This window comes from Chrysemys picta, chromosome 6 (genome assembly GCF_011386835.1).
Source record: "Chrysemys picta bellii isolate R12L10 chromosome 6, ASM1138683v2, whole genome shotgun sequence".
Taxonomy (NCBI): domain Eukaryota; kingdom Metazoa; phylum Chordata; order Testudines; family Emydidae; genus Chrysemys; species Chrysemys picta.
Window position 1 is genome coordinate 77,764,438 of NC_088796.1, and position 144,179 is coordinate 77,908,616.

General features: G+C 39.7%; 1 protein-coding gene and 2 long non-coding RNA genes across 8 annotated transcripts; 2 read left to right on the plus strand and 1 right to left on the minus strand.

Annotated features, from left to right (window-relative positions):
- Nucleotides 1-1,514: 1,514 nt before the first annotated feature.
- On the minus strand, nt 1,515-107,167 carry ZNF608 (zinc finger protein 608). Of its 5 annotated transcripts, XM_005305165.4 has the most exons (11): nt 106,866-107,121; nt 104,688-104,934; nt 102,747-103,805; nt 53,837-54,092; nt 10,941-11,028; nt 7,989-10,440; nt 5,875-6,292; nt 5,160-5,332; nt 4,071-4,224; nt 2,744-2,825; nt 1,515-1,669 (listed from the first exon to the last, which is right to left on the minus strand). In XM_005305165.4, the coding sequence occupies exons 3-11, from the start codon at nt 103,629-103,631 to the stop codon at nt 1,663-1,665; spliced, it is 4,515 nt and encodes a 1,504-aa protein (XP_005305222.1). In that variant the 5' UTR covers nt 103,632-103,805; nt 104,688-104,934; nt 106,866-107,121; the 3' UTR covers nt 1,515-1,662. The 5 variants fall into 5 exon arrangements, with proteins under 5 accessions (XP_005305222.1, XP_005305223.1, XP_005305221.1 ...); XM_005305166.4 differs by lacking the exon at nt 104,688-104,934 and having other exon boundaries at nt 106,866-107,158; XM_005305164.5 differs by lacking the exon at nt 106,866-107,121 and having other exon boundaries at nt 104,688-105,456.
- LOC112060159 (uncharacterized) lies at nt 13,038-19,363 on the plus strand. Its single transcript, XR_002889466.3, has 3 exons — nt 13,038-13,171; nt 17,607-17,732; nt 19,225-19,363. It is a non-coding gene; the product is annotated as an uncharacterized LOC112060159 (long non-coding RNA).
- A 183-nt stretch (nt 107,168-107,350) lies between the features above and the next one.
- LOC101951169 (uncharacterized) lies at nt 107,351-118,944 on the plus strand. Of its 2 annotated transcripts, XR_006175491.2 has the most exons (5): nt 107,657-107,796; nt 109,084-109,172; nt 110,868-111,033; nt 117,085-117,343; nt 118,315-118,944. It is a non-coding gene; the product is annotated as an uncharacterized LOC101951169 (long non-coding RNA). The 2 variants fall into 2 exon arrangements; XR_002889465.3 differs by lacking the exon at nt 110,868-111,033 and having other exon boundaries at nt 107,351-107,796; nt 118,315-118,802.
- Nucleotides 118,945-144,179: the final 25,235 nt, after the last annotated feature.

The following is a 144,179-nucleotide window of genomic DNA, read 5'->3' on the forward strand; positions in this document are numbered from 1 at the left end:
TCTTAAAAATCTCCAGTGATGGAGATTCCACAACCTCCCTAGGCAATTTATTCCAGTGCTTAACCTCTCTGTCAGGAAGTTTTTCCTAATGTCCAACCTAAACCTCCGTTGCTGCAATTTAAGCCCATTGCTTCTTGTTAATGCAATAACATGTACAACATGTTCTTGGGTAGTATGGGTAGGAACATTTAAAACAAAGGTGGGCTAGTTCTGTCCACAGGTACACACAATCAACTCCACACAGTGGGGCTGCACAGGTTAAATCCAAAGCAAAGTTTGGCTAGTGTTTCTAGCGCACACAGGCAGTCATTTCTCAGCTGAAGGTATTAGTGGCTTAAGTATCAGAAAGATCACTCAGTGGTACTAGGGACCTGATCCAAAGCCTACTGAAGTCAATGGAAAGACCTCCTTTAACTGCAGTTTTGGCTCAGGACCTATGTGCCCAAAAGGAAGAAGGGGTAAGGTGAAAATGGAACAGGTTGGGCATGGAGGGTGTGGTTTCATGCTTCACCTTATTCAAGGATAGCATAGCTGCCAAACTGGTGAGTACTGCCTGGGAACCAAGCCAAAAGTCCTTCTGGGGAAACTGGCAGCTGTATAGTGCCTCCAGAGTCTGTCAAACATACCTATTGGTAACTAGGACACAATCTCTCTCTAAGCTGGGCAGAGGAAAGCAAGGTGAGACAGACGCCAAAAAGTACAAAAACAACTTTTTTTTTTATTCTGATTGCCAAATTATTTAAGGCAGGTATAAAAATGAAAGCATTCAATATACATTTTACATAAAATAAACTAGATTACAGCATAAAACAAGTAACCAGGCAATGGCATTAAAGTCTCTCTTCTAAAACTGGATAATTGTAAACATTAAAAAAAAGACTGCAGGACTATTCAAGTAATAGAACAATCACAGATGTCTTCTGGTATGCAGGCTATTGGGTTATTTGCCATTCAAGATTATCAAAAAAAGACATTTCATTATTCACAGATACTCATTATTTCCCCATTTAAAATCTATACATTATGTACAACACAGTTTTTGTGGTACTGGCAACCCCATGCCTTCCAAATGTATATTTTTCACAATACACAATTACAATGAAACAGTGAGTACAGTAACATTTTACACTGATGCATCTTAACAGGAGCCACCAAATAGACATCTAAATTGTACCAAAGTGTCATCATCACAGTTAGCCTCTCTGAGGGCTTGTGGGCAATATTAGAAGGGTATGCAAGGATCAGGCACACTGATACATAATATTATTTATTTACAATTAAAAAGCAAAAAGAAAAGAAAAACGGCCTTTTGTGGTTAACATTTTTCTAAACAAGACAAATACATTTTTCCTTTATTGTGTGGTTTGCAACTTAGCAGCAGACCCTGTGTGCGAGCCTGGTTACCGATACAAAAAAAGTAAAGAATATATATATATTTATATATATATATACGCGCATATATATATATATATATAAAAAAAACAGAAGTCTAATTACAGCAACATTTGTTACTCTGTGATAAAATCTGCAATTTACAAAAATGAAATGACTGGTTTTTGCCTGCCATTAAGGCATTTCAAAATAACACCATGGAACTGATGTCTGTAATAAAGCGCTTCCTCATGTGATCCAGTCACATGACAATGTACATTTCCAAACTCCTCATTCTCTAAAAAAAAAAAAAAAAAAAGAGGTTTTAGTATGATATCCTTTTCCATCATTTAACTCTGAACTCTTGAAATGCACAACAACTATGAAACTAACCACATCTAGTTAGTATTGCCAACCCCAGCCTCCTGCTCCAAATCATGAGATTTTAATAAATTGAGAGGGGGAGAGGAATAGTGTGTCTCTTCTAGTTTCTGAACCTTTAGGGTGCACTCGGGTCATATGCTCAGGCATTTCTCTGCAACACTGAGTGCTAAAAACTTGCTTTTTATTCAAATGAAAGCTGAGATTCTCATGTAATCACTTGCCTCTGGGGGTCTGCGACTTTAAGAAAAACAGCATATATCACGGGACTTGTGATAAAATCATGGAAGTTGTTAATTTTACTGCATAAGATTTATCCTGGAGGTGTTGGTGGAGACTCCACTGTTAAGGCAGAGTTGAGCTTTTCACTTAAGACAGAATTTTTATTATATATAAGGTTTTCATTTCCTTTAGAGGTTGAAAAGTAAATTCTATTTAAAAGCAGGTAAATAGTTTAAAGGCAAATACATTTGATTCCTAGGTAACTTTAAAATAATATAATCTTTAATGCACCTTCTAAAAATATTTTATTTCCAATAAAAGTATCTGCAAATCAGGAAGCCAGATATACTTGTACTTATACATAAGAGCAGAAGTTTACTCAACTTTAGATGGATCTACTCCAAAATTAATCCCTTACTTGCCTTTTATGAAAACATTTTGAATCCTAATTATATACTTCATAATAGATTGTTTTACTTTAATAGTACCAAGAGGTAAAGGATAGTCTCTGAAAATCTCAGACGACAGGCAGTCTATTTCATTGATTAATTATCTACATTATGATTATAGTATGAGCGTCAAAGACAAGTGTCTTGTTAGGAAGAATAGAGCTACAATTAACTAAAAAAACCCTATAACCCCTCCCCTCTCAATAAAAGCTGCTGTCTATAGGGATGCAGACCTCTAGTCTTAGAAACCTATAATTTGCTTCCTCCCTCCCTATTAAGATGTCTATGTAAGTATAATTTAAGGTTTACAAGATATTTACCTTCTTTGTGCAGGAAACATACCAGATGCAGATGCCTGAGCAGCCACCTGCTGAGTGGCAACAAGGGCAGCAGAGGTCAACCCTGAAGGAAAGAAGAAACAAAAGACTGTGGATATACTTCTGGATTTTATGGTGTTCAGAGAGACAAGTATAGTCGTCAGTGCAAAAACCATAAATAGCAGCCAATCACTTTTTGCAGGATGCATATATCAAATAGTTCAGGCAAGAGAGGTAAGACAATTTGCCTGGTCTGATCAATGTGCCTTAATAGAATGTACTGAATTCTCCTTAATAGGCATTTTACAAGAAAATATGGCATTCTACCTTACTGTGTTTCTTTCCAAGCACTATACTGTGCTAAACGGTTTGTATGAATTCCTGAATCCGAAGCTCAGTCGAAATAATGGGTACCAGGAAACAACAAGAATCAAAAGTCACAGTGAATTACAGAAACGAATACTAGCTGCTTGGAATACAATACTTCCATAGTAACTTATTTTTAAATTTCTCCCACTGAATGAGCATAATGCATCCCATAAGGCGTATGGAATCACTGAATCAAATTTAGAAATATTTAAGACTTTTGCATAGGAAAATGACTCTAAGGCACTGAGAGAACACAATGAATTAATGTCATTTTAGCTACAAACTGTACTCATGTGTACTTCACTGCAGGAGGAAATCTTTTAATTCTGCTAGAACAGTGTCAGAAAAGGAAGAAAAAGTGGTGTAAATCAAGGGGAAATTAATAATCTTTCATGCATCTCTTCTTGTGGTTCTTTTTCCTTGACTGCAACAATATGTGCTGTATTCACCTAAATAAAAACAGATCATGTGCTATTTGAGAAGCTGTAGCTGTGACAATCTCAAGGTTGACTGCAGGGTCTCTGCTGTACATAAAATTGGTTCAAAATTAAAAGCTTTTCTCTTTGCCATGCTCTCTCCATTGTTTACACAAGACTAATTGTGTAAAAAGGTTTATTTTTTTACCTCTTTCTAATCAGTTACTGTCAGTTTTTATTATGGTTGAAAATACTCATTTGAATGATATCCTAGCTGACAAGTAAAAATTTAATAATTTACTGGCAATCAGTGGTGAGTTCTAAAACAGTATTACTCAAGCATGAAGCTGTAGTTATAGTGTAATTTGGTGTTACCAGCTTAGTCCTTGCTGCGTGTTTTCAAGCTTTCTCCCTAGATATAAACTATTTTTTCTGGTTTCCGTAAAACACGGGTTTCTATTAAAATAGCTTCACATCATACTTGTAACATCAATTAAACAACTTTAAAAGACACGTAGATCCTACAGTCAGAAGCCACAGCTCACCTTGAAATGGGTCATATTGCCCAGGTATAAGTGGGTAGCCCATTCCAACGTGTGTGTGGTGGTGTGTATGAAGGTGCCGCTGGCTAAAGGGGGAGTGGCGATCTCGCTCCCTCTCTGCTTCCCGCTCACGCTCAGCTGTAGATTTTTCCACAGGCTGACAATAAAAAGGTAAAAGAAATTGTATATAATATTTTTTAAATTGAGAATATCACAACCAATACACTGACTCTGTGTATTTAGCAATGGACATTTAAACACAAACTATGAGACTGATTCTCCAGTACACTGGAGTGGATTTGCCTTGCTCCCCAGAATACAAAGCTGCCCTAAAGCTGGTGTAGCCATATTCTCAGGATAAAGGGATCCTCAGGCATCACATAGCAGCCACAAACCACCTCTTCTCCCACTAAATCTGCAGGGGGGGATGGCCTAGGCTCCCTTATGCCAGGCTGGTTCCCGGCTGCTCTAACAGCCTATTTGAGCTGGTGGCAGCTGGTGTAAATCAGTCCTTGGACTTCTTTCATTTGCACTGGGAACTGAACCAACTCTCAGGATCAGAGAGCTATTTCAAAACTATCTTTAGGGTCAGCAACTTGCTTTCATCAATTAAAACTTTTACCCTCTTATCTGAAGGCAAAGTAACACTGTTTACTCTAACATGGAAGTCTCCAAAACAGGATTTTAGTAATTTGCTATTCAGAAGATAACAGCTCTGCAGCAAATATATTGAAGGGATATTATCAAATCCCATAGTTCAACTTTTTAATCTCATTATCTGTTTTCAAACAGGAGCTTCTTGGTAAACTGTAATAAAGCATACCATGTACCAAGAGCTATCTATGAATCTGGATTTCCATATGAATCTACTACTTCTATTAGAAAGTATATTAGCAAGAAACCTGTTATACTTGTCACTTCCAGTATATGCCAGGGAAGCACCCTGATTTTAAATTACTTTTGATTTAAATGCTGATATAAAAAACATCTTGAATTCATAGCTTGACTATGCACATTTTTGGATGATGTTCCCTGCCCTTTCTCTACCCAACCCAAATGTATTGCTGTTCAAGAACAACAGATAAGCCTTACGGCAGGGGACTTGCTGCGGTACTGGTTGGCATGCTGCTGGAGCAAATCCAGTGCTTTAGATTCAGTGGTTGATTTTGCGTTGATGCTAGGGCTGGTATTGACTTTCTCCGCCTCTTCTCTCCCTGACATCTTCCCATAAACAGGATAATGAAATCCTGGCGAGAGATAGGCCCCTGCAGATAAACAATAAATGCCACATCAAGTTACTGTTTTTACATTTGGTTATACCAATGTAGGGTGGAGAGATTCCTATACAGTGGATTCAATCAAAAATGGATCATGTGACTATAAAATTGTATCTTTGTTCTTCCATTTTTTCAGCTAATTCACCCTGATGAATGGAGGTTATAAAGAGGGTTGAGCTTACAGACATTTCAGACATTTATGGGTCCTCTTAAGTGAAAGGAATAGTAACTATAATGGTTCTGACAGTAAGTGCTTAGAATATTTTTATAGGCAATAAACTATCTGTCAGTCTAACAGCAACAGCAGCCTGTCAGGGGTTGTGGAAACTGTAACTGGGAACTCTGACAGTTCATAAAAGGAACATCTTGTATTAAATCAGTTTAATCTGCAGAACTTTCCCTAGCATAAGAACAAGCAAAACAAATGTCATTCGTGAAGCTGCTAACAGCCAATATTAAAATGTAGGTTTTACTGCACTGTTAGTGTGTAAATCTTTACTAGTGTACAATGCCAGTTACAGAACACGTACCAGGATAGCTGTGCATTAGAACAGGAGAGACTGCACGGTATGCAGGATGGTTGGGATCATACATCTGTGGGTAAGGATAAGCGTGCAAGTACTGTATATATGACTGATGCTGACTCATTGGTGAGGAAACGGCCACTCTAGCACCCCGAGAGTCCTTCCAATTTACAGGAGTCTTTCGATCATCGTTTTTGATCTTGCTCTCCTCCAATGACTGGGAATCAGAACGCTTGACCTCTTTCGGTTCCTCTTTAATGCTTGTTAATGAGACAGGGAGGTTGGATATGGAACCTTCCTTATTAGGTGTTTTTCTAGGGCTGTCTTCTTTTAGTTTTTTCTCCCGATCAAGTTCTTCTGATTTTTGCTGATCAAGGTATTTGGGCTGGTAGACATAATGATGCCATGTTCTTGAATCTGCATCCTGATATGAGGGAGAAATACATTTTGTTCTAAATGCACATTGTGAAACAAGATAGTTATTGATATTTGTCATACTTCTGTAGATGTCTTTTTTTATAGAAATGTTAACAACACACCCAGATTATGTATATTATAGGACAGACATGCTTCTTATAGGTTCAGTATACTTTTAAGCTCAAACTCCAGCCAACATTACAATGTAATAGCAATAAACGTCTATCATAATCTGATTGAATTATTTCATTTTATATCCTTTCCCATGCCTTTAACTAGTTTAATCACAAATTACATACATATTAATTTTAACACCTATGTGATCATACTATACATGTATTTTGATTAATGGCCATAGAGAGATTTTCCTATCTGTGAACTACAACATTGCTAATGCTACGTCAAAGGACTTCAATAACCTGCAACCTGAAAAATGGATCTTGCTGGAAAGGTGCTTACCTTGGCCTTGATCCTGCCAACATTTGTATACTTGAGTAACTCTATGCATTACAGTCCCACTCAACTCAGTGGGACTCTTCTCATGGATAAAGTTATAAAATCACTGTTCACAGGATTGAGGTCAGGGTTTGAGAAATGTGTGTAGAATATGTCTAACTATTATAAAACAGTTTATAAACATGTTAAAGAGTGGGTATGTGGTGTCTTTACAGGGTTACATAAAACAGCACTATCTTTACTGAATAACAAAATAACATTATTTTTTTATGAGATATACAAGGGCTAATTACTATTATTTTACTTTAATGGTGAATGTTCACAGCATAAGAAATAGTAATAGGTAAACTGGATTAGCTTTGGTTCAGATACTCATCATTGTCCATAGAAATCTTCTCCTATCCAGACTTGAACTATCCCACTTTCCTTCTCATTCCATGACCCTCAGCCTTACTTTGAAAGATGGCTTATTAAGATGAAATCTGGAATGTGTCAAATGCCAGAGCATGAGGATATTCAGTGTGGGAGCACTGGATCACAGCAAAGAAACAGTAACATGTCTTGGCAGGGGTATGGATTGGAAGGCTGTCTAAGATGTGGGAAGACCAGGAGGAGCCAGAGTGGTAAAACCATCGTTGACTTCAGTGGGGCCAGGATTTTACCCATTGTGTGGGCCCACAGAGGTCAGGAGCTTACTGAGGACAGATAGGGAAGGATGTCCCCTTAACAATTTTGAAAAGGTCATGCTGGATTAGGATAAAGAGTTGAGCATCAAAGAATCTGCTCGCCCTTCTTTAGTAAATGTCAGATGTCATTAAAAAACAAAACAAAACCAAAAAAACCCCAAGCCATTTTTCAAATCTACTTTGCACTTCATTCATAGTGAAAGGTGCTATTTCTTGAAATTTCACTCTGCTGCACTAAGCAGAATGACTGAAATTTACATTTAAGAGTTTTAATTTTACTTGTTTCTATATGAAAACATGAATTCTGATAATTAAGATTAAAAAATTTCTAATTAATTTCTTAAACCTGGATTCTGTCACCTCTACTCATGCTCGGTTTCCCCTCTTTCAAAAGCCCCACTGAAAGCAATAGATCTACTCAAGGAATAAGGTACTACTCAACGTCAGAAAGGGTGGCAGAGTTTGACCCTTTAGGTAAGATAGAAAAATACAACAAAATCGTGTCAGTAAAACCTTAAGAATAATTCAAGATTATCCGTGTTCAAGTTCCAGTGGCCTCACCTGTTTAAATCTTGTGGTAGGATCTACTCCTGTCTGTTTCATTGAGTCCATAACAGATTTCATTTCCACAGCCTCCTTTATAAGCTGATGGTTTTCCATTTGTTTGGCTTTGAAACTATCAGACTGAAGCTGCTGCTGGTGATTGGAAAGAATCTGTGATTTGCTTGTCTCTTCAGCTTTGCTGGGGACTGATGACCCTATTTTAGTGTTATTTTTGCTTGTCTCTGGAACTGAAGGAGCCTTTGAGATAGTAGCAGAGGGGATATTTTTCTGCTTGTTGTCATCCTTTCCTAGTTCCTTCAGTGAAGGTTCGCTCTTCCTTTCACAGTCTCTCCCAGTTTGTGCCATTTTCTGCTCTGCCAGTCTCTGGTCCTCATAATATTTTTCATACTGCTGCCTATAGGCAGGGTTAGAGGCCATTAAGGACTTTTGGTCCATGTAAAGCCCATAGGCATACTGTCCATAATAAAGTGACTGGGCAAGTGCAGGATGTCTCTGAGTTATTACTGACTGATGCTGAGGCTGTAAATTAGTGGAATTAGTATCATTTTTCTTGGAATCTGATGCTTCTGTCTTGTCTTTCTTTTCAGCCTCTTCCTCGGCCTCCTTTTTGATCTTCAGTCCCTGTGAGGTACTGCTGTTCCCAGCTGCAGGGGTGCTGACTTGTCCAGAGTGCATGTAACTTGGAGAATAATAAGGATCGTAGCCATGGTAATAGGGAGAATGGGACTCTTTTACTTGTGATGATTGTGCTGTGATTGAAGAATGTCCTTTTACAACACTTTCCTTATTAGAAATAATATCTGAAGGAGAGCTGGCCTTTGACCTCATGTCCTCTGACCTGCTGTCAGAACCACCATCATCTGCAGCATCAGAAATATCAGAGTAAGCTGGGCTGTTGGTTTTAGCAGCTGCACTATCTGCACCATTTTGTGTCAACACATGCAGTGGCACCAAAGAAGATTGTCCATTCACCAAAGTGCTGCATTCCATTCTGGAGGCACTCCCTATAGAAGGGCTGGGTGCATTGTCTGTGAAAGTGTAAACCTTATCCGCTTCAGCTTTAATACTTGCCATCCTGCTCTCTTGAGACTCTGACAGTCCATTAGCTAACACTTCATTCTTGTTGAGATGGTCCTTTAAAAAATGTCCAGATAAATCTTTCCCAGACCCTTTTGAATCCTCTAGCTTTCCCAGCTTAGAATCCATTTTAGGACTTCCAGTCTCTTTGCTTTCTTTGTCCTTCAGCTTTCTCTTCTCCTTTTTCTTTTTGTCTTTGAGTGATGTGAGAGCTGGGTTTACAGTGCTTGGCTCTCCCATAATTGTGGGCTTTGGTTGAATAGGTTTTAACGGAGGGCTCTTTGGTGTAGCCTGAACAACAGTGGTTGTGAGTGAGGGCAATCCTGGTATTGTCCCTGTAGTGGTGGTTGTAAAGGCTGTAGTGGGTATAGCTATTAATTGGGGAGGAGTAGGAGCTGGAGCTGGGGCAATGGGCCTGGCTGTTTTAAGTTTTGACAGATTTTTATCCACTTTGCAAGTATTGGCTTTTTTGCCCTTGTCTTTATCTCCCACATTTTTCTTGTCTACTAGTCCTTCAGCTTCCAGTTTGGGCATTTCAGAGGCCAAACTGCCATCTGCTACTGAACAATTGTCCAGCGTGGCTGCCATATTAGAAATTACAGGAAGGCTGTTCAATTCACTATTTGGGCCCTTCTTTTTACCAGAATTCTTGCCAGTTTTAGAACTGATGATTGAAGTTGGGCCATTATTGGTCAACTCCCTTTTCCCCTTGGGTGTCCCAGGGGTATTAAGAGGGCAAGGAGATGTTGGTGCTTTTAGCTGATCAAAACTTGATATACTTGTGCTTGGCTCACTGCATTCAAGTGCCACATTACTTAATGCTTCCTCACAGTCTGAAATTTTATCTTCACTGTCAGGCTCAAACTCCAGTTTGTTTTCTGGATCTAAATGTGCATGAGCCTGGTGGTAACGCAGTCCATTAATGTGCTTGTACTTTTTGTTGCAATTGGGGTGAGGGCAATCAATCAATACTGGAGAAGAGCAGCCTTGGTCCAAAAAAGTAGTCTCAAGTTTCCCCTGTGGGGTGGTTGGAGTGCTTCTAGAATTGGTGCGAATGCGCTTTCCAGATTTATTGTCCTCTGAACTGGAGTTCAAGTCTAGCTCCATTGGAGGCTTATTTTTCCTCTTATTCGTGGATGAGGGGCTGGCTTTGACATCGTCAACTGCACAATTTGGAGGTGTCCTGCGTCCACTTGAATTAAGGCTGCCTCGCCTCCCCTTCCCATTGGCACCACCCCTGTTCTTGTTCTGCAGTCCTCTTGACTCTGTAAAGCTAACATCATTTCCAGGTGCAGCTGCAGCAGACCTTGCTCGCTTTCCTCTCCCCCGACCTCCTCGCATTTCCAGGTCACTTGTTGGCGATTCACAAAACCTAAGTTAAGAAGAGCAGATGTCAGAACAGAGACTAAAACATCACCACCAGACACCATCAGCTATTTCAACCATTAACTGATATTTCAAATATCAGAATGACACGGCTTCATGTAACAGAATCTGCAATGCTGTTAGAGGAAAGGTGCTCTTTCAAATAGGAACGTCATGAAAGAAAAAAACATTTGCTTCAGGAATATTACTGACAAAGAGAAAAAAAGTATTTCTTAGTATCCAAGAAAATATTTTAAAATAAACTCAATTTCAGTTTAATTTCAGACATTTTTTCAGTAACATAACAATTAGGAAATACAAATTGCCAGCTCAACATCTGCATTTTGCAGTGTGTAAGAGAATTACTCATTTCTCTTCTGAATGGTTTCATGTATATACAGTTGTTCTTTATTAATCTCTGTACAGTTTCTTGCCAAAGATTTTGGGGGGGAAGGGGGGGAGGAGGGAAAAGAGTAGAGAAAAAACAGTCCCAGAATGACTGCCTACCTGGGAGGGGCCCAATCATGCTTTGTACAATCCAGCAGGGTCCCGACATAAGTCTTGTTCCGCCATGTAACATTTACCACTAGGACACCTGTAGGAGGAAGAGAAACAAAATATTATCACAGTTACAACAACTTTAAAAAAAAAACAAAAACGAACAGAGCCCCATTCTTATTTGCTTTCAAAAGCTGTGGTCTACACTCTTCCTCTTTTCTGGTTTCAGTGACCTCAAGTTAAAACCCACAGGAAAGAGTGTGTGTGTGCGTGTGTGATCAAGATACAGCTGACAGAAGGAAATGGTTTTTGCCATGTCCTGCTGTAAAACGGCAACATTCACCTCTTAATTTTGCTATTACTGCACATAATTGCTTTCATTTGGCAGGCAGCCAGCATAAACTGAGCACCAGTTACCAGTGTTTAAATCAGTAGGTGACTCAGAAGAATGTGCTTTGTTTTCAACAATACTATAGTAGTGATATTATTTATTTGAAATGACCAATATCCAAATCACCACACACACAAGTTTTGTTAGATAAGGATATCTACAAACCCTCCATATTATTTGCATTCTCTTTCTCGTTGTGAGCCTTCAATTAACTTGGCCTCCAACCTAAATTGAGGCATTTAGGAAGACAAATAATAATAATAAAAAAACCCAATGTGCTGTTTCAATGTTAATGTCTTCATCGTTTAAAGCTTTGCTTTAAAAATACTTCTGTTAACATTTAAATAAATCCGCACAATAAATGCAGGCTTAAAATTTTGTTTTATCTGAAAAATCAATGTATTATTAAGTATGCACTGTTGGGGCTTCTTTTAAAAAAAATTAATGGAGGGTGTCATTCAAACCCATTCAGATTTCTCTCAACACTTTTTCACAGAGAGACAATTTATAATCATGTTTGTGGACTAGTCAACATAATTACCCTTTAATTCATTAGATACTGTAGATAAACATAAGGTAATATTCTGAATCAGTTATCATTTCTCTTTAGAATGCATGCTGAAAAGATTAATTTCACCTAGGCAGAAGAAGAGGCATGGTGCAAAATGTTAGCAGATTCACAGAAATTAATTCTAAAGAACTAATATTTTAACTAAAACTACACACACAAATCTTATGGTTTGTATTTCTCTACACTCTCCTTGTTCTAGCTAGCTCTAGCTTGCCTACAATGGAAAGAATAATGGCACTGTGCCAAATACGTTTCTAGCCTGTCTGCTTGCTTTGTGTTACCAGAGTGATTTCTAATTTTACACTAAAACTATCCCACTCTGAAGCACCAATGTAAAGTAAACATGTAACCTCCAGCTTATTTCCTTAGGGCCCTTTTAACGGCAGGAAAATATTTGAAGTGCTGTTAGCTAAAGTACTAGGGAAGAAGGGATTTCCTTGAAAATTCTCAATAGCAGATTTGAAAATGGTTCCCCATATGGTTTTAAGTTGCTATTATTATAAGTTGACAGTAGAATACCATATATTGTGGTAACGTCTAAAAGACAAAAAATAAACCACTCTTCAACCAAGGTTAAAAACAGGCTCCCAGGGTATAAAAGATCAGGCTAAAATTCCTATTTAGACAATCAGTTAAATTAAATTTATTTTTTTATCATCTATGCTTTGATATTAACAAAATGGAATAGCTGGGGACATACATTTTATCCCGACCCCCTTAAAATAAAAAACAAACACCTGACAAAGCTAGGGGTGTGTGTGTGTGTGATGTTTTTCTCATCATTTGCTCTCTAGGGCATCGTGTGTGGTGTCAGAGACCTTTCCAGCTGCTTAAAATTCTTCAGCATGTCAGCTATATTTACAGCACTGGAATATATTTGTATTGCCAGAAGGTTACTGCATTTTAGCTTTAGATGCAATAGGCTGAATCACTGTGTTTCAAAGTCTCTGATGTAGCACAAATGTATAATTAAAATTGCTTGAAAGGAAACATGAAAGAAACAACAAACCCTCCATTCTTAGAGTAATAAAATTAAAACCAGGAAAAGTCTGCACAGACACTTAACATTTGTCTGCAGTGAAAGGCTTTTGTTATTGCATTCCCCTAAGGGTTTCACGTTTCCAGCAAAAGCAGGCTTTGGATTGGCCAACTCCTGCTGCGAACATTACTATCTGATTGGCTGGGCTGAACACTGCAGCACAGCCACAAAAAGCAAGTGCTCAGATAAATGAGCTTCAAAGGGGAAAAATGATGCAACATCACAGAACAGAGCAGTGAGTAAGTGAGAGGGTGACTGACTGAGTGAGTGAGACTGTATATGCAGAAACTGTTTTATCGGGCAGGAATAATCCCAACAATGAGAGAGGCTTGCCTAATGCTTCTTGACTCTGTAAATCAAACACTGGTTTGTTTGCACTAACTAGGCTTGTCAATGTGACGAAAAGGTTACTGTCTGCTAAACTGCGTTGTGTTTATACACTGAGACTCATGTCATTGAACTGTTTAAGATAGCATTCAAACCTATTCAAAACTGTAAGAACTGAATTTGCTCACAGGAAAACAGGATTAAGAAAAGGATTATTTTAAAAAAAGAAGTAATTAATCATTAATCATCTGTGGCACTGTTTAAGGCAGGGTAAGATTTTATAAATACTGGCCTAAATAAAGCTGATACCTCCAAATAGTAAACCATTCCAATCTGTTATCATTTATAGAAGCTTTAGCTGAGTGGTCAATAACACCAGAGCAATATTATATTGTGATTGATAAAAAAACAAATAAATGAGGTAGTTTCATCTTCAAGAAGGAGGAGGGGAGAGAGTAGTTATACCCTTTGAGGAATCTCATCCATCTACAAGGCTCCTCTGCATAGGAGCTTTATAATTGCAGACTGATATTCCTCTATAAAAATATCTATTTATAACCGTGTCTGTAAAAATTGAGCAAACATATCCAGAGTTGCTTTCATATAAATCCCTGTGTGGATTGCTCTCATATAAGGAAGTGTACATTCAGACCATATATGCCACTAGAGCCAAATGAGAATGGCAAGTTTTGGCTTTCGGAAAATAAATGGTATAGCATTTTACTCAAGTGCTGAAATCATTTAACATTTTGTGATCCCTGGACCTACTCAAGTGAATGGGCAAAAACTTGAAGGAAGAAAGTGCCATATGATGAAAATTAATGATTTTCACTGGAAAATTTGGTTTCTGCAAACTAGAAGCTCCAAACTAAATGTCAACTCTAAATTTCTGAACCATGGGGATACATTAAAATACTATTTCAGTGGTAATGTTAATGCTTTCATCTAATTTTGTTCTAATGACCATAACCCTCAGAGTGGAAATCATAGATCTTTCCCATCTTTAAAATTCTATTATGCTATCTAGCCCATCTCTCTCTGCTACTACAGAATTGTTCCCTAAAGTACATTTTCAGTATGTTGTCGTCTTGTTCTAAATGTACAAAGCAACTGGGCTTCTACGTCTTCTCTTGGGAGATTATGCCAAAGCATTAGAACTCTCTCTGTATTTTCCTAATATTCTGTCTAAATTTAACCTTAGTTAAATTCATTTTGTTACTTCTTGGTAAAACCACATGTATCATCCTAAATGATTCTTCTCCCTCTTTGGTGTTTATAGACTTGTATACCGTTATATTTCCCTGTACTTAATAATGTTAAATATATATAGTTTTTATATTGTGTATATATAGAGTATATGTATGTTACATGTAAAAAAAAAGAAAAGAAAAGAAAAAAGCACAGAGACAGGCATCAGAAGTAGGCACAAGCACAGAATAATTGAAATCAATAAGTAATTCAATAATTCTTAGAAGACATTCAAATGACCTTCCAGTATAAGAAAGTCAATGCTGTACATTTAAAATAATAATGTGTCAAGCAAATAGGAGTAAGTTTCCTTATAAATCAGTTCTACTAATATCCTACTCATTTTTGTTGGTCATTTCTAAGGCATCAATCCTTAACTTTAAGCATGTGTATAGTCTCACTTCAATGGGACTGCTCACATGCTTAAGTTAACGATGTGCTTACGTTTTTTTGCTGGAATTGGGTCTAAAGTTCCTTTTAATTTGACAATATCTTTTTGGTAACAACATGCCCAGAATGAAACAGAATGATCTAGGTCACCTCTGAGACACATCTGTAGAAAGGAAGCCTTCGCTCTCTACTCTTTAAGAAAGGTTATGGAAGAGGATGAATTCTCATTCCTTCATGTACAGAATACAGAATCTCTTTAGCCACAGGGAAGTCCTCTAAGAATGTGCAGTGAAGGAAGCACTTTTAATCAACTAAAATTATAACAGACATGGTTTGAGTGAACAGAAACAACATGGGATTTTAGGAATGCCTCATAAGGAGACATACAACTGGAAGGCCCACTGCAGCAGAGCTCTGGAAGATGAAAATGGATGTGATCAAAACACTGGATAGCTAGAAAAAAAAAAGACTTGTTGAAAGATGTATTATAATTGGCTCCTTTAGTCCAAATCTTTATCCTGGCACACAACTCAAGTAACAGAGCTACATAACCGGGAATTCACTGGGGATTGAGGGGGAAGGGATCTTCTTGCCAGGTTTCAGAAGCATTACATGGCCAGTAACCTCTAATCTTGCTGCATCTGAATCCACATGGAGCATACCTGCAGATCCACTGGCCCTTCCCTGATCTCACCCACAAAACTCCCCCGTTTGCTGAGAGCTCATGTGCTTTAGTGTTTACAGACTCTTGTGTGGTTCTTCACATCCTGACAGATGCTGCTTCCTGTTCCGAAGAAACTCAATTGACAGAGATGAAAAAAATGTCTGTGTGCACATCTCATGAGTCATAGAACTACTACAAATTACACCACTCTGTGAATGCTTTCGCTAGGTATTATCAGAGAAATGGTTTGGCCTGTCTGGGAATTGTGGATGGAAAGCTAGTGAAGACAAACTCTTAGAGGTGTGTCACAGTATCTCACCTTAGGTGGGTGCCAAGGTATAGGAAACAGCTGTAAAAAATGGTTACCTACCTTTCCATAACTGTTGTTCTTCAAGATGTGTTGCACATGTCCATTTCACTTTAGGTATGTGCTTGCCTCGTGCACAGTTGTCAGAGATTTATCCCCCAGCAGTACCTGTCGGGACAGCATGAGTGCCCTCTGGTGCCTTGCACCATTGCAAGCAGATATAAAGGGCCCTGCTGCCCCTGAACCCACTCAGTTCCTTCCTAACAGAAATACTCCGATAGAGAGGGGAAGGAGGACAGGTTGTGGAATGGACACGTGTAACACTATCTTTTAAGAACCACAGTTACAGAAAGGTAGGTAACTGTTTATAGTTCTTCGAGTGATAAGCACATGTCCACTCCACTGTAGATGACTCACAAGCAGTTCGAACTGGAGATGGGTGTGAAGTCTATTTGAACAGGGATTGCAGCACCACCTGTCCAAATCTGGCATCATCTCTAGATTAATGTGAGATGTCATAGTAAAAGGCAAATGTATGGACTGATGACCAGGTTACCACCCAACAAATGTCCAGTATGGGTACACAAGCCAGAAAGGCTATGGAAGTTGCCTGCGACCTGACTGAGTGAGCCACCACTTTGGCTGATATTGCCCCTCAGGGTAATCAGTAGCTTAAATGCATAAAGCTGGAAATCCAGGAAGAGATCCTCTGGGTGGATACTGCATGGCCCTTTACTCTTCTGAAACAGCAACAAAGAGCTGAGACAAAGACTTAAAAGGCCTAGTCTGATCAAAGTAAAAAAAACAAGGTTCTTCTAACATATGAAGTATGGAACTTTTCTTTATTCAAATGAAGCTTTGGAAAGAAAGTCAGTAAATAAACTGCTTGATTAATGTGAAAATCGGAAATCATTTAATTTTGGGTGAGGTCGAAGGAAAATGGTGTCCCTAAAGAAAATTGTATAGGGAGGCTCCTGTACTCTCCTAACTGAGGTTATAGCAACCAAGAAAGCCACCTTCATAGACAGGTGCAACAGAGAACAAGTCACTAGTGGCTCAAAGGGTGAATCCGTCAACCTTCGTAGAACTAAATTTAAACTCCACCGTGGAGGGTATAATCTGAGCAAACATTTTAGAAATCTGAGGGACATTGGGGTTTGAAAAAATTGATCAGTTATACATGGGAGGGTAGAAGGTTGAGTTAGTTCCATTAGAGTCTGGTGGCTAAGTGCTAACCCTTGTTTCAGAAACAAAAAATAGTCTAAGATATAGCAAACTGGAGCCTGAGCTGAAGGGATGCCTCTTAAAAAGGAACAAATGGACAATCTCTTCCATTTAGCAAGATAAGTAGACTCAGCTGAAAGCTTCCTATTATTTAGAAGAACTTTCTGCATCACCTTAGAGAAAAACTCATTCTGAGGTTGTCAGCCATAAAACTTCCACACTGTCAGGAGGAGGTCCTGAATTTGTAATGAAGGAGACAGCTGTGGAGCTCTGACGGATAGGGCTAGTAGAGTTGAAAACTAATGCTGATGGGGCCATGCTGGGACTATTAGAATAAGGTAAGCAGAATATTTCTTGACTTTGGACGTGACTTTGGGAAGGAGTGGAACTGGAGAGAAAGCATACAGCAGACCTTGTGACCAGGGTAGGAGGAAAGCATCTGTCAGTGAACCTGGGCTGTGATCCCCTTGCGAACAAAAAAGATAACATTTTTGTTTGCTATTGTTGCAAACAGGTCCACTTGGGAAGTTCCTCACCACTGGAAAATGGATGTGAACACATATGGATGAAGAGACCACTTGTGGTGACCTGTGAATGACCTGATCAGGTGGTCTGCCAGAGTATTTTGAGCTCTCAGAAGGTAAACAGCTCTCAGGTTGATGGGATTGGTAGCAAAGCCCCGGCCTTTGTAGATCCAGAGCTGCCCTAATAAATTCTATTCTTTGAAAGGCAAAAGGATAGATTTCTTTGTATTGATTAGAAGCCCCAGAGAGTGTCAAAAGTGGACTGAATAGTGGCTAGGGTTGAATAGTACCAGAGACCTGGCGCACCTTCTTACTAGCCAGTCATCCAAGTAGGGGAACATATGGACTCCCAACTTTTGCAGGAATGCCACTACTACAGCCATGCATTTTGTGAATAGGCTAGGGCAGGAATCGGCAACCTCTGGCACGTGGCCTGTCAGGGAAATCCGCTGGCAGGTCGGGACGGTTTGTTTACCTGCAGCGTACAGAGGTTCGGCCAATCGCAGCTCCCATTGGCCGTGGTTCGCCATTCCAGGCCAATGGGGGCTGCGGGAAGCGGTGTGGGCCGAGGGATGTGTTGGCCACCGCTTCCCGCTGAAAGGCAATACTGCAGATTGGTTGTGGAATCTGTTGATCACAAATCTGAGAAACTGTCTGTTAATCTCCATGTGAGAAGCAGCACCGCTTTAAGTTAAGAGCAACGTACCAGTTCCCAGGATCTAAGGAAGGGGTAATAGACACTAGAGCAGGAGTAGGCAACCTATGGCACTTGTGCCAAAGATGGCACGTGAGTGGATTTTCAGTGGCACTCACACTGCCCGGGTCCTGGCCACCAGTCCAGGGGGCTCTGCATTTTAATTTAATTTTAAATGAAGCTTCTTAAACATTTTAAAAACCTTATTTACTTTACATACAACAATAGTTTAGTTATATATTATAGACTTTTAGAAAAAGACCTTCTAAAAACGTTAAAATGTATTACTGGCACACAAAACCTTAAATTAGAGTGAATAAATGAAGACTCAGCACACCACTTCTGAAAGGTTGCTGACCTCAGCACTAGAGTAATCATACAGCCTTTTGTTTTCCTTGTTTAGCTGCCTTAGATCTAAAATAGGCCTCAGAGCGCCCCTCCCTCTCCTCCTCTCCCGCCCCCGCCCCACATGCTTTGCCTTCAGAATTAGGAAGTAAAAGGAATAAAATCCCTTCCACTGAATGACATGGGAGCTTCTTGTATGGCCCCCATGAGAAGGCGAGACTGGACCTCCTGATGTAGGATGCTCTCATGAGAGTGATCCCTGAAAAAAGACAGGGAAGGAGGTAGAAAGGGGGGACAGAAATAAATTGAAGCGTGTATTCCAGTTCCACCATGCTTAAGACTCACTGACCCATGGCAATGCGTGTCAGAACACTTAGGAAGTGGGATAGACAATTGGCAAAAATTGGGGTGGGAAGAGATGGTTCTCTGGTGAGTGGTAGACTGCTCTCAATCAACAGGTCAAAATGATTGTTTATAGAGGACCCAGTTTGCCTATAAGAACTGGTAGCTGCAGAAGAGGAGGAAGGAGGAGGATGCCTCTTGTAACTTCTGCTCCTTTTTTTGGACAGGTCTTGGGAATGCGGCATGAAGGACTGAAACCATTGGGACTGCTGTGGGAGCAACAGCTTTCTTTTTGTTGCTGGTGTATAGATCTCCAGAGACTTAAGGGTCTTCCTTGAATCCTTAAGACTATAAAGCCTCTTATTGGAAAAGAGCAAGGGACCGTCAAATGTGAGGGCTTGGATGGTTTGTTGCTCCTCTTGGAGAAGACCTGATGACTGCAGCCAAGATGAACATCACATAATGATAGCGAAAGCCATAGCTCGAGCCACAGAGTCCGCTGCATCCAGGCTTGCTTGCAATGATGTTTTGGAAATTAATTTCCCCATCTCCTCCATAGCACTGAACTCCTGCTTTGCCTCATCAGGGGGCTTGTCTTTGAACATCACGATACTATCCTGCAGGCTGAAATTGTAGAGACCCAGCAGAGCCTCTGGGTTCAGGATCCTCAACTATAAAATTCCTCTGGAATAAAGCTTTCCGCTTTATCAAATGGGTCTCCCTTGTTTGTTTACACAGACCATTGCTGCCATTTTCTATGAATACCAACAAATTTTGCCCCTTGATATGCGGAAGGAACTCCACCCAAGCTAAACAGATGGTTCAATGCTCCCTTGATATTTATATGGAGACATAGATCCTGAGGCAACCAAGGTCTAGCTTTTTTGCTTCTTTTCTTTTCAGGGTAGAGTCCTGGTATCTCCGCCTCTCTTTCTGTTAGTAGCAGCAACTACCAGGAACCTTGGATGAGGTTGGTTATAGAAGTGCTCAGATCCCTTTTCCATCCTTTTAGCAGTGGGAGGCAGGGAAGATGGGGTTCGCCATAAAACCTTGACAGGTTCCAGCTTAGCCTCATTAATAGGGACAGCTGCCCTAAACAGTCCTGCAGAGGCTAAAATGTCCATGGGCCTGAATGACCTTTGCTGCACCTCATATGGGTGGAAATACAGAGCTACAGCCACCTCCTCAACAAGTCTTGATGAGCTACTTGCTGTCTGGTCACCCTACATGCGCCTCTCACAGATACCACTCATTGGATACCAAATAGCAGGCCTGAAATTCATTGGCTACTGAATATAAATCTAGATAATAAAATATGTAACACAATTTTGGTGGGGGAAAAGTCTATGTTATTTCAGCAGTGATTTAAAAACAAAATCAGTAAAAGTAAATATCATAGCAGTGCTATATATGCTAAGCATTACAATACATATACACTAAATTCTTTCTTAGTGTTAACTACACTGTATACAACTCAGGAGACCGGTTGTGACATTAGTAAAAGAGAGAAAGCATAAATACTGTCTACGCTGTTCACCACAAGGATTTCAACTGGGCACTGGGGATCACCAAGGTAATGGTGGCAGTAGGGAGGGAGTAATTCTTCTCCCCCAGACTGTAGATTAGGAATGGGGCCACCTCAAGCCTAATGCTCTGAGTAGCTTCAGAAACCCTTGCAGTCACCCCAACAACCCTGCAATGGAAAGGACTAGACCGGGGTAGGCAACCTATGGCACGTGTGCCGAAGGTGGCACGTGAGCTGATTTTCAGTGGCACTCATACTGCCTGGGTCCTGGCCACCGGTCCGGGGGGCTCTGCATCTTAATTTAATTTTAAATGAAGCTTCTTAAACATTTTAAAAACCTTATTTACTTTACATACAACAATAGTTTAGTTATATACACCTCTACCCCTATATAACGCTGTCCTCGGGAGCCAAATTTTTTTACCGCGTTATAGGTGAAACCGCGTTATATTGAACTTGCTTTGATCTGCCAGAGTACGCAGCCCTACCCCCCCCCCCCGGAGCACTGCTTTACCGCGTTATATCCGAATTCGTGTTATATCAGGGTAGAAGTGTATTATAGACTTATAGAAAGAGACCTTCTAAAAACGTTAAAATGTATTACTGGCATGCGAAACCTTAAATTAGAGTGAATAAATGAAGACTCGGCACACCACTTCTGAAAGGTTGCCGACCCCTGGACTAGACAATACACCTCTACCCCGATATAACGCGATCTGATATAACATGAATTTGGATATAATGCGGTAAAGCAGTGCTCGGGGGGAGAGGGGGCTGCGCACTCTGTCAGATCAAAGCAAGTTTGATATAATGCGGTTTCACCTATAACGCGGTAAGATTTTTTGGCTCCCGAGGACAGTGTTATATCGGGGTAGAGGTGTACATGTAAGGTTACGAGAATACATTATTTGCTTTTATAGTTAAGTTTATTATGATTTATTAACAGAAGCCAAGATTTGTTGATGCCAGTGCTCAAAACTTTGAAAATGAGGTCACTTATTTAGGTTCAGAGTTAACAATTTAGGAGCCTAACTTTAGGCCCCAATTATTGAAAATCATGACTTTATAAAATATGTCATACTTTCAAAGCACTGCACAAGTAGCCACTAAATCAATTATAATAGGAGAGCAATTAAATGCTCACCGGGGATATAGATCACAGCAACTCGGAGCAGAGGGATAGCTCAGTGGTTTGAGCATTGGCCAGTTAAACCCAGGGTTGTGAATTCAATTCTTGAGACGGCCATTTAGGGAACTGGGGTAAAAATCTGTCTGGGGATTGGTCCAGCTTTGAGCAGGGGGTTGGACTAGATGGCCTCCTGAGGTCCCTTCCAACCTGATATTCTATGATTCTAACTACCAGAGAAATGCTAGTTTACTTATGAGATCAACTCTACCTATCTTCCTAAATAACTCAAGGGCTGGATTATAGGGCCAAATTCTCTGCTGGTGTGAATGGGTGCAGCATTGATGCCACTAGTGCTGTTTACTTCGGCCAGTAAAATGAAGTCAGGCCAGTTTTACAGAATTTGGCCAGTAAAATGAAGTCAGGAGGTTTACACAAATATCTTCCAAAGGTGAGAACCATTTTTTTCAATCAAATGCCTAAACATGGGTTAAGTGGAGTTCTACTTGCTTAAAATATCTATCTGAATGATAATCAAGACTAATTGCCTTGGCATGCTGGTGTACCGTGGAGACTTTTCCACTTTCAGACAGTTTTTGCTCACTCGAAGCCACAGAGAAAAACTCCCAGACAGTAAGTACTGCACTTCTTTTTTGTCATTGTGTCCCAAACAAAGTCAAATTGGAGAGACTTTTATACCAAAGCTTTTCTGATTTAGCAGCTCTTGACTGTCGAGAGACCAATCGCAGGACTTCGAAATGGCATATCACCACATTGTCACTTGACGCACACACACACACAATCATACAAAATCAATTCTGAATATCTTCACTATCGGTGAATTTGTAAATGGGTACACAAATCAAATTCAAATTGGTATTTGGCCCCTCTCTGATGAATATACATAACACAGATACATCTAAGATAGCCCAAATTATGGCAAACTGTCAGCCATGAAATAAATTGCTGCCCAAGGATTAAACTAGCTTTATTCTACACTTGTGACCATCAAGTAAGTTCCGCTCATACCTATTTGACATAATTGTGTTCACAGTAACTAAAGTATTTCAAGTGTCAAAAAGTATGGGAAGGAGAGGAGAAGGAAAAGCCATAATTTAGGAGACTAAGACTCATATATGGTCTGAACTTTTTATTGTCACTCATTTTGGAGGACCAGTATAACTCCTGTGCTCTATAACAGTCAACCCAGACTGGTATTAAAAATTTTATACCACAGCATCATCCATCATATAACCCTCCATCTATCCATCCATGTACAACAAAAACAAAAACCCTTAAACATTTTCATATTATACTTACAAAGCTAATTGTACACTATTTTTTTCCTGTTCCATGACTTCCAAGTATTTTTTCAATAGCCTAAAAGCCACAGGAAATGCTTACAAATCTACACTGAAGAGTGAATTTGTGTTATAGTGATCCAGAAACTCTTATATTTTTCACTAGTTTTATCATGTAATACACGTAACACCACTTAAGAATCTCACCAGCTATAGCAGGTACATATGTTGCAGAACTCAAGATCAACAAGTTTGGAACTGTAATGATTGTCAGGTGACAGAAAATGCAAGATGGGGGATTTCCGCCCCCGAGAGCCCTACTGCTGGGTCGAATGTTTGAAGAGTCACTTTACTCACATCCTGTAATCAAACCATCTGGAACACAGATCTGTGATTAGTCACCCTGAACATTGGGCTTTATCTGAACAAATGTACAGCAATGGAGCAGAGGAGATAGGGCAGCATTAACAAAGAGAACTGTAATGAAACACTTTATGCCTTAGTGCGCTGCTGCTACAGTCATAAACCTTTGAAACACATCACTCTAGTGTTAATGTACTACTTTATGAAAGCACAGTGATCTTAAAGATTAAAGGTCTGAAGAAGGACTAAACATTTCTGGTTTAGATAGTGTTGCCCTGTCAATGGCTAGGGTAGACTGGCATTACTCTATCCACATTAATTTATAGCCTCATCAACAAGGTACCAGACTCAATTCATTTTCTTGTGATTTCCAGTAGGTTTTGAATAATGTCAGTTTACATTTGCCAGGTGTTTAATCCAAATACGGTGCCTTTTTTATTTCTCCCTTAACTATGAAGTCATCACCACAAGTTACTTAAAACAACAAGCATCTTGACTTGAAATGATTTGTTATTCATTTGGCTAGTTGCAACATTTACACAACAAAGATTATTTCTTGTAGCTATTGTTTCTGGTCATCAAGAAGACAACCTTTTTATCCCATGTAAAAAAAACTCACAAAAAACTAAAGATTTCTCCCAAAGCGCACAGAACAAGCATTGAAAACCATAACTGAAGAAAGCCCGTTTCCCCATGGGCCCGCATGCTTTAATTCACAAAAGAACACACAGCCACTTCCATCACTGTCACATCCCCTGCAGCCTTTGTTCTGAAGCCTGATGAGCTGTATTGATTTGGGAAAATCGTTGAGCTTCTTGGAAAACTAGACTCTAGCTTATTCACCACCATCTATTTCTTTCTCATGAAGACAGTTGGTCAATATTCAGTTGACTGGTCAGCCAAAAGAAGCTCTTGCTGCTTTTCTTTTTCTTGCCTCCCTAGTAACATTATCCTTTCCCAGCTCTAGAATAAAATACAACAGCATGTTAGAAAGGCTTGTTGCTAAGGGTGATATGAAATGGTAATGTCTGTGTGCACAAAGCAACCACCTAAATGCTAATGTTAGTGTAGTTTTAGAAGCTGGTACAGTGTAAAAGCCAAGCCCTAGTATACCTTATCGACTTTTCTGTATTATATTTTCACTGTAGGTTTCTGTTAAATAATTTTTAAAATATGCCTTGCTTAAAGTATAAGTGAACTCTGTTATTCTATTTCCACCATCTACATGTGAGTGGATAATTAGGATCTTCTGCATTATCAGTTAATTAAGGGCAAAATCCTGCATTCTTTTTTTAGGCAGCAAAAGACTTAATGAAGAGTGAGAGTTACCCGCAACAGGCACTGCAGATTGGCCCAAAATGACTGGTAGACTTAATACAAACTGAATAATTCCACGAAAATATGAGCCACTTGGAAGAATGGTTTCCAAAACTATGAAGCCACAGCCACCAACAAAGATAGTTCTTTCTTCTGTCAAACTGACCTGAAAATGGTTAGATCTTCCCAGAATTAGGAAAGATTTTGATCAATTGCTGCTACGCTCTTGCATTTGTTTACAAACATTAGTCCACCCTTTGCATAGTTTACAGGGAAAAGTGCAATTAACATCACTGTAAACTAACTACTATTATCTGACCTCCAGAGTACAACTTGAGATTTATTGTTTTTAATCTCTATCTTTTCCTTGGTCAGAGCAACTGACCCACTTCACTGTTCTTCTAAAGTTTGAAAACAAAGCTGCAGACCTAAGGTTTCGGTGCCAACTGAAATATAGTTAGTTGAAAAATCTTTTAATATCCGCATATTCTGAACAAGATCAAATCTGTTTCAGAAAAAAAGTTAATTATTTTTTCTCCAGCAGCACTTTTTGTTCTTTAACTACAATAATCACAATTTGTTATTCATATTCTCTAACATTAAAAAAAAGTCATATGGTAACAATTTTGATATGGAAAAGGAAATGCTCTTTTGTAATCTCCCAAATGTACCACTTGTTTCTCAAGGAGAGTTATTTTGATCAATGGCTTTCCACACTATGTTATTGCTTTGTGGAACACATGGCCAGTCTTCTGCATTATACTACAGAGGAAAGAAAAAAAAATCCACTGTCTTTGCTTATACTCCCAGCACCACATGTCACTTGAGATAAGCAACAGAATGCAAGGCCTTTCAACTCATCTGTCACACTCACTTCCTGCAGTCTATATTAATTACAGGAGCTCTTCAGCTAGTTACTCCTCCCTCAAATTCTTTCACCTTAAAAACCAAGTAAACAGAAAAGCAAAACAAGATTAGAGGAAAAATAGCAATAGTGTTTAAATCAAAATAATGTAAGACACACACTGTCAGGCACTCAGGAGTCCTTTAACAATTATCTGCCTCCTTCCTATTCTCTCTCAGATGTCAGATCACAAAAGCGCTGTTTTCAGCAGTAAACTATTAAGAAACAGCTGAAGAAATAGGGAAGCTCATTATTTAAAAAAAAAATTGCCAAAAGAGCTCATAGTAATAAATAAATAAACAAACAAACAAATAGCTAGCTAGCATTAACACACATCAACAGAACTTTATTTTCTGGCTCTAAGTTGTGCCTCTGTAGGAAAAACGCACTGGAAGTGTAAATGCAAAAAAACACCAAACAACAATAAACCTTCAAGTGTCTTCAGTGATTAGTCCCCTATTGCTATCTATGGTGATAAAGGGTTGCCATGTGTGAACACTGGCACAATTATTTGTCGAAAGTGTGGAACAATTAATGAAACATAAGTCAGCAGGGAACAGGAGTGAAGGAAGCAGAGTTTGGGGGAAGAGAGGAATGAGGATACAAACAAACAAAGCCCCACAAAAACCAAATCTGTGGACTGCAAATACCAAAATACAGTGGGAACAGGCTGACAGTTCAGCTCAACCTCAAAAAGCTGCTGATGATCCATGTATCTCGTTGGGACCAAAAAACAGAGCCTGATATAAATTATGATGCTTTATTTAAAGTCAAAACGTTTATTTGCTTTTGTGCCAGCTTTGGAGCCTTTTCATCTCTAGGTACCGGGCCCAAGAGAGAACACATTCCTATAGCTCTGTTTGCAGCCAGCTGTGGCTTCACTAAATCATAAAGCCTCCTAACAAGCCATTCTTTACAAAGGCCAACAGCAGTTACTAGACATGATCACTTCTCTATTATTTCACTCACTGGAATTTAAAACAGCAGCTGAAAATACTGAAAGTCACTGAACTGCATTCTACCAGCGTGTGTGTCTGCATTAAGTTTCACATATCGTTTAAAGGCTTCATTGTCCTCAGTCTGGGGAAAGGGTAAGTAATGGGGAAAAACACCTGAGCCAGATGCGCTCAAGACAAACGGGGATAGAGTTTGTATGGGATTTCTTTTACATGAGTCTCTAAGGAGTTCCTATTACAGTTAATAAAAGACCTGTTCCCTATTTTTATTTGTCATGAGGCTTTGGCCCACATCTTACATGTCTGTGTGGGTGAAATCTTTCAAGCTCTTCAGGCAGTAACATCACATAATGAAATGTCACAGTAAAATAACCAAAGCTGGGAAATGATGAACTCTAGCTAAGAACAGTCAACAATAAAATGTACACTAGAATTACCTTAATAATTTCCATTTACAATGGTTCCAGATTACAATGATTCACAGGGTTAGCCTCCTAACACTGCGAATCATTGTAACTGGAAATTATTAACGTTACTCATCTTCCAGTTTGCTGTTTTATTCTCCCAACACCACTCCCCCACACCCTCTTCAGATTTATTAATTCAGATTAGTACAAGATAAACATCTCTCACCAAGAACCTACTAAGCTTGACCTGTTCCATCTCCTGGACTATCTAGAAAAAAGGGGAGTGGGAGGCTTGTGAATTTGAGGACATCCCTTATGTAAAATTCCTTACAACCACCGGCTCAGTTTGGAATTTGAAGCAGTTATTGCAAGCCTAATGATGCAACAGCCAGCAGTTGAACACCACACAAAAGCTTTGCCTGAAATCTATTTCTCCATGTTCTAGACTACCAAAAAAAAACAACCAAACAAGCAAACAAACTAAAAAAAAAAAACCACACCCACACAAACTAAATATTATGGACTACCATGAATCCAGTAACAAAGCTCTCAAGAAGGGCTCTAGGAAAAAATAAAGATGGTTAAATGCTAAATAATCTTTACAGTTCCCCTCTGACAAACCAGTTTTTCTAGAAAATAATAGTGGTTTTCTTGCCACCTTCCCCTACTGTCCACATTCCAAAATTCTTGTCTTTTAGTAGGGGAAAAGAAGCCCAACACAGTTACAAGTATTTCAATAACATGCTTAGAGACCAGCTTTTTTCTGTAAACAAGCCTAATGAAGTGTGACTAATAGTGTTCTCCTTGAGCAGAGGAAAGGCAAAAAGGGCCTTTGTTAGCATTTACTGAAGCAAAGTAGGCATTTTGCTGGGGCAGAACAAAAGTTAGCTAGTTATTGACTGACCAACCTCAGTAGGTGTTATAATCCAGTTCAACTTTTTTCTTTAAATTACCCCACAAGTGGGTGAAAGTGGTACTCTCTGATTAACCAGTTGGCTTATCCTAGCTGTTCACCAATATTGATGGAATGCAGTGGGAAGCTATCAGTAAACCAATTTCCCCTTAGTGATCAGTACACTTTGAGGTAAGTATCTCTTCTTTTGACTGTGATTGCATGGACAGTTTTCTTAACACTCCCCTTTGTGCAGAGTATCCCAATTTCTCCGTTTATTAGTAAAAGACAGGCTAGCTTTCCTTGACCTGCTGTCCATACAACTACTACAGTTTTACTCTGCTTGTAAAGCTGATCCACCTTTCACTTTCATGGATTTAGAAACAAAACTGTGTTAGACACTGAGCACAGGACAATCATACCCAAAATTTCAGCAGAATCTTATAGTTTATGTGTTAGTAGCCCTAATATAATCAGCTGAAAAACTCCACAGACCATGTGAGCTGGGAAGCTTTGCCCAGATGACCCTACATTTCTCTCGCTCTCTCTCCTGTGAAAATGTCACTGACACTATGATAGAAGCATGTTTCAGCATTAATGAAAACTTGCTTGGCTTCAGCAAGAGCAGGAAGAGGCTGAACTTTCAGCCATGACTTAATTCTCACCTTGGTCAGACAAACAAAGTCAAGATAAAACTTGCCTTACTTGAGAATCTATGCACTAATTTCTGTATAAATTATTGACTGAACTTTGGCCTCATCTGAAACACTGGCCCCCTCAGGCTGATAAGCTATGACCCCAGGTGGCACATCAAGTCCTCTCAGTTGAGGCAGGAACATTATTGCTTTGCACAGGGGACTGCAGCGTGAGAGCTAATCAATCAAGCTCCTTGACAGTTTTTACAGCTTCCTAACATTAGGCCTAAGTCAAACTCCACAGCTCCTATTGTTCACATTATTATCTTTTTTTCTCTGCTCTGATGAAGTTAGGGCAAGTCCAAGGCTTCAATAAGAAAGAAGGCTATTATGAGCAGCTCAGAGTTTATTGACTCTGGTCTGTGGAACAATGGCCAGGAAAGTAACACATTCTTAATTGCTAATAATAGTCGGTAAAAATAATCTCTTAGATACATCCTCTCATGAAGGGATAGTAATATAAACAGTCAGACATCTCTTCTGATAAGTCTCCATTTATTACACAGCACATTCCATACACTAACCATGCACACAAATAAAGACTATAAGCTTTCAATCAGCTACACTGACATGCTGTAAAAATACTGAATGTTTAACAGAATATACCTAACACACCAAAAAAAAACAAAAAACACAAAACTCTATAGAGACTAAAAATAGAATATGACTAAAAAAGCAAATGCATGTCACATTATGCTAGGTAAACAACAGACAAAAGGATTTTTTTTCTGTTAAGACTTGTGCATTTTAAGTTCTATACTATCCTTTGCTCAAAATGATGTGGGGAAAAACAGTTTAGGAATGATTTGATGGTGTTGTTATTTCCTTCTAACATTCTTCATGAAGGTCTAGATGTCTTTTTCAGATTAAAACACTTTCAACTCTTATATGGAAGTAACTGAATTTGTAGTTGAAGCACATTATGCACTAATATTCATTATTTTTGAGTACCAGTCTGTCACTCTAGCTGTATGTACAAATCTTATTACCAACAGGCTGTAGTAATGATGCACCACAGTTAAATCCTGTATGTGACCCCCTTTTGTGTAAGGATTTCAGTCTTCCTTTACAAAACTCTAATTTCTATTGCTGGGGAGGATTCATATGTAAATGAAAAATTGGAAATATACTTTCTTTTCTTCTCATCAAATTTAGAGCTGGAACTCCAAAAATAATAATTAAAAAAGGGTTGTTCTGGTACGAATGAAACTCTTGATCATAAGGACAGAAATCAGATGAAGTAATTCTATGAATCAATTCTGCTGGATGCTGAAGAAACAGAAGAAACAGAATAGCTCATTTTTATCTTAACTGTAGCGTTAGATGATTCTACCGTAAAATCTCCATACTTTAGGAAAGGATTATGTCATTTTAAATTCTAAAATAGAACTTGATAGCAGTACATGAATATTTATTTACTTTCTTAAACCTGAATACCAGTACAAAGCCATTGAAGGACATTTCATCCATGTATGTTAGGGTACTGACTTCAAAATGTGAATGGAACCAGTAAACTACTCAGTGAGCTTTCTGGAGAGGTGCTGGTTGAGAGAACAGCAGTTTCTTTCTGCTAACTCCTCTCGATACAGTAGCTTGCCCTTTCAGCTGTCATTCAGCCCAACAGAGCTTCTCATACAAAACAAGAGAATATTGCGTACTTGTTTCAAATTAAGGATTCCCCCCTTTCATCTTGCCTAATTTACACCCTGAAGAATGAAAAGAATTCATATTGTATAAAGAAGAACAGGAGTACTTGTGGCACCTTAGAGACTAACAAATTTATTATTCTTCGGATGCATATGCATATGCATCCGAAGAAGTGGGCTGTAGTCCACGAAAGCTTATGCTCTAATAAATTTGTTAGTCTCTAAGGTGCCACAAGTACTCCTGTTCTTCTTTTTGCGGATACAGACTAACACGGCTGCTACTCTGAAACCTGTCATATTGTATAATACATCCAATAATGTGTTTTCAGACAGTGCCAAACACAGAATTTAACAACTATTTAGAAAAACATCCGAATAAATTGACCACAGTCAATGAAGCCCTAGCCTTTTTAAAAGAAGCATAACAGAAATTGGAATAAGGCAGGCCTTTCTAATTACTGATGTAATTATTGTAAATAATGATGTTGTTTTGTGTATGTGTGTTTTTAAAGAGAAATAAGAGTGTTAAAAAAAAACACACATCAAGAAGGAAGCTTCTCTTATCAATTTTCAGCTGAGGGATAAAGCATTCAATGTGAGTGCTATGTTTTAATGGATGCTCCATAAAGCAAGTAACATACAAGTTAGAGGAATGAACATTTTTGCTGATCTTTCCAAAATAAAAACCTATTTTAGTTTAACAAAACAAAAAGACTGTTGAGGTGCATTTGTCTCTCACCTGATGTATATGCACTAAGTACAGCCCACAACCCACCTATCCACAGCAGCTCCAGACAGTTAGCCTCACCCACAGCTCCTTGCAATTTAATGAACAGTCATATCCAACAAATCTCTTTCCAACAGCCTGACAGTAGTTATTCTCTTAGACTCTGGGCCCAAAAGAGAGATTTGTCATTGCTTAAATAAATTTTACAGATGTAATAGATAAAGGCAATAAAGAAAACAGGGCTTTTATAAAACAAAGTCGACAGAGCAGAAAGCTATTCCTCTATAATGTCCATGTCTGTGTGTGTGCGCACACGTGTGCTTGTGTGTACCAAAGGGAAATAGACAATGAAGGTTAGGAAGCATGAAATGACAGCATTCTTTGCCTTTCAGGGAACGTAAATTTTATTTGCAGAATGTAAATCTTGAAGCCATGGTTTTCAATCTGCATGTGTGATCACCAGAAATTGATTTCAAGGAGATTTAAAAGTATGTAACTTATTATTCAGAAATGCAAATCCCATCCAACACATTCATTACTGTAAAACAGAAAAATCTAGGTGACATTTGAGGACTCTGTGTAAATATTGCAGTTTTTCAGGCACATACAGGTTATCAAGCTTTCAGTTAAAATTAAGCCAGTCTACACTAAGGGACAAAATGTATATGTTCAGTCGGGTTTAAGTCAGTTTAATTCTGCTAAAGGATAATACAGTTAAATTCAGCCAGCTTTAGAACACATTTTTAAAAACACTATTTAAACATGGTTATGCCCCATCCACAATGACCAGCAGAACATAGTTTAAAACTGCTTCAGCAAACATAGTAGTACACCCTAGTGAGGATGAAGTGCTATTGGAAATGTGTAAATACAGCTCTTGTCTTCAACATGTGACTTCTGAGTCTCCACAGTGACATTCTTAGTACAAACTGTAATGTAAAAAAAATATATATTTTTTTATACTTCAAAGTTTACTACTAATCCCAGAAGCTAGAAGAAGGAATTAACTTCAGAAATCCAAAACAATGTGTTCCTTCAACATAGTAGGTCTGCCTGGTATTAAATATCTCTGATGCTAATTGCTGCTTCTTCCAACGGGGGGGGGGGGAAGAGGGGAAATCTACTCTGGAACACAGATGAGCTTCTTGATTTGCCTGCACTTAAAACACAAAGAAAAACGGGTTCATTTTGATCTCAATAATTTTTACAAAGCAATACAAAACTTTGTAGTACATGCTGAGTGTTTTGTTTCACTTCCTTGTCACATAAATTGACAAAAAGAGTTTTCTTCCCCGAAATGCTTTCTCCAAACTAACTCAATTTTACACTAAAAAGCAGGGCCGGCTCCAGGCACCAGCTTAACAAGCAGGTGCCTTGGGGCGGCCAAGGGAGAGGGGCAGCACCTGCGGCAATTCGGGGGCGGCAGGTCCCTCACTCCGGCTAGGAGTGAAGGACCTGCTGCTGAACTGCCGCCGCCGATCACGGCTTTATTTTTTTTTTTTTTCCAATTGTAGCCGCCGATCGCGATCACGGCTTTTTTTTTTTTTTTTGTGCTTGGGGCGGCAGAAATGCTGGAGCCGGCCCTGCTAAAAAGTACCTTTGCTGAATGCATAAAAAACTGAAATCAACAGCCCTCAAAGACTAAATTCTCATTTCCATTCCCCATTCTCAAAGATTTTTAAAGTATGGTGAGGTAGTATCTACACTTCTTCTTATACTTGGCCATATTTCTGAATGAATTTCTGAATTAATAGTAGTTCAGTCTAATTATCTTTAAAAGACTGAAATCATGTTTTTTAAACTGAGTAAGTTTAGGAAGATCATGCCAGCACAATCTCTATTTCTAGACAACTGTTTGGAATCCTGAAAGTTCTGCTTATATTTTCAATTTTTGAGATTCTAGGATAGGAGCATAAGAAAAAATATGTATTGTTATATGTTTGGGTAGGTACAAGGAATAGTAAACACTTCAGACAGATTAATTATATGTCTTTACTGAATGTTTTATTGTCATTTAAGTTTTCCCTGACCACACGAGGAAAGCGGCTTTTGACAAACCATGATTTGTTCCCTCACGGCAAATCCCATGATGCATTCATTTTCTGACCTCTCTCCAAATATAAAATTGCAGCTCACTCCCTACATGATCATCTTTGTCAGAACAACTTCCACTCAGACAGCAGCTAATCCACTGCAGCTAATGGTTTCTGTCAGGAAGGAAGCCAAGGAGATGATGCTATCATTATGCTATATAGAATCTTCCACATATCTCCTGGGTAGCTCTCCTTTCATCGAACACAGGGTGATAGATCAAGCGCATAAGGAAACTATTTTTCTTAACAATAAAATGAGCAAACACATTTCTCCCTACTCGTCAATATATTTACACATGGTAGCTAATCACAAGAAGAGCGTTTTGCACCCCTCTCCTTCATCTTGGTCCTCCTATTATGGCTGCCAAAAAATCCTAAAGCGATATGCCTATCATGTCTACCTTGCCTTATAGAAAGCAGCCTCTGTGAGTGTTTCAGCAAACAAGACCCCTTAGGTGGCTTTTCTGAAGCTACAGAATCATAGAAGAAAAAGAAGAAGAAGAATTAGCCAGTAAGAAATACAGTAACTTGTTTTCTCTGTAATTTAGTTGCTTAGGAAGGATGATGATCCTGGGCAACTGGTATGTAAAGAAGGCTTCAAACCAATAGGTGATAGGTGGTTTTCTCAGGCATGTAGCCTTCAAGGTAGTGCAGAATGTCTCCATCCCAAATTTTAGTGATTTCACTGATTTTACCGTTTCAAGTGCAATATTGAGCCTTGCTAACCCACTCTAATAATTTTGGGACTCACAAAACAGTAGGAGTCTCATTGTCGGGATACCATTCTTTAGGAGAACAATGAGGAGCCCGAGGGCACCTTAAAGACTAACAGATTTATTTGGGCTCTGTTAGTCTTTAAGGTGCCACCGGACTCCTTGTTGTTTTTGTGGATACAGACGAACACAGCTACCCCTCTCATTCTTTAAGAGAAGAATGTGAGAAATGGCCACTTTTGCTGCAGGAGGGAATTCAGAGACCTCCACATGTCTTTTGCTTTGCACAGAAAGAGCCAGCTTGTTTGTAGCAATTTCCTGAAAAGCCTGGAGTCTCTGAAAAGGAGACTCTGGTCATTCTCAGCTCTAACAAAGTCATCCCATTGGCCAGATCTAGGAGTTTTGAGAGTCATAACAGAGTTTCCTGCGTTAGAGGCCCTGATTCCAAGAGGACTTGATACAGTCAACAGTGGGCTGTGGTACTGAGGTTACTGATGGCAAAGACATTTGACAGAACCCTCCAAATTCCTTTGGATTTCAGACATCCATTCAATAGCTGCTATGACATGCGTTGAAAATTGCCTGCCCCAAACTCAACATTTTTTCTAACTGTACCGCCCTCTCTTTCCCGTCTGATGGATGCATTGGAAGCATAGTTGAATCCAAGGATAAGTCAGGCTATCATTACTTGAGGATCTCTTTTCTTCGGGGCTTTTGGATTAATAAATTATTCATATTCTAAAAGGAAACACTTCTAGAGGGATTTGGGGTTTCTGTACTGACTCTGAGCAAATTTGCCCTTTCCGTTGACAGAGATTCTGAAGAGAGAAAGAAATAGAATCCTTTACAGTGAGTTTGCATCTAAGTTTCTTGGGGTGGCAGAGGAAGCAAATATGCACAAAGCCCACTCCCTGGCCAGCTGTGGATCAGTTTCAGGATGGGAGATTATGTGGTGTACCAACCCATAAAGTCATGTGATCAATTTAAACCTGACTAACCCAGACAATGGACATCAGTGGCCCAGGGCTGTCATACTTGATGAATAAAGGAATTCTTCTTGTCACTAATTCTTGGTGCTTAGATACCAAAGTTCTTCATGCCTCAGAAATACTACAGATTTACAGACAGACTAATGCTGGTTTTTAAGGTACCTGGAAGGATGTTTGCCTCATGATTTCCATTTGGGATAGGTCTGCCAGAAATGATTACTCAGTATAGCTATATGTGCTGCTTCTTTGATCCTGATAGTGGATGTAATAAATGACTGCAGAAGGAACCAAAGGATTCCATGATGAAAAGGAAGAGTTTTGCTGCACCGAGCATGTTTCATTCTTCTCTCTCTCCATGGTGCTGGAACTTGGAGAAAGTAATACTAAGAGAAAACAAAATGGTGACTGAGACCCACCATGAGCTGCCTTGACATGAGACAGGAAATAACTGAAGGAACAAGAGGCGTGGAAAGAGCTGGAGTACATAAAAACCTCATCATATGATTGACTGCCACTTGCCTTACTGATGTAGAGAGAGAACACCTATTGGCCTCAGTAAAACATACTAGGTTACGTCTGAGAGACCTTGGAGGGAAATGTTTTCTCTGGTCCAATCAAGACTCAAAATGCAGCCAACATAACTAAAAGAACAGACAAACACCAATAAATACTGCTGGTGCTTTCCAAAAATATCCAGTTGGAGATAGTCTGACAAGCTAAAGGAGAACAATAAATTCCACTCATCCTGCCAAATGAAAACTAACAGCCATCTTCACTGAGCCTAGATTAGTATTATTTATGTGCTTTGCTCAGAATCAGCAGTTCATTTCTTAGATATTAATATGGGCTGCCATGTTTACAGCTCTGCCTTCTTCTACCATTTATAACATAACTCGAAAAGGTTATTTTACTTTATTGAGAAGGGTGGATAACTGGGGAAGAGTCCTTCAAAATTTATGAGACACGTACTAACTTGATGCTGGCATGAAAGATGATGGCCCAATCAGGGGCCAGGCACAGCATTCTAGTAGAAATACCAGCACCCTCTCCCTTCCCAACAGCCACAGGGAAAGGACAGCTGGGCTGTTCATCAGTGTGTTGCCCACAGAAAGCGGGGTCTTATTTTTCCTATCAGCCGCTGGCTAGTAGAGTAGATATTCTGACTGGTAGGTATCTAGTATAATTTTCATGCTCTCACTTTTAGCAGTCTTTACACCTAGCCTTTAAGTACTATAAGCCACACTCTCTTGTCACACCCTCTAGGAGGGTTACTGAATGTCAGGCAAACTGTAGACTAGTATTCAGCAAAACAACATGCTTATACCTAACATAAAACAAACCACTCCATTTGGATTCTGCTGGGATTTACAGAAACAGAGGGAAGTGATGGAGAAAAGCACACATTCAACATTACATCTTTTAGATTTTTTTTTTTTGGTAAGCACACTGGACAAAATGCTGGCCCTCAGAAAGAAGTCACCATGGCAAATAGTGTGGGGCCAAAGTCTAGTAAACACATTTATTACCTTCTATCAGTGTGACTAATGTAAGAATGAGAAATCCTTTGTTGTAATTTGTGGTCCACATTAATCTATTAAGAATTTTTAGCCATATCTTTCCCATTCTATTTAATTCACAATAGTGTCATTCTTACATGCATGCAACCTCCCCTCCACCAATGTTGTTTTAAATGTGACTAGTTTTAGGTCTAAAAAAAAAATAATTAAGGATTACATACTAACTTCACAGCAATTCCTTGTATGACAAAGGAAAGTGGAATAAACCAACTTCAGTTTATCACAGGGCCTTCTTAGTTCAGAAAATTCATCTAGATCTAAATGAACTTTATTTTTGTTTATTGCAGTCACATGGTAATGAATGGTTTGCAAAAGAAATCTATGAAAAGCAGATTTACAACTTCACATTTTAACATGCACTTTAAATATTGTGATAATTCTTGATACTCTTCTACCACTGTACTTTCCTTCATCTTGTTTGATTACAGAAGACAAGGGTGTAAACAGATCATGGGGCAATATGATGATTAATTAATTAAGCCCTACTAGAGGCAGGGAGATTTATTAGTCACCACTCCACTAAAGTATGTTTCCTGCAGGTGTGCATATCTGGCTGAGCCTGAGTACAACTTCTGTCTTCACCATAATCACCCCATATTAGAACTGCAGTTAACCCTTTTTCACTGAGTTTATCAAAGAGCTTTTCCTTTAAAGGACTGAAGGGGAAAGACTGTTGGCTTTACTGCACTGCTTAACCACAAAACCCTCTTGTGAGGTCTTCAAAAATAACAATTCAGCAAAAAGTGAGAGTGTTGCAGCCACTGAGTCAGCCCCTATAAGCCCCTTTCTAAAAGGCAACTTTCAATGAATCCATTTTCAATGTTTTTTTCAGTTATTCTTATATAGAAACTTCCCTCCCATACCCGCTTTCTCTTTGGAAATTTGGTAACCATAGTTTCTGTATCCTGCTGAGACTTGATATGTAGAGCTGTATTCTACCTGCTATTAAGCTGCTGATAGCAGTGTTTCTGTTGCAATTTATGAGAAATGTCAGTTGAAGGCAGAGAGTATTGTACACACTATATTTTCCCAGCTGGATACCTCCGTGAATGGAAAGCAAAAACATGAGTACACATGCACTGTAGATTTGAGGGGGGAAATGAACAAAAACACTGCAGGTTAGATCTGCTGGGTGGTCTAAACCCACCATAGGGTAAACACATGAATGGGAAGATGCAACTAAGATTATCAAGAAACAGTGGAGACATCCAACACATTGATGCAAAATCACCTCTTCTAGGATCCATTATCACCCCCCATCTTTTTACACATTCAGCTTATCTGCTTGAATTTACAACATAAATTTGTTTGTCTGTCTGACCTAATCTTCAGGGTTTTGTTTAACGTTTTAGTATGAAGACAGACATTTTAATCCTAAATGCAGGCATCTGTTTCCATATTAATCTCACTTTTTTATAAAACGAGTACTGAGTTGCTAGACCCAGGAAACATGACCACTTTTCTACTCCACCTTCAAGATCAATTTTGCCTACTTTTATTTTGTCAATCTGTTTGCTAACGAAAATATTTTAGCCTTTCCTGGCAAACAAATATCCCCTGTAAAAGCTCTTGGTTTCCTCATCACACAAAGGAGGCAGTTGAAGGTAATAGTCCTGACAGCACAGTGAGATGGAAGCCCAATTCAACAAAGACTGGATGAAGAAATAATGAGTCAATGTCTGCTATATCTGTCTTCTGAAAATATGGACCTATAATCTTTTCCCCCACAAGTATTGGGGATTACAGTAGAAAATACTGACAAATGATTATTATCTAAACATTGTCAATCTGAACCAGATTCAAAGTTCTGTGGTCCAGGTTTTGCCTCTCCAGAGATTATTATATTAGACTAAATGTTTTAAGGCAAATGAATTGATCAAGTTCCGTGGTTTGTGCTTACCGTACAGTCCACAATATATGAAAACATTCAGTTGTCTGAGAGAAAACTACTCCAGATGTGAAACTTTATAGTAAAGGAGAGACAGATGATTACAAAAGCAGAATCATTTACTTAAAAACACATGTTTCTCAAAGAACTTGTGTGCCTTACCAAAAAGCTGTCAATTTCTACCACAAGTAACTGGCTCCAAATTTGCAATTAGTCTTTGTCAGTTCCCAAATCACCCTCTCTATCAGAAACACAAAACTGAAATAATGAAAGTCCAAAAGCTGCTAAACTTAAAATGCTCATAGTCAAACTGAGGATAGAGCCAATTACCATTTAAATAACAATATGAAACTCTTTGAAGGAAGGGCCTTCTGATCTCAAAGATTCAAATGCTGAACGGTGAGAATCTGCGTGCTTTAGATTTCCAGGGAAAAAACTATAGAAAGGAACTATAACCCAAGCTGTCTGTCATATGCTAAATTCCTAGCATATTTTAGTGTTGAAACGTAGGGCTCTTGGCTTGTTCTTAATGGCAATTTCATTGTCAATACCCTAGTTATCAAATGTTTATTGCTTTTTAAACAGGTTTTGGGAGGAGGGGAATTAGCAAATATTAAGGGTGAGTAAAGTTAGATTCATTAACATCTTCTTGCTCACCCCAAAGTTTCATGAGGGAGTCACTCTTGCTTTTTGTGCCAATTTTACACATTTAATGTTTTGTTTTATTTCATATTCATAAAATACAGATGGTCAAATAGAATTACAAGTTTATGGCAGAAACAATGATCCCAACCCTTTTGAGGAGGAGGAGAATCAAACAATAAAACTGTGGTGTACTGTAGCTCTGAATGCTGTCATTTTTGTATTTCTTTTCTGAAAAAAAACATGAACAGTTGATGCCCTTGAAAACTACTCTAGCCTTTGACAGCTTATGGAGTTTGCTGATGTCACGCCTGGTAATTGACACAATGCAAGGTCTGCATGGCACATTGCTACAACATTTGTTTTACAAGTGCACATTTCACAGGAAACCAAGGATTAATTTTCCCAAGACTTACAGACATACACTTCCAAAAAGAGAAAAATAAAACTGTTACATATCCATACAAATCAAAAGTCATAGAATGGTGGCAGGCAGCCAACCGAACTATTTCAGGTCTGCTTTCCCATCTGTTTGGCCTGTTAACTATTGTAAAATACAAGCAAATTGCTTTTTCTCCAACTAATTCTCAGAAGAACTCCTTAGAAAGCAGATTTCATGATACAACTTTAATAAAACAGGATGCCTTATGATGATCAATAAACCTTCTAGCACTGAATAAGTTAGGAAAACCATCTCAACAATGAATAGCAAGAAAAACTGTTCCCTTCCTCCGCCATTAAAAAGGCATCGTGCCAAGAAGCTACCGCAGGAAACAGTTTTATCTTGATCCCTCTGCTAGCAAACTGAAAGTTATTATCAATTCATAGTAAATTACAGCACCAATATACATTATTTAATTTACTACAAGTTTTTAATTTATAGATTAAAAATAAAGTCTTGCATAGCTGTAGGCAACTTAGCACTGCACCAATATACAGTAATTAATTTACTACAGGTTCTTAATTCATAGATTAAAAAATAATTTGCCTAGAAGCATTTTCAACAGCTGCCCATAAATCAGCCCCTTCTGCCTGTAAAGTTGAACTCTAGAGTTATTGTGTCTATTGTGCATTTTAAGGTTCAAAGCAAGAATTATTATTGCATTCATTTATAGCCAAGAATGTATCCCAGCAATGAAATTTACTCTTCAAGGCTGACCCAAGCTTTACCATTGGACTGACTAAACAAATTAATTGCTCAATAATATGCTATCTCCCTTTTCTAAAGACCATTTTTGGTGAGCATATCTAGGATTATGACCAATGGTATGTAATAGCACAAATTCTAAAAATGTAAACACTTGCTATCTACAAACAATGCCAAATTGTGAATAATGGGAGTATGAACAAACCTCCCAGGATACAGTTGGGTTCTAAAAAATGTTTGAATTATAGGGTTATAAAATGAGTTTGTGGAAATGGGGGGGGGGGGGGAGACAGAAAATGCACTGTAGACTAAAGCAAAGGTATTATTTGCAGAATGCCCCTATGTGAAATATGCAAGGTATAAATAATGTCGCCAACACAAGGTGATAGTTCTGTTGCCTCTCCATACCCAGGAACTGAATTTTCCCCTCTTTCTGTGTGAGGTTTTGTTATTAGACACAAGCTAAGTGTGTTTTCATAATATACCATCAAGTCAGAACAGTCCTTATACAACTTCTCCGTGTCCTTCAGAATGAGGACTCTGGTACAGCAAATTCAGTAAACATTTCTGCCTTTCCTAGCTACATTAATCCAATGCAACTAGACTGACGATTAAGGAGCAGGGAAACAATTACACTGTGTGCTACTGCCAAGGATGCAAAGACTCTAAATCTCCTTGAAGCCGAAAACAAATTAGCAGTTTTCCTTGTATCAAGCTGTCTGTCCAAATGGAGGCTGCTTTTCACAACGACATTACTAACTGTGCTCCTCTCAGATAACGCTTTAGGGATACAAAAACATTTTCTCTAGCTTATTTCCTGTCATTTCTTGTCTAGACCAACAGAATAGTTTGTAACCCAATCATCACCTTCACCCCTGGAGCAACACCAGGCTGGGAATTCCTACCTCCTCTGAAAAAGCCCCCCACTTCGTTTCTACTAATCTAATAAGGACACTTGGTCTGGCAGAATTAAGATAAGAATGAAGAAATGGGTTAACTTAGTTTCCTGTTTCATAAAAATACACCATCAATGGAAAAATCCAGACCTCTGAGCGTAATCATTTGTCACCTTTTACTTTAATCTCTATCTCAAGAAGAGACTGTCTACCTATTCTTGTGGGAAAACCTCCAGGCTAAAATCAGGAAATAAATGACTGAAATGTTTCACTAACTCATTTCTGTTGTTAATAGAGAAGAGTTAGCAGTAAGATAGCACAGTCATTCAAAACATTGGTTAGACGTCATGCTGGGGCCCACTGCTTCATCATGCTGAAGCTCACTGCTTCTCTAGTCAGCAGTTTGAAACATATCTCAGTTTAACAAAACAGAACCTTCGTCTGCCGGGGAAAGAAAAAGTTCAAGATACCAACTGGAGCAGCTCCTCAGATGGAATAATAGGCCTCTGAGACACTACTGTCAAGTCAGATATGAGAGTTTTGCTGCAGATGTCCATAGTACATTTGCGAATGGGCTAGTTTGTTGGAAAGTGCCCTGTGCAGTGTGGAAGGCTCGTATTGGATTGGGAAAAGCAGGGTGGGGATGCTTTCGGACTTGTGGTGGTGGCGGCGTTTGTGCGGAGAATTATTTTGCTCTCTTTGGCTTTTTCCACACTAGAACGAATTAAGGGCCAGTGTTTCAGCTTTGTTCCAGTTAATATGGTTTTGAACAAATCTTGGCTAGCCAGCATGGTTACAAAGAAACTGGTGAAAAACGTATTGAAAAACCATGATGTTTATCTCCCATCTTAACTAGCTTCTTGCTACAAAAGAAGTGAAGCCCAGTTGCATAGTTGTCAACTTTCAGCAAGTTCAGCAAGGGACAGTTAACCAAATAAGCTACATTTCTGAGGCTGTGACTGGAAAGTTCAGTGATTGGAAGGTTACACGGCCATTTTGATGTGCTTACAAACATTAAATTCTTAATGGTCACAACACTCCTGGGAGGCTGGGTGGATCCCCTTTATACACTAAAAAAAAAACAGGCAAAGAGAGGTTTAAGCAAATACTTCCAAGCTTGGATGTACACAGTTAAGTATGCAGGTCTATATTTTAGCACCAAGTCAATGGAAGCTTCTGGTTCTCAACATCTCAGTATTTAGATGCCTAACGTCAAGGACCCAAGTTTGGAAATACTGACCTATGTGATAAGTCTTTTGTTCTCAGCATCATGTAGCATACTGCCCATGGTGTCTCTTACTCTACTGATTTGCCCCTTCTTATGCTCATATGCAGGCAGAGGAAGGTTGTAGAGGCTCCAGTGCCACCAGCAGTAGCTTGGGCACAAATGCTCCCTGCAGATGTGAACTGATCTGGAGTTTTCATTAAAAAAATGCAAGGGCCCAGATCCATGATTCTTCTAGACTCCAGACACCAGTCCTGGAAAATAATTTGTGAACCAACTTGTGAACTTTATGAAAAAAATCAATGACAAGCTTTCAAACCTCCCAAGGAAAAGAGTTTGGAAAAAACACTCGTTTAATTAAATCTGAGATTCTCCTTTATATTTCTAGGTCCTCCAAATGGAGGTTGCACTGATGCACTGAAATGGAATCTATTTGAATGGAAGCTCCCTTTACACAAAAGCATATAAATGAGTCTGGTGGTAAAGTCAATCTCAGCAAGGGAAAGCAAGCAGTAAACCCTAATAAAACCTCCTATCTAAGGGCAGAAATTTTAAAGTAAAATTTTAAGCACCAGATTAATTGAAGATTTTTCTGGACTTGTCTTTGCTTGTAACCATTGTTTCAATGTTAAGCACAAGATATGGAATCACTATCTATTGACAATTAACTTCAGCTCAGTTTTATGAATGGAGATCTTCATGCTACTGATAAAGTCTCCCTTTTTTGTACAGCTTGACCTACTTCTGCTGAAATGAAAACAAACAAAATACATCCTACAGCTGCTTTTGAATTAGTCAAACCACTTAAATACAGAAAAACATAATGCAATGCGTTCTGTCATTATCTCTCTCTGACCTTCCCTGAAAAGCGACTATTTAGCAAATAAGTCACACACATTAAAAAGAATGGCAGCAACAAACTGTATGGGAAAAGAGATTTTAAAAATACTTTTTCCCCCTTTATTAAAAAATGGAAACATGAGGACAACTTCCTCATTTCTGTATTTACATTCACTTAAAAAAAATCTATATGAGATTCAAAAGTCTGCATCAAGGTAAAAGTTAAAAGAAAATACAAACAAACCCTCTGAGTTTTGATGTAAATAAAAAACCTTCAAAGCTGGTTAATGCTTTTTTAGAACAAAGGATTAGAAAGAATTTTAGTCATACTGGAAAGAACTGTGGATTAATCAGATTTTATGTTGTGTTTTTTTTCACAAATCTAGAGGAGTTTAGGACAACAGACTTGATGAACCTTGACTGAAGTTTCCATTGCAACGTTAATGTTATGAGTGAAATTGTAGGATGGATTGCTTGTGATGGTAGGGGACAGGGCTCAACAGCCCCGAGGCTCACTTCCAGTGTATGTCTTTTGTTTGTAAAGGTCATGCTTCAGGGTTTCAGCCAGCCACTGGCCGGGCTCAGGAAGGGATTCCACCCTCTTATCCCTCAGGTAATCTGGGAAAGTTATTTTTATCTCCTTCTGAAGCATCATGGATGGCCACAGCTGGAGATGAGACATGGGTGGGGTGGGTCGGGTCGGGCTTTGAGGCGGCACCCGAGTATTCTCTCTCTCTCTCTCTCTCTCAGGTGCTTGGCTGGCTGGTTTCTGCTCACATGCTCAGGATCTAATTAGGTGGGGTGAGGAAGAAATTTCCCCCCAGGTCATATTGGCAGTGACCTTGGGAGTTTTTCGCCTTCCTCTGCAGTGTATGGGTGTGGGTCACTTGCCAGGATTGTCTGGGTATATCTCACTGAGTCATTCCTCTGCTATTGTAGGGGCAACTAAGGGTTCCTTCCACTTCTCTGCCTGTGTCACTTAATGCTCTAGTCTCCTGTGGGCTGTAATACTTTGGTCTCATTTCAGTTGTTGGGTTTAGTGTGCAGGTGCAGGGTGATGTTGGTGTCCTGCGATATATAGGAGGTGAGACTGGATGATCTAATGGTCCCTTCTGGCCTTAAACTCTATGACTGACTAATAAAACTAGACCCAGTTTTTCAATCCAAATCAAAGCAAGACATTTCCCTTGAAATTTTCTTCAGTTGATATTCTCTCTTTCTCCACCCCATTCGCCTTTTTTACACTCCCTCTTTCAGAACAAAAACATAATCTGAAGGCCAAAGATTCATCATTATTTTAAAATTCTGAACTGAGTTGTCCCTCGTGGTCTTTGGATATTCTTTTGTCAGCAGTAGCGGTTCCTGCCAAGTAGCAGTTACTACCAGACTCATTATTAATATGCCCTAAAGCTTAAAAAAAATTCAATAGCTAGTAGCCGCTAATTCTAAAATATTAGGGGCCAAACTCTGTTCACTTCACCGCATGCAAAGCAGTCGCTATCCTGACAGCAGGTTTTGGCTACGTGGCAACAACAACAACAAAAAAAGGGGGGGGGGGAGGAGAAGAAAAAAACAACAAAAGGCAAAGTTCCTATTCTCTAGTGCAGAGGTTCTCAAACTGTGGTCCACGGACCACCAATGGGCCGCGAGTTCCATTCAGGTGTCCACGGATAGTTCCCTCTAAGGTGCACACCTGGGCAGCTGCACACGAGAAAATGAAGGGCCACCCACCTAATTAGTGAAGGCGCACAAGCGGGACTCCACTAATTAGATACCTGGACCCTGGAGAAGACGCACATGTAAGGGGAGGTGGTGGCCTTGGGGGGAAATAGGGGGTAGGTGGGAGGGGGCAGTGGGGTGAGAAGAGGGGGTGGGGGAAATTTGGGACGTGCAGGGCTGCGGTGGCCAGAAAAAAAGGCGATTTTCCCCAGCTCCAGGTCTGCGGCTGCGGGGGAGATATGGCCCTCCTTCCCAGCCTCAGCTCTGTAACTGCTGTGGCAGGGGAGACCCCGCTCCTTCCCAGCCCCAGCTCGAGGGCTGCCACAGAAGGGGAGAGGGCACATCCATTACATTAGAAAGGTAAGACTACTGATATTAAAATATGAGTTGTGTGCTTTATTTGTAGAACAAACAAACAAACAAAAATTTACGAAGGTTTTTTTTTTATATGGTGCTTTTATCCAAAGTGCTTTACAATAGTTAGCTAACGGTACAAACAACATTAAGTGATCTACCGAGACCCTCAGCAATTTTCAAGTGGTCTGCAAAAAAAAAAAAAAAAGTTTGAGAACCACTGTCTGTATGATCTACATACTAATTCATATTAGTAATAAGGGGAACCAAATTTGTTTCTCCCTACCCCATTGCCTACTGTAACCCAACAGCATAACATGCATGTCAGAAGAGATTAAACGTTCCTAAAGGTAGCCGAGATAGTTGAAACACTTGCAAAAAATACTGTATAGTAGTGGTGATAATAAGTAATTTTGAAAGAAGTTGTTTAATCTCTGTAACAAGTTAGATGCATATGGTACTTCAGCTATGTTTCATTCCTCTCTTTGATGATATTCATTAGTTTAAAAAATACCCATGCACGTTAAAAATATATTCTTGCTTTGCAGTCACTCTGCCCTGATGGCCTGCTATAAACATAAACAGAACATGCAGTGAGTACTTTATAATGAAATGGTGTCAGTCGTAAAAAACTGCTGCTGTGTGATTTTGCTTTAGAATACTGACTGGCTTCTTGGTCTTAAAGGAACTGCTGTGTTCATAACCTCATCGGTGGAGCAGGCTCAGTTTCATGCTCAAATAGCTCCAAGCCAATGTTTTCAATCTTAATCATCCTCCTTCCTCTTTCTAGGCACCCTCCCCACCCACATATGTTTGTTTGAACAAGGAATAATTTTCTATGTATGTATGAGCAGAGCAGGGAGTCTTGCACTGCAGCAGTCTTGCAAGAAGCAGGTTTTTATGTAACTATTGTCTGTAATTTGCTAGCTTTTCACATTCTGTGCCTTGGGTTATACCCATTTAGCTGCACTTAATCTTTTCACTGAGCTGTGAAAAGTGGCATTTGCTGGTTCCCTTTAAAGAAGCTGGCCTTTACTGCCCTTGCTAAATAAGACACCTTCGACATTCTTGGTCAGCTATTTCAAATACAGTCAGTAAAAACTGCGGCTATGCTCTGCTTAGCGTTACATCTGCATCAGTCAATATGAATCATATGAATATGAATCAGTATGGATACACAACCTGCATATTAAACAATGTCATATGGATTTCTTTCTCTAGTATAAATTGGCTGAAGGAGAATGAGAATGCTAATGAGAAGCAATATTCTGAAGTTGAATTTAATGTATTTAGCAATAATGTGGCTACGCACGTTTCTTAAATACTTTTCCCTTAAAGGTGACTAGTCAAGTTTCAAAAAAAAAAAAAAAAGCCACTGCACTTGTGTGCGGTTGGGTTTTTGGGGAGGTGTGGGAGTGAGGAGGGATTTTTTTATTTATTTATTAATATAGCACAAGAAGAAAGCATGAAAGGTTTTTTCCTTTAAAAAAAAATTTTCATTAGGTATTCAGGTCTTGTCTAACATGTACAATGGTATAGTAACTAGAAAAATAGCCTTGTGATGATATTACAAGACTCAACAGACTGAAACCTGGGCAACCGAGAGGAGAAAGGAATTTTAACTGGCTGCTTAAAATTTGTATTGACTTTTTTGTTTTTAACACTCATTTAATTTTAATGACTGAGTATTTTAGAAAAGGACATCTTTGTTAGAGACTCAACACCCATAATGAAATTATGAGAGGTCAAAATACACAGTTCTGGTACACACAGAAGGGCTCTTCCTGCTACTTCAGGGAAAACCAACTTGACATTTTGGCCATTTCTATGGTTAAAAAACTCAAGCAGAAAAAACAAATTTAGAAAGGGAATTTTAAAGAAAAATACACCACCACACATAAGAAAAAAGGGCACAAACACAGTTTTTAAAAAATGGAGGTCATCTTTAGCAAAGAAAGAAAGAGATGAGGAAAAAAAGTAATTTAAGGAAAACCATGCATTTTTATAACAACCCATCAAGTGGTTCAGCTTGGAAAACATTGTACTATGTTACTGAAACACCTTAAACTATGCTGTTAATTCAATTTATTTACACCCATGATGTGCACTAATTTTTAGTCAATAACAAATACCAGCAGTGGGGGCAATGCTAATGACCGCATTAACCAGATGTCACACAACAGAAACCAATTTTGGCTTTATAAATGGCCTGGATGGCTCTCAATTTTGGCACGCAAAGTTATATCATCACACACTAAGATGCGATGGGCTCTACAGTTAGTCCTGTTTCAAATCTCTGGTGGGAGAATTAAATTGCGGGCCATATGCGATGTGGCTAAAGTGTACGGCACCACCACTATTCTCTGCTTCCTAGGCAATACTGTCTCATTCTTTCCATTTGTTTGTATCCATCTGTTGTCTGTCTTATATTTAGATTGTAAACTCTTAGGGACAAGGACTGTCTTTTTGTTCTGTGTTTGTACAGCACCTGGCACAATGGGATCCTGGTCCAATACTGTGGCTTTTAGGTGCTACAATAATACATATAATAAATAACAAAATTATCCCTCTCTAACAGATCTTCCAGGCTTTGCCTTTAAACATCAGAACACTGCACATCTATCTCCCACTGAATTAATAATTTTATACTGAAAATTGGGAATAAGCATCACAGTATTGATGAGGAAGAGCAAGGAAAGCTTGGGGTATTCAGTAACTTGGCATTGTGCATCACTGAGAAATGACTGCAGTTAAAGAGACACAGTACTGGGCTATTTTGATTATCACTTCAAAAGTTTTTTCTCTTACTTAATTGGCCTCTCAGAGTTGGTAAGATGACTCCCACCTTTTCATGCTCTCTGTATGTGTATATATATAGTTATCTCCTCAATATATGTTCCATTCTATGCATCCGAAGAAGTGGGCTGTAGCTCACGAAAGCTTATGCTCAAATAAATTTGTTAGTCTCTAAGGTGCCACAAATACTCCTGTTCTTTTCACTGTTGACTTAATTGCCCTTCTGGTCTATTGTTCTTACACAGAACCTAAGCAGGGCCATCCCTACCCAAAGTATGCACCTGCGTAGAACACCAGGAAATTTAGGGCACCAAATTTCCTGATGCCCTACGCAGTTGCATGCTGCTCCAGCCTCTGCTCTGCCTCTTCCACATGGCCACCGCCCCAGCCCCGCCTCTTCCCACCCCTGCTCCGCCCCAGCCCTGCCCCCACTCCACCCTTTCCCCAAAGCCCCTGCCCCACCTCTTCCTGCCCCTGCTCCACCCCCACTCCAGCCAGCCCTTCCCTGAGGACTGCAGGAGGGGTCAGGCTCCCTGCACTCACCAGCGGCAGGAAGTAGAGCGACCTGGCCCCAGCCTGCTCTGCTCCCCTGGCCGGCGAGGAGCCAGGGGAGCAGAGCAGGCTGGGGGCGGGTCACTCCACTTGGGGGCCGGCCCCTCCCCCACCCCACCCCCAGAGGCCAGCTCCCCCCTGCATGGAGGCCTGGGGCCCTACACAGCCCCATCGCGCGGGGGGGGGGGAGCGGGGCTGTGTAGGGCACCAAAATGGCTAAGGACGGCCCTGCACCTAAGATTCCTCTAACAAAGAGATCAGAGAAACAAAAACTTATTTTTCTTTATTTTTTGCATTTGATTACTTGGGCATACGACAGTACTTTCAGTATCATTAGTTTCACTGTTCCACTGTAGTCAAGTTTCCTCTGTATTTGTGAGTTTTTCACATGTGGGTCTTGCACACAGAAAATAAGAGAAAACAATTTTTGGAAACTGCTAAGGGGATACAGGGGCAGGTAAACAACTTTTACATTATATATATATTTCAACTGAATAGATTTCAAATTGATTGTGTCCCTTTAAATACGGTTGTAAAACCAAAGCCATGTGGGAAGGGAATTCTCAATCTCAGTTCTGTATAGTAACTATATTTTCAAAACTGTACCTACAATCAAAAGAGTTGGATGGGGAAGTTGGAAAAGCCTTCTATAATAGATTTGGGAATGCCTATATGTGAATGAAGGTGTTTTCTTTTGTTTTCTTATGTGCTCTTCTGCAAAGTTATGGCAGAACTGGCTGCAGAATAAACATGGAAAAATATTTAGCCCAATTCCCTATTCGCAGACCCCATTTCATCTCTAATAAGAACCAACATAATGAAATGAAAACAAACCTCAGATTCCTAGGGTTTAAATTTGAGAACAAATCTCAATTATAAAGAGAGCATGCCAACGCTGACAACAGAACTCTTTTCAAAAATACAATTCATTTCTCCATTATTTATTATATAACGACAAAAACAAATTGTACCCAAATTCCACAAAGAGGAAGACTGTCAATCCAGCAATGTGAAAACTTGAACACCACATGTCGACAGCTTGTTCTGTACACAAAGGCAGCAAGGTGACTGATGGTTGTTTCCTGATCCATTTTCAGTAATCATCAGTGTAAGTAATCAAACAAGTAATCATCAGTGTAAGTACTTCTCACAGTGAAGGGCTGACTCCACTACTAGATGCAGGACCAAAAGCAGGACATAACCCAGGGCAACTGACTGTGAGAAACAAAATAATAAAAACAACCTCTAAGCAGTTTAGAAAGTTGGTAAGTGGTTTTCCCTTTCTCTTGGTGATTTTTATTTCCTCCAAGCAGTATGAACCAAGAAGCCCACTGCCTTTTTGCACTCTTTAGAAGCATTTTAACAGAAGTCAATTAAAGCTTTCAAGGTTAACCTTATTCCTAAATTTAAAAATATGCCCTCTTAACAGTTGTTTCCAAGGGAAAATGTCCAATATTAGATACAAACAAAACAAAACCACATTGCTGTTTATCAGTGATTCTTAATGTTCCTATAATTGTAGTTTATAGTATTATAGTATCAAATATCCATATCAGCTGCCAAGTTTCAGGTTGACTTGCCTATAAATTATTCCTCATACCACTACTAGAAAGTAGCCCCACCAGTTCCTCCTCTTTTCTTTTTCCTCCACAACAATTAAAAACACATTGAAAACATTCCAAGTCCCAGCCAAACAATGAGATTATGCAGATGGGAACAGTAAATGCCTACAGTACACATGTGTGCAAACTGAACACCCTTAGACCATTTAAGAAATACGCATATGATAATCATCATTTGGTAAAAATTATATTTGGTGAAATCACAGCCACATTTAGTTACAAAGACCCATTATAAAATGTGACAGATTTCAATTGTCTGCTTCCCACATCCTAAAATTGAAACAGTCAGAGGAAAAAATGGTCTTATGTATGAAATCTTCTTATCAAACTGACTGGATTGATTGGCCTGGGATTGATTGGCCTGGGATAAGTGAAAAATAGGATAACAACAACTCTCTCTTTGTATCAGCCACAATATTGCTTGAAATCCGATGTGGTTTTTTGCTTTGGACTGGCTACCCTAAAAACTAGACTAATAAAACCACAGCCTTCTTATGACCTAGACAAAGAACAAATACAGAATGTGACATTTTGTGTAATGATCCTAAAAGGGAACCAGTTATTTCAAATATTAGCCATCTTCAAAACATTAATTCCCAGGTATACTTCCCCTTGTCTAGAAAAGTATGTATTAGACTTAGCAAAGAACTCAAAATAAAATATCAACTCATCTCCTTTACCAACTGTAACTGTTCTCATTATAGCTGTAACCGCCACATCCTCTCTGTATTTGCATTCCCACAGCTAGTGTTTGAAAGCTCCTCAGCGAGCACATTTGGTTCATAGTTCCCACATGCAGAAGGATGTAGGATGTGCAGACATCCTACAAGCACATGCTGATCATTAAACAACTCATTTTACCAAATGGCTATATCACACACAAAATTATTCAAATTTCTTATAATTTCTGACCTTTGCCAAGTTCTTACACCTTAGTCTGTTACAACTCTTTCATCGTGCCCTGAAAAAGCCACATTGTAGGTTTTTATTTTTTGTAATGGGCTTTGAAGCAAAGGGGAAAGAAAGATGAAAAAACATAAGAGGCCAGGGCGACAAAAGAAACCCAAAATTCAACTGTGCATTATAAACAATGGACCAGAGTCTGATCTCAGTTATACTGGTGAAAATTCAGAATAACTTCATTGACTTCAGTGGAGTTCCTCTAGATTTAAAGCAGTAGTGCAAAAGGTCAGGCTTTGACCTAATTAAAAGTCAAAATCATAACTAGACAAAATAGATACCTGATAATAAACCCAACGTTAAAATTAAATAAAAGGCCCATGTGCACCCTGCATTCATAAAAGGATTATGACAAATTTCAGCACACATGGATTCATGCAAACTATAATATAGACCTTCTATGGAAATGTGAAATTTGAGCAAATTTGAAAACGGCTAAATACATGCGTGCACCTGTGCTCCAAATGTCAAAACTAAAATATAAAGGAAAGTTAATCATCTGTAGGCAATTTTCATAATACACTGTTGTGCTGGTACACTGTTTTGGGAAAGGGTAAGAGAATAACCAAACATCCAGATATAGTAATCATATATTCCATTAAGCAGGGTCTGATTTTCTTTTTTTTTTCCCCTAGAGCGAACCATACAAATTATCTTACTCCTTTCACGCAATTTAGGCTCAAGCTACACTACCATTGTTGAGTTGCTAGTATTATATAGGGCATAACATTATTATTAATTATCATTATTCTATCAGTATCCACAATCTGTTAGGCACTAACATGAAGATACTGCCTCTGCCCTGGAGAATTTACATGTAAGAGCCTGATTCTCTACTTCCTTGCACCGCATGTAGTCATTTATCCCTGCAACCCTATCACATAATATCCGTAAACCCATATTAAGATTCATAGGCATTCAAAACTATTTCACAATTTCATTGCTTCCTCAATTGTTTTAGAAGAGTGTTTTATGCAGGATGAAGAGAGATTAATGATATTTGGGCATTAATTTTTAATAAACAACAAGTGCTTTAAACTGGTAGAGCACTGAGAGAATGCAAATGGAATGTTATCCTTGCAAGTGTGCTTGAACTTTATAAAATACCATATTTCTGGCCCTAGACCTTTAACAAGGAGGGCTTCTTAAAGTCATTGGGGGTCAGAAGTTTAGTTTATTCAGCAAGAATAATACTATTAAGAGCTACTGCTCTTTCATGTCACCACAGTTAACACCCACACATTTCAACACTGGTTAATGCAGACCAGTAAAGGGAAGATTGGAGCTGCTAAGGACAGCCATCTCTGCTGGAATATTCTAAAACAGAATTTATACTGTGCTTTACAAACAATCTAAAAGGATCAATCTGCCTTATGAATCTGTTGTAGACATACACAGAGAGAAAGATGGATGGATGAGAGCATATAAAAGCAGGTAAATCTGACTCGCTATATTGATTTTTCAGAGGACACTGTAGAGCACTTTGGTGAGCTCTTATATATCATGGCAAAGGACCAAATGCCATTGTGCATATATCTCAAGGATGTCAGGATATATTATCAACTGATGCACTGTTGTATTATTTCATTATGTACTTTTATAAATAATCTGGTTTTCATTGCAGAGGAAGTTAAAACCACTACAAACTGAATACACTCAAAACAAACAGGAGACAATACTCACAATAGGATCTTTTAGTAGCTTTTAGCCATAATTTGGGAAATACCTTATTATTAGTTATTACATCAAAACTTGCAATGGTTTGAAGTACACATACAGTATTTCTATACAGAAGCTTCCCGACTTACGCAAGCATTCCGTTCCAGAACGCCTTGTGTAAGTCAAATTTTGTGTAAGTCGGGAACATATCTCCAACAATTACACGCCCCCCCCCCCCAAAAGCTTACAGAACTTTTTCCATAAGTCGGGTTTGCGTAACCCAGGGAGCGTCTGTAATTAACAACAGGAAGCTCAAATTTTAATAATGAGCTTTTAAAAACCAAAACGGAAAAATCTGCATATCGCAGCATAATCCTCTCTCTATTTACTTCATTCTAAATCACCAGCCAATCAACATCTCTTATTCCCCAAAGCTCTACAGCACTCCTATATGACCAAGTACCATCTAAGGATATTGGAGAAATCAGACTGGGTTAGCTAGCCCTTCTGCAACCAATGGAACATTCCTTTTAAAACAAAAATATTTTCTCCTTAAAACAGGTTTCAAACAAGCAAAAGACAAATAATTGATAACATAACATAGGAATAATTTTAATACGGGTCTTTGGAATAGCTTTTATTATATAAACATGCAGTATTGATCAAGGTGCCTGGGTGCCAGAATTGCTCCGTTTTATAGTTTTCACTTGTACCACTCATAGGAGCACACTCATAATATACGTACCCCTCAAGAAAGACACATAATAAAACTCTATTTTGCTAATGAGTTCTTAATATTATGATTAACTACATCATTAATTGAACATTCAGTCTTATACAAAGTCAGTTAACACAACACTTTAACAATAATGTTTTTAAGGATATGAACAGGCTCAGGGCATGGCTACACTGGAAACTTCAAAGCGCTGTTGCGGGAACGCTCCCGCGGCAGCGTTTTGAAGTGCGAGTGTGGTCGTGCATGAGCGCCCAGCGCCCCTGGTAATCCACCTCCACAAGGGGATTAGCTCCCAGCGCTCAGAGCCTGTTTACACTAGTGCCTTTAAAGCGCTCAGACTTGCTGCACTCAGGAGGGTGATTTTTCACCCCCCCTGAGCCAGCAAGTTAGAGCGCTATAAAATGTAAGTCTAGACAAGCCCTCAGTAACATTTATAAAACTGTGAGAGACACTGCAGGTGATGGGAGTTGAATAGTCTTGAACCACCTCAGACAGGTACCACAGGGTAAGTCCCCTAATATACCTATCTAATATACAAGCCTAATGAAAAAAACAAAACAAACACAATTTACCTTCTTCGGTTTCATGCCACACAATCCCTTCCAAGTTCACACTGGTCCCAGGCTCACAGGGTCCAAGGCATTCGGGTTCTGTTACTACTCCAACCTCGCAAGTATTTACACCCACTGAACGAGTCCGTACCAAAAGCTGTTCAACTGGTGCAGCAATATTGGATGAAGAGGAGGAAAAGTAGGAAGGCAGAATCTGAGGCGTGATACTGCTGGAAATCGGAGGTGGAGGTGCAGGCACTGTAAACAGGGGGTCAACCTGAAAACAACAGACAAACTTACTATAATGGTGCTGAGAGATTTTTTTTTTAATCAGTTTGCTTAGAATTGTATCAACTTTAGAGTACATAGGTATTTAGTATATCATAGGATGATTTCAGTCTTGCACTCTCCATTTTTTTACACGGATCCCACATGCTGCATATGAAAAAATTATAGAAAATCTGTCTTGCTAAACAAGACAAAACACTGAAGTTCTAAAAGAATATTCCCTGCAGCCTTAGACTACTAGCATGAAATAAAAAAAGAATTAAAGCCATTGTTTTTCTTGCCTCTGGCAGAAGACTGATTTGTGGATGGAAATTAGTTTTGCAAAATGGGAACAGCATTTTTCTTCCTTAAGAAAAACATTTATGAAGACAGTACAAAGACATAGAAATGCCATGTTCTTCTGTACACCATACAGCACTGATGTACATGGAACAACTCAAATACCCTATGCCATGAAACATGATCTCTTGTCATTCAAGCTTTTAAAACATATTAGACTCATCCAGCTGATAACACTCGGACACAATTCTATCTACTATCTACGCACTTACAATGTCAGAGATTATGACTTTTTAAACAATCACAACTGTCCCGCTAATTTATAAGGCTTATCAACACATACTGTTTATAAGAATAAAATTAGACAGACAGTTACACTATATGCCGATTTAAAAACAGCACCACATTTTTGCAGTTAATTATACCTGTGCAACAGGAATTTTTCTGCATGTGGGGCTTGATCCTGCAAGGTGCTGAGCATTTTGGTCTAACCTAGCAAAGTCCTTAGTCATGTGATGGGAATTTGTTTTAGTTTTCCATTCTGCATGCTCAGTCATATATTTACCCTTAAGCATTTCAAAGCTCAGTACTTTACTATGGACATAATGTTCTCTTCGTCACATAAAAACGGAAATAAAAGAGGAGGAAATGAGCTCCCAGTTAAACAGCTGAACCAGGCATCCTGTCAGCTTTTTGTTTATGTCAATTAAACAATCCTGTATACAGTTGTACATTAAAAGGATAAACTAATGTTCATTTGGTACATCTGAGCCAAGACTCAACCAAGAAACACTTCACCCATTTGAATGTTAAAAGTTTCTGCTTTCAAACTTGTAATAAAATTTCTTTACCTCTATGTTCCTTCACTGTTCTGCATCCCTGATAGTAAAGGCATTTAGAAGTTACATCCCTATATGTTTTGATTTATGTTTCATGTAAATGCAGCTTAAAGCAGATCAAAGTTCACATTGATGGTTACTCCTTTAAAGCCAAGTTGACAAATGTACAGAGAGGGAGGGAGATTACAGAGCACATGGTAATATCTATATTCTTTATATCCCAGAATTTTCATGATGAGAAAAATCTAATGAAAATATGAAATGACAAAAAACTTCTCAAAATTGTAATTTGTTCCACTCTAACAACAAAGACAGCCAATTTCTCGTTTAAGCACCATTCATACAATTGAAAATTGACACTCTCTAGCTATGCACACAACTCTGAATATATATGTAAGCACTGAAATTATTTCCTTAAAAATCACTTATTCTTCATCTTAATTGTTCATAAACAAATAGGAAGGAAATTATGATTGCAAGAGCACGAACAAGATGAAATGTAAAGATAACTGTTGGATTCTCATCTCAGTTACACTGGGGTAAGTGATGTAATTGAGATCAGATTCTTGTCCAACATACTTATGACATTAGGACTAACAACATTTCTGAGCTAAAAATAATAGACCAAACTTCTGAAAAGCACAGTCTAAATTTTTACCCACAATTCTGCATGTATAAATTTTTTGCATGTAATTGCATTTCTCAACATGTGTTAGTTATGTATATGTAAAATGCATTTGCAAGTACAAGCAGCATATGTAATGGTCTGACCTACATGCACAAAAGCAATTTGCACACTTTTTTTTTTTTTTTTTACTATTATACACTATTTAGTTTCTTGCAGTAATGGTTTAAAAATTAATTTTGTTTCATACAAGATAACACTACACATGGAGAAAAAAAAATCAAAGAATGCAAATATTACAGCAATTTGTAAAACTGAAGGCCTGATTCTCCATTTCATTACGCCATGTTTACACCAGGGTGAGTCTACTGACTTCGATGGAGTTATTGTGGCATAAAAATGATGTGATACAGTACAGAATCAGAGCCTAGCGTCCTTACACTTATCCTTCTGCCATCAAAGTTGCAGAGGTAGGCAATAATAAAAGAAAGCTTTGCAGCATGGGCTGAAGCAGGCAGCTGAAATACCAGCTGACTCCCCAACAGCTGATCATTGCAAGATTTTCCTGAACTAAATATGAAATAAAAGAATACCTATGTATGAACAGCATTCAAAAGACACTGATTCTGTGCTACACAGATCCTGACAGTAGCTTGCTAGCAGAGAATTCCCCGGTGGTGGGGAACTACTAGCTGAGATAGAGCACATGGAACTGGCTCCTGTCATGGCAACCCTTGCCATCCGAGTGTAGCTCTGCATGGTAAATCTCCACTCCTAGTATAAGATGCCTTAGGGATCATATACCATTGACATAAAGTAGAGGAGCTCCTAAGATGCTCTAACTCACGCTGGCACAGAACCAGGAAGTCATAACTGGCACAGACAAGCCTCTACTTATTTCCCTCCTAAGCTGTGTGCTGCAGAGGAGAATTTGAGCCCTGTGCCTTTATAAAATTGAAAAAATGCTAAATGAATTGCCGGACTGATGATTTGCAGCGGGGAAAATTCCTGTGTCATAGATGACATCATTCTTCTATAGGATGTACTCATCACAAAGAGAGGAGAAACACTAAGTATTTGCTTCTGCAGAGCTAGAAAAAAAAGGACATATTTTAAATGGACAAAGACAATATGGCAGACTTTGTAATACTTTGGAAATGGGAAAAACAAACAATTGAAAGGGATAGAAGTGCATATTTGATACTGTACCCCTTTAGCTATTGTTATAAATAGTTTTATTCAGTTCTAGTTTCTCTCCACTTACTAATAAATATTTAGATTTTATTGTTACAAATACAATTCAGACATAAGGAACCAGGAGGGGGGAAAAGCTGCAGTGAATATTACAGTAAAAGGAAAAAGATTGCTTTGTGGAATTAACATAAAAATAAATCATTAGTAGAGAGAAAGATTTTACTGTCCTTCTGAGTGCCTGAAGTGAACATTTCCTCACGCATAATAAAAGTTGTGTGTAGCTTCACTAGTGCTCCAGTTTCCAATATTTTAAAATTATTTTTAAAAATTGCTTGATAATCATAAAGTGATAGTTCTCAGTGATCACTGTGGTGTCACAAGTGTTTTTTTATGAATGCTCAAAAGGGAACTGATGTAATCTATTAGAGTTAAAAAGAGAGGCAGGAAGGCCGCCATCTACAGTGGAAAAAAGGCACATAAGTTTCACATCTGGTGGTGGCAGTCTGTCAACCTGAGGAAAGTTAATGTCAAGAACAGACGCTCTGCCGTTTCTCACTGTTATTTTTGCATGATTGTTCCCAGGTGCTGGTACATGCTGAGCAGTAGCCTTGCTATTTATCACACAAGAGATTCCAAGGGGCGGGGGAAGTTGAAACACAGGAAGGTTATTTACACAGATCGTAGCTCTTAATGTACATAATCAAAGGGCTTAAAAAAAATCTACAGAAATATTAAAGCAATATTTTCTACATTCACCTTATTTCAAGGGCTTTTGAGAGCTGATTAATAATGAAGGCTACAAAACTGGAGTGTTGTTTGTGGCAGCTTTCCATTGCAGAAAGTTTGATTGTATCAAGCAGTGGTGGTTCTCAGGACTAGAAAGCTGACTGCAAATGAAGAATGTCTGCCAATGAAGGGATAGTAAGTGCTCCAGTGAGCACATCTCCATCTGAAGATGACAAAAAGATGGCTGCACTATGGATGCGTTGGTGACTGTATTTGGGTGGGAGAGTTTTAAGAGAGAAGAAATGTCATCTTAAGTGGAAACATGTGAGGATCTTAATGTATACAGATTTCCTTCAATTTCTCATTAGTTTTATTTTAGATACTGAAATTAAGCTCTGTGCATGACAGCCAGTCTTTCTGATGCAGTCACTAATCTCTAGAAGTACAGTCTTGGAACTTTAAAATTCTGCCTCTCCTACAGGTGGGTTTCCTGCCCTGCAGGGTGGATTCCATTGAACAACACTGAGTTCCTGTAAAAAAAGATAAGGCCTTCTGTCCTGTAGGAAGGAAGCATGTCTCCAAGGGCCTCACTACACCTTTGGAAAACCCATGCTGATGAAAAAAATAATCTGGACTGTACACAAACCTATGGATCCTGGGGTTGTGGTGACTGAAAAGTGATTTAGAATTTTGTTCTAATAAAAATGTTCTGACCTTTTCAGAGACTGTAAATAGATTACTTTAAATTATTAAATATGTCTTTGCTGTTACCTGGATATTTAGTTTATTTATTTAAATGTATTAAATATTTTTTAAAGGTATCTTGCTGAAACTCTAGATGTTCTTGACACAAATTGCAAAAGCAGGATAAATTATTAGCAGCCATAAAATAGCCAACAAACCTTCAACTATCAGCCCTGGTCCAGCAAAACACATAAGCAGGTTCATACTATAAGTATTTAAATAGTCTCACTGAAGTCATGACAACCGTCTTGCTGAATTAGGATCCACAGATCATGGTCTTCCCCCCCCCCCCCTCCCACACACACATTTTTGAAAAAGGCTGAGTGAATAGATGTCCCTTGGAGAATGCTCTGAAGATCAACAGAACTGAACTATTTCGGACCAAGGTAGAGAAGTAGGTTCCAAGCTGAAAGCCCTTTACGGAGAACACTCTGCCACCAAACCTCCTCTTCTAAATCATAATGAATCTAGCTTGAGCACTTCTAGCTAATGTGGTCTTGGGATGCATTAGGCGAGGTATTTCTAGTAGGGATAAGGAGGTGCTGGTTCCGTTATACAAGGCACTGGTGAGACCTCATTTGGAGTACTGTGTGCAGTTCTGGTCTCCCATGTTTAAAAAGGATGAAGATCAAACTGGAACGGGTACAGAGAAGGGCCACTAGGATGATCCGAGGAATGGAAAATCTGTCGTATGAAAGGAGACTCGAGGAGCTCGGTTTGTTTACCTTAACCAAAAGAAGGCTGAGGGGGGATATGATTGCTCTCTTTAAATATATCAGAGGGATAAATACCAGGGAGGGAGAGGAATTATTTCAGCTCAGTACTAATGTGGACACGAGAACAAATGGATATAAACTGGCCGTCGGGAAGTTTAGGCTTGAAATTAGATGAAGGTTTCTAACCATCAGAGGGGTGAAGTTTTGGAACAGCTCAGAGGGAAACAGTGGGGGCGAAAGACCTCTCTGGCTTTAAGATTAAGCTTGATAAGTTTATGGAGGGGATGGTTTGATAGGATAAAGTGATTTTAGTCAACAGGTCAATAACGTGCCATCGCTGGTAATTAGTAACAATGGACAATGATGGGATATTAAAAGTTACTACAGAGAACTTTTTCCAGAGTGTCTGGCTAGAGAATCTTGCCCGCATGCTCGGGGTTCAGCTGATCGCCATATTTGGGGTCGGGAAGGAATTTTCCTCCAGGGTAGATTGGCAGAGGCCCTGGAGGTTTTTCGCCTTCCTCCGCAGCATGGGGCAAGGGTCGCTTGCTGGAGGATTCTCAGCGATTTGAAGTCTTTAAAACATGATTTGGGGACTTCAACAGCTGAGTCAAGGAGAGAATTCTTCCAGGAGTGGATGGGTCAGCTTTTGTGGCCTGCATCATGTGGGAGATCAGACTAGATGATCATAATGGTCCCTTCTGACCTTAGATTTCAGAGTAGCAGCCGTGTTAGTCTGTATCCGCAAAAAGAAGAACAGGAGTACTTGTGGCACCTTAGAGACTAACAAATTTATTAGAGCATAAGCTTTCTTGGAAGTGGGCTGTAGTCCACGAAAGCTTATGCTCTAATAAATTTGTTAGTCTCTAAGGTGCCACAAGTACTTCTGACCTTAGAGTCTATGAGTCTAGTGATAACTGCAGCAGCATTGCGGGGGGAAAGAGACAATTTTTTCAGGCACGAAAGGTACCAAGACATTTTATGGGTCATTTTATGGCATGCCTGGAAATGAAAGCATCACCCTTCCCAAAACACACCCTTCATTTTAATTTAAAAAAAAAAAAAAAAAAGGCCCGTAAGGAGGACTGCAATGTACAAGAAAATGCCAGCAGCATTCACCTTTTTTTACAGATTTATGAGCTCACGTTTAATGAAACCACTGGTTCTCAAGTAGGGCTGGGGAAGCTCGAAAAATCTGTCCTTCAAGCAAGCTCTCCTTTTCTCCAAGTGGCTTTCCAAGATTCAAAGGCCAAGCAGAGATTAATTTGGTTTTACTTTAAAGTATGCCTGTCCTCCCTCAACGGAGCACTGAAACAAAGGCCCTAGAAGGCCTGATTCTAATCCCATTTACGGCGTGTAAATCAGAAACTATTGAAATTAATGGAATTAAATTATGGGAAAACAAGTGTGAGAGGAGAAACTGACCAAGAATTTATGGATACAGATCTAAAAACCATTGCTCTCCTTTTTCTCCCACTTAACGAAACTGACCATACGAAATAATTCCTTCACAGAAGAATAATCTCAGGCTCATCTGAAAAAATCTCAATTTAATTTCAATTCACATATCTCATACTTAAATAACTATCAGCCTTGTAACTCTCAATAATCCATCCAAACTTACTGGTCTGACACAATAGCTCAACAGAATCGGGTACCAAATAACCAAATGTAAAGTGCAGCTGCTTTTTCAATCATTTTGAAAGCTTTGGTCACTACTCAACTGCAGTGCTATCTAAAGACAATGTAAAACAAACCAATATTCTTCTCAACATTGAGAAAAATGTCAGTGCAGCATGAAATATGAAATACTTAGGACGGAAGAATCCATGCACTGCTACAGACTAGGGACCGAGCGGCTAGGCAGCAGTTCTGCAGAAAAGAACCTAGGGGTTTACAGTGGACGAGAAGCTGGATATGAGTCAACAGTATGCCCTTGTTGCCAAGAAGGCTAATGGCATTTTGGGCTGTATAAGTAGGAGCATTGCCAGCAGATCTAGGGACGTGATCATTCCCCTCTATTCGGCACTGGTGAGACCTCATCTGCAGTTTTGGGCCCCACACTATATGAAGGATGTGGAAAATTGGAAAGAGTCCAGCGGAGGGCAACAAAAATGATTAGGGGGCTGGAGTACATGGTTTATGAGGAGAGGCTAAAGGAACTGGGATTATTTAGTCTGCAGAAGAGAAGAATGAGGGGGGATTTGATAGCTGCTTTCAATTACCTGAAAGGAGGTTCCAAAGAGGATGGATCTAGACCAGGGGTCAGCAACCTTTCAGAAGTGGTGTGCGGAGTCTTCATTTATTCACTCTAATTTAAGGTTTTGCGTGCCAGTAATACATTTTAACCTTTTTAGAAGGTCTCTTTCTATAAGTCTATAATATAACTAAACTATTGTTGTATGTAAAGTAAATAAGGTTTTTAAAATGTTTAAGAAACTTCATTTAAAATTAAATTAAAATGCAGAGCTCCCCGGCCTCGTAGCCAAGGCCCAGACAGTGAGAGTGCCACTGAAAATCAGCTCGCATGCCGCCTTCATGCCATAGGTTGCCTACCCTCAGTGATACCAGATGACAAAACAAGGAGTAATGGTATCAAGTTGCAGTGGGGGAGATTTAGGTTGGATATTAGGAAAAACTTTTTCACTAGGAGGGTGGTGAAACACTGGAATGGCTTACCTAGGGAGGTGGTGAAATCTCTTTCCTTAGAGGTTTTTAAGGTCAGGCTTAACAAAGCCCTGGCTGGGATGATTTAGTTGGGGATTAGGTCCTGCTTTGAGCAGGGGGTTGGATTAGATGACCTCCTGAGGTCCCTTCCAACCCTGATATTCTATGATTCTATGTATGGGAAATATAAAGAAATCTTTTGTAAGCGACATATGCTGCTTAAAATCCTCAGTGCTGTACAAGTTTGATATTGTACAAAAAGGGTCAATTTCCCCTATCTTAAAGATTTACTGTAACAGTCCAACAGCTGGGTTATAGTTTCTCCCAGGTGGCAAATAGATACAATACACAAAAGTATTTTGATGATAACATATCCTCATATATATATATATAAGGCTCTAACTGTCTCAGATTTGAGATGAACACTTCAAAAATTGTTCCATAGAAACTGGACTGAAAACATAGGAAACCAACTATGTTAATGATAATTCACAACACAAACTAAAACCTTTCAATAAATTCTAATGCAGAAATGAACTTGAATAATAGATGCTAATCTACAACACTGCAAGTCCTGTAGAGAAGATCTTGGGGGGGGGGGGGGAGAAGAAAGAAAAGAAAAATTAACAGGCAATGGTAAAAAAAATCCTCTTCTTTCTTTGATCTTCTATACAAGTCCAGATGCTTGGGCTTCCCAAAGCAGCTCACTCCTTTTTAGGATGGGACAGATTAGCATTTGACAGCTGCCTGCAATATTCTGCTGCCAAAAACTGCATCTGCAGAAGCCTGTTTGTCAACTCCAATGTTTGGCAGAGGCATGGGATGATGGCCAGATGGCCACCTTGCCAATTTCTAATAAAGATACTTCTCCTGTCCCAACCAAAGAAAATCCCATTGATTGGGATGAGTATCCCTTAAAAGTCTCTGTCACAACCTTTCTCCACGGTAACATAAGCTTTCCTGATCCACTTCAAAATGGTCACCTCAGGCTGCCTGACTCTTCTTTAGACCTTAGTGCAAAATAAACAGTCTCTGAAACTCCCTAAATCTAAGGATATGTCTTCACTACCAACATTAAAGCACTGCCGCAGCAGCGCTTTAACATGGCTATGTAGTCACGGCACCAGCGCTGGGAAAGCCATAAAAAAAAAAAAAAATCCACCCCCACAAGGGGACTGGCTCCCAGCACCAGTGCACTGTCTACACTGTCACTTTACAGCGCTGAAACTTGCATCGCTCGGGGGGTGGGGGGGGGGGGGGGGGATGTTTTTTCACACCCCTGAGCGAGAAAGTTTCAGCGCTGTGAAGTGCCAGTGTAGACAAGCCCTCTGGAGACAGCAAGACAATGAGTCTACCTTTCTTTTTTACTGTTTGGGTTTGGGTGTATAAAATAAACTCCTGTTTCATATGGAAGTCTGATGATATCTTGAGTCTGAATTATGGAGAGTTCTAAGCACAAGCTTGTCCCAGTGAAGGATCAGTTATGGTTCTTTGTCAGAAGGTGCCTGGAGTTCTGTAATCACTCCAGATAAGCATTCCACAACAAGGAAAATAAATGTACATAGATATTTTCCTCAGAGGTCTGAAGAAGGAGCCTTCAGGATGCTAATCGCCAAGTTCAAGTGCCATTCAGGGACCACGCAATGCACTACTAGATTCAGTTTATGAAAAGTCTTCAGAAAGCTGGAATAAATCAGGGTCCCTGCCTATGGAAATGCTGCTGTCCAGCCACTGAAAGCTGCTACTGCTGATGATTGAACCTTGAAGCAGCTGGTACTTAACTCCACGTCCAGCCTAGCTTGTAGAAACTCCAGATCTCTGATACTGTGACATGGAGTGAATACGTCCTTGCTCTGTCACATCACCAACATAAGGTTTTCCAATCTCAGGTACATATGTGAAGATGATGGCACCATGATAGTAATAACCTTACCTGATAAGCTTGTCTTCTTCAGGTTTTCACTCTCAATATCCAGGGTTACAGAGCAAATCACCAGAGATCTTCAAGGCAAATAGGCCGTTGGCACACTAGTTCTCTTACTGGAAGTCAAATCCAGCTACTCACTGACATGATTGCTGTATCCTGGGACAGAGGTCTCTTCAGCCAGTACAGAGCCAGTGAAGATGCTCTATGACTCAGTAATCACTCACAGATTCATAGACTTTAAGGCCATATGGAACCATTATGACCATCTAGTGACCTCCTGAATATTGCAGGCCACAGAACCTCACCCACCCACTCCTATAATAGACCCCCTAACCTCTGGCTGAGTTAGTGAAGTCCTCAAATCATGATTTAAAAAGACTTCAAGTTACAGAAAATCCACAATTTACACTAGTTTAAACCTACAGTGATCCGCGCCCCATGCCACAGAGGAAGGCGACCCCCCCCCCTACCACCACCCCCACCCCACCCCGGGTGTCTGCCAATCTGATCCAGGAGGAAATTCCTTCCCAACCCCAAATATGGCGATCAGTTAGACCCTGAGCATGTGAGCAAGACCCATCAGCCAGACACCTGGGAAAGAATTCTCTGCAGTCACTCAGAGCTCTTTCCATCAGCAGCTGATGGAGATATTTGCTGCTAGCAGTAGCAGATTGCCTACAATGGCATGTAGCCAGTCTCACCATACTATCTCTCTACAGGATCCTTTACTGGGGTAATGATGTAATTGAGGTTGAAGCCTCATAGGATAGCTACAGAATCTATTTTAAATCTGCTCTGGCCTCCTTAGCATCCACTAAATGCATCTGTACTTTTCTGTTCTTTCTGGGCATCATCGGGTCAACTTGTGGTCTGTGCCCCACTTTTTCCCACATTCAGTCAAACACTGTGATTTAGCTCCCAGTCTCCTCAATTCAGATGTGTTGTCAATTCAGGTGCATCGTGTTATTTTTATTTCCTGCAATGTGGATTGCCAAAACGAGGGTTCTATACCGTTGGACATTTCATGACTCCATGTGCTCCCCCGATGTATGCCACAAACTTCGCATTGTCTGACTAGATCCTTACAGATGAGACTTTCAATATGTTCTGAAAATGCTATGTCTTGTTGTCTGGTGTATTTATGGATCACTTACTTTCTTTTCGTGCCCATTGGCAGTGTCCTAATTAAAAGCTAGATATTATTATTATATATTATTATAAAAACTAGATATTAGTATTGTCATTATGTAAATCATGACACATACTCATAAAACCACCACATGACAAAATAAAGTACAACAAAAAATGTCCTCTCTGTTTTCTTTCACAATCTGGTAGTTCTAATCCTGAAAAGGGATTTGTATAATTACTATCCCACTATAAACTTGAATAACCATAGCTGAAAACACATAGATAACAAAATACTCTTTTTTTCCCCCCCAATACAGTTTGCAGTATTTAAGGAACCTTAAATTATCATAATGATCAAATTCTGCTTTCAGTTACACTGGTGTAGATCCATAGTAACTCAACTGAGGTACAACAGAAAGCAGAATTTGGCCCACTGTGTTTGTTTTAATTGGCAGGGAGGAAGTTAGCTTTTCAAGAGATTTTTAAGGGGCATAAAAAACTTTTGAAAATAATCCAAGCGCAGTGAAGATTTTGAACTGGAAAATAATACATGTGAGAAAGAAACTGCTAATAACCATTCCTCTCCAAGATGTTTATTTTCTCCCTCTTTCTAAATTGTATTTTGTGCTGATGAAAAGTGCCAGACTGATAGCCCTAAACCACAAAGATAGCTACACACACCAGTGAAAGCTTCCCCACATTTACCTATCAGTATGCCTCAACTCTGAGCTAGAAGAACTTTGGGCGGGGGAAGAACGACACCTGAGATTCTGTTCCCTTTTAATTCTTTTTCTCTCTGATGTAAATACCAATAAGGCTGTCAATTAATGCCAGGTGTAATTATAGTTTTATATGAAGACCATCTGTCCACTAGTAACTAAGATCACCAGATCATTTGTTTATAGGTCACTGAACAGACAGCTGATCGCCAAAGCTTTTCCTCACTATGCTGAATTCAAAGCAGTGGCCTGTCCTAGATTAAAGGCATTGGAACCCATTAACCCAGTAGTTCTCAACCTGAAGCCCAATCAGCAAATAGCTACAGCCCAATCATGTGACCTCCTCATGGCCACACGGCTAGTATATATATTGCGTGGACATGGCCCATATATATTGCGCGGACATGGCCCACATAACACACAGAGAGCTGCATATGTGGCGCACAGTGGTAATTAGGTTGAGAAACACTGCATTAACCCATGCCACCCAGTCTCTTTCTCAAACATGTTCCATATTTCTAATGTTTTGCTTTTTCACTGATACTGTTAAGGTGCTTATACAACCTCATCTCTATAAAATCTAAGCATCCAAGTATTTCTGGAGTTTATGCTTGCAACATTCCTGTTAGGGCATTATTATCTCCACTTTACAGATGTAGAACTGAGGCACAGGAAGCCTGTGGTAGAGCCAGAAATTTAACCCAGATCTCCTAAAGCTCAATCCAGTAATTTAACCACACAAAAAATCCTTCCTCCTTTCTTGCATTACTTCATGGACTATTTTTATCAAACTGTGTGATAAAAACTAATGCAACTGTAACACCCATCTTCCCCACATAAGAAAACATAAGAAAAGTCCTGTTTTGGGTAATTAATTATATTGTAAATTTCTTGTACAATACGCCATCATCCCATGCACCTTTTATTTCCTTCTCTCCCTTTTTCTATTTAGCTCACTCTGTGATCAATCCATTACAAGAACAACAACAAAAACACTTATTTACACTTGGTAGAAATTCAAATACTTTGCCCAAGTGAAATGAAAAATAAACATAATCTTAACTGTCATAAAATCATGAAATGCCTCTGGCAGTTCTATCAAAGTATGTAGACCTCCAGACCCTTTGAAGAAATGAAACTGCAGTTTATCAAGTGTGATTTATAAGCAACACTGATTTAGCTAGGAGATAACACTGCTGTCTAATCATTAGTAGTCAGACAACAGCCATGTGAACACATCAATTATGGGCCACTGCCAAAAGCCCTTGAGATCCTGGAGATTAACAGCCAATCCTCTGTTTTACAAGCTCACATCAAAAAGAATATTAATAAGAGGAGGGGCAACGTGAAAGCTTGTCAGAGTAATTCAGCCACTAAAACAAGGCTTTTTTTTTTTTTCCTTTTTTGCTCTGCCTTGAACAGGTCCATGAAAGAAGCTGGCATAAGCTACAAAGTGTGGAGCTGTCAATTTCTCAGAAAATGTTTTTCATTAACATATGAGAAGTTGTAAATGGCCACAAAAGCTCTGTTTGGTGTATAATGGCGACAACTTCTAAGTCCCTATCTTTAATGCATCCATTATACAAGAGCAATCATCATTCAAATATTTGCAAATTAACATCCATACACAGAAGCACTCACTGGCTTTTCCCTTCCCTCAAAATCAGAGATACTTGTAATCATAAACAAATTAGTCAGTCTCAAAGACATCCATCTAATAGACCTGACAAGTGAATTAAAATAACTACGAATGCTAATAAATAGTCATCTCCATATTCATTTTTTTTCTTCAAATGAAACAAAACATGGCACTTGGCTACTTGTGGAAAAATCCCATGATTGTTCCTTTCTTATTGAATTTTCTCTTATCCAGGGGTGGCTGAGGAAGCCCGACTAGATGTCTATTCTCATTATCATGTAAGGGAGGTGCATCGAGAGAAGAATACACCTCCAAAGGGAGAAGTAATACAATATTTATTCTTTCACAAAAATGTAAACATTCCCTGTGAGACAAGTTTCAACTGCACATTACTGGCACTTAAATAAAATAACAGCAACAATAATACTGTAATAGGCACACTCTTACAGCTTGATCCACTGAAGTCAGTCGGACCTTGTCTAGACTAGGATAAAAGGTGTTGTTTTAAATAAAATGTGTTAGCTAAACCCTAAGGGTCATTTCAACCAGCTAATCCATTTTAGGCTTTGTCTTCACTATGGAAAAAAGGTGTGTTCTTAATTCAAGCTATCTGGAGTTACATGAGTTAGCGGGTTTCAGAGTAGCAGCTGCGTTAGTCTGTATTCGCAAAAAGAACAGGAGTACTTGTGGCACCTTAGAGACTAACAAATTTATTTGAGCATAATCAATTGAGATGATCTATCATCAGCAGGATGAAAAGCTGATGATAGCTCATCTCAATTGATTTGCCTCTTACAGTTGGTATGGCTACTCCCACCTTTTCATGTTCTCTGTATGTATAAATACTGCATCTTCTTTCTGTGTGTTCCATTCTATGCATCCGATGAAGTGGGCTGTAGCCCACGAAAGCTTATGCTCAAATAAATTTGTTAGTCTCTAAGGTACCACAAGTACTCCTGTTCTTTGAGTTAGCGGGTCAACTTAAACTCAACCTGCTAACTCACGTGTAAAAGTACAAACTGGCTTTTCACTATAATTGTATCCTAATTTAATTAATCTGAGTTAGCAAACTCAAATAAAATTTATTTATTTTTTTGCAGTAAGGACAAGACCTTAAAATACAACTTGCCCACCTACACTCAGATTTTACAGTCTTTTAGTTAAAATGTGCTAGCCAACTTTATTTATTTATTTATTTAATACCTGTTATCCTGGTCTAGACAATGCCTGGGAATATTTCCATGGGAACTGGATTGGGCTCTAGTGCTAGGAGTTCTCTTACAATCCCTTCCAAAAGTCATCAGGACCCCTCCAAAAAATAATACATTTTTACTTCAGAAAGTTTATTGTTGCCTTTGTTTTCTATATAAGCCACCCATTTTAATATTTAGCTGTTTATTTTAAAGACAATATCTTTGGGAGAATATCTTTAAGTCAGTTATATTTAGAGTGGCAACTCTGCTTGTGTTACTTCTGCTCTGATAAAAATCAGAAGTGGTTCAAGCATCATGCACCTGCTAATGACAAAAATGCCTTCTCATAGTGGTCAGAAATATATATTTTTTTTAATTTATGCTTGTTTCAAACTTGTAATTTAACAACAATCTGCCTCAAAGGATAAAATCACCCGAAATCTGAAAATAATTGTTAATAAATGAAAAACCTTAATATTGAACCAATAAAGTTTCCTATACAGCTGGTGTAATTGACATCATAACATCATATTAGGGTCCATGACACTTAAATTTTACTGTATTAGAGCTTATTTTATCAATTAACAAACAAAATTGGGTCCAGAATACAATAGCCAAACTATAGAATGACTGCTGGTTTTCTCCAAATCTCCATAAATTCAGCCTCTACTAGAACCAAAACAAGTTACACATTAAGAGCCAGATAATGGCTGGCCCTTGCATGGATTTGGGAAGGTACAAGAAGCCTTCCCTCCCTCACATGGTGAACCCAGTACAGGGATCAACCACAGTTGCAATCCCTGCGATCTCTTCAGCCAGTACCACTTGGGGTGCAGGGCTGGTATTACTTGGGATACAAAAGGGATGGGAAGATGGTATTGCCTCATAACTCCCTCTCCTGCACCTTCAAGGAGCAGTGGGAGATGTCCAGGGTTCTCTGCTCCGTGTCCCCGTCAGGTTCCCTTCGTTTAGCCCTGTGAACTCACTCCCATTCCTGTTATATCTTTAGTTGTCCCCCGCAATCATTTGGAATCCCGGACCTGTGGATCCTCCCCTTAGGCTGGGGGGAGGTCTTTTAGCACTTCCTGGATCCCAACACGACTACTTTACTATAGCCATCTGGCCTTACCCCATCACGGTATAGACATCTGAGAGGTTAAGCAGATTCCTCCACTGATTTCCCTCTTGTTGCCCCTATTACCCAATTGTAACTCCCTCTCCTGAGCAGGAGAGCTGACTGGCTGCAGAGGGGAGTGCATGTCATTTCTTTCTAAGGGGTAACACAGGGCTCATGCCACTCCTGAGCAACAGGGAAAGTTCCTGACCTCAAGCTGGGCAATGCAGCTTCACCCCACCCCGAACACAGGGTAATTATGACCCTAAAACTAACTGATTGAACAATTGATAAATTGTTAATACTACCCATAACTCTGTCACCCATTGTGTCCAAGAATATTTCTAGAACAGGATACATTCATCTGCCATCTGGTTTTTGTTTAGTTGCTTGGGACAAAAAAAACAACTTCTTTACTTTCTCTAATGATAACTGTTTTCAAGTTTGAATGAACTAATCCAAATGAAGAAAAAATACTGAATATTTAAAAATTGATCTCAATGGGTGTATTCATTTGAATTAGTTTAGCAGAATTGAGCTCTCAATGTATAGCAAATCAGAAATAGAATATTTATCCATTTTTACAATAATGTTAAAATTAGGGAGGAGATTTTCCAATAGTGACCAATAATTTTGGGTTCTTCAATTTTTGTGTGCCCAGCCTTCTGATATTTAGAAAGTGTTGAGCACTCACCCTCAGCTGTCTCAAGTTGGGCAACCAAAAGTTGAAGTCCCTTAAATCATTAATCACTACTGAAAAACTTGGTCTAAGAACATGAAAAATGAATTTAGGACCTACTCCTTTGGAGTCAATGGAAAGATTCTTATTGACTTCAGCCCTTTTATGCTCCACCAACTCCATTCTTTAACAAATTTAGGCTCTCATACCAACCAATAAAAATGAAGTCTTTATCAAAGTAACTAGGGGTGAAAAAAGACTAAAATCAGTCATTTCAATCAATCCACTGCAATTCTTCATAGGGTGTGTGTATGTATATATAACTCTTTTAGAGGTAAATGCATTTTATGTATAATGAAGAATCAAAGTTATGTAAAAATTCACTGTATTGTAAAACTGAAGTGCATTATAAATCAAATGTAAATCATAATGAGAAGCTAATGAAATTATATGGTCCCAAAACACAGAGACCATGATGGTGCATAGTTCAGAATCCTTGTCTCAGACAATCCCAGTTACTCCTTTTCACATTCTCTATTAGCAAGTAGCTGATATGTAGGTTTTCAGCACCAATTGTGCTAGGCATTTAACACTTATTTGATTTAAGTCAGTGTTAATGCCTTCGCCAGTCACACTTTTTTATAGTTCTACAAAATACTGTGCTGTAAAAATTAAACTGCTGTTTATTATACCTCTGCTTCCTTATACTTGCCTACTTATTGCATGGACTCTTCAATTAGTTAAAGCAAATACTGTACTACAATAAAGCATATACAAATGTACATTGGGTCTGACAGCACTTCCGAAGATATAAGGCAGAGAGTATATTATTTCAAAAACAGCTGTGCTGTTTTCAGATAATAAAAAGAATGATACATTTATTATTCTATTTGGAGCAGAGGGGGTAATTAGAAATAAGACCTGGATACTGTCAAGCTTAAAATCAAACAGCCTTGCTTGTATTATTATTAGCATCTTAGATTATTTAAACTGGAAGAATTTTTAAACAGGGTGGATAAAAATCAATGATTTAAAAAAAAAATTAATGGATTTTTTTTTATTTAAATTGGGTTTTTTTGATAAAATGCTTTTTGACAGAAAAAACTATCAAAGATAGTTTTAATTAAGATACATTATAGCTCAAAGATATCTCATCATGGAATAGGGATTATAAACTCTAATTCTATAGTATGAGACACTATATTCATATAATCTTTAAGAAAAGTTTTGTAAATGAATTCCAATAGTTCATGGATTAGGGACCCAATCTTATGGGGTTCCAGGGACTTCTGTATAGATTATTTAGGTTAATCTTTCTATCTACTCAATGGGACTCAGTGTTCAGTCTAGAAGAGACCATCAAAGATGCTTAAGCCTTGGCTACACTTGCGAGTTACAGCGCTGTAAAGCCGCCCCCAGCGCTGTAACTCACTCCCCGTCCACACTGGCAAGGCATTTGCAGCGCTGTATCTCCGTGGTTGCAGCGCTGCATGTACTCCACCTCCCCGAGAGGAATAGCGAGTATTGCGCTGCCGCTGTAGCGCTGCGGCGCCAGTGTGGTCGCCCAATGCACTGTGAATGGCCTCCAGAATTATTCGGCAGTATCCCACAATGCCTGTTCTAGCCACTCTGGTCATCAGTTCAAATTCTACTGCCCTGGACTCAGGTAACCAACCATGTGACCCACCCTTTACATTCCCCGGGAATTTTAAAAATCCCCTTCCTGTTTGCTCAGCCCAGCGTGGCGTGGAGTGCTATCAGCGAATCTTTCCAGGTGACCATGCCTCCACGCGCCAAGCGAGCCCCAGCATGGAGCAATGGCGAGTTACTGGACCTCATCAGTGTTTGGGGGAAGGAAGCTGTACAGTCCCAGCTGCGCGCCAGCCGTAGGAATTATGATACCTTCAGGAAGGTATCAAAGGACATGATGGAAAGGGGCCATGACCGGGACGCCCTGCAGTGCAGGATTAAAGTCAAGGAGCTGCGGAGTGACTACCGCAAAGCCCGCGACGCAAACGGCCGCTCGGGTACTCCCCCCCCCGACCTGCCGATTCTACAAAGTGCTGGATGCGATACTTGGGGTTAACCCCACCTCCACTCCGAGCACCACCATGGACACTTCAGAGCCGGTGGGGGGGGGGGGGGGGGAGGGAAGAGGAGGAGGAAAATGGGAGAGATGGTGGTGGGCCGAATGGAGACACCCCAGAATCCCTGGAGCCATGCAGCCAGGAGCTCTTCTCGAGCCAGGAGGAAGGTAGCCAGTCGCAGCGGCCGGTCCTTGGTGGAGGACAAACAGAAGAGCAGGTTCCCGGTAAGCGTTTTTTTTTTGGGGGGGGGGGGGGGAGGAAGCAATTTTTTTGGTGCGGGCTCTTTGGGAGAGGAGGGTTAGGCATGCATGCCTAGATGCGGAATAGTGCATTGATGTGGTTTATCACATCATGGTAATCTGCCTCGGTAATCTCCTCGAATGTTTCATCCAGAACGTGTGCAATGCGCTTGCGCAGGTTTATCGGGAGAGCCACCATGGTCCTTGTCCCAGCCAGGCTAACGCGTCCGCGCCACTGTGCCGCGAGGGGCGGGAGGACCATTGCTACACACAGGCAAGCTGCATATGGGCCAGGGCAGAAGCCGCATTGCAGTAGAAGACCCTCCCTTGCTTCCCAGGTCACCCTCAGCAGCGAGATATCGTCCAGGACGAACTCCTGTGGAAAATGTTGGGACAGTATTCAGTTTAGGTGCCCCCTGAAGCTGTTGGCTCTCCCCAAGGCACAGAAACCCAGAGGACAGTGCAGCCCTGAAACAATCAGTCCCCCTTACTCACCATTTTGAGGCTCCAGTGGGATATGTGTGCTCTGTTTCAGACGGGAAAATTATGCTATTGTGTAGACCCTGTGTGTTGTCTACTCCTTAAGTGCGGGGAGAATCATTACTCTGTCTGGTATAAACAATGCTGCCTCTGTTAAATGTTGCATTTTGCCTATACAGCTGCATCAACCTTGAGACCTCAGCTATCCCTCTTATCGCCTGCTCAGAGACTGCAAAGACTCAGGAAGAGACCGCAAAAAAGCAAAGAAGACATGCTGCAAGAAGTGATGCGGCAATCTATTAAAGAGAATGAGAAAGCACAAAACTGGAGGGAGAGAGAAAGCAGGATCCGCCAGGAAAACGCAGCGCACCGGCGGCAAAGCACTGCGCACCGGCAGCAAAGCACTGATAGGCTCATAAGCATCCTGGAGTGCCAAGCAGATGCTATCCAGGAGCTGGTGGCCATGCAGAAAGAGGAGCAGTACCGCAAATGCCAACCCCCCCCACAGCCCTTGCCCCAAAACTCTTTCCGTTGTGCCCCACTGTCACCTCCAACCCACCTTTCGTGTTCTTCACGCCACCTGCTGCCTCCAACACCAGTATCTTCACCACCCAGCCCTGAAAACCACGACCCTTACCCTCTGCACTCAACCCCCATCACCATGCAGTATAGCAGTCCTGAAGTGCAGCACTCACTGCACAGCACACCAGGCAGGACATACACGAATCTGTGATTGTACTGTTCCCCACTCCACCCCCTTGTTTCTTTCCAATAAATGGATTCTTTGGCTTTGAAAACATTCTTTATTATTGCATAAAGTAAAAGACTCCTTAGCCCAGGAAATAAACAGGCACTGCAGATCTGCTTGTCTGCTTAGCAGACACTGATTCCTAAAGATTGGAACTACTGCACTTCACTCCCATGCAGGGCACCAGATATCACTGCTGGTTTTCAGCCTCAAATTGCTCCCTCAAGGCATCCCGCGCTGGGCCCCTGTAATAGCCCTGCTCTCTGGCTGTGCAAATTCAGCCTCCAGGTGTTGAACCCGGAGGTCCATGCCTGAGTGAAGCTTTCACCCTTCGCTTCACAAATATTATGGAGGGCACAGCATGCGGATATAACCGCGGGGATGCTGTTTTCGGCCAAGTCCAGCTTCCCATAAAGAGATCGCCAGCGCCCCTATAAACGGCCAAAGGCACACGCCAGTCATTCGGCACCGGCTCAGCCTGTAGTTGAACCGTTCCTTGTTGCTGTCAAGGCTCCCTGTGTAGGGTTTCATGAGCCACGGCATTAATGGGTAAGCGGGATCTCCAAGGATCACAATGGGCATTTCAACTTCCCCCACCGCGATATTCCGCTCTGGGAAAAAAGTCCCAGCCTGCATCTTCCTGAACAGCCAAGTGTTCCGAAAGATGCGTGCATCATGCACCTTTCCGGGCCAGCCTGTGTTAATGTCAATGAAATGCCCACGGTGATCCACAAGTGCCTGGAGAACCATAGAGAAATACCCCTTCCAATTAACGTACTCGGATCCTAGGTGGGGTGGTGCCAGAATAGGAATGTGCGTCCCATCTATCGCCCCTCCACAGTTAGGGAACCCCACTTGTGCAAAGCCATCCACTATTTCCTGCACGTTACCCAGAGTCACGGTTCTTCTGAGCAGGGTGCGATTAATGGCCTTGCAAACTTGCATCAACACAATTCCAACGGTCGACTTTCCCACTCCAAACTGGTTTGCGACTGACCGGTAGCTGTCTGGAGTTTCCAGCTTCCAGACTGCAATAGCCACCCGCTTCTCCACTGGCAGGGCAGCTCTCAATCTCGTGTCCTTGCGCCGCAGGGTGGGGGCAAGCTCCTCACACAGTCCCATGAAAGTGGCTTTTCTCATCCGAAAGTTCTGCAGCCACTGCTCGTCATCCCAGACTTCCATGACAATGTGATCCCACCACTCGGTGCTTGTTTCCCCGAGCCCAAAAGCGGCATTCCACGGTGCTGAGCATGTCCGTGAATGCCACAAGCAATTTCGTGTCGTATGCGTTACGCGACTCGAAAGCATCGTCGGACTCCTCACTCTCACTATCACTTTGGATCTTAAAGAATAGTTCGACAGCCAAACGTGACGTGCTGGCGAGACTCGTCAGCATACACCTCAGCAGTTTGGGCTCCATTTCCCGCAGACAAATCGCGCTGCACAGAAACCGTTGAAAGATGGCGCCAAAGGTGAACGGAAACAATGGGATTTCTGGGATGCGAAGCGATGCATCACGGGGCGTTGGGACAGGACCCAGAATGCCCCGCACCCATGCCCCTTCCCACAACCCACGGCGCCACAATGGGAAAAGGTGCTCTGTGGGATAGCTGCCCATAATGCACTGCTCCCAATAGCGCTGTAATTGCCGCAAATGTGGCCACGACAGTGTGCTGGGCAGCTGTCAGTGTGGACAGACTGCAGCGCTTTCCCTATTCAGCTGCACGAAGTCAGGTTTAACTCACAGCGCTGTACATCTGCAAGTGTAGCCAAGGCCTTAGTTTTGCAGTTCTCAAACTGTGGATTTGTGTCTCCAGAGATAACATGATTGTTAACAGCAAAAATGTTTTTAAATAAATAATATATAGAGGTGAGAAACAACAGACCTCAACCCTATTGTTCCTCTGCAAATTTATGTACACAGAGTCAATCCCTCACCTCTCTCTAAAAGTGCAAAGCTTCAAAAAGTTCAATGAATTCAAGATTGTTGGGGGCGGAATAGATCTGGACAAAGAGAAGAAGTCTGGAGACAAATGTGAGAAGGGAGGGACAGGCAGTAGAAACAAAGGTGAAACTGTTGAGCAGCATATTCCAGAAGTCTTGAGGTCTTTCTGAGCATAGCCTTCATTGATTTGAGATCTACCATACCATTCTCTCACTAAAAGGGAAAACCTATAATGGTAGCAGGCCATAAGACAGACCCAGTTTGGGAATATTTTAATGAAGTTCCTCTACCTGTGAGTAAGACAGACATGTGTGCAAAATGCAAACAGTACAAGAAAGAAATGCAAGGCCTGGTTGCCTGAATGAAACATCATGAGAAGAGTTCCTTCTCAGGAGGAAGCTGCGTTGAAGATGATGAAAGGAATATGTCTGAACATGTAGGATTTTCAGGTTGGTAAACATTTTTATTTCATACTTTTTTCTTAAGGATTGCCTGTCTTCCTTCTGGACTATTCTTGAATTCTCATGTTTGAGCAAAAAATATACTCTATGGTTGCTACTCTATGGTACTATCATTTTAGATGTAGTTGTGATAAAAAATAAATAGCTGAAATAGGCAGATCTTCCTTTTAAAATTTCACCTTTAAAGTAGTACTGAGTGTCAGTGAATGCAATGAGTAATACTAAATGAGCAGTATGGTAATAATTAAATAACTGCATTGATTTATTTTGTTTAGGAGAATCGATCCTCAACATACAGGATTCTGAAGACTATCCACCTTCAAGATCACCATCATTTTCTACAGCTTCGAAGTTATCTGCCAATGACAGTGTTTCAGTCACATCACGTATGTCACATAGCCAAAGTATATCACCTGTAGCAAAAAGGAAAAAAAATCTCCATCATCCAGAAACAACCACAGATAAATTTGTGATAAGAACCAGCAAATTACAAAAAGAGGTAATTGATGAAAAAATTGCCCAGTTTGTTTATGCAACAAACTCTCCTTTCTGTATGATTGAGAACCCATACATCATTAACATGGTTCAGTCATTGAGACCAGGATACAGTCCACTCAACAGAGCAGATGTTGCAGGCAAATTGCTGAATAAAGCGTATGAAAGAGAAATTGAGCAGTGTGCAAAAGGTCTAGAGGGTGAAATTGTTAACCTGAGTCTTGATGTGTGGAGCAATATCCACAATGATCCTGTTGTATGTGCTTGTGTGACAACAGAAGAAGGGAATGTCTTCCTTTACAGAAACAATTGATACATCAGGAAACGCACACACAACAGAATACTTACAAGAAGTAGCAGTAAAAGCTATAACAAACTGTGAAAAGTATCAGAGGGGTAGCCATGTTAGTCTGAATCTGTAAAACGCAACAGAGGATCCTGTGGCACCTTTAAGACTAACAGAAGTATTGGGAGCATACTTTCGTGGGTAAGGACCTCACTTCTTCAGATGCAAGTAAAGGAAATTTCCAGAGGCAGGTATAAATCAGTATGGAGATAACGAGGTTAGTTCAATCAGGAAGGGTGAGGTGCTCTGCTAGCAGTTGAGGTGTGAACACCAAGGGAGGAGAAACTGCTTCTGTAGTTGGACAGCCATTCACAGTCTTTGTTTAATCCTGATCTGATGGAGTCAAATTTGCAAATGAACTGGAGCTCAGCAGTTTCTCTTTGGAGTCTGGTCCTGAAGTTTTTTACTCCAAGATGGCTACCTTTACATCTGCTATTGTGTGGCCAAGGAGGTTGAAGTGTTCTCCTACAGGTTTTTGTATATTGCCATTCCTGATATCTGACTTGTGTCCATTTATCCTCTTGCGTAGTGACTGTCCACTTTGGCCAATGTACATAGCAGAGGGGCATTGCTGTGAAAAAAAAATTCAAATGACTAGTATGCAGCTTGGTCACAGACAGTGCTGCAAATTTAGAAGAGAGTCCCAAGCAAATAACGTACGGTTGCAGTGCTCATTTGATTCACCTCCTAGCCAAAGACTTCAGTGTTCTAGAAATAAAGGCTAAAGTTGTTGAAATTGCAAAATACTTCCGGAAAAGCCACTTTGCAGCAGCTGCTCTGAAAAAAAGTGGGAGGAACCAAGCTGACTCTCCCACAAGACGTGCGATGGAACTCAGAAGTGGACTGTTTTGATCACTATATCAAGAACTGGCCTAATCTGATGACAGTTTGTGAACAAAATCGTGAAAAAATAGATGGCACTGTCACAGCCAAAGTTCTCAACATTGGGTTTAAGAGAAATGTTGAACACATGCTGAGTACCCTGAAGCCTATTTCTGTAGGCCTGAACAAAATGCAGGGAAATAGCTGTTTTATTGCTGACACTGTTGAAATTTGGAAGGAACTGAGTGAGATCTTAAAAAGAGAAATATGCAATGACAGAGGTAAATTACAAGCATTAAAATAACAAATGAGACAAGCATTATCTCCAGCTCATTTTCTTGCAAATATTCTCAATACTAAGTACCAGGTCAAACCTTAACTGCTGAAGAAGAGGAGATGGCTATGACATGGACATCCAGCAATCATCTCTCCATAATGCCAACTATAATAAACTTCAGAGTTAAGGGTGAACCATTCAAGAAATATACGTTTGCTAATGATGTTTTAAAGAAAGTCACACCAGTGAACTGGTGGAAGTCACTTAAGCACTTGGATTCTGAGACTGTTGAAATGATAATCTCACTTTTAACAGCAGTAGTTTCTTCTGCCGGTGTAGAAAGAATATTTTCTTCCTTTGGAGTAATTCATTCCAGATTGAGAAATCGTTTGGAACCTGAAAAAGCAGGAAAGCTTGTTTTTCTTTTCCACATTATGAACAAACAGGAAACTGAAGGTGAAGACGACTGAGTTAGCTGCAGAAGCCAATATTTTAAGTTTCTCATGTTGACCTCGCTGACATAGTCGATTTTTTTTTAATATTTCATTTAACTAATTTAGTTAACAATTTTAACAACAAAAAACCTATTTTAAAAAACTTGAATGTTTAACTAAATTCAAAAATTCATATGCTTGTTTTGTTAAAATATTATAGGTTTGCTGTCTAAGAAAAAAATCCAGAATACATAACGTCAGGGCCGCCCTTACCCATACGCAAAGTACGCAGCTGCGTAAGGCACCAGGAAATTTGGGGCACCAAATTTCCTGGTACCCTGCGCAGCTGCGTGCTGCTCCTGCCCCTGCTCGGCCCCAGCCCCGCCCCCACTCCCTTGAGCGCTGCAGCAGGGCCGGGCCTGCACTCACCAGCGGCGGGAAGTGAAGTGACCCAGCCCCAACGCCAGTGAATGCTGGGGCCCCACACAACCCTCCCACCCCACGGGGGGACTGCGTAGGGCCCCAGAATTGCTAGGGACGTTCCTGCATAACATTGTTGTTTTTAGTTAAATAAAACAATTTAAATGTCTGTCTGGTTATGTTCTCCTCCTAATACAACATAGCAAGAAATCCTCCAAATATTAATGATTAACCTGTTGAATTGGATATATTTATGAAGTCATTGGGAGATGAACTATCTGCTTCAATTACCTTTGGCAAATGAAATAAAACCAAACAATCATTCATTTTCTGATATAGCTGTAAAACTAATCTGAAAAGTTTTCAAAATAAAGCACTTTAAAATGTATAGTGTGTACCTTCTAAAAATGAAACCTACATCTATCTCTGAGTTGTGAAGAATATGTATTAAGGTTATAACAACCAACAAGAATGCACTTTGATGTAGAAATCCATGATTAAATCGAGTCTTCCTGACTAGTGATTTAAATCATTATTTAAATCAACTTGATTTAAATCAAATCCACCCTGATTTTTAAAGTTGAATTTGCTTTTTATTATTATTTACTTTTTGTATTTTATTCAATTTGGACTCTAAAATAGACTAGTCCATTTAATTTGTGTGTGTGATCTTTGACTATAGCTAGTACTGGATATATAATTTTATACAATGCTACTAAACCTTAATGTAATTTCCACATGAATAAATCCTGCTAGTGCTTTTGGCGGAAAACAAGCTTTACCTACTTCTTTTTTCCAATTTTTTTTCACCACTGTTGCCAACATTGGTTCAGCTCCACCAGTATTACCCATTTTAGGAGCCCTAACAGAGATAGGCTACTCGCTGCTGCCAGTCATCTAGCACCATGTCATCTAATCCCACTTGGAGCAAGTATGTTAGGGGTCAGTGTTGCTAACATCAGTGGGACTCAGAGTAGCAGCCGTGTTAGTCTGTATCCGCAAAAAGAAGAACAGGAGGACTTGTGGCACCTTAGAGACTAACAAATTTATTAGAGCATAAGCTTTCGTGGACTACAGCCCACTTCTTCGGATGCATCCGAAGAAGTGGGCTGTAGTCCACGAAAGCTTATGCTCTAATAAATTTGTTAGTCTCTAAGGTGCCACAAGTCCTCCTGTTCTTCTTTTATCAGTGGGACTGAATCAATGTTAATATTGGAAAAGTTCTGAAACATTGCCTAGGTGCAGACAAGGTTTGTTTATCTAATATGGCCTTATGTGTACTGTCATAGCTGTATTGGGAACAAAGGCCCTTCTTAAAAATGTTAATCGAGAATCATTACAATTAATGGTTGTGCAGACAAGACTGGAAGGGGAACCTCTATGAAGCATAATGCTTACTATCCATGCCTATTGAGGACTGCGAAATTGAATAAGGCAGACCCAAAATGGTTGGGGTAGATGGGTAAATAGACTTCTGGAATATGGTGTTGGGGGTGATGGGGCTTTTCATAAACAAAAGGAACCTAATAACAATACTTCGCTCTTATACAGTAACCTAGTTTTCCTATAACAAAAAAAAACACTTTGGAAAACTCTGGTTTACAGAGACCTCTTGGATCTGGATACACACACCGTGCTGGGATACTGAATGGCAGAGATTTTTTTCACTTGACCAGAGCTCAAAGAGCCGGGAAGTGATAACAGCCAGCTATTCTCCACTAGGCAAAGTTTTCATTTTCTTTCCAATGTACTAAGTAACTAAGTTGAGAGAGTCCAATTAGCTATACTTTTTACAACAATTAGTCTTGCTGCATTAGTATTTCTGAAAAACATTTGTTTTTCTCCTATTCAGGAGTGAAATAACAGGTTGTACACTTTGCTTGACATCCACAAATCAAACTCTGTGGAAATGTTTCTACTGTGTCCTGGAAATGTATCTGTTGGTCTTAATTTTGGACCTAAATTAATCTAACAGTACTCCTTTAACCACAAGAACTCTCTACCTCAATTTTTCTGTCTGTAAAATGGGTGGTGTGTGATTTAAAACAGATTTTCAAAAGAGCTCAAAAACCACAACTGAGGCCAGAATTTCAAAATAGCTCAGTTCCTATTTAAGTACCAAATCAAGTTGCCAGATTTTCAAAAGAGCAAAGCCTATTTACTGCTAGGGTCTTTTGCAAATCTGCCCATAAATCTGGTTGCCATTGTGTGTATTAAGCACTTAAAAATCCAGCCCTGAGCTCTTCCGCAAATCTACTCCTTTATGTTTATGAAGTGCTTTGGGATTATTGGAAGAAATGAACTAAACAAGTGAACAGAGTTATTTTAAAATAATTTTTTTATGGCTGAGTCCTATAGTCCTAATTCAGACAAAAACCTGTTGACTTCAATGAAAGTTTTGCTCGAATAAGGACAGACAAAGGAATCTGGAATTTAGCCCTTCATTGTATTTCAGTAAATTCCTCCCACTTTGCATAGAGACCATTTCTTGGCTTGCCTCTTCCCTTCCCTGTCAACAAAGGTAAATCTTTCACTGTTCTCTTGGTTCTGAAATGAAAACAAAAAACAGAGCTGGAGATGGATGTCACTGCATAAAGTGGGGCAAATTAAGCTATGTTTCCTTCTCCTCCAGAACAAGGACTCAGCTCAGTTACATACATCACAACAGCACAACAGAGCATTTGCATGAAAAGGAGCAGTCAAACAAAAATTAAGCACTTAAACAGCTTTAAAAGCACTCGTTCAGAATACTGTACTTCAGCAAAACGTTCATTGTTATTCAGTGCTTTGCAAATGACATTGCCATCAAATACCAGCAGAAGAACCGTGAAGAGTAAATGCTATCTGAAAAAGAGGCTTGTACTTATGCAGTGCTAATGACCATCTAAAAGAGCGATTCTGCATGGTTACATCCTCTTTTAGATTCACAGCTGCAGTTTCACAAGAGCAGCCATACATCATAATCTGCAGCCATTTTAGGCTATCCTTGTGCTTTAAAGAACAATATGGGCAGTAAAGAACTGCTAAACTGTGAACTAAAGTTCCCAGTCAATACCAAGTCTATTTTAATAGAAATGATTGGGGAGGAAATATGTAAATGTTATTACAAACAACAGATAGCAGGAACAAATGAAAGGCAGTGAAAGGACTTCCCTATAGTTAGCTTTGCTAATATACTCCTTTATTAGGTTTTAATTTCTAGTTAAGTATAGCACAAACACAGAGTAGTGTATTAATTGTATGAGGTCAGATAGTTATATTAAAATATATAATACACACATTTTAATTAATGTCATGATTTTGATTATTTAATCACATGTTTATCTATCTAAAATGATGCCATTTATTAACTGATATACAGTGACTTTTTCAGAGGTTAAAATTTTAGAAACGGAACATTATTTCATTGTACTTTGAAACAGTTCCACAATCAAAGCCAAACATATGGGCAAAAATCTTAACATTCACTAAATCAGTCACAGACTTTGTGGGCAAGCTGAAAAAGTAACTGCTATATTCAGTGCTGAGATTTACAGCCACACCCACCACAGCAAATAATCTCAATTATATACACACATTCAAGCCCAAGTAAAATGGAGGCAACTATAGCTCACCGCACAACAGATTTTTATGGCTTCTTATTACATTTCTTTAGTTCTTGAACTGGGTTAAGACAATAAAACAGCCTGACAGTTCTTTCAACATTTACTCTCCAGGTGAATGACTACAGGAAAGATCACATGTCAGTCCAGGTCACTTAAACTAGCTGTGGTTTCCACAGTCCTAAAAATGACATCAGTCGTCACTGTGGTAACTTTCAGGATACCTTTTTGTATACATTTGGAAGAGGAAGTTCTAGAATAGAGAGATGGGCTGGTGCCAGTTTAAACTGTCAGAGTTCAGCTGGAGGTTAACTATAACCAGGGAAAGAATGTGTTTTGCTTTTGGCTCATAGTTCTAAAGAGAGTCATTGGTGATATACATAGCTAATGCTTCTTGTAAACCCCAGTGAGATGAAAGCAGCTTGGAGTCCAGGTTACTAGAGGCACAATCATCTATATGAAAATGTTGAAGTACTGAAGAGAAACGAACTCTTCTGTAATTAGTTCATACCATATGTTCCTCTCCAGTGTGAAAACACACTGAGGGAAACAAATTAATTCAAAGTGTCCCTGGGCTTGAAAGGGCAGCTGTGATGCTGCATCCTTAGTCTGCAGGAGTGGCAACAGCATGTTGGGGTAGGGTCAGAAAAAGCCACAGAATTAGACAGTCACAAGGAGGACCATTGTACAGTGTCCCCTGTCCTGCCCCCAGCAATTAGCCACCGTCTGCATTCTATGGCTTAAATGGTCTTCGTTCCCAAAGGATGTGTTCCTACTTTGGAATATCTAAAGTGTGTTAGCTACAGTGCTGTAAAATCCTAGTGGAGACAAGGCACATAGTGAAGACCTAGCCTATGGCTCTGAAGGAGCTCAGATGAGGAGTTAATGCTGCTCTAAGCAGTATTTACGCATATCTCAAACAGATTTTAGTTTGTGAAGGAAGGAAACAAGCTGCTTAAAGTGGCTCATTCCTCCCCCTGACAGTACCCCTTTCTCCATATGGCCCATTGTGGAAGGGACAGAGAAAGCTGTATAGAAAGAGAAAAGAGAATATCCCATATTCTCTCCCTTTTCCTTCCACACGCCCCACCATAATTATTTTGACAGTTGTGTCCCACCCAATCCTCATCTGATGAAAGTCTGCTATAGATGGATGATGTAGGGAATGTACTCTCCTTGATTCTCTGAAGAACACAGCCTGTGCTGCAAAGTGTCACCATCGTAGGGTTGCCAGGTTAATCAGTCACATAATGGATTGCTATACACTGTTGGTACTTATATGGTCCCCATTATCATCCTATGTAAGTGGCTCACAACCTTTAATAGATCTATCCTCACAACACACCTGTGAAGTAGGGAAGTACTATTATTTCCATTTTAAAGATAGGAAAAAGAGTCACACTCAGACTTGCCTAAGATCACACAGGAAGTTTGTGGCAGAGCAGGGAATTAAAAGGGACATTCTGAGATCTCAACTAGCACCCTAGCTATTGGACAAACCAACCTTCCTCTCCTTGTTGCTAACTCAATTAGGGTACACTTACACTGAACCTGGATGTGAGCCTCCCAGCCTGAGACAGACTCACACTTGCGGTGCTTGAGCTAGCATACTAAAGATATTAGCATGGTCATGGCTGAATTGGTGGAGGCTCAGGCTAGCCACCCAAGCTCGGATTGATCCAACCCCATAGTTAATGTGAGCAAGAGATACAGTTTTACAAACATGTAATTTAAATATAATTTAGAAGAGAGAGTTTCAATTAATCTCAAAACAACAAAGATCTCCTCTCCTGTTCATAACTTGACTTCTCAGAGAAACATCATTACGCATTTAGCCATGACTAAAATAAAAGAGCCTATTTATGCAAAAAAGGATTTCTGTACGAGAAACTGTTGGCACTCAGTTTTACGCTTCAGCGGACTTTCTCAAGGTCAAAAATGGAAAATACGAGAATGAATAAATTTAGTGTTGCAACCTTATTCACAGAAGTTGTCTCTCCTCATATGAGTAACGCCAGCGTCATTACTTGTGTATGGGCAACTCTCTCTTTTTCACTCACACACACAGAGCTCTCTCATGCACTCTCACACACAGTTCTCTCTCTCTCTCTCTCACACATGTGCACACACACGTTTTGCTATAGTCGTACCTTAAACTCAGCAATTGAAAATCACCAAAGCTTCATCGCCTATGTGATATTTACCATGTGAGTTATTTTGGTGGTTTAAATCACTCCTTTCAACTTCTGGAGGTAATGCTAAATTCACAAGGGTTTTCTTGGAAGGATTACAATTTGTTAATCACAGTTTCAAGACAACAAAAAAAACTTTAAAGCTGCTATAATTGTCATCATCATCATCATCCACTTTTATCTTAATGAACTGGTTCTATGTCAGCAACTTCCTCTGTTTTTCTCAGCTATTTTACCAGCCCTTTGGCTCCCACAGTAAACCAAAGCTGAGTACATAATGAATTTCCAAAAATCCTTAGGTCAAGTAACTTAAAAGAGCTAAAACCTGCTCCCATTGAAATCAAGAGCAAAACTTCCTTTGACTTCACTGGGCCCTATATCCAAGGGAATATTTCTTATTTTTCCCTCTTTGTCTCTCCCAGACAGAAATATACAAGATAGATTAACTTTTATGTATCATCACTTAGACACATGGTATTATTAATAAAACAAACATACATTTGTACATACTTTATTTGTTAGAAATTAAACATAAGCCTGGGATGAATTTGAGCCATTAGAAGTTAATAGAAGCCTTGCAGATGCATGCAAAGGACGAACTTTGCCCTCTGAGTTTAAGAAACTATGCCTTATATCTTCACTAATAGCATTTTACCATGTAGCATGATGAAAATCCATTTGCATATTGTTGGAAGCATCAGTAACAACAAATGCTATTAAAAATATATAACTGGATGCAAAATATATCATCACTTTGAGGACCTGCTTGCAAAAACAAACTGAAAAAATCCCCATTCAGTCACAGGCTATCATGGTAACTTGCCAGTAATATCATACACGTTTAAAAGTACAATGTGAACAAGATCACAATACCAGAACATAAAGTAAGGTAAGGTTCCTTAAGGGTCACTTAGAATACTGCTTTCAATCATTTAACATATGATGTCAACGCTCCTTGTAGCGAGTACATATCAGATAACAGACTGTAGTTTTAATGTTCCAGAAGAAAATATCCCTTCCATTGCCAAGGAAAAAAACCTAGGATTTATACCCATATACAAATATGAATATAATTATGCCACACATAACAGATCATTTCTCAGATTACATTTAGGGCTCAATTCTGCTCCTAGTGAGTCAGTGGTTATGTTGCGAATGCTTCCAAGATCAATCCCTAAATGCAATTTGAAAAATGGCCTGTGATTTGGAGTATAACTTAATGTCTTTTGGGGTATGTCGGCTCTTATATATATATAAAATTAGGTGGAAGCTAATATTGAAAACACCATCTTAATAGGAAGCCTCTTGTTCATACCTTAATCCTGTAGTAGACTAAAATTTTGTTAAGTACAAGTACTTCTTTAATAACACACATCACTATTTCCCTTATGTGTTTATTTGTAACAGAATTGAGAAGGAAAATGTTTAAAATTATAACAATAGACAGTATTCCATTAAGAAGATTATGTTAAGTGAAAGTTAAGGTTGCATAACTAAGCTCTCAAAAGTCAGGAAATGCCACAATTAAGGTCACATGTACAACTTTTTCTCCTTGCAAGTATACATTACAATAAATATTTCAATTATATCTCAAATGCAACAGACTACGATACATTTTTTCTATATCTTAGACCTTGTCGCCACACAAACTTGCACTAGTTTAATTAACACAGTTTAACTAAACTCATGCAAACCCCCGCATGGACTCTATTTCAGTTTAAAAGGTTGTATTTAAAATTAAGATAAATCAGAATCAGGTTTAAACAGAAATAAGAGTTCCCATACAACCTTTTGCACCAGTTAAAGTCAACTGGTTTAAAATAAACAAGCCCTTATGTGTAACATCTTCTAGTACTGAATACCACACCAAGTTTGGTGGACAAACAGAATCCATAAAACTGATTTTTATGGAACAGTGACACCAGCTAAGGCTTCAGCACAGTTCTTTTAAGGTTGAAATTTTCAAAGCTGTATGAGAGATCTGAATGCCCAATTCAATTCCCTTAGAGGTAGCTTTGAAAATCCCACCCTAAAAGTACACAGTAAAATGTATTTACACAACATGCTACAGATTAAGAACAACAACTGAAAGTACCAGTCAAAATTTGCTGAAATATTTGGATCAACTAAAGCCCTAATCCTGTAAACAGGCCTGAACAGAGAGCCCCAGTGAAGCTGTCTGGCTGCAAAGATCATGACCATGCAGATCTGATTGCTGGACTGGGGCTTAAATTATCTGAAAAGTCAATTGTTTCATCCTCCAAATTGTAGCCAAGGAATTGTGCACTGTGGGTACACATGGAGGCAAATTAGTTTACTGTCTCCCTAATTCAATGCCTACCTCAGGCAACATCTTCACTGTTAAAGAAGATGTATTATTTACTTCAGCTTAACTACCTCCCTGCCAGCAGGTCACCAGACTACTGTGAAGGAATCAACCCCTTTGTCCTCAGGTGTTTTAAGCTTCCCTGGGTCTCGGCAGGCTGCAGAATGTCAGCTCTCTTGTGGTAAAAACACAATGAAGAAAAAGCACTTGAGTTTTACTGTGAGGATGGGCAAGGTTATAGCGCTGACCTTGCCTAGTTTAGTGCTTGGTAAAACTAAAACCACCTTATCTTCACTGTGTTTTTACCTCAGCATAGCTCACACATGCTAATTACTCCAAGGTTAAAAAAAAAAATCCTTCTTAAATGGTGGAGACATCGCTTTATAAAACTCTTCATGAAAGAGGTATTAACTACACACCTTTAGTAAAAGTTTCATTATGCAGCTAAATTAGCCATGCTCACATGTGCAACACTGCTTCCCTTCATTCTGAATGTTGCTAAAAAAAATTCATACCACCTACTCTACACATGCCCAAAGTGTGTTTTTCAAAAGGCTCATAAGTCAGTCAAATCAGAACAATTTTCATTGAAACACTCAGTGATATTTTTCAATAAGGGCTAGCCTACTGAGCTGATTTATCACTAGGGCTGTTTTAAAAAAGGATGCTTAAAAAAAGAGGAAGGGGTCTTTTTTTCTAATCCACTCTCCTCATACTCAAAAGTAGCTAACTCGTTTTTTTGCTGAAAGTATCCATGGTGGTGGGGCTGAGGAGGGAGAAAATCATCTTTAAACCACCAGGAAAATTTCAGCTCAAAATGTGAAAGTTTTGTAACTGAAAAAACAGGTGTTTAGAATGGAAACATTAAGCAATCTTTAATATAGAGGTTAATACCACTTTTGTTATAATGCTTTCTTGCTTTTGATCTTTAAACCAAATGAGTCATGAAAATGATATCCTGAAATTCACAAGCCACCAGTCAACTGGTCTTTTTTTAAAAAAATGTATAGCAATAAAGCAATAACCACAGGCCTTTCTGACCACTAGCACTGGCCACTAATGAATTACGATATTGAAACAAAGACCCATTTACACAACTCTTTTTTTTTTTTTTTTAAGCTTCTGTGAGCAGGCCAAATTGCATTTCAGGCAGACAGGTTAAAGAGAATGTATTATGTTTGTTCAGATTAGCAAAGGCATTTCTCTCTCTCTCTCTCTCTCTCTCCCCCCCCTTCCCACTTTTAAATTCAGGCAAACAAAAGAGGCAAACTCTTCTTGCCAACAACTGGTGCCCCTTAGCTGGAAGTAGCTCGAGTTGTCAGGTTCCTGTCAGACTGCAAAGGCATACCGACACTTCCCTTCCCCCACCCTTTTGTTGTTTTTAAATATGTGCACTTTGCTCAGCAGTCCTCACCATTAAACAATTCATTTTTTCCTTGCCTTTTCTAGTTTAGGAGGGGGTAAAAATAGCAGAACATGGTCACAAAATATAAAGCCAGACATTCATTTCCTGTACCTCAGTGTCTCATTCTTTCACCTCCTTGTCCATAGGATTTGGCTACCAAATAGGTCTTAATCTGTAAACAAATGATTTGCTCTACAATTAAACCATTCATTTCTTTTTCCTTTCTGTGGCTGCTTGGCTGCTGTCCAATGCGGAGGTTCATAGGTTCTTCTGTTATTTAGTGCTCATGATGGTTAAAAGGCAATAAGCTCATTTAGAGTTTATAAAACTATAAGCCATCAACAAAAGCATTTAATGCTTCTCAGAAGCACCGTGGCTTTTGCCTGCAAAATTAATAATATTTTGAAATGTGCTGGCCCTGATTATTCACTTTGGATTTCTTTAAGTCAGTTATTGTATATTGTAAATACATGCATTCCACTTGAATTTTAATTGTCTGTGCACTTTCTTCTTAACAACCGACAAATCATAGTAAATGCAATTCATCCTGGAATTAGTATTGAAGCTCAGAGACTTCTGATGTTTCATTTTAAAAAAAAATGTTGCTGAGCTTTCACAATGTGTGTAAATATTGTTTCCTCATAAAAAGGTGATGTGCATCATTGGAGGTTAGTGGAGTAAACAAAATAAAAAAAAATTATGTTAGGTTTCCAATCTTTATCTCAGAGCTTTATGATCCAAGAGAAACCGAGTAATATCAAGGTCATCTTCCTTTGCCTCTATTTTAACCATTTCCTGGTGAATGAAAATCAGTTCTCCAAAGATTTTGCATGAGCCCAAAGATATTGCATATATGTGTGTATCTACATTCATGTTTATATGAACCGACAGAAAAGAGAGTGTGACGGTTATATGCTAATACATAAGCGTAATGTAGCTAATGAAATGTAATTATTTTTTACATTTTCCTGTCCATAAATAATAGAATTGTTGATAGTGTACCAATAGCTAAATTTACAGGTGCAAATCTCATTTAGAAATGACAGGTACTTAGCAATATCAACTTCGGCAAATTTACTTTCAGTGAAATTCTGCAAGCCTATTTAAAGTCTATTACAGCTGCTGACATCAATCTGCCAAGCTGTAGAGTGCTAAGCTCTACTAAAGATTTGCACCTATAAATTTAGCTACCGGTATACTTGAGTTAAATACACAGCATTTCTCCAGATATGCTACTAGAGATATAATACAGTGAGGTGGAAATGCAATATGGTGGGAATGTCAATGGGAGTTTTGCCTAAACAAGGTCTGCACATTCAGGTCCTCTAGAGTTTTAGGTTCCTGTGTTTCCCCCAATCCTAAATGCCACACTAATTAAGGTCTAGTTCTGTAAGTCTTTATGGCACTATTTCCTACTCATCCAAGTGGTCCTATTATGATGGTAGTAGTCCTAACTGAACTACTCACATGAGTATAAGTACTGCTGTCAGAAAAGTTTGCAGGATCACGTCCTATCCATTACAATATACATTTAAAAGGAACACACTCACATTTTAATTAGCCATATCTATTCTAATCTTGCCAACACCAGGAAATAAGATGAATCTAAGACTCTTCCTCCACCAATCAAATAATTACTCTTAGTTGACAGATGGAAGAAGAGTAGAAAATAAGCATTTTCTTTTTCCTGCACATTATCTTAAATCAGCAGAAAAAAAGATTTCTGTGGTGTTGGTGATCCCCACAAGATCGGAATTCTTATATTTTGAATTGGCAAGATAATTATAAATGAGGAGATAAAACTAGAGCAATTTCTTTTTATATCTTCCCCATATGTACTACATTTTCAATAATCTCAGAAAGCTGGGAAGGTTTATGGGTAGGTTTTTAAAAAATTCAGAGGGCATCTTTAAATCTATGCAAAATATTAGAGTTTGAGGAAAAACGTAAACCTTGCAAGTCACTTGAAAACAGTTGGCAACTTTTCCTCCGAAAGTAAATCCAAGGGCTCAAAAAATAAATATTCAAGAGCATTAATTTGTTTCTAGATGTGTGCGTGCAAGTAAAACAGCAGTCATAATGTGGAAATTTCAGTCACATTTTGCAACTAATTGGAAGCAGATTAGAATTCTGCCTCAGGGGAACATTGTCAAACTAGAAGCTGGAGCAAATGAAGAAAGAGGTGAAAGCATCGTGAAGAGCTGACAGATTTACAGTGCTCAAGGCAATAAACGGGTACTAGATGAAAATGAATGTGCTTCACTGTACTGCATGCAGTTCTCTCAGTCATATCTCAGCAATAACAGCATAGAGCTATGAAACTATTATTTTCAGCGGAGTGGGTAGAAAAGGAAAGTGTAAGAGTGCAAAGTATATATTCAGACAATGTAAAAATCACACAACAGTTGTCAGAGACATAAATCAAATTATTAACTTAAGGTCCTAGTCTCAAATTTATATGCATGTTGAGTAGTATTTACTAATGCAAGTAATCCCAGGGACAACTAATGCGGGAAACTGCTACTCAACGTGAGTAAGGATTGCAGACTCAACATGATCAAGAGTTGCAGAATCAGGCTCTTCATGGAAAAAAATAAGAGCAGATTTTTTTCAAAAAAATACTAGCAATGACAAGATAACCTGGGGACAAATAAATCAGAGTTCCCAAATGTCAGTGGGAAAAAATGTATTTAAAAGTGAGGGGAATAGAGGGGAAGAAAAAAAGAAAAAGAAATACACCAATTATGGTGGATAGTATAGCAATGGTGTAATGGAAACAGCTGCCTGCCTTCTACTTCAGTGTCTGGCATCTGCTGAAGCATCATGGGAAAGGCTGATGAAGGATTTGGACAAAGAATGTAAATGTACACAACTAGCCAAAAGTAGCTGGATTCTGAAAAGCTTAGTTGCTATATTTTTTTTTAAACAATAGCATGTTTTTATATTTTGTTTTATTTTTTAACAGCAACAAGCAATATTATCCTAGTTATATCAAATTATACCTTCATACCAGCTAAAAGAGTAGGGAATCTGAATTTCTTTTTCTATAGTAATTGATAATGTGAAGCAATAACATATATGTTATGTTCAAATTATGACCAAAATGAAATAATTTTTCTCAAAGTCCAGATCTCAGCACAATTTAATCTTCATGTGTACATCACATAACATTCGATCAAGGGAGAATTAGTAAATTAATACTCAAATATACTCCAGGTGTATCTTTCATATATCTTCAGGGAAAAAAATAAACTAACAACTTCTTAGATATTTGGCCAACCGTATGTAAAACTTCCAACATCACCACTGATTCCCGTTGAGAAAAGGGGTCAATTTCTGATTTGTTTGTGTATCTAATTTTCACTCTTTGTTGCTAAGATATAGATCTAATTTCGTTTTCCTCCCCCAAAAAGAAAAACAGACAAAGACATGAAACCCAGAAACACACAACTACTGCTGATGCTCTACAGTTATAAGCTTATAATAAAGCCCAGATTTGATAGTATTATCCATGTACTGTGGCAAACCACACACAAATAAACAGTTCTCCATGAAGAATAAAAACCCAAAGACCAAACCCTTCCAATTCAAACATTATTGTTGCTTTTAACATGAGCCATCCATAAAAATCAGCCAAGGAGTTGACAGGAAATCCAAAAATAATTTGGTCTGGCCCTCTACACTGCGTGAAAGGAGGTTACAAGTTGCTTGTGACTCTTCCAAATGGTTGAGGTGGAAGAAACAGCAAAAAAATATAAAATCTAAGTTTATTTAGCAAACACCTATCGTAGTACTGCTCTGACAGACTCAGAACATTTTCTAGCATAGGTCATTATAGCATAGCTGAAATATCACTGAAGGTAGTTTTTGAGTGGATTGTGCTTTTGGATAGGAAAGAACTTAAACAAAACCTCTGAATTAAGTCAATGGCTAATGTGAAAGACTAACAGTGCAAAATTAAACTGTATAGTGTGAACAGCTAAAGAGGCCAGATGTGCGTCAAGCTTTCCTGGGAAACTGATCCTAAACTTGGGAGCTTTCTTTAATCAAAAGGATGAAAGAAGGTGACTTCTAGGAGTTTACAAAAGTGTGACCAATTGGAGCTTAGTCTTCTGTTGCTAATTGAAGCATAAAAAAAAGAGCCAGTTTCTTAGAACCAACTACAAACATATACGTTTTATATTCCATTGCCACATGATAAAAACCAGAATCAAGCTAACTAGTAGAAAGTTGACTGGCAACCAAAGACCAAACTATTATTTCAAACTGTCATGGGAAGGCAATAAAATTGCTACCAGCTCTCCTCAAGTTACCCTTCAATAAAAAGAAGCCATCAGGGAAATAAGAGGAAAAGAAAACACATCAAAACCTTTAAAGTTCCTTTAAGTAAAATTATACTTCTGTGGCACAATGCCATTTACTTCCTGGTTAACATAATGAGACAATACCACAACCTGAACATCAGCTTTTTAAAATTACTAATCAAAATACAAAATATAATCAATACTGTATATTTTCATCTGTTCTTTTAACTGTAAAAGCTGCATTCACATGTTGTGATTGGAATATACTTAAAATGTCCCTGTGGGCACATATTTCTTATGTTACTAGTTGACTGTGAAGGTTCCCAGGAGGCAGAAAGCGCAGTTGTCAAGCAGGGATAGTTCCTGTGAATAATAATATTCAGACTGAGATGACATAAAAATTAGAAAAAAGTTAAATGAAAAAAATCAAGAACAATTTCATTGTTTGCAATAATTATTTTTTCCACACAACTGTCTGTAGTCATGAGTCAGAAAGGATTTCTTGTAAAGGATTCAAAATTCACCTAAGCATTGCTTTTTTTGTTTTTAAAATTTACTAGGAAAAATAACCTCAACATTTAAATGGACACTAGCTTTGGTTTGTAGAGTTTCTGAAGACATTGTGTATGCAAAGTGCTGGAAAAGGTGAAATCTTTCTTTTCAGGTTTAGTAGTATTTGCCTACCTAGATTAAATAAGAATACTAATATTATTAAACTTCTCTCACACTAAAGCATAATGTATTTTTAATCACAGTGTTGACCCAGGATTTTAGCACTCATAAGGGACACAGACACCAAGACTATGCAGCCTGAAGTGTAAATCCAAGCAAGACATCACAATTCACCACATGCGTCCATAAGTTATCTGATCTATTCCCAAAGGTATTTTAATCAAAATTCAACAGCCATAGGAGAAAAGTGCCAATCTCCCCTCTTGATTTTTCTTGATTTTTCTCTCTTCTACAAAAACAAAATTAAAAAAAAAATACAAACAACTCAATTGTCAGTCACTCCACTCTGAATAGTTTTACAACCTTTCTTTCAAGTGTAAATGCTTTGTTCCAATTGCCAAGACCATTTAGTCTGAATTAAAGAGAAACTGCAACAGAGTGATTAGTGCAACCTCAGCTATAGCACAGAGCAGTTCTAGGCTAGTGTTTATAGTTCAAATAGCAATTCATTGCTTGCACTCAACTGCTGATTTTTCATAGGTAAGATTGAAGAATACATCGGATTTAAAATTTGAATGCTTCAGATGAAGATTTACACTGGCATGTTCTGAAACTACCAATAGGACACATTTATCAACTATTTTGTTCTAAATGTATTTTTCAATGTAGTGAAAATGGCTTAGAAGTTTGACAAACCCTGAAACCTTAAAAACCTTTTAAAACCCTTAACAAGTAAATATAACAATGCTGACCTGAGATTTTGACCATAAATAGGCCGAATTCTCAAGTGGTGTAAGGGACTCAATAGAGCTACACTATCTAAGGATCTGGCCTGATGTTTCTAATTTAAGGGGAAAAGGCACAAATAAGAACCAGGACAATCTCACCAACCCTTCATAGAAATGTAGTGATTCTGGCTAGTATAACTGTATGTTATGACATTATATAAGTATTGTGTAAAGCTTGTATTGTGCTTAATGGATTAAGTACAGAATAACCTGACACTCCCATTTGATAAATCTCTCTACAGACTTTGTCCAACAGGAATTATCCCAGCTAGAGGGCAAGAGATAATCTGAAGTAATACAAAAACTTGATTATACTCATGGAGACCAATTGAGTACCATGGAACAAGTAAGGAAGATGCATTATTGCCTACTGCTTGAACTATGCAAGGGAGTAAAACAGAGCAATAGAGATTATTCAATAACTTTATTTAGAGGGCCAGCATGCAGCTGCCTAAATAGCTGTGAAAGAAATCTAGCCTGCCCGTGGGATGGTGGAAACTCCTGCATGTATACAGAGTTGTGTCGGTCCCAGGACCTGAAGAAGAGCTCTGTTTAAACTCGAAAGCTTGTCTCCCTCACCAACAGAGCTTGGTCCAATAAAAGATATTACCTCCCCCACTTTGTGTAACTCCTGCATGTTATTTTGCTCAAACTAATCATTTGTCCACGTGTGAGCCTTGATGGGTTGGGTCAGAGTCTGGTAGGAATCTTGAGTAAGGTCTGATAAGCATCAGTATAGTGCATGCTTAGATGCCACATGCACCAGTAACACCATGCCAAACACAGTATGCAAGATGAAAAATTATATACAGTGAGGGCTTGAGTTACAAAGAACGTACGTGCACAGTATCTAGGCATTACTTACACAATACGCCTAATTTCATATTTGCAGCCTCTTATCTCCATATTTCTTTATAGTATTCACTCTAACCTTCTGATGTAACCCTTCCTGAGTCAATTCCTGCAACTTTTACCTCACACATGTAGTCCCTACTTATATTCATAGCCTCAGTGGCTTCAAGGGAAATAAAGATTACATGATAGATAGGGTTCCAATATTTCCACAATCAAAAAAGAGGACACCGGGGGGGGGAAGCCCCGCCCTAGCCCTGCCCCCGCCCCCATCCACTCCCTCCCACTTCCCACCCCCTGACTACCCCCTCAGAACCCCAACCCCCCCTGCTTCTTGTCCCCTGACTGCCCCTTGCTGAGAACCCCCCCAGGACCCTACCTGTCCCCTGACTGCCCCGACCCTTATCCACTCACATGGGTGGCAGGGTTGTAGAAATTTTGGTGGTGCCCAGAACCCACCCCTCCCCACCTGCCTAAGGCTCTGGGAGGGGGAGGAGGTCTGGGGTGCAGGTCCTGGTCTGGGGATTAGGGTGCAGGAGGGGTGCAGGGTGCAGGTTCTGGGATAGTGTTTGGGTGCTGGATGCAGGCTCCGGGCTGGGGCAGGGGGTGGGTGTGCAGGAGGGGGTGAGGAGTGCAGGCTCTGAGATGGAGTTTGGGGGTGGGAGGCAGTGCAGGCTTTGGGAGGGAGTGTGGGGGGGGAGGGTGTTTGGGAGGGAGTTTGGGGATAGGAGGGGATGCAGAGGTGAGGACTGTAGGTCTGAGGATGAGGGGTTCATGATGCAGGGATGGAGCAGAGGATTAGGGTGTGGGGGGATGAGGGCTGGGGCTGAGGGGTTTGGGGCATTGGAGAGGCTCAGGGCTAGGATGGAAGGGCAGGGTAAGGGAAGCCTGTCTTCCCATTAGTGGATGGGGGCACTAGGACCCGGGGGCGGCAGACAGCAGTTGCTGCTAGCTCTGGCAGTACAACCAGACAAGGGAGAGGCAGGGAGAGAGGATCCACAGGGGGGGGGGGGGGGCGCAATGCACGGAGGGGGGGTGGCAGGTGGAGGCCGGGGACCCATCCAACACTCCCCCACTCCCTGACTGCCCCCCCCCCCGGACTCCCCTTATCATTCTGGCTCCACGTGTTTGCAAAACACGCTGCCCGGTGGGTCGGTTTGTGTGTTACACAGGGCTGCAGACAGAGGGAGGGGGGAGCAGGGGAGGGTTCTGGCTGCTGGAGGCCAATGGGAGTGGGTCAATCGGCCCAGCCACCCAATCAGCAGCCGCACTCTGCATGGAATGGAGGGAGGGAGGCGGGCGAGGGAGAAAAAATCCCCGGACATTTTAACCTTGTTACCAATTCCTCCCGGACGGCTATTTAGAGACGCAAAAGCCGGACATGTCCGGGGAAATACAGACGGATGGTAACCCTATGATAGAGCACTATATTTGGATCACTTTCATCCTTGCTCAAGCATGGGCACCAGAAAAACAATGGCTTGTGTCTTCTGATTTCCCACCTCTACTTCTCATAGGATTTTGCCGAGTGCTCCTGGAGCACAGCGCATACTTCATCTCCCAACTCGATCTCCAAATGACTGAGATTTAAATTTACAATTTAAATAAGTATAGTATACGTTCTGTGACCTGCCAACCTGCAGCATGCTCTCTTTTTGATCTCAGAAACTGAAGCAAGTTGGAAGTGCACAGGAGATGCATTAGAACCAGCCAGGCACTGTAAACTTTCAAATAGAATAGATTTGCCTTTGCTTCACAGAACACACTTACCTTCTCAATGGAAGTGGTGAGCAAGAGGCCTGCTCCTAGAGATAAGGAGCAGACCTATTCATTCTTGAGTGACATCAAGCTCGCAGCTTTCTAACCGGTACTATTAAGTTCCATCACCCCATAAACACCTTTCAAGTCTTGTCCTTTTTCATAGAGAAATGCACTTTATATCAACCTAATAAATATATACGTTTTACAAAACACAGAATAAATCCTGCTCCCACTGAAGTCAATGTAACTTTTTGCCTGAATAAAAGAAGCAGCATTTGGCCTCATATCTACTTTTACAAATACAAATCAAAAGGATAACACAGTCCAAATGCAGAACATAATGCTTAACATCCAAAAGACATGTTCAATTAATGGAAAGCAGGCCACAGATTCTCATATTGATGTCAATATTATACAGCCTAGAGCTGGCATCTTTTAAAAACTAGATCACACATTTCTTAACAAAAAAACACACTAGTTTTAGCATGCAAAGAAACTAGGAGTTTCAGAATTGATTTAAGTGCTTGTTGATAAAATACTTTCCAATTATCATGGCCCTCATAGGAAAAGCAGGAATGCATTATGTGTTAATGATCACAACCAGGGGTCCATGCTTTACTCTTTTGTCAGAACTATAGCAGATCCTCCCCGCAGCTTCACCATTAACATGTCTGTTTCCTGTCAGCCCACTCAGAGATAATGTCATTTATCTCAGGGCGGCACAAGACCAGTCATTAGCTTCAATAAAAGACCTCAAACAAAAGCCGAATGATGTTTTATCCAGGGCTCATAGTCTGCGGCCAAGAATCTTATTGCCAACAGTTCAGAACTTAAAGGTATCTTTAAAAAAAAAAAAATCCAGCTATCAACAATTTTAGGACACTTATTTGAACAGCAAAGTCTCTGCATGGAAATTTTTAGTTAATGGTTTTATCACATACAATCAGGTAACTGATAGGAGCTTACTAAATTTACCGTTCGGAAGGATTTTTCCCTCATTGGAGAAAATTGATAGAATAATTCAGGTTCTAGATAAACAATAAGATCTTTGAAAAAATGGCCATCATTGTGTTTGCCTGCGGGAGCTGATTCAGTATACTAAATTCTTCAGTGACTGAACTTCTGGAAATGTCTTTAAATAAAAGTGGAATTGGTTAAAATATACGTACGAACATGTGTTTTCGCAGTCTTGCTTGTATTATTGCAATTCAGAAAGTTTCTATAAAGTTCCAGGTGAACTTTTTAAAATAATTTTTAAAAAGCAAGAGTCAAAATATGAGTAAATCTCAGCTATTCAATTCTTGTCTTTATGTTGAAAACTAGGAACAGATGGTACTTTCCATGTTACTTGACTCTGGTTATTGAACACCTCTGTGGTTACGGGAGAATTTTGCTTAGCACTTTTAACATACATTTCATTTATTGGACTATAAAATGCTACTTTGGAAAAACAAAGTCTTTATATAACTCTAATTAAAACAATCTTGCAGCGAAACCATTTAACGTGGAGAACATGCTTAACCTCATGACATCTGGACAATCAATCCTTTTCTTTTTAATGGGTATTTATGAAGTTATTAAAATTGTAAAATCACTGATGTCCTAAGTGAAATATAATTTGCCTGTAGTTCAGAATAACCTCATCACCTTCAATACTTCGTGATATAAACATTCTAGACCACCTTCAATTGTTTTAATGCTACTTTAGCCTTGCACAGGAATTCAATAGCAAAGCGGGTCATACGTATTCTCAGAGGTCAGCAAGTTCACACAGAAAGCTTTCCTCAGCCAAAGGGCAACACCTCTTCACCCAGCTTAGAAAGCACTGTCACACTACTAGACAGAGCTACAGCACGTTAGAACCTTGAGCTGTGCTTATTGTTAGACACCCATAGTCATCAATGATTTTAACAGCCAAATCCCTTATGTAGCTTTCAAAACAGTTTGCTATCAAACAACAATGGACATTGTTCTTTAATTACAGCAAGTGACCTTTCTGCCCTTTTATTTCACATTGAATAGACTACACCCAAGAAGTAGTGTTTGTAACGCACAAAATATATGGAAAGCATATCTCTATAAACTCATTAATCAGAACATGTTCTTCAGCAATTTACAAGTACTTATAAAATGTGCATAGAATTCCCTGATTAAGTGTAAAACCAACAGCTATACGAGAAGAATAAAATAAATGATACCAGCCACATGTGGGTTAATTCACTGAAGACAACATTCAGATGTGAAATATCGTCTTAATGAAAGCCAATAAACCAATACAAGAGAAGTAAATTCCATTCTGGAATATTACCAGATTTATTAATTTTAAAGATAGAAGACAGCTAAAATGTTGCTGTAGACTTTCTGTATTTCTCCCCCCCCCCCCCCCTAAACAAACAGAAGGTTTTCATAATCCATGCTTAGTATTCCCATGTTTTAGGGTCTGTTGTGAGCCCACACACACACAATAAACAAAATCTAGGACATAATACTACTGATAATCTGAACATTTCTCAGTGTAAGAGCAATTAAAATTACAAAAGTGTAATATGGGTGAAGAGTACATGTTGACCAACATTTACGGAATAATTGTGCTTAAAAAAATTAAAGGGTGGAGAAAAGGGCAGGTTTTAACACCAAAAATCTTAGGAGTGGTTAGCCTACCTGTCAAATCTACCTATTCAGACATGTCACTGGTGGCTTAACCACAAAATGGGCTTCATGAATATAGCTCAAACATCTTAGAATTATAGCATACTTTGACTTTATCCACATATTAGGGGAGTGGCGACTTTTACAACATACTTGTGGTTTCTGCATAAAAGAGCCAGCAGAACACAGTCATTGATTTAATTAGACTTCATGAAATCCAATTTATCATGTTTTACATGACTTTCTGCAGTAAGGAAACAGATTAAACAGACCAAAAATAGACATTTGAGCATACTGTGAAAATTAAACAGTGACTGCAACTCTTGGGAATCTGCTCCAAGCTTTTAACAAAGAGTAAACAAACACAATAAAATATCCTCCAACACTATACAAATTTAAAACCTGAGTTTCTTTGTGGGCATTAACTAATTTGTATCTGACAAGACATTATTCAAATTTACGAGACAACTCATTCATAAACATTAAAACAACTGGAAATTGATTTTAACAGCCAGGCTTGAAAATTATATAGTTATCTACGGTCACAATGGTGCTTTTTGGGCATGTCACATCTATAGATACATGTGTGTATAGCCAAAGCAGAAAAAAAGATTCAATCTTAAATCCTTACAAAAATTCTCTTGAATGATTTGCAAGTCTTTTTTAAAACTGAAGTTTCATTGATAGCATAGGCTGGATCTAAAATTGCAACCAATGTCTGCAGAGTTCTATTTTCAGATGCCAAGTAGGAGATGTTCTTTAAAGAAATTGCTCTCTGGAGTGAAACACTAAGGGATGTTGTTTAAAACAGTAAGCCAGCACACCAGTGTGATAGACAATGGCCAGCACTGCAGGACTCTAACGTGTGAAGCCTATATTAAAGTCACTGTGTGCCAACAGCAGTGGGTGTTAGTGGAATTGCAAGCGCCGAGAATTCTATAAAGCCAAGAGCTGGAAAATAAGGTGTACCTTTGGCTCAAAACTACTCCTAACATGTTTGTTCTTAATTTACCTATTATCCCATTTACATTACACTGACTGAAGATTACTTGCATGTATATGAATTCATTCTTCATACAATTTCCTGTGAGACTAGAGTGAAAAGAACACAAAAACTGAGAAACCACACTACTCTCTAATCTCTGTTGCCATGACAGCAAGCCTTTGAGATACTGAAATGTTCAGATTGCCAGCTAAACAAAATTGTTGAATGTGAACATTTGGCTGAAAGATTAAAAGGCTAAGGGGGTTGCAAAAGGGCAGTACCTCCCACATTCCAGGCAGCCACTGAATCCAATCAAATGGCTCTGACTCTTTAACCACAACCATTGTGAAGACTGGATTAGGGCAATTTAGCTAGATAGTTAAAGCAGATTAGAGAACTGCAATTTGAAGACTACTGGTAACAAAAGTAAATGCCTACTATATGTACTAAATTAGTAAAAAGACCATGGGATTTTAGCACACCTTTCAGAGTGATCAGAGTGCAAATTTACACCTGTGAATTAACTAAAGCAACCTACTTTCTCTCATCTGTATTTAGAAAAGTCAAACAAACAGATTCAAGAGTCTTGTATGAGGGGCAAATGTGAATTTCACATTTGTAGGTATTTTTTCCACTTTTAAGATAATATATCTAGAGGTCAATTTGAATTATCTATCTTTACATTTTCTTAACATATTTAATGTCACAACCCCCAAAAATCTAATCCTATCAATAGCCCAAGAGTTTGTTGAAGCATTACACAATCTTAAACATCAGCAATGACACACAAAAAGAGGCTCATAATGCGTTGTAAATAGCATAAATTTTCCCAAGGACTTCACTCCATCTGGACTCTGGTAAACAATTCTGTACACTTAATACTAGCCAGAAAGTTTTCCCATTACTTAGAAGTCAGTCAGGGAAGTTGTAAAGGCAAGTAATTTAAGACCAATTCCAGAAAATCATGCCACAAGCTAATACCCTTAAGGGTTTTTTTTGGAGGGGGGAGGTGTCTTTGTTTAACCCAACCTGTAGAATTCATTTGACTCTTAATTATGGACCAACAATAGCCCCCTATATCCTAGAGAAGAAACCTTCTGCCCTCTGGATAGAACAATTGCTGCAGACACTAGAACCTGCCTGAACGAGCAATAACAATAGCCAAGAAAACCAGCTCTTTCCCCACCCTCCCCTAACAATACAAGGCCATTTATTCTTAGAGAGAGCATCCTTTATGCATTAACAGAAAGGAAGGGGGGGGGGGAGAAACACACACACACACCACTTGATTTCTTTCACACATTTCAACCACTCAGCAAACAAGAAGTTCACAGCCAAGAACCTATAGGGCTCAGATAAGAAAGACTGCCCTGACAGGAGAAAACTGTTCCCCCACATATGAGAGAAAGATATTTTGTACATATATCATAGTACAAGGTGAACTCCCCTCCCCCAACTCCCTTCCTCCAGGCCAATTATTACAGGCACTAAGTGTCTTCTGGCTCAGTGCTCCCCATTCCCCACGCCAGCTTCCGAGGCCTCTTGGCTGCTGTAAACACAAGAGCTCCCCAATACCAGAAAGACCCTAGACTAGAGTAGATGGAAGAGCCAAAGTATCTGCGGATACATCTCTCCTCCCTGTCTCAATCTAAAGAGAAGGGTGTGGAGAAAGGATGTGAATTTCCTTCCACCTTGGCAGAAGGAACATCCGCTTTTATACTAGAGTGCACAATAAAAAGGATAGTAAACAAAACCCAGGCAGCTAGGTCTGAGCCACGCAAACAAGCCTCCAGTCTGCAAACACGTGTCCTCGGGGGTTGCAAACATCACTTCGGATTGTTACACTAATAACAGCCCCATCAGGAAGGGTCATTTCGAATTCTCCTTTAAAATAAACAAAGGAGGAGACACGACAACACGAAACATACGTTTGGCCACATTTGGGAGATAGTGGGGATGGAGGGGGGGGAGAGAAATTAAAGACAAGACGAAAATAAAGCTCCAACGTAGCAATTTCTGTCCGGGAGTGGGGTTTGTACACACAGTTTATATGTATATCACAAACGCATAACACCAATAACAGGAGCTAGGAACACAGCTGCGGGAAGTTTGTAATAAACACATGGGGGGAGATAGCTGGGGGAAGAAGAGCTTGTCCTACCTTTTCTGTTTTCAATTTCTTGATTCGCCTGTGGTTCTCCTCCTCCTCCTCTTCCTTCTTTACCAAAATAGAGTTCCCCATTAACCCTGAATCCGGGGTGCTTTTGCTCACCTCCCCCACCGTGGAGGAGGCGCAGTGAAAGGGGCTGTTGCTCCCACCACCGCCTCCCTTGGCCCCGAAGCCATACAGGTGCCCAGAGGGAGCTTGGCTGCTGCCACCCCCACCGTTGGGGTGGCCCTGCTGCAGGTCATGCTGCTTGTCCTTCCTGGATTTCCCCGCATCCTTATCCCGCTTGGAGCCTCTGCTGCCCTGGGTTTTACCTGGTTTCTCTTCTTTGTTTTTCCCGCAAGAGGCAATAGGGTTGTTGTTGCTGGTGTTGTTATTATTGCCGTTTGGGTTGCTGCTCACACTTTGACCCAGTGCTGAATTCATGCCAGTTGCCTCTCCAGGGCGCCCTTGGACTTCCTGCCTCTTGCCAGCACTGCTGATCTCAGGAATCCCATACAAGGCAGCAGAAGGCAGAGATTTATTAGCATCCTTAGAAGTTTTACTCCTTTTCACTTTTGATTTGCTAGTCTCTTTGTGAGAGGAATTCCCCTGGGGGGCAGGGGGCTGAACAGAAGCAAATTTTAGGCCATCAGCTAAGGCTGAGGTAGCATTAGCCCCACTGGAAGCCAGACCCCCACAATCCTTGGAGCTGGTACTGCTGCTAGTGGTGGTATTGGTGGAATTATTCATCTCAAATTTCTGTCTGTCCTTCTCCAAATCGGCGTCCAAATCGATTATTAAATTTCCAACCCCGATTTCCCAATCATCGCCACTGTCATAAGTATCAACCGCGTTTGGATCCACACCTTTGCATGCAGTGGAAGTGTTCACTGACATCCTGAAGATGAGATCTCTAGAATAAAAATCCGATGAACTTTCGTTTGGAGATGAGGGGACATTCGTTTATCTCCGTTGGGCTTTTCTTTTTAAATTATTATTTATTTAATTCTTCTTATCTTCCTCCCCCTGGTATGTCTAGGTTTATACCCTGAAGTCCAGGTCCACCTTTTCCTGTGAGGAGGGGAAAAGTGGAATATTTCTTGTCTGGATATTACCAGAATATAATACGATTAATATAGGGGGCAAAAGAGAGGGGGAGCAAGATCATTCAATATCTCCACGTTTTATTTTGTTTTAAAAGTTGTTAAATAGGAGGCAATTGCTTGTGATTATTTTATAGTGAACAGCTTGAATCTAGTTGTACCCCAACATCCATGATCACTCTTAAAAAGTCATGTATCCCAAAAATAAAAAAGAATCCACCCTAACTACATGATTTAAATCCACAAAGTCAGGGACATACAGAGTTAGGGCTGGTGACTAGCTGTTGGAGCACATGTGTAATATAAGCTCCTGGACCACCACTTAGACACAAAAGCGAGAAAGGAAGGACACAGCTTCACTCCTCACTGCATTCCTTGGATTTTGTGGCTTTACACCAGACCCTTGAAGTTTTGTGACTTTTCTATACTATCTTTTACCCCAATTTTACTTAACCTTTGGGGGGGGGCATGAAGCCTGTTTTTCATGAACCCAGGATATTTTCCATTAAAAATCAACAACCTATACTTTAAATGGTGCATTTACTTAAGAAATATCCAACTCCATGGGTAAAAAGTGTCTTTTCTTTTTAAAATATACCCAAGATAATTCTAAAAGCAGTTTTAATACACTCCTAGGTTACACAATTGCTCAGTCTGTTAAATATGGTATTACTGACTGTACAGGAAACTGATTAAGACATACACTTTAAGTGATCTGCACCAAGGTGGCCTCAATGACCGCAAATGAGTGTGTGTTTGACAAAGCTTAGTTAAAACAATTTTTAAAGGGATCTATTCCTTTTACAGTTGACTGTCTCAATATTTATACATATATAGGCATATTGCTTACCTTTAATCCTTTATCATTTTTAATTAAATCAGAAAATCAAAATGCTGTTCCCATTCGACTCAGCAACAACTGTGTGCCTCATTTTACTTAAAGAGCAAAGTGATCAAGAAGTAGAAAACAAATAACATCTCAGCCAGTATAATCGCTCAAAAATATATCTCCCCCCATTTTGGCACACGGATCAGGAGTCCTTTATTTGTGTTGGTTTTCCTCCTTTCTTAAAAATGTTGTTCCTCAATTTTACAAGCTGGAAGGTAATATTTCACATTCAAAACAGGAGCATCAAGGACCAGGGTTTTTTGTTTGTTTGTTTTTCTTAACAAGCACCGAGATGTAATAATAATAATAATTTTCAAATGTTTTCCAACTTCACATTCCGTCTTCAACTCCAGACTTCAGAGCCATCCTGATCAGTAAGTAATGATCCCATGAAACAAACCTACAGGCGTCCGGTTGTTACAAGACAGAATGTGCTAACATCGGGATAAATTAGTGAAAGGGAGGAAGGAAAAAAAGAAGAAAGGACTGAAAATCTGGGCTGGATTCCGCCTGTTAGTCGGGAAGTGGCATTTTTTTCGCCGGTCCTGACAGATCTGATTTCTTGAACTAACTTAAGGGGGGAAAGGAAGGGGGGGGAGGATGAGGAGGGAAAGGGGGGGCGGAGAAGAGGGAGGGGGAAATCAGTGTTCTGATAATCCAGTTATCAGAACATTTCGTGGGAGTGGAGGAAAGAGTGTGTTTTAAAATTAAGTAAATCTTCCCAAGGGTATGATCTGGGGATTTTTTCCCTTTTTTCTTTTGTATGTTGTAAGAAAATAGCATCTAAACTGCGGGGGGAGGGAGGGAGAATCCGGGAGCTCAGGCTAATCAGTCATGTTGCAAGTAATTCAGTAATTAGAGACCAAAAAGATAAAATAGACTTTTGTTTTTTGCAGGACAGATTTTTTTCCTTATTGTTTCAGCAAACGTTGCATCGTCTTTTTATTTATTACCCCTAATGCCTTCATCCCCTTTTTGCCTTTAAGTCAGATTGTCTCGGAGCTTGGCTTAGTATTTTTAATTAGCTGGCGTTTGGAAGCTAAAAGCTGTAATGAATTGTTGATGGATTGGAAAGGAGAGTTGGTTTGCTGGAAATGTTAGGGCAGGAGGGGGGATGGGCGAGTTACCAACAACCAACCATCTAAAAGGAGCGATTTTGTTACAGTTCAAGCCTTTCTCATCACGTGACGATCAAGGGCTCAATTGGTTGTCGTGAGAACAAAAATGGGTGACAAGCGTATCAAGAAAATACTGATCTGGTCTTTAGGAAAAAAAACTTAAGGTCTGTTTCTCTCCCTCCCCCTTCTGCTGTTGGCACAGCTACAAGTTATGAATGTGAAACATTTCTCTCTGCGAACTGGGTCTCTGAAGTTAGGAATGAGTGAAATGTACTGAACACCATGGCAAAGCATATGCTTTAGAGAAACACCTTATAAAACCTTTCCTCGAGTTATCTGCAATTTGTAGTAGTTTAGAGACACGGGATGGGGAGGTTATTTCAAGGTTTTAATGTCTTCGTATATAAAACATAACTAAACATTTGATATCTTCCAAGTTAGTCTCCATTCTAAACCCACGGTAGAATGTGTTTGGGGGATGGCTGGCTTGGGGGCTGGGGGGGGGGGGGAGGGAAGAAACGGTCGCTGCACCACAACATATGGGCGTCACTATCCCCTAATTTAGCATTACATTATTGGTATTAACATGTGACAGAAGCAAAAAAAAAAAAAACCCCTCCTGCTCCACTAAGCTATTTTTGTACCCCTAAGGTCCTATTAACAAGTTGTTTGCTCATTTTTAAGGGGATTGGGTGGAGAGAGAGAAAAAATATGCTGGCTGGCCTGTAGTTGTGTCACTTTGATTTTCCCCCTTGGTTAGTTTAAAAAAAACCAAAAAGGTAAAAACGCCCCCCTCCCCCAGCCGAGTGCACCGTCAAGTATGATTTGTGTGAGAGGCTACAATGCTTTCACCCTCACCTTCATATCCCTTAGATAACTCAGCCTACTCGTGGTTTTTTGTTTGTTGTTTTAAAACACAAATAACTAGTTCCTTATTTCAATGCACAAAACTCATAATACTCCCCTTTGCATGAAAAAATCCCCTCTAAGTGCTATACACACACCACGCAACCGTACTTACGATCTGTATTGGATCGAGTTGACCTTTTCCTTCTAACTGCATTGAGTGTGTTTTTGTTGCAGCCGCTTTTTATTTTTGGAAAAAAAAATCTAATTTCTTCAACAGATTTATTGTGTTTGGAAGAAAAGAGCACCAGATTTCATGAACCTTCCTTTTTAAAACAAAATTAAAAAAATAAAAATCCCCCTACACACATATACACACACACACACTACACAACAAGCTGGCTTTACTGCAATAGTGAGCAGCAAAAATCAGAACTGGAGAAGGGAGAGTGTGAAGCAAGCACAGACTCTGTACCTGAAAGGGACTTTTCTTTGTTCCCAATGCCCTTTCCCATCTGCCCAATCAAAGACCAGCTTTTATGAAACCGGGCTCTCTGATTGGCTAGCTGCTCCTCTCGGCTTCCGAAGGGGGTGAAAGGGAGAAACACACACGCATACATACATAGAAGCCTTGTATTTTGCAATCCTCAAACTACATTTAGTGCTACAGCAGGCAGCCTCCTGCTGCAGCAAGATACAAATCATGTTTCCCATTTCAATTACAGCATTATCCTATATAACATTTTATGTCAAGACAACCAAATAGGGAGGCGAGCAGCCCAGCCAAGCCTCACACAGTGGGAGGAGAATTTCCTCATTTTCTTTTTAATTTAATTTCAAGGCAGTTTTCAAAGCAATGATGGATGATTTTTCTGTTTCAAAGAGGCAAATTAAAATCTCACTCCGTTTTTATATGCCCCCTCATTCAAAATTGTAACATTTTGACACGAAACCGAGAGAGAGAGGCTGTTACATGAGTGCGATCATTTTCATGTTTAGTGAAGGAGAAAAGCAAACAATGTCTTAAGAAGGGGAGGCTCAGCAAAGAACAGAACTGGATTCCATTCCTCCCCCTCACCCATCCCTGCGTTAGAGGGACACTCAAGGTACTGCAGCGTGTTCGGTTTGTCCTTATTCCTCAGCCTAACGCTTGTCCCTTCCTCAGAGTTTATTTCATGTTCATTTTTACAATATGACTTACAGGAGACAATGCGGTTTCTCGGTTGTTGAAAAAAACACGTAACCCTTTTGTTTCTAGTTTCCTGATTTAGTGCTGCAAGCACTGAACTGTGAATGCAAGCGACCATATAACTACCACGTGAACAACACCCTTTCACAAGAATCAGTAACACAAATCTTTTCTAGCCGGCTTTGTCTTGCATAAAAAAAAGAGAAAAAAAATCTTAATCAGTTCTTTTGTTTAGGCTTAGATCCAAATGTGCTTTAAAATGTATTTGAATTTATTTAAAAACTTGAGTACGTTCCTTATGCTGCTTAAACTGATCGGCTTGCCAGGCATAGCCCCTCCCCCACCCACTCTGTACAGAACAATTTCTACATTGAAGGGACCCAACAAACATGAATATCTTGTCGAGAATTGAATTAACTATAGGACGAAAGGCTGATAACCCAGATAATGTGTCTCTGCGGTCACATATCATGAGGTTCATGGGGTCTAGCATGAAAATAATAGTTTGTATGGGTAATTTAATATTAAAGTCTATTAACTACCATGGAGTCTGGCTAACTGTGCGCTTTTATTTTTCATTTATGTCTCATTTCAAATCCTCTGTGTGTGTATTTGTGTGTGTAACGTATCTCACTCTGAAAATCAATATTGGACTTTTCTGTTGAATAGCTAATTGAAAATTTTGTCCAAATCATAGTTTCCGGGAAGAAGTTTAAAGCACGACATTTGTAAAACTGCATACAAATGACAATGTGACAAGATACGCTTTTGGACTTTGGCCAACTGAGCAAATTATGTGCATTAGTGCTTATATGGTCGACACTTAACATCAAAAGGATGTTTAATAGAGTATTTTCGGATGAGTAAACATTTTAGAACCTGCTCATTTCAGAAGTAACAGTTAAAGAAACATTTGGTTGAATAAAAATCACTTCTGATTTAGTTGTCTTACCAAAACACTAGACAGCCTCTGTCTGTTCTTTAAAGCCAAACTGGAGTTGATGCTGCAATAAACAACATTTTCCATTCTTCGCTGTGGCGAGTGCATACGTCTTTCCCCTCTGGCCGCATAGTGAATCACAACACGTCTGAATTATTGCTAATGTATCATATAAATGAGATCGTCTTTAAATGTAATGAAAGCTATATTTTAATGACCGTAAACTACAATAATGGGTCTTTTCTCCTGTTCTCCTTTCCCCAGCTATACTGAAATTTGTTGGGAGTAAAGAGTACACATCACGCCATATGTTGTTTGGGTAGCAATACTTAAAACTGCATGGAAGGAACGAGGTATGCTCCCCTGCCCTTTCTTTTAAAACATATCGCCTTTTGGTGCCAATAGAGACGGGTCTAATTTGCGCAGATAAGGTAATTGCCAGCAAGGCCCTTGATGGCATTAAACATTTTAAATTGTTTTTAAAAATACCAGTTTGCGTACACTGTAAGTAGGAAAAGGCATTTAAGAACAATGTAAAAGAATCAGTTGAGAATACTTCTTGGGGGTGAGAAGCGGGATTCTTGAGCATGGTTGTTATGTACGCAGGGTTTGCTGTGTGGACTCCCTCCCACACAGGCAATCTCACGATACACAACACTGTGCCAACAAAGTAAGTGCTTGCAAAGAGCCTACTTCCAATGAAGCAGTGCAATGCAAATCAGTATAAACACTGAAGAATACACAGCTACCCCTACCTTATAGGTCCTATAAATTGCTATGCACATCATAACTGTTGTGGATACTGTGGCATGGTTGTGAAATAGAGTGAGGAATGAAAATTTATTTTAATGATTTAACTTTGTGCTAGTGAAGCTTTTAAAATCGGCAACATCGAGGCTACTCCCCCCTCCCCCCACACTACTTAACGCAGATCACTGTTGCTGGGTTTTTTACAATATGTGTTTTACAGATTTAGGTAATAGCCCTGATTTTTCAAAATCGACCTCTGTTTAGACACGTTTCACTTTGGGCTGTTTCTTGTCTGCAAAATTACAGTCATTTGCACGTTATTATTACAGTGAGTAGGAGACAGATTGTATTTAGCATTGGGTGGGGGAAGGGTTATTATGGGAAGTGATCTGCTACCGTCAGCACATAATTTCAGGCTGAAGAAAATTGCTTCTGAATGGCTGGTCTGTGAGATAGCCAAGGAATGGTCACTGGGAAAGATTGCAAAAATGCGCCCACTGCTTTATCTGAATTAGTCAACCATTCTACATTTTTAAAAGGACGGTCTAATGAACAGATGTGCAACTGAAGCAGACATTATATAGATGAAATAGCGTCACCTTACCCCGCAGTTCATGGGGGGGGGGGGAGAAATACGTATAACTACATGGTTTGTGTCGTTTATAGACTGATTATTAAGAAGCTTTTTCGAAAGGAACAATTACACCGAGCCCATTGCCAGGGGTGCTGTATTTTCAGCACTCTCACGTGATGAGTGGTTGCAAAAAGATTGCTCAAAACAACTCCTTTCTGAAGGGGAAAATGTCCTTCATCCTAAAAGAATCTAACGCCCTCTGTATGAATGAACATTCAGAGATTTTTCCACCTTCATTAATTTCTGCCTGCTCTCCCAATTGAATTACAATTTTGTATTCCTGCACATTTTAAAAGACCCGCACGAGGCCAATAAACTAGTGATGTTTGTCTGAAATAGCACAACCTTTTCTAATTAAAGCAATTGTAGACTGTTATGAATCTTGAAGAAAACCTCACTCTATTTAAGAGGCCAGGCATATGCATCAAATTTGCTAAGCAATTTTACCAGCAAAAATCTATTTTTAGCAAAAAGAATTATAGGCTATTTTGTGAAACCCTTTGGCTGTTTGAAACCTATTTCTTGAGAACAAATGTTTCCTTTTTTTCCCCCAAAACAGCTTTTTAAGAAGATGAATTGGTACAATCAGAGAATATTTAACAAGCAACAGAAAGTTGTGTTGCCTATCTTCTCAGCAAAGCTCCTCTTTTTCTTTCCTTTAAAGGCTGAAGTGAGCCTGGAGTCCGGCAGCCAATCATCATTATGGAAATATGCTTTTAAGCCTTCTCATTGGCTGATACTCAGGCCAGTATATTCAGTTAGCAGCAATACAGCCGAGTCTGCACACCGACCTCAGCCTGGTTTATGCCTTTTGTGGAGGAGCGAGTCAGGTCATCTTATTTTTCACATTCCCTGCTCTACAAAGCATTCTTTGTAAACAAGCAGTTAACCATGGAGAAACATATTAGCTATGTGCAAATATATTCCCACTGGGAAGATGTTAGTGTTTTTGTAACACTAGTCCCTCTGAAATGTCTGATTTTAAAAAAATTGTATTTAAAAAAAAATTTTTTTTTTTAAATGTTTGAACAAAATCTTAATTTCAGCTGGGTTTTTATTGTCTTATTTTATTGTCTAAAAATAAGAGAGTCCCCGACTGTTGCTCTTTGTTTCTGATTTGTAAAAGGACTGTGCAGGATTTTTTTTAACTAAGGGAGCTGAGAGGTGTATATGTGGTGACAGTGTCAATGCTAAAAGTACCATAGCAGCAGTAACTAAACCAGCATTTCTTCTTTTAACCTGGCATCCATTTTCCTGTTAATTAATTTACTAGTGGAATTAGGTAAAAGTAGAATGCAATATTGTTGTATATAGCAACTTTTATATACAAGACACACCATAGCACTCTTGAAAGCAATAAATTAGATACCTGTGGGGCAATGATTATATAGACAACTAGAGTTAGCCATTATACACTTAGCAAATAGTTCATAAACAGACTTACACAGAGTATATTTTACTGAAAGAGAGTATTAGCTAGGTTATCCCCTATTCCTTTAGAACAGTCTTTAAATTTCACCTGAATAAGCGTAAGGTATCTCAGTTTAATGTCTAATTATGCAGGATGCAGGTAGGTATTGCTGTGCATTGTATATGACCACAAATCACCTCAATGGAGTTTAGAGAGGGCAACAAAAATTATCAGGGGCTATGCATCTGTGATAGACAAGAGTACAGCTAAGAGTCGGGGGCTGAAAATAATAGAGAACAATTCAGCTGAAGATCAGGAAAAAAATCCTGCCAGTGAGATGTATTAATCTATGGAATCACGTCTCAAAGGAAGTTGTTAAATCCCATTGCTTGGGACTTTAAAACTAGGTTGGACAAAACACTAGAAAAATATTCTGTAGGGAGCAATCCCATGCTAGCAATGAAATGGACTGAATGATCTAATAAGCCTTTCTCATTTCTAATTTCTGTGATTCTATGAAATCCTGCAGTAGAATTTGAGCTACTGACCTTTTGACCCAGATATGAGTGATCCAGCAATATAGATACTCCCTTTTTCAAATAATTTTAAAACTATATTAGTGTATTTTGTAAGTATTCAGCTAATTTTAAAAATACATTCTATTTACCCAGTAGATTGTGCATGATAAAGAAAAAAATTTAAATGTACATTAGACTTTTCTTATAGATCTAATATATTATGTAAGCAATTTTTGTATAGCATCTTTCATACAAAACATCACAATGCTTCATAGTGAATTACAGTCTGTAATACACGTGATGTATGAACGTACAATATTTTATACAGGTAGTATTCATAGTTATTGTAGTGCTAAGGTGAAGAAGCATACAAAGGCCAATGGGTGAGTGCCACATTTTAGATTTTCAGGGAGAACAAATGAGCATGGGGAAATGAAACTAAGGCGTAGGGAATAGGATTAGATTGTTTTATTAGAGGGAAGTCTAGAAGTCATAGGCCAGGGAGAGAGATGAGTTTTGAATTGGAATTTGCAGAGTGGTGGTCAATTAGGCATAGGGAATCTATACTAGAAAATGAGGGAGAGGGATGTGTTGTGCAGTGTAAAAAGAGGGCAGACAGAAATCTGACACTGAGTGACCTGAAGGAATGGGACAGGCAATGGAAAGAGATACAATCTGATAGTACATATTCGGAATAAGATCACAGTGACTAGGAGGCAGAGTGTGTACTAAAATTTGAAATGAAGAGTGAATTGGTGAAAGTTTCTGAGTATGAGGGTAATGGGTTCTTACCACTGAGTAGGCGGGAGAAGACGAGCGGCTACATTTTAGACAGAACAAAGTTTGGAGAGTTGTGACAGTGGAATTTCAGCAAAGAAGTTATCAGAATGTGTTTAGAAAGTAACAACTGGCAGCCTGACAGGCCTAATAAGTTGGGGGGAAGTAGGGACGGGAGAAACTCAGAATCAAGATGAATACCTGAGTTCCTGATAGCAGGGGTGAATGACATTAGAAGCAATCTACTAGAGGCTACTATATGAGCCTCGTGAACATGCACCCATGCCTTCCTCTCTGCTCCACTCTTCTTACTGGTCATCTGCTGGCTCCCTTGCTACAATGGGACAAGGAATAGAGAGACACAGGGACGGAGGACTGTGGGAGAGAAATGGGAGACGGGAGACTGGACCATTGCAAGAAGAGAATTGTCTGAAAAGGTGGGGAGAGAAAAGATAATATGGCAGACAATGCAGAGGGGGGAAAACAACAAGAGATAGGAGAGATTGGAACCAAGAGAGGGAAAGGGAGGAAAGAAATGGCGCGGGTACAAAAAGAGGAAGAATGATCTTGTGGTTAATGCACAGCACTAGGAGTCAGAACTCCAGAAGGTTACTTTCCTATTTCTCCAACTGTATGGTCTTGGGAACATCCTGTCACCTCCCCATGCCTCCCTGTTTTTAAAATGGGAACAAGACAATAATACTGACCTATATCTCAGATAGGTAAAAGTACCTTAAGATCCTCACTTGAGAGTATTAGCATTAATTTGCTATTCTTACGCTATGTCTAGACTGCAGAGCCTCTGATGGCGTAGCCCCTAAGTGTAGATGCAGCATATGGCAACAGAAGGGGTTTTTCTACCAGTGTAGGAACACCAAGAAACTCTCTGAAAAGCCATCTTTTGTCAGCAGAGCTACATCTCTTCTGGGGTTTTTGCCAGCATAGCTATGGGCTTGTCTACACTTACATTTTATAGTGCTCTAACTTGCTGGCTCAGGGGCATGAAAAATCACCCCCCTGAGCGCAGCAAGTCTGAGCGCTTTAAACCGCTAGTGTAAACAGGCCCCGAGCGCTGGGAGCCAATCCCCTCGTGGAGGTGGATTACCAGGAGCGTTGGGAGCGAGACCTCTCTCCCAGCACTCACGCGCGACCACACTTCACAGCGCTGCCGCAGGAGCATTCCCGCAACAGCGCTTTGAAGTTTCCAGTGTAGCCATGCCCTATGTCACTAGGGAATGTGCTTTTTTTCCCCACACATCTGACTGATGTAGCTATGCTAGTATAAATTTTAAGTGTATACCAGGCCTTAGTTAGGGGAAGAAAGGCTGAATCTGAAAAAAGCTTGTTCACTCCATACACTCCTTACGCCACTTAGAGTTTTGCAGCTATGCATTGATAAAGCTGGGGGGAAAAACCTAGCCTGGAGTATTGTGTCCAGTTCTGGGCATCAAATTTTAAGAAAGACCTTGAGAAATTGGAGAGAGTCCAGAGGAGAACAACAAAAATAATAAAAAAGTGTTAAGAAGCAGGACATAGGCAGTCTGGCCTAGTAGGCAGAACAGGAGTCAAGTACAGTGTGCAGAACACACGTCCAGGTCAGGGACTGGAAGTGACGGTCAGATCCAGAGTCAGCTGCCAAATACCAGAGCCAGGGGTTGAGCCAAAGTCAGAACCATGAATCAAAATTGATGATTGGGGCTGGGGTCAGCGACCAAATGCCAGAGCCAGTGGTCAGACCCAGGATTGGTAGCCAATGGTGAGGAGTGAGGCAAAAGGGCAGGAACTGGAGAAGAGGCAAGGATTAGCAGCAAGGGCAGAAGCAGAGCAGGAATAGGGTCAGATGTGGATTGCAGGAGGCAGACAAGACCAGGGTCAGATGCAGTGGCAGGCAGTCTATATAGTTGTTTAGATGGCCTACCGTGTTAGTTAGTGGCTGCAGGGGTTGGGGGCTCCGATAAGCCTGACCTTGCAGGACTGGCAAGATGCTACTTTGCCCATCTCCATTGCTGGTGACAAGGGAGTGTCAGAGAAACATAGCCCCCCCCCCCCCCCCCCCCAGGTTCTAGACCTGCACCCTCAGATCTTCACAAAAAGGTTTAGAAAACCTGACCTATGAGGAAAGGTTAAGAAAACTGGGTATGCTTAACCTTGAGAAAAGAAGAAATATAATATATGGAGATATACCTATCTCATAGAGCTGGAAGGGACCCTGAAAGGTCATTGAGTCCAGCTCCCTGTCTTCACTAGCAGGATCAAGTACTGATTTTTGCCCCAGATCCCTAAGTGGCCCCCTCAAGGATTGAGCTCACAACCCTGGGTTTAGCAGGCCAATGCTCTAGCCACTGAGCTATCCCTCCCCTGACTGAATGGGTCCTGATAATAGTTTCCAAAGATGTTAATGGCGGTTGTAAAGAGGCTGGTGATCAGTTGTTCTGCATGTCTACTGAAGGTAGCACAAGTGGTGATCAGCTTATTGTAGAGCAGAGGTTTTCAAACTGTGGTCTGTGGACCACCATTGGGCTGTGAGCTCCATTTGGGTGGTCTGCGGATAGTTCTCTCTAAGGTACGCACCTAGGTGGCCGTACACGAGAGAATGAAGGGCCACCCGCCTAATTAGTGGAGCCGCGCCAGGCAGGGCTCCATTAATTAGGTGACTGGACCCTGGAGAAGATGCACATATAAGGTGCGGTGGTGGCCTTGGGGGGAATAGGAGGTAGGTGGGAGGGGGCAAGAGGAATTTGGGACATGCAGGCTGCAGTGGCCAGAGAAAGGCGACTTTCCCCAGCTCCAGGGCTGCCGGGGAGAGACTCCCCTCCTTCCCAGCCTCAGCTCTGTGGCTGCTGTGGCATGAGAGAGACCCTGCTCCTTCCCAGCCCCAACTTGGCGGCTGCCGCAGTGAGGGAGTCGCCTCTCCTTCCCCGCCCCAGCTTGGGGGCTGCCACAAAGAGAGAGCACATCCATTGCATTAGAAAGGTAAGACTACTGATATTAAAATATGAGTTGTGTGCTTTTATTTGTAGAACAAAAAAAAATTTATTAAGGTTTTTTTTATATTGTGCTTTTATCCAAAGCGCTTTACAATAGTTAGCTAATGGTACAAACAATATTTGGAAAGATCATTAAGTGGTCTGCGAAGACCCTCAGCAATTTTCAAGTGGTCTGTGAAAAAAAACGTTTGAGAACCATTGATCTACAGCAAGGGAGTTTTAGGTCAGATATTAGGAAAAATGTTCTAGCTATAAGGATAGATATGTACTGGAATAGGTTACCAAGGGAGGTTGTGGAATATCAGTCATTGGAGGTTTTAAAGAACAGGTTAGACAAACACCTGTCAGGGATGGTCTAGGTATACATGGTCCTGCCTCAGTGCAGGGAAATGGACTAGATGAGTACTTGAGTGACTACAGACCTCTATTTAATTGATTCTATGAAAACTAGAAGAAGAAGGTGTCTAAGACCCCAGCAAATTCTTCCTAGTGATCAAGGTAGCAGTGGTGATGGCTCTATTTCTCTTATTCTATCTCTGTTAATGTTTTTAGCTTGTAAATTCTTTGGGGCAGGGATTGTCTTTTCATTATATATATATGGCACCTAGCACAATAGAGACCTAATCCTTAGTTAAAGCCTTTATACTCTACCACAATATAAATAATCAATCATCATAATTAATTATCATTTTTATGAGGAAAGAAGGATAGTCTTGAGTTAACTTTGGGTAAGTTATTTAGGTCCTCATTTTAAAACAGTATGTACTATTGTGTATGCATCCAATTTGCATAAACAGAACACCTAGTCTGTTTACAATCTGATTTGCATACACATATTCCAGACTTGCATGCACATTTCTGCCATTGTGCATGCATGATCGGGAGCATTGGTGTGTGTGTGTGTGTGTGTGTGTGTGTGTGTGTGTGTGTGTGTGTGTGTGTGTGTGTGTGCGTGCATCTTTACAGACATATTTTGAAAAATGTGGGTCTCACCATCTCAACTGCTGTCCTCTTCTGTAAATTGGGGTAATAATGATTTACCTACCTTATGTGGATGGTTTGAGGTTAGAGTTTATAAAGCATGTTGAGTTCAAGTGTAATGTAGTTATGAATACCCAGCTACTACAGGGAAAGTGCCATAAAAATTGTGTTTTAAATAATAATATAGAGAATGGACCATTCCCTCAGGTATGGAAGGCAACTTCTGCAGGTGGATCTGCTGCCTTCCATATGGAAGAGAGATTCAGCTGCCTCAATAGCACCACTTCTGGAGTTGCATTAAGGAAGTGAGAGGGATGTAGCCAGGAGAATCATTCCCATGGGAAATCTGCACAAGCCCAGGCTGAATTACCTTTTGTATGAAACTACTCTGTCCTGTGGAACTCTTTCACAGGGCAGGATCTCTGGGACAGCCACCTGTGTTTTCCCAGCAGCTGAAAGGATGCAGGTGAGGAACAAAGATCCCTATAACTGTTGACAGCCCTAGCTTAAATTTCTTATGCCAAGTTTTAGCCTGGAGCAAAGTTTTATGACCCCTAAACATTGTTGTGTTTTTGTTTTGTTTGGTTGGTTGTTTTTAACGGTGATACGAAGAGATATCTTTAACTATAGTGGTATTAAAAGGAGGTACTAAAATAATTTAATTTTAAGAAATTACTACAGATGCAAATATGTTCTGTGTGAAATATGTCTAGCCATAAATCTAATTTCTTTGCTTAATATATATCTGTTTAGTAAAAGATCTGACCAAACAAAAAAAACCAACAAAACAGATAATTGGTAAGCCTCAATTTGTTTTGTTGGTGAAAAACCATTCCTGTGGTGTCAAAATCAAGGTTGTATCAAATGCAGATTGGTATTCCAGTTCAAAATGGCAAATTCTTTTCAAACTATTTAATGCAATGGTCTTATACTAGCATAAATCATTTGTGCCTTTATATACATAGGTTGGGACATTTGGAGAAAAAATCTAACCCCCCCCCCCGTCCCAATTGCATTATATACCCACTATTCTTGTGTGTCCTATACATTAAAACTGGATTACAGTTCAGCTATCTTGATACTTCTTTCTACCTGTTGGTTTGCAGAAATACATCACAAATTTCTAAAAGGCAAAAAATAAATGAATGGCACGCCAATACATGATTGCTCTTCTAGATTCTGATAGCCAAGCTCGTGTTGAATAGTTCCTTACTTTGTCAGTAGTCCCCTTGATTTCAGTGCAAGGAAGTGTGGCAGAATCTGACCCTAAGAGGAAAAAGATGAGGAACCAACTATTATTTGCATAACGTTTAAACATGTTCAAATAGTGGCCATAAAATTGCAAAGGCATATTGCTATTAAAAAAAACCAAGTTTATCATACATAACATCACAACTAATATTGCAGATGATTATTTCTATTTTTGTTTTCTAAAAGGTGCTTATGGAGAACCTGGGGAAGATGTGATTGTATTCCTTTTATTTCTCCCCATTTTCACCTTATTGAAAGGAGAAACTATGCATCTGAAAAGAAAAACATGAAGAGGAGACCCCAGTGCCTTTACTTTGGAGTGCTGAGAGATGGAGAATGAAAAAGCCATTGGTCTCAGTTTTACTACCACAATGGCCTTTTATGAGAGGGATTAGATACGCCTAGAACTGGTGCAGCATTCATCGCTGCCCTGGACAACAATCTGGAAAAAAAGACAATAAAAATCAGTTTGTTGTAAGGTTAAATCACCGCAGACTTGCTAGATTGGCTTTTCAGATAGTTTTTTGTTTGAGAAAGGAGAAAAAAAAGCAAAATATGTCTTAAAAGCTGATTTCTCTCTCTCTCTCTCTTCCCCCCTTCAAGATGTAGCATTCAGAAAACATGTTGAGCAAGTTGAGGCATTAAAAAGATCAGTCTTTGGCTGTTGAATGAAAGACTATTGTGCGTGTGACTCACATACTAAATGAAAATCTGCCTTCAAAGCCTATTTTACTGCCTAATTATATATACACAAAATGTAGCTGTCTGTTTCAATCAAATCATAGGAAAAGGAATAAAACTCCTCTTAACATGCAATTTTCATGGTTTGTCATAACCTTAGAACACACACTGCTAATGCAAAAGGAGGAAGTACAGCTGCAAGGTCCAGATAAGGCTCCAGTAATTGTTTTTCTTTTAATTATTACTTTATAAATACATTATACCTCCTACTCAGAATAACGAAAATTAGTGTCCTCTGTTTTTTTTAAAGATTTTTCCTTTTTCAGAGATAGCTCATTGATATGCATTTCAGGAGCAGCCAGCAGCCATAAAAACTAATTTTAAGTAACCTATGTAATAAAAAAAGCCTTCAGGAGGACTTTAGGGATTCAAGCATCCCAAAATCTATGTATTGAATGGAATGTTCCTATCCATGACACCAAATATAAAGGGGAAATGTTCTGCAAATATACAATAATAGTTTGCAATCATCTTTCTTGGAAAATTTCAAGCTGTAGAACATGTGCAAACCTTTTCTTTAAATAGTGACAAAAACATGTTAAATTTCCTTAAATTATTTCAATTCTTCTCATTCGTGTTTGAAAGGGATGTGGTTAAGTATATTAAAAAAGCTAATTATTTTTTTCATCCTCTAATATACACGTCTTTTTTAGAATAACCTAAACTGTAACATTTAATAGGCCATTACTAATTTACATCCTCTCACAGATACAAATCATTAAAATGAAATGATGTTTTAATGGCTTACTCAATATATATCTAATTGCAGCTTAAAAGTTTCCAACTTCGAATATGGCATGGCACTTGATGTCTCATGAAGAGACTCTAAGGTTCTTATACTGAACTTGTTATTGACTTCAGAGGAGTACTCCTGAAAATAAGCAGTGGAAAATAATCAGGCCTTAAGTGTTCCATTCACAAACAAATAAGTTTTTACTCTTGGCACCTGGCACTGGCATTATACACTGAAAAAGATGCTTAAATTGAAAACTGGGTGGTGTCCATTAATGACGGAATTAAATAATGGGCCTAACATGTTCTAATGTGTAATATACTTGCATTCATCCAGAAAAACCTTTCTTGGCATCCTCTCCCACCATCCAATGAAAATGTAGCAGCTTGGGCTACAACATGGAGACTGGGGAACATTTGGTATTTTAAAATGACTTACACATTCTCTCTCTTTTTTAATTGGGTGTGCCCTCTTTCTGGACTCTCTTCTTCTTTCAGGATTTTTTTTTTTTTTTTTTTGGTCAGAAATAGTAGCATTGCCAACTCTAGCTTGGTAGGGCAGAGCTCAGAAGATGTACATTGTTAGATTTCACCTCTGAATTGAAGAGGTGAGGTGTGGAATTTTTAAACAAGCAGTCCCTCTCCCAGAACATTAATTAGTTATTTAAATTAAATAGGTGTTAACAAAAGAGCAAAATTTCAAACCATTTGATTAGAAATTCCTTCCTTTCCCAGTTGCTCAACTTTCACAGTCTTGTGACATCATCATTTTGCTCTCTCTCCACTTGCCATTCTCCCATCCCAGACAAAAACTGGAACAAACAGAATCTGAACTTCAAAGTAAAAATAAAGCAGATTTTTTAAATTTTATGAATTTATTTATTGTTAAAATAAAAATAAAATAAAATTGGCCCTCCTTATTGTAGTCAGACATTAGCACCATTGTAGTTAAGATATCCCTGATATCACCCAGGGATTTATCTCAGCTAGTGTCCAGTGCCCATTAGGTCTTTGGGGAAAGAGTACTTTAAAAGTTTTTCAAGATTAAAAAAAAAGTTGGATCTACATTATGACTCAAGCCCATTTGTCAAGCCAGAGAAAGTCATTGGCATATGTACAGCAAGATTGGAGCTGTCACAAGCCAGTATTTGGTGATATCTCAGAGTAAGTGGGTAGTAGTTCAAGGATACATGCTGTGGCTACTAAACCCAAACAGCTCCTAGGTACTGTAAGTTTGAGTCATGCCTTGGGAAACTTTCTGAGAATGTGTGTTGTGCACATTAGTTGCATTCTGCAGGGGCTTCTTTGGAAGTTTTGCCCTGAGAGCAGAGTTTAATATTTCAGAGTACTCTAAAATTTGCATGCATACTCTGATTTTACTGTAGGGTATTATCAAGGAAAACAGCATTAATGAACTAGAGGGAAGATGAAAGACTCCAATAAGTAGCAGCGCTAAGGTAATGTAAGCATGCTGCATGCTTTTCACCTATTTCCTGAATAGTGGTACTGAGCGTGATCAAAGAAAGCAGGTAGCTTCCACTTTCATCAATGTGATCAAAGGGGTTACTGAATAGAGTTGGGCAGAAAGATTACAATTACAAACAGTTTTTTGTTTGAACTTTCTAATTAGTCAAAGTTAAGATGTACTGCACAGAAAGCTTGATTTTTGTCAAAGTTCCTCCAGAAACCAGGCAAGATTCCAACAGAAACCTGCATTGTTCCCTGCCAACTCTACTACTGGCTCCTCAGAAGCCCATGGTTTGAGGATATACAGCACCCCACCATGTGGATTATTTTGGGACTGGGGAACCCAGGGCTTTCAGGGTCTATGACTCTGGGATAGCCCACCAGATGGACTGCCTCAGAGTCATGGACCCCTTGACTTCCAGGGTCTGCAGCTCCAGGACAGCCCCTCCCATAAAACTGCCCTAAAGCCAGAGATCAATCCCCTTTCTCAGGGAATTTCAAATGGGTGGCCTGTGGTAGATATTGACTAATGCAGCACCACGATACTGTCACCAATCAAAACAATACCTTATGTTATCATAAAAAATAAACAAAGAAAACAAATTTCACTTTTCTACAATAATTCATCCAATCCAATTTACCAAACCCAGTGTTCATACCTATCAATTGTATCCGTCAAAGTGCTGTAGTTCCTTGAAAAAAGGGGTGTGAAGGAGAGGTCAAACACTGTACACTGGAAAAAATGTCAGTCACATGGCCCTTTTTAAAAACAGACAGCAACCTCAAATGATATTTTCCTCTACAAACTTCTACAGAAAAATCAAACAGTGGACAAAATACAATACACGTTTAAAAGTGATATCATAATCCAAAAGAGTTTTTGTAGATCTTTTTCAACCCCATTAAAATGGAAATCTTGGTGTAACCTTAACTGTGGTGGCACTGCTACCATAATATTACTATGCCACATTAGGCCAGGGATAGTGTTAGTGGTTCAAGATGAGGTAATCGGGCAAGATATAAGTCTCATTATATTTCATGTTTTTTAGAGACTTAAATGCAGGTTCACTTGAAGGGTATGAGCCATTGCCAGTCAACTTTAACTCTATGTTAATTAACTTTTGGGGTAATGAATGAAGGGGGAGAATCTCTTTTCATACGACAGGTTTTCCATTCCTCCATCTTTAAGCTTTCTCGAAATATCATCAAAACATAGTTTACTGCAGACCATTGTGCCAGCCATAGTGACCACACTTGATGGCATCAGACCAGGCAAGTAGTGAAGTTCCCAGATCGGGAATCCTGTGAATCCACTAATCTCTGGGGCAGCCTTGTGGGCAGTGCCTACTGGGTCAAGGCATGCACCCCTTCACACATCAATGGAGAGTTTGAGAGCCCAGTCTGCTGGGGTGTTTTTGTGCATCCCACTGTCAGAGGACAAGGAGCTCCCTGATATCTAGCAGTGAGTTTCAGATGACCAAACCAGTTCACTCACTAATGTCATAACCTATATCCCATAGGTGTCATGTAAGGAATCATCATAAAAACTAACACACTTTATTCTTATATATACAGTAATTACCCAAAGGACTGTACAGTTGCACTGGAAATGTGGGACTAAAATGGTCCACACCAAACAAGTCTGGGTAGTTGATAAACAAATTTTATTCAGAGGAAAGGAAAGGCTGATGCCTCCATCAAGGTGCAATTACAATCAATTCATTATTCATTTGTATACCAGAGATTGCAGGAACAGATCAATTGCATTGTAGCAATCACCAGCAAAGGGGGGGGGCAGGGGATGAATCAGCATGGAGCCTTATCCTTCGGACCTCATGCTACTGTACTCAGTATGAACTAATGAACTTTAGCTGGAGGTACTCTTCAGACGAATACATTTCAAAGGTTCACTGGACTATAAAAGAGAGGGGCAAAGAACCCCTGGGGTTCTCCTTCACCTTAGGAGGCAAAGAAGCAAGTGATTTGATCTCTGTGATAGATCCTGGCCAATAAAAGCTGGAAAGGACTCTCTGGGTAAAAGAAGCCATCTAGAAAAAAAGACTATCTTGCTAGATTAAGTTTTAGTGTTTTAGATGAGTGTTTTTACTTTCATGTTTTGAAACCATTTCTACCTTTATTTCTTTTAGTTGGTGTTAACTTATGGCTTTTTGTTAATAAACTTTTTACTATATACCAACTCAGTACTGTATTTAAAGGGACGGGTATGTATACCCCAATTACGTTAATAAACTGTAATGTACTGACTCTTTAAAAGAGCAGTTAACTTAATGTCATGTGTGAATGCGCACTGGTAGGGGCTGTGCATTGAAGAGAAACATCTCTGAGGAGTTCGGGGGCCTGGATTCACTGATTCTTACCTGCTAGGCGAGGTTCAGGCCAGGAGAGCCTTGAGAAGTTTGTTGGTGAGGAAGAGAGACTGGTGTGGCAAGAAGCTGACACAATTTAATCTAGCTAAGGCAGAGAAATAACACAGTGGTTTGTAGCTCTGGGTGCTTCCAGCAGTGTATTACAGCTACTTTTGAATGTAATGAGCAATTGAAAGAAGAACAGGTCCCTGCAAGATTGATATTTTGCATAAAGTCAAACCACTTCATGCTCAGGATTTAGTGCTGACAGTTCATATGGAATGCTTCTAGTCATTCCAAGTCTGCCTGCAAGAGGGTCCAGGTTTCTGACCCATATAGCAATACAAGTAGCACACAGGTTTGATAGATCCTGAACTTTGTCTCAGTGCAAAGACTTTTTTGCATTCATAACCGAGACATGGACTTCATGTAGGAGGCAGCAAGACCTGTTTGTTTGCTGCCACCATTCAGATAATGCTTTCAGCATAGGAGATGAACTTGTCAATTCTCTCTCTGGTTCTCTACCATACCTGCACCAAGGGTTCTGGTGGCCCAACTCTGAGAATGTGAACCGTGGTCTGCTGTCATGTGATGTTCCACTCAATAGTGCAGGCAGTATCTTGGAGACCTTGGAGAGTGGGGCTGAAATTCTCCACAAGCAAGACAGTGTCATCAGCGTAGTCTTGGTCAGCGAAGACTTCTTGACCAACCTCGATTCAGACATGTGGAAGGACAAGTCCTAATACCCAGTTGATAGCTGAACAGAATAGTGCCAGGGCGAGAATGCATCCCTGCGCACACTTGAGGCTGTGTAGAAATATGGCAAGAGCCCATGGCAAGAGCCCAAGCTTTCCTCAAATAGAGTGCTGGAAAAACATGATGTTCTTTTTTTAATATCTGGGATATTTAGCTATTAGGGTTAGAGTTAGTGTGGTTTCTTTTTGCATCATGGTTTTCATATAAAAGTAATAAAACATGAGAAAAGAGAATACAATGTACTATGCATACAGATTTGTTCTAACATTCAATTACTGGAGTAAGTGTGAAAGGTTCTAAACTGGCAGCTCAGGAGATGAAATCCCTTTAGTACTTTATATTTCTTTTGCTCTTTCCATGAAGAGCTCAAAAGACTTCGCAAATAATTAGTCAATCCTCAGAATATCCCTGTGAAGTATGATGCAGCCCCTAGATGCCACAGACACAGGTACCTTTGATATAAACATGGAGATGATAATACCTAGCCATTGTTCAGCAGGGCAAGCTAAGGCAACTTGCTGTTAAGTCCACACAGGAAGTCTGGCAGAGCCATGAATGATCTTTGGACTCTGCCACTTTATAGCAAAACAAGGAAAAGTAGAAGAAAAATAAAATTTTGTGTATTGTATGCCTCTAGCTGAAATTTGTGTCCAAGATGAAGATTCAGATGATTAAAGTTTAATTTCAAAATTTAAATTAAACTTGCATTTAAAAAATAAAACAAGTCTGTAGCCCCTTTTCTTAGAGAGATAGATGTCAGAATGCATCCTGATCATAAGGGAACCCTGTCAATGGGAAATCCCAGAACTTTTCTACCAACGGCTTGTGGGAAGATGTGGAGGACAAGACAAGTCTCCTAAAGCTTGTAAATGGCGTTGATGAACCTCCTGAAGCTTGCTAAGTTGTCTCCCCTACTCCCTGCAGACCTGAAGTGCCCAAAGGGTAGTGTGTGTGTAGGGGCAGGGAGGGGGAAGAGAAGAGAATGCTCCCTATTCTCAGCCAGTTTGCTCTTCCTCAGTATCTCCTGAAATCCTCTGACATTTCTCACGGCAGCAGGACTACCCTTTGACAAGCCACAGAACATTCATCAGGTGGAAAAGAAATGGAACCGCTAGTGTTTCCCCACAGCCTTCTACTGCACCAAGCTGCTCCATTTAGCCCTTTCAGATGCTTGCAGCCATTTCCAATGCACTGGCAGTTTAGTGTGGTGAACATGGGGAGAAAAGGATCTCTGATAGGAGAAATGGGGGCATGAGCCTATGTTCTTTGCCTAACAGGCATGAAGGCTACCAGGAGAGGTCCTAGTGTGGAGAAGCCACTCAGTTGCACCTCAGGGGACGAACTACCACTTTTCTGCCTTCTCTACACAACAAATTTCCTGTAGTTCACAGTAACAGGCCTCCACTATGATGACTCACAGGAGGATCATTAGTTGCAAGAGCCAGGGCAGCACTAGTGCTTATCCCTGCTTTCTCCTGAAGCATTGAGTTGCTAGTAACCTCTCCCATTCTCCCCCATATAACCACCTGCCAAAAGCCCACTTCCCTCACCATGCACCTCATAGCTCCACTCCTTTCAAGCTACTACGTTTCACAGGTGAGGCGATTACAAACATAAGGATCACTGAGCATTGGAGATGCCTCAATATGTCTCCTAAAGCTTGTAGAGCTTGGCAATGGTGACCCTAACAAGGATTAGGAGACTCATGAGACTTGATGCACTTACCCAAGGTCTGCAGGAAATGGGCTTCTCTCCTAAGGACCTTAGGAAGTATGCATCAGTGAGGCACTTCTGCACACCTCAGGAAGTAAGGGGGAAATACTTCATGTAGCACCTCGCGGCATAGGGCTCTTAATGAGGATGAAGGAATGATTCCCATCAGCAGGCTGGCTGCCTGATCAGGAATTTATAAAGTATGTGTACTGCATTTCACCATACGGTATGATGGTAAATATGTACTGTATGTGACCTGTAAAGCAGGCCATAAAGTAGCAGAACCATTAGACAATGTAGAATAAGGCAGTTCTAGGTTTTGGGGTTACTGATGCAGAAGGGAATAAGAGTATCTGATTTTCTCAGGGCATTGCAAAGGGGCAGAATTAAGGTAGTTTGGTTACCTTAGCTTTATTTCCACAGTTAGTTTTCTTTTAAGTTTAATATTCACTCTATATTTTAAAATAATTATAAACCCAGGAAATTCAATGTTCTTTAAATGTAATAAATTTTCATTGCAAAAATATATGCATGCAAATTTAGTGTCACTTTTGTTGGACTGAGATTCAGATGGGTCTAACAAATATTTATTAAGGCAAAACACTCATCAAGTAGTGATCACTTACTTACAAGTGGGAAGCTCATACAGGACAATCTCATCCTACAGTTGTCTCCAGCTTCAACCTCTCTTTGTTACAAACAAACAAATCCAACCTATTTATAACTCTTATTATCTTGTCTTGTACATACGTATTAGTCTAATTTCCATGAGAACTCTCCTCCCCTGACAGTATACGTTTAGTGTTAATTCAGATCGATCTTTTCCATTACTTTATTTATTTATTTATTTATTTATTTATTTTTGTTCTCACAAATGATTATTCTGCAATTTCTTACACATACAGAGTTCTTACACATACAATGCTTACACTGTTAAATGTTATCAGAACAGAGTCTTAAAATCCACAGCAGGCTTCTGTCAGGCCTAAATATGCCTTTGCTCTCAACAGCGTTAGCAATGTTTTGTTTTTGTTTGTTTTTACTCTTTTATGAAAACCTACCACATTAAATATAAACAAACCTTTAATAGAGAATGGGCACAGAAATTGTTACTCTATCATTTACAACATAAATATGTAGTTTAAAATGCATATTTTATGCCTCAGTGAGACAACTACTCTGAATTATGTCTGTGTGAAATATGAAGCATTACATTGTTAATATGTGTGCATACAAAAAGAATAAAGAGTGTATAAGCAATAACTGATTTTTAAGTGTCCATTAGACAGTATTAGTGTTGGTATGTTTTAAAATACCATATGGTCCTAGTATCTGTTTTTATTTTCAAAACTCAAAAACCTATTTTTGTTACATAAAAAAGCACAATGTGTTTTTAAAATGCATTTTATTTTTACTCATATATTCAAGGAGTAAGCAAAAGAAAAAAATCATTCTCAAAAACGAAGAATGTTTGTCTAAAGATTTTAGTTAAAAACTCAGAAATGGAAAACACTGCCAAACTCTTAAATATAGATGAGCTGACACCAGTGTAGTAGAAAAATCCCAAATCATGCCAAGTGCTTGCTGTAGCAGTGCTAACATATTTTGTTACAGTGCTCTCAGTCTTTTACCAAATGTCTAATTTCAAATCCGTTTCACGTGCTTTCCTTGCAGGGTTTAATGTATGTGATTAATCTTGACTCGCCTTAATACTGCTAGGAATGTGGCAATGACCTCAGCTACACTGGCAAAGTGATTAATGTTACATGAACTGGGATATTTTTTACTCTGGATGCTGAATAAACACAGACATGCAGTATTCAGTTACAGACCTTTGCTCAATTGAAAATGTACCATGGTTTCAAAGAGTAATGTTTCAGATGCAATAAACAACGTTAGAGGAAACATGGTTCTTGTTAAAGAAAATGCTGTTTCAGGCTAAAGTCCCAGTGATCATAAAAAATATATGATGCAATAAACAAAATGAACCACAGGCAAGACAGGTCCATCGATGACTAACCACTGATTGAATTTTCCAACACTCCTGGACATTCTGTGAGATAAACTATTCACAAAAGGTCCTTGTTAAATATAAGGTTGTCATTTCTTTTTTATTTTTATAGTGAGGTCCAAGAACTGTATGATTTTCCACTATTGGATGTTTGTGTTTTTGAATTTTTTATGATGTGGGAAGACAGGCAAACAGTTGCTATGATTGTCAAATGTCTTAAATCAAGTAGAGAAAATGCAATAAAACACAGTTTCCATGGCAATGCATTGTAACCTAGTACTTCTGGATTATGAGCCAGCCCAGCTCACATCTATGATCATTATTTGTTGACAGGCATAAATTGAGCCTAAAAGCATTAATTTCAGAGGTAAAATGGGAATGTTGAGCTAAGTTATAATAATGTTTAAATATATCCAAGGTAGTGGCAGCAAATCAACATTAGTTATGTAGCTATTTAAACAATGTTAATAAACTAAATGAAATCACTATTCTATTTACAAGCCTTTCAGGGAAGATGGTATTAAGGAATATATACATCTCCAAGACTGCAAACAGTAATTGACATATTCTATGCTACTAAAAGAAATACAATAGGAGCAATTATACAGCGAAAATGTACAAGACATTTTCATCAAATAACGTGATTCTGATTTGTGATCGTTTGACAAAAACCTGGAAAGAAGAACAAATATAATATACACAAATGCATCTTCCTATTTTGTGCAACATCAACCACCATGCTTTTTAAGATACAAGACAATAAAAGAAAAAAAATAGATGATCTGCTTTAGCTTTGTTGGCAGCAACTGTATTACAGAAAATACACATGCACCTATCTACATCATTGCACAATTCATGATACAAGTGATTGATCTGATTTGTTTTCACAACTTGTTAATCATTTGCCACATCAATCAACAGCGATAAGTGATTTGTTTAGAAGTTGTTTCTCACTACTACTATCAATCATTCTAAAGAATTTTTGTTTGTTGGAGTCTTTAAATTTAGATCTTATGCCCCTCCTGTAAGAAGTGCAGTTGTTAAGTGAACCCCAACCCTCCCACTCCACCAGGCTCCAACCCAGGGCCCTAAGAGAGACAAGTATCAGGCACTCTGGAGTACCCCCAGAACTGGGTCATTCTCTGTCATCACTCTCCCCCACCATCCTCAAGTCCAATATAAAATAGCAAAAAGACTAGCCAACTAAACCTCCAGCCCCAACTGGGCTCAGCAGACAGTCTTCTTTCTCACAGGGAAGCTTCCTCCCCAACTTCTCTCTTCTAAGCTGAGTTGCTCCCCTTTAAGCTTCCAGATGGAGCATGGTCTGCAGGTCTGGAGGGGCAGGACTACTTAGGCCCAGTATTGTCCTTTATATATGATTGTCTCTCATTCCAATGAAATGAAATTGGAAAGTCGCTTTTTGAAGTTCATGCACATTCCTAGACATTTTTCTGGATACTTGAAGGGGAAAGTCTATGCAATAAGGAGTTTTGGAAAAGCTCAGATGAGCAAACAATTTACAGATATTTTTGAAATTATGGAAAAATTATGAGTTGGCTAAACATGCTTGCTAATAGTTTCAGCAACTCATAGAGTGATGAGCAGTTCTTGAACAATAACTCCAATGTAGTAGGCACAAACTGACATTTAAACAGCAGAAGCATGCAGATCTTTTCATTCCACCAGTCCCCCAGCAGTAGCTCTCTGAGACAGGATGAGGGAGTTGAGATTAATTATCTTCATTCTAGTATATTAACATTCAGAACATGTCCTTATTGCACATTCTAGACAGGTAAGATAACAGCAATAGAAAACAATGCAGATGTAGCATCTTTACAGTCAAACTATGTTGCAGCTTTTTTTACCACCTATTACTCTTTGTTCTAAAGGCACTGTTCACTAATCAAAGCTGTCTCTTTCAGACAGAATTAGAATTGTTGGGAAATTTTTTGACAAAACATTTTTTGGGGGGGAGGGGTGGAGGGAATGTTCAGAAAATGCAGATTTATCAAAACAGAAATGTTTTGCAGAAAGGTAATGAAAATGTCAGGAAAGTGGCTCATGTCCAGGATGAACTTTCTGGTAAAATAAGAGAGGAAGCCTCTAGAATAGCTAATGGCCAGTGGTTCGGGCCTTCACTGGTGGTGATATGAAAGACCTAAGTTCAAGTGCCTGCTCAAACTTAAACATGCATCTTCTTTGGCGCGTGCACTAACCACCAAGTTATAGAGTCAGTCCCTATCTCAATCTATCCTGTGGAAGCTGCTTCACTTTGTATAAAAAAGTAAATATTAATTGAACTAAGGAGAGTGACTCCATAGTCTAGACATGGAAGATGCAGGTTCAAGTCCTTGATTTGAATCAAGCAGAAAGGGTCTTGAACTCGGGTCTCCCATATCCTGGTGAGTGCCCTGACTGCTGGGATTTGGCTATTCTGGAGTCTCTTTCATGAAAAATTTCAAAGCAAAAGAAATATCAAAACCTCAATTTTTTTGAGAAAGCCTAGACTGAATAAGCACACAACTTGGGTGGTTTCTCATATTTGATTAGCTGTCTATCTTAGGTATTAGGTAGCCTTTCAACTTGGTATATATGCACCAAACATAATGTAAAAAGCACAAAAACTTCTGAGGGATGTTTTCCTCTCTCCACTTTCCACAGCTGAGGTCCCCTTGCTCAGAAAGTTCTGCCGTAATGCTTGAAGCTTATACTGGACCTCTTCAGCTACACCAGTGTTTCCCAAACTTGGGATGCCGCTTGTTTAGGGAAAGCCCCTGGTGGGCCAGGCTGGTTTGTTTACCTGCCCCGTCCGCAGGTCCGGCCGATCGTGGTTCCCAGTGGCCACGGTTCGCGGCTCCAGGCCAATGGGAGCTGCAGGAAGCAGCGCGGGCTGAGGGATGTGCTGGCCGCTGCTTCCAGCAGCTCCCATTGGTCTGGAGCAGTGAACCGCGGCCAGTGGGAGCCGTGATCGGCCAGACCAGTGGACGGGGCAGGTAAACAAACCAGCCTGGCCTGATAGGGGCTTTCCCTACACAACCGGCGTCCCAAGTTTGGGAAACACTGAGCTACACCATAACTGTGTAGGTCATTTGTTTGTAATAAGTTTGCTAATGAAAAGGTGGCCTTAGAGATAATCCAGTTCTGGCTCATTCAGGGCCAAGAGTTTGTGTTTCACTTTGGTTTGAAATTGACCTCTGTGTCATGTTCTTTTCTGAAACTTGGAATACTGGACAAAGACAGACATCACTGTAATTTACAAGACACTATTAGGTGCTCAGATACTATAATGAAGAACACAGTACAAAAACCTTGATAGATCTTCTCAATCATCTTGCCAAGAAAAGGGAGGCTGAACATGGGAGAGCCATAATTGGTGAATCTGTTGGCACCAAGGGTAGGCTTCTTCAAAACTGCTCAGACTCCTGTCATCTTTAGGGTGGTCAGTGGCTTGCATTGTTTGAAACAGGCACTTATGATTGCAGTTTTGCGGCTCAGATGGTTTTTTTGCTGGTCTTCATCAGTCATGGCAGGAGCAGGGGGAGGGGTAGCTTCATTGTTGGTAGGTAGGATGTTCCTTGAGATTCTTGAGTAGCAGCCGTGTTAGTCTGTATCCGCAAAAAGAAGAACAGGAGTACTTGTGGCACCTTAGAGACTAACAAATTTGTTAGTCTCTAAGGTGCCACAAGTACTCCTGTTCTTCTTCTTGAGATTCTAGTGCTTCTTTCTGGATGACTGACCCAAATACTATCAGAAACAGAATGTTGGGTACTTTTATTGATTCAAGACCCATTTTCCTTGTTCCATCAAGTCTCTGTTGATTTTGTCCACAAAATAGACAAACAGGGCCTGATTCACTACTATTTTGCTCCAGTTTATCCATTAGTGTAGTTCCTTCAAAATCAATAGACTTTCACTAGTATAAAACTGGAATAATACAAAATTAAATCAGGTAAAGAAGGAACCACTCTTGCCCTTGTTTGAATCCTCATTCAAACATATTAGTGGCACAGATCAGGTTCAGAGACCAGTGCAAGGTTGCATAATTTGTGTTACTTAGGCAAAATACCATATAGCCAGTATATCTATCCTACTGGGCAAATGATATGTAGAAAGAAAATATGTTTATGTAAGTTTTAAAGAAAGCCAGAATAGACCCCATAGGGGAGTATTTAGACTGAAGGAGTTGTTACAATTTATCATGTAAATGTGTATTTAGGGACGTAAATGCTGATTATAGATGCAAAAGACTAACAGAGCCATTGATCTATACTGTAAATCCTTCTTTTCTTTCAAATTATTTACACATGACTATGGACTTTAATGGCTCCGTGTTTTCCTGGTTCTATCTTCCATGTGCATGCTCAAACTGGGCACTAAAAATAATTGTAAAATGTTTTAAAACAGAATTACTACACACATGAAGTATCCAATCTTCTGAACAAATTCTCTGCATGTATAAATGGATGCAGCTCTGTTGATTTAACAAGCCCGTCAAAGTTGAATGGCAAGATTCCAAACACCAGGTTAAAATTTGACCTCCTGCATCCTGGTCATTAACATTTTTTCTCCAATATAAAAATAATTGATCTGGATTATGAGAAAATTTTGGATTAAGGACTAATTTATGCTGAGTTACAGACGTACAAACAGAATATGACATCATTTAACTCTGGGTGTTTTCCCTTCCTTAACAATCTAAGACAGGGATGGGAAAACTTTTTGGCCCGAGGGCCACATCTGGGTATGGAAATTGTATGCCGGGCCATGAATGCTCACAAAATTAGGGGTTGGGGTGTGGGAGGAGGTGAGGGCTCCAGCTGGGAGTTCTGGACTCTGCGGTAGGGCCAGAAATGAGGAGTTCAGGGTGCAGGAGGGTGCTCCAGGCTGGAACCGAGGGGTTTGGAGGGCGGGAGAGGGAACAGGGCTGGGGCATGGGGTTGGGGCGCAGGAGGGGATCAGGGGTGCAGGCTCTGGGTAGTGCTTACCTCAAGCAGCTTCCAAAAGGAGCAGCATGTCCCCCCCCCTCCGGCTCCTAAGTGGAGGCATGGCCTGGTGGCTCTGTGCGCTGTCCTGTCCGCAGGCGCCGCTCCTGCAGCTCCCATTGGCCGCGGTTCCCGGCCAATGGGAGCTGCAGGGGCAGCACTTGGATTGGGGGCACCTTGTGTCCTACGTGTGGGAGCCAGAGGAGGGACATGCCGCTGCTTCCGGGAGTCGCGCGGAGTGGCGCAAGCCTCTGACCCCGCACCCTGGCAGGAGTTTGAGGGCCAGATTAAAACATCTGGAGAGCCAGATGTGGCCCCCAGGCTGTAGTTTGCCCACCCCTGATCTAAGAGAACACACAGAAGAAATTAATGGGTTGACACTCATTTTTTGTGTTTTTATTAAAATGCTCATAATGTCTGTTATGCTTATTTGCAGGGCTGGATTAATCTTTTGTGGTCCTGATGCCAAACATATTTGTGGGTCCCCATGGGATTGTGGGGAGTTGGTCCCCAAGCGAGGCAGGGGCTGGAGGCAAGAGCACAGCAGGATGGGGATTAGGGGTGTCAGTCCACAAAGCGAGGCAGGGGCCAGGGGCAAGCACAGCGTGGCGGGAGTGGGGTCAGTCCCTGGAGTGAGGCAGGAAGTAGGGGCCAGGGGCAAGCACAGAAGGGTAGGTGGGGGGATAGGATCCAAAGGGAAAATGAGATACTGCATGGGGCTAGCTTGAGCCCTGCCCCTCGCCTAAGACCTGCCCCTCTCCCTATGTGGGGCTAGCCTGAGCCACTTGCCTGAGCCCTGTCTGCCCCCCGCGCAAGGCTGGGGCTGGTGTCGCTGCCCACCCAAGCCCTGCCTGAGCCCTGCAATCCCTCCCCCCCCACACACAGAGCTGGCATCGCTGGTCGCCCCCTCCGCACATTCCTCTGCACCCCACTTTTTTGGCCAAAGTGGGCATTTGTCCCATTCACTCTTGGACAGGACAAATGCGCACTTTTGTGAAAAAAGTCGTGATGTCCAGGACAGGGCTTAAAAAAGGGACTGTCCCAGCCAAAACAGAATGTATGGTCACCCTACCCTGGGGCAGCGCAGAGCCAGTACCTACCTCTCTCCACCAGAGCCGGGTCCTTGGGAGCCAGTTCGCTCTCTCTCCAGCTGAGCTGCAGCTCCTCCAGACACCAGCAACTGCTCTTCCCACCCTCCTGGTTGGCAGGCTGATTGTGGTTACTCCTGTAACCAGACTTTTTGGTCAAAAACTGGATACCTGGGCAACAGTGGCCCTGGAACAGATGGGCCAGGGGGCCATGGCCCCATCACTTTTAAAAATGCCCTCTCACTTTTTTCCAGTGTTAAGGGTGAGCAATGGGATGAGGGGGTGGAGAGGAGCGAGCAGTGGGCAGGGCCTCCGGGAAAGAGGCAGAGCGGGGGTGGGAAGGGGTGGAGTGAGAGCAGGGCCTCAGTGGAAGAGGTGGAACAGGGCGGGAAGAGATGGAGTGGGTTCGTGGCCTTGAGGGAGGGGTAGAGCCGGGAGCAGGGCAACAGTCCAGACGCTGGTCACCCCCCCACTTCTAGAGAGCTTCTGGCACTCCTACCTGGCATCCATAATGGGCCCCTTCCAAGTGTGGACCCGGTGCGATGGCACATTGGCACCATTGTAGAAGCTGGTGCTGCTTATTTGTCTATTACTGTGTTCCCTACCCTTGTGTTTAAGAAAGAACCACAAATGCTTTGTTAAATAGTCTAAAACACTGTCCCCAGTTGCAATATTGCTTCAGAAATGGTGCTGTAATCTCCTGGGTGCGACCAACACCCTGCCTCCTGAACGAGTGCTGGAGGCCATCCCAAGAAAATCTGCTCACCACCCTCTCCCAAAGCCTAGAAAGCACAATGCCAGGTGACAGCCATTTGAACAATGCAACTGCTTCCTGTGCAGCTCTGCTTCATAAAAGACACAGTAAATAACCCTTAGATCTAATGGCATTTACTCTAATTCAAGTATAACTATTGACTTATGCATATTAAAATATGTTACACTGACAGCTTATGTTTTTATTAGTATTTTTTTTTTTGTATTTTTTGCTCAATCCTTGAGTATTTTTCACTCTGATATAATTAATTGGTTCTAGGATTGGGAAGGTAAGTTAACATATCTGCCCATCTGTTAGAGAGAACACTTTATTCTTTAAATAGAGCTTTGTAGAATGCAGCAGAATCTGCCATATTCAACCCATGGTATTTAATTCTCCTATCCTAATTTTGAAAAAAATATCCCTACTACCACCTTGAAAAAGAAGTTAAGATTCTATTCAGATTAGTTGGGAGAAGGAAAGGCTGTATTGCTGTTGTGCCCTTGTTCAACCTCCTCTTATCATTAGTAATTCTATTCCATTCTTATCTGATTATGCAGGGATACATTAACTCACTGGCAAATGAATACACTATGGAAAAAACTCCCTCAAATGCAAATGGAGCAGGAGTTGCTGATATTGAACACAAGGAAGCTTCTTATACTCCTACTTGTCTGCTGACAGGGAGCCTTTCCAGCCCCTATAACAAAATCTGCCCTTCCCCCCAAACAAAAACCCTGTTCCAACAAGTATTAAGGAAATTATGGCTTCCTCCTCTGTTAAAAAAGAAATTTGATACTCAGTAACCTCTTAACATTCAAATGTATTGCCTAACTGACATTACATTTTTAAAATGCCAAATTTCAACCTTTAAAATGAAGCAAAGAGCAAACACTGATAACATGTACACGTTGGGCCCAATGCTGTAAGCTGTAGGATTAAATTCAATGGGAGTTACAGGGTCTTCAGCATCTCTCAGAATTGGGCCCAATAAAAATTAAAGGCACTCAGCACCTTGCAGGATCAGGCTGTGTATTAGCAAAAAACAAAGGCTCCAAAATTTCTTCACTTGGTTATCTCAGAGTTTACATTGTGGTGATCTTTCCTGCACTAGCTATACAAAAGATAAAAAAGCACCTTACATGTTTAAAGTACAGATTGTGCTTGGCTTTTGTGAATAATTCTAGTCAAAACACAAAGTAATAGAAAGGGATTAGAGGAGCGTCTAAAGAAACCTCACAAAAATGTGTGCATTAGAAAACTACCTCATATTTTTTTCAATTTTGCTTTTATTCTAATCTTATTTTGGACTAAACTAAGTCCTGTCTATTAAGCCTGACAAAGGCTTAATAGACAGCAACTGCAATGCTGTATAAGAACTAAGCTGAATCATCAAAGTAGCACTTTATTTTAGATACCATTGCTTTCAGGGTGACCTCATCAGATCGTAGCAAAATGACCTTGATTGGTATTTTTAAACAGAACTAGGACCTACTTGAACAGAAAAGCATACAGCCAGGTGCAAATTTAAAGAAAAACACAGTTTTGCATATACCTAACTTACACACCCACAAGGCTTGATTCACATGCAAGTCAAGGATTAATCTTGTGTGCATCAGGTATTGCATGCAGACAAATTCATATGTAATGTTCAGTGTGCATGTATGTTTAGGTTTGCATGTACACACAGCTACGTATGCACTCCTGTGTATGTATCAGGTGCTTGAACTTTTGAAAATTTGCAACTAACAGTTTGATTTGCTGCACAAGTACCATACAGTGGGCAAAAAAACACCACATACACAGCAGGAAGCACACAAACACATTCCACACTATCATCCCAACACAAGACTTAAAAGAATGGGGCATAGGGGAGGAAGAAGAAGTTCAGAATGTAAATGTTTCAAGTTTCTTTCAAAGGTTTGTATAAGGAAACCTGTTTTACTGGTTTCTAGATGATGAGCTTTTTTACTGAAAACAATTATTTTCTATTTTACAGATGTTGTGTCAAGTTACTGATATGTTCTTTTATCTGACGTTGATTTACTTTACATCATCCTTTAGCTGAAGACGGTGAAAACTAAGAACTTACACAGTATGAACTTACAACTTATTTAATACTTTGACTCCACAGGGCTCAAATACCTTTGAGCCATTTGTCTCATGGGGTTAGTTGGCTTAACCTTTTTAGATTTCGCCAAACAAACTAACTTGAGCTGCAGCAAGTTGTTTGCCAGAGATTTGAACTCTGGAGAAAAACACCCCCCCCCCCCCCCCCATACCACAGCACACAAAGGCTCTGTAGGTGTCTAAGAGAAAAACATGTTTTTACTCTTCTGTTTGCTTGTCAGACTCATGTTCACCTTTCTTTCATTCTCATTATGCCAATGGCCTGTGCCAAATATGTGTTTGGACTATGATCCCACTCTAGTGTTATCTCAAGAGGCTCCAACATTAGATGTAGGGGACATAGAAAAAAGTAACTTAAAAAAAGAAAAGATCAAATTAAGGAGCTTCCTCAGTATTAGTTTCTATCTTAAAATAATGATTCCTGGTGAAACTATGCCTTTGAGCTGTGAAACAACTCTTAATGAATTCAATAGTAGCTGTATGAAGGGATCAAACACAGTATATGGCCCTGTATTTGGAACATTTAGGCTCTTTAGACCTGTTACTTTAAAATATGGCCTCTTTCACTTTGACACAGCACTAATGCTTTCATAGCAACAAAGAAACAGCAATGGGCTAACCATATTGTAAAGCCATACATCTAGGAACAAAGAAGGAAAGTCATCCTTGGGGGGGCGGGGGAGGGGAGTCTATCCTGGGAAGCATTGACTCTGAAAAAGTCATGGCATTCATGGTAGATAATCAGCTGAACATGGGCACCCGTGTAACACTGTGGCCAAAGGGCAATGCAATCCCTCGATGCATAAACCCAGCAATATAGAATAAGAGTAGGTTATATTACCTCTTGTGTTTGGCACTGGTGCAACTACTGCTAGAATGCTGTCTCCAGTTCTGAAGTCCACAGTGCAAGCAGGATATTGATACGCTGGATAGGGTTTGGAGAAGAGCCACAAGAAGGATTGGGAAACATGCCTTGTAGTGAAAGGCTCAAGGAGCTGGATCTGTTTAGCTTAACAAAGAGAAGGTTAAAGGATGACTTGGTCACAGTCTATAAGTACCTATATGGGGAACAAAGATTGATAAAGGAGGGCTCTTCAATATAGCAAACAAAGTTGAAGCTAGACAAATTCTGATTAGAAATAAGGTGCACATTTTTAACAGAGAAGGTAATTAACCATTGGAATATTTTACAAGGGTTGAGTTGGATTCTCCATCACTGAAAATTTTTAAATTGGATGTCTTTCTAAAAGATGTGCTCTAATTCAAGCAAGAATTAATTTAGGGAAATCTTATGGCCTGTGATATTCAGAAAGTCAGAATAGATGATCACAGGGATCCCTTCTGACCTTATAATCTATTAATCTATGAATAGTGAAAGGTCTAATTTCTTCCTTCTTTTCTGAAAAAGATAATTTAATGCCCATGACACCTGGCTGGTTGCCACCTGTGACATAAGTATTTTATTTGTCTACAGAAGAAGTCCACCATGACAAACTTCCCTGTATAGCTGCCAAGTCTTGTGCAGTTCCAAATGTAACGTTTATGCAAATTATGTAATAAACTAATCTGAAAACAATCATAGACTTCAGCTTTTGGCCTATATACTCTGCCCAAGCAGTGATGGGGATAGGACATGGAGTTGCATAAAACTTGGCAGTGATGGCTGGGGTGTGTGAGTAGGTGAAAATGAGGTTGATGGGGGTGCTGAGGTAGGTGATGGGTTTTGTCTGGGCATGTTTATGAGATCTCTGCGGGATGATGTTTCCCTGGGTGGCTGAATCTGGCTAGGGAGACTTGGGGGGCCTATTTTGAAACCCCTCATCTTCTGAACCTGTCACGGCTGCTGCCATTGCCAGCTCCTCCCAGCAGCTCCTTCCTTACTGTGATCAAGCAACGGGAGCAGCGAGAGGAGAGGCAGATCAGCCACATGGCTGCGTGCAGAGCAAGTACTCCTGAAGTCCCTTGGTGGCCTAGAGGAGCAACTACTGCTGCAGCCAAGCAGGATGCGTGAGGATCAAGCTGGTCTTGGAAATGCATGACAGGGCTGCCAGATACATGAGTGACACATGAGATATGAAGGTCTTGGCAGCACCTCGTTCCTGCCAATGTGTCAAGAAGCTTTCATCCCTAGTAGTGAGAGAATAGTTTAGTTTCCATGGCTCATCTGGTCCTGCTCAGTTGGAGGAAACTAGTAACATGGGTGTTTATTTGTCTAAATTTTGGTAGTGATTTTCATGATGTAGATACTTGCTACCAGGAACTGAATTGAGATCACCAACTCATTTTGTATGTGGTACAAGATAGCCATCAAACAGTAATGACTCTCAGATACTATCAACCAGGTTGGTTGGTATAGGTTAAATTTAAACATGAAGTCTCTGTGTTCTTATTTAAATATTTATTTTGAAGGCTGAGCTTAAAAGGGAGACATTTTGTACAGTCAATGTCCTTCAACAAATTCTTCCAAGTCTCCAAACCTATTCTCAGGTCAAATTAGACATCTTACTCTTGCCTGGATCAGAGCAGGAAACGTTATATTCACTGTTCTAATAAATCATTTCAGATAATGAAACAAATGTCTATGGCTGCAAACTCAAGAGGGTTTAGGATTTAATTTAAATACACAGAGAGAGTATGTTCACCACGCAGTTCCCTCGCACCTCCAAAAATAATCTAGCAAGATTTTATGGTGTATATTTTCTGATTTAGCACAAATGCAGTAACTGAATAATTAACCCATTTTCTCTTAGAAAACTATTTTTAACTAATCCTTATACATAGACAATTTCTCCATTACTGAGAGAACTTTTTAATGACAGCCACATTCCACTGCAGGAAATTGGTTACTGTACTCCTCTTCTTTGTATGCTTCACTGTTACTTTTCAGTTCAGGTGTATGATACAAAGCCTTATTAATGAAGCAGCAATCTGTGATCAGCATCTGAAAGCTCTTTATATGCTGTGCTAACAATGTTTTGATATACTCCCTGCCCCCCTCCTTTTCCTTAGCTGCCGGAGCTGTTTGGCCATGTCTGACTTCCTGATGATGAAGCCTTGCTGGCAGGTTGCCCAGATTGCTGCTCTCCTGTAGATTCCAGTCTCTCTTCAGGAGTTGCCTGCCTTCAGCATAATGGGCAACATTGAAAGCAGCAAGGCGTTCGGTCGACAAGGTCAGAGTGCCTTTCATTCCTGCAATAATCAACCAGTGTAGCTCTTCCTCAGACCTAGGGAGAGAGAAGATAGAGGTCAAAAGAGCAATTACATTTCACATTGACTCCAGGAAAGGCTTGGAACACAAAACTGGGGGAAAAAACCACACACACATACACACACACACAAACAGCACAGAGCTTCTCTCTTTTACATTTCTTTTCTGGTCATTATTAATAAAACAGTACAGCAACCATGTCCATTATGAACATTATAACAAGAAGAACCATTTTCCTCCAGTGGATGACATCTGTCTTCTCAGACATTTAGCACTGTCAGCATATTGCAAAGGCATGTAAATGAGATACAATGTATAGCCAGATACAGTGAGCAAAAGCTATTAATTATGTTAAAGAATGTTAACCCTACCAGACTGTCGAACAAGCAATTGTGTTAATTTCAGTCTGTAATCAGTCCCTTAATTAGCATAACTTTATTTATTTAGCATTAAGACAACAATTTAGAGAATATAATTTAGTTGGAAATGTCAGTAATTTTCTGCTGGCATATTGTTGTTACAAAGTTACCTTTATTTGACCGTACAGCTGCCAGGCCTAATTACTTTAATGGTATTAATTGTACTGACCATTTTGGTGGTGTAGTTTGTAATTGCTATTACTGCATAGTTGGGATCACTGCAAAATGTGTCATGTTCGCTCCAGTCACCTTCCATTGTTTCCTTGTATATCTTTTAAAGCAGAGCCTGCCAATGGTTTATAAAAAAAAATCCTCCTCATAAAGAATAAATTAGAGCCAGCCCTTTATACAGAAGAAGCTGTAAATTCTAATGGTAATATAGCTTGATATTAGAAAAATGTAATGATCTATTTACTCATTGCCCTTCCCTAGTTTTATGAAAGCTGAATTAGCTCAGTGTTGACAAAGGATTAAGAAACTTGGTAGTGACATTCTTTATAGTCAACAAAACCTCCCTCATTCCACATTTCACACTGAAGGCAGTCACTTCAAGAATATTCACTCTTTGTTTTCAGCTGTAAAATGCAAACAGCTTTATTCCATGGTTTTCAATTAAACAAAATGTGAATACAATGTCTCTATCCCACGGAACATCTGGTATTAGGCACTACTCTGCTGAAAACACTATCTCACCAAAGAATTGAAAGAGATATTATTTTATCAGCCACAATGAGCAAACAAGATTTCCCCCTCCCCCGCACATAGTATTACTGCTAAAAGGCAGGAGGAAAAAATCTGCAGAATTTGGCTCAATCTCTTTTTAGAAACTATAGGAAATACAGTACAATTAGCACTCAAAGTTTAAGAATCACAAATAAATATGGTTTTAAAGGGCCAAAACCTAAAGTACTTACTGAGACAAAACTCACGGACACCAATTAAGGATGAGCCAAAACTGAATAAGGACTGCAGGATCTGGCACAGAGGCTGTGTACACAATGGGCAAAATTCCCACCCGTTTTAACACCGCTTCAGCCACTTTGGCATTTGCAATTGTGGGAACTATACTGAAGACTATATTCCAGCTGTGGTGACTGGAACTATTTTAGTGAATCTTGCTGAGACAGGAGTCTAATCAAATTGGTGGTATAAACTTTTCTAGCCACCACTGCTTTATTTATGGGTCCCAGTGGTTCAAAGACTTATTTTGTTTGAACCAATGGGAATTTGGGGATAAATTTCACCAGCAAGGACAAAGCCTAGTGTAGTTTTCTGGTGTGTTATAATGAAAACTTCGATTCTTCCTGCTCTTTCTTTAAATACAAGCAGACCATATTGACATAAAGCACAGATCACATGAAAGAAAATATGCACTAAAAATATGGTACAGGAAATAATCCTACACTAATAAGGAGCTGGGTAAAATGGCCATATTGAGAGAGATAGAGATAATATAATATAATATAATATAATATAATATAATATAATATAATATAATATAATATAATATAATATAATATAATATAATTAATTGTGTTTACTCTTATTTCTATTATAAAAAGATACCTGATCCTTTCGGGACTTCTGTCTACAGAATACATTGACTGTGTAAGATGCACAGGTGCTCAGATGCCCCAGTGATATGTTTAGTATGTAAGAACCTAGCTAGATAGAAACAAACAGAAATACTATTGGAAAACTTGCTGTTTCAAATAGATATATTGATTGTTCACCCCATCTTTACTTTACTTTGCAAAGGAAGAAATGCAGTCATAAATGATTTTGATTTTGTACGGATAGCCTTATTCAACTAGGTGACTAAGGCAGGTGCTGTTGCTGAACTAAAAAGAGGCTATTGTATTAAAAGAGGGACTTAACCAAATGACCTCGTCACATGCAAAGAGATGAGAAATAATACATAAAGGGAAATACATGTAACTATCACCTCTAGTGAATTATTTACAAATCAATATTAACTGGGCCCTTTCTCATCAGAGTTACAGAATTTGTATGTTAGGCTAAATTCATAAGACAAAAGAATCTATGGACTCCTATTGTGTCAGGTAAGACAACCATAACTTAGTGAAGATACTGACATACATCCATAATCTCCAGAATTTTCATTTCTAAATTAACGAATTAATGATAATCTATGCAAAACATGAATAAATGAATGCACTGAAGAGGTTTGATAAGGCACTATAACTGTCACATGGATGTATTTAGACCATGCTTTTCAAAGGTGACTTGTGACTGTGGATGTCTCAATTTTTGGTTGTCTAACCAGAGATGCCTTTAATGGGCCTGATTTTCAGAAAGTGCTCAACACCAATTTCTAAAAATCAAGCTCCTTTAATATGTCTCAAGTTTCTGTCCCAGAATGACAAGTTACTTTTGTAAATCGTTGTCTTAATGTACAAAGACTCAACAGAGGCTATTGGTATGACGTACCTGCTAAGGAACAAGTTCAGTGACCATTTTCCCCAGTAGTATTTTTGGAAGGCAAGAATTGCGCAAGATATGATGAGGAATTATTTTACAAAGGCATTTCCCTAATAATACCACCTTGCTATTGTATAATGCTTTTCACCATTAGATCCCAAAGCACTTTAACAAAGGAGGTAAGTCATTATTCTCATGTCATGGATGAGGCAAAATGACTTGCCACTAAGGAGGCCAGTAGCAGAGCCAGGAATAGGATCCAGGTCTCTTGAACCCTAGTCCAGTGCTCTGTTCACAAGGCCACACTGCTGGACTTTGCTGGTGCATGGAGATTAGATAGAGCAATGAATAGCCGTATATAGAACTTTGCAGAGCGGAAAATGTATTGTTCATTTTTATGCACCAGTCTCTATAGATTCTCTACAATGAAGCCCATTTAAATTGATATCTTCAACAATCACAAACTTCCCACATAGCACACAGAGAACAGTTAAAAATAATGGACCTGCTCCCACTGAAGTCAGGGACAAAACTCACATCAACTTCATTCGGAGTCAGATCAAGACCAATATTCTATAAGATTTGCTCTGTTTATGTATATATGGAAATATATGCAATATAGAATGTATGGAAATGCCAGAGAGTAAAATATGGCAATTAAATACTCAATAAAGGAATAAATCTGTCAAGATAAGCATTAGAAATGGAGTTCTTCAAAAAGTGTTAAACATCTTGACCCAAATCTGCATTAATTTTGCAACTCAATTTTTATTTTTCAAACATGTCTCTTTCATTTTTTTTCAGGTACCAATCCAGAGTTCTGGGGGCCTCATAAAATGTCAAGCTAATCATTAGAAAATCTAACATTTTTCAGTAAAATACCTTGATTCTTCAAATTGCCAATTACACATTTTCCCAGCTAGTAGACTGTCCCACAAAACCCTGAAGGCACACTGCTTAACAATACCATGCCATAAAATCCAACCTAAATCATCCTTCCGTCTCCAGCTCCTTCAGCTATAAACTTCCAACCTCTCTAACCGACTGCAATATAAGGACTTTACAGCATGCCAGAAGAGTAGTAATATTCAGTGGACAAAGAAAGAAGAGGATGACTACTTTACCCACAAGTTGGCCTTTGTGGCTGATTTTTATCAAACTATGACTAGCTATGGAACAATTACCAAATTAAATCCATTCAAAATGACTCCAGAAAGCAGTGCCTAAAATCTGCATGTGAAT

Coding starts and splice junctions, on each gene's coding strand:
- ZNF608 (XM_005305166.4), bottom strand. CDS start 103,631: ATGTCAGTGAACACTTCCACTGCATGCAAAGGTGTGGATCCAAACGCG. Junction 10,441..10,940: donor CATGATTGGGCCCCTCCCAG/GTAGGCAGTCAT, acceptor TTCTTAACTTAG/GTTTTGTGAATCGCCAACAA. Junction 2,826..4,070: donor GCAATATGACCCATTTCAAG/GTGAGCTGTGGC, acceptor TCTTTCCTTCAG/GGTTGACCTCTGCTGCCCTT.